Consider the following 144,179-nt stretch of genomic DNA (forward strand, 5'->3'; position numbering starts at 1 on the left):
CCCACCACTCGGATTGAACACACTTGTCGATTTCTTTGACTTGAAACCGTATTTACATCGTATCTTTAATGACGCCAAGAATAAAAAAATAATTACAGCAGCGGCCGCACAACCAAGTTGTACCGGTGGTATGAGACTGCTCAAGACGTTGTGCTCCATCACGAATGTTCACACACACAAAAAAAGAAAACAATAACAACAAATAAGATTGGAACCATTGTCATTTGGAGTACCCGGCGGAGCGAGGTATAGTCGTCGTTACCGAAAACCTGAACTTGAGCGTCACCTCTCGCTCTTTTCCAGAGCGTAGCGAGAAGCAGACACCACCCGTTCTCCTCCGCCGCCGCCGCCGACAGCACGTCACGTGACAGTAACGAGGATTGCCCTGGTTGCCCTGGTACAGATTGTTGAAGAAATGCGTTTGCGTGAGCGAATAATTGATATACTGTATTATTATTTGCTAACTTTTACAGGAACCTATTATTTTATGGGAAATAGCGATTATATCTGCGTTTCCAAAAGGCTAAACATGACGTAGGCGAGTACTTCTAATTCCGGCCTACAGGGTCGCATGGTCGCTTCAGGAACGCAAAAATGCTGTGATTTCAGAATGGTATTATTAAATGCAGAAGCAATATTTCAACGAGATATTTTGGAATCGGCATGCCTAATGTTTACTGAAGCAAGGAAAATTGCAACTGGGCAGCTACATTTTCGTTTCACGACCCCTTTAAGATCAGGGTCCCCCCTTAAATTAGCGGACTTTCTTATACCATATTTGCTGGTGTACACCTCGCACTAGGTTTAAGCCACACCTCCTGTCAACAAAACTTGAGAAAAAAAACTTTTATATGTGCTGCACTGGTGGTGTATAAGTAGGGTTGTTCGTTTTCGGGTAAAACCCAATTTTATCCAGTTTTTGCCCACTGAGCATGTTCCTAAAAAATCGGGTTTTCGCAACAACTGTGCCGACAGAACTGCTGTCCTCACGGGTGGTGCGCCTGCAAGAAACGGCCTAGGTAGCCGACAGAGACAATTGTCGACTGCAGGACCCGTGGCGCCACCTAACGTCGAAATCCCGAACAAAGCCGTGAACAGCTCGCACACACGCAGGAGCGATATGTACACGTGCATTCGCAGTGCTGCTAACAAGTATTCCAGACTGCAAGAAAATGAGACACTGGATGACTGGTGCAATGAACACGAGGATTTAGTGATGGCAGCGGACTCTGAAGGCAGCCACACGATAATGTGCAACACCGAGATGGCCACTGATCCAGTGAAGAAAGAAGCCCCCATGGCCAAATTCGTGAACATCTTGCATCATTCCATCATAAGAAGTTGAAGAGGGTGGTCCAGGAAGCTTAAAAAGCGGGAACATCTTGGCCGATGCTCTTCGATGTTATTGTAGGCAGCGTGCGAAAGAAAATGAAGTGAATGGCGTGATTAATGAGTTTGTTTGGGCCCTGGTGTGCAGTAGAATCAGCATGCACCGCGTGGACGGACCTATGGGGGGTTTCATATGCAAATACTGCAAGGCCAATAAATCCATGTCCACAGCAAAATAACTTCGGATTCAGTTCAGCTCAGTGAGTCGTTCAGTCGTGTCCGACTCTTCGAGACCCTATGGACCATATCACGCCACGCTTTCCGGTCTCTCACTATCTTCTTAACATCACATAACTTCCTCTGGAGCGCCTCGAGGATGCCATCTAACCATCACGTTCGCTGCCTACCCCTTCTCCGGCGACCCTCAACCTTTCCCAACATAAATCTTTCTCCAGCGACTCCTCTCTTCTCATCAGATGACCAAAGTAGCTGAGCTTTAACTTTAGAATTTGACCCTCCAGTGAGCAGTCAGGGTTTATGGTCGACAATATCGACTGATTTGATCTTGTGGCAGTCCAAGGAACTCTCAAGTCTCCGCCAGCACAACAATTCAAACGCGTCAATTCTTCGGCGGTCAGCCTTCTTCACAGTCCAACTCTCGCATCCATACATCACAACAGGAAAGATCGTAGCACAAGTTATACGGATCTTGGTTGACAGACTAATGTCTCTGCTCTTTACTAGGCGGTCAAGGCTAGCCATGGCTCTCTTTCCCAGAAGCAAACGTCTCCTAATTTCATGGCTGCAGTCTCCTTCCGAGGTAATCTTGGAGCCCAAGAACAGAACATCTGTCACAGCTTCCACTTCTTGTCCCTTGATGCTCCAGGACTTGATAGGGCCAGATGCCATGATCTTTGTCTTTTCAATGTTCAGTTTAAGCCCAAACTTCTCTCTCTTCTTATACACGCATCAGAAGTCTCTTGAGTTCCACTTCACTTTCTGCCATTAAAGTGGTATCGTCCGCATATCTGAGGTTGTTGATACGTTTTCCAGCAATCTTCACTCCAGCTGAAGACTCGTCAAGACCAGCCTTCCTCATGATGCACTCAGCATATAGGTTAAATAGGCAAGGCGACAGTATGCAGCCTTGTCTCACTCCTTTCTCAATCGGAAACCAATCAGTAAGAACATTCCCAGTTCTGACTATGGCCTCTTGCCCTATATACAGGTTCCTGAGGAGACAGATGGGGTGGATTGGAACTCCCATCTCTTGGAGAGCTTGCCACAATCTGCTGTGATTTATGCAATCAAAAACTTTCGCATAATCAATAAAGCAGCAATAGATGGGTTTCTGGAACTCTCTTGCTTTTTCCATGATGCAGCGAAGGTTGGCAATCTGGTCTCTAGTTCCTCAGCCCTTGCGAAGCCCAGCTTGCACGTCCGGAAGCTCCTGATCCACATACATGATTAAATACCTGAAAAGCTTTTGACAAGGACATGGCAAAAATCCGTGATGATCTGCAAGCCACTAAAGTGATATTGTTATCGTCAACGAATCCTCTGACATTACCAGATTGCCTATCATTAACACTCTCCTGTGCTACTGTAGTCAAAAAGCAAAACAAGAAGGTTTGACTGGTCGATGTCGACAGAGTTAATACTTCAAACAGCTACACAGTGACCAGGGTAGTCGGCAAGGCTCTCCTGACTGGGAAAGACGTGTAAGAATATTATAGCTGTAGCCACAGACTCAGTGGAGTACGTTCGAAAAACATAAATACAGAATTATGAAATACTTTTTTGAAAGTAGCCCACAACTAACCCTAATTTTTACCCACCGAGTGGGATAAATCAAATAAATTATTATTTTCTAAATTTGATGTGATAAAACCCGAATTTCGGAGTGTTTCCACAAAAAACCCGATTTCTCCCCTATTATCAAACCGAAAAATAACGCCCGATTTTTTATCCCTGGATTTGAAAAAATATAAAACCCGAAAATGAATAACCCTATTTATAAGACCCTGTTCATCAGTGTGGCGAAAAGATGTTTACAATGGCTGAACTGTGCAGGCGGTTCTCGATTCATAAGAACGCCTTTCCTCGACCTGACTCTTGGCAATCAAGGTATATACTTCACAAGTATAGCAACTATAATAGCGAGTGACGTGCCACTCGAAGCTGCCTTTTACTGAAGCCATAACAGCCACTTATCCAACATCTGCAAAAGCCGTCTATTCATGTTGCCACGCAACCCCTTTGGGCACACGCAAGCAAAGCCAATGTTGTTGCACACATGGCTCTCATTTACCAATTTCGCATCTTTCTGTTGGTGGCTGCTACCTTTCAAGCTCTGTGTCTGCTATTGCAGACAATGCAGATAAAAAACAGGATGGCAGTGAGTTTTAAATGTGCAGTTCGGGAAGAAGCCCACACCCAAGCAAACAGACGTGACAACCAGAAATTGACCAACAAAACAACCGATGACGTGCCCATGGGAAGGCACAGTCCCTGACCCTTTCCCTATATCGTCACTATCAATATTTATTAAGTCGGTCCACACGAGATTTTAGGCTAGAGATTCATGGCCCCAAGTATTTATTAGGGATAATTCTCAGTGTGGTGAATGGAGGTCAGGAGGTCCCCCGGACAGTTTATACTTCGGGACCTCCTTCTGTAATACTGATAATCCATGCACATGTACCTCACAGTGAAAATAAAGATGATGATGATGTTCAATGTTATTCAGATAATTTTGAAATGGTAGGGTACAAAATCATCTCAATATTTTGCGAACTATAGGATGCAAACACTTTTTGTTCCTTCTGTGTATAGGCAAGGAACTTTGCAGTGACTAAAGTTTGTCTTAAAATATTAGATTTCTAGACCTTGCAACGCGTGCTTTGTTCCGCTGCAGGAGTGTATGAATGCTGTTTTATGATGTAATGTCATGGTGCATAAACTGTCGCTACAATGTCTAGAATACTCTATACAATAACAATGAACTTTCTGAAAATGAAGTCCTCTGAATGTCTGCTTCTTACTTTTTAGTGAAAATTATCTTTCTGCTGGCTTAGAGTGTATCAGTAGAGGAGAGAGAGGAGGAGCATCGTTAGTTGCTGATACCTATGATGCTAACAAAGTTAGCTCAAAACTTTGGGGTGAAGTGACAAGAGATGGAACACCTATTGCTTATTAGCTTTACATAGGCTCAGCAGACAGCACTTTCTGGTCACTGTAGCTTATCATTAATTACAAGCTGTCATACTAGCTGCAAAAAAATGTGCAGCCTTTGTGCTTAGCATTTGCACCACGCATCAACATTACTACCCTGTTTTCCCACTCACATTTGTTTCTTTTCTATCTTGAAAAACAAAAATCTACCTTATTGTACTTTCAGTCTAACCAAAACAAAAACATATTACAGATGAAGAAAAAGGTTAAGGAAAAGCAAGCCCTTACTTGTCTGTTTGCACAGAACCAAGAAGTTGAGGAGCTTTTTCACACTCGAAGCTGGCCCATACTGTCATCACCACACCACGCACCACCGCCGCCACCTTCAGGTACATCTGGAAGGTGAAAACAGTAAACCTATTAAAGACGTGGGGATGAGACAGTTTAAGGCGAAAGCCTTTACTAGCTCATCAGTGGCGTACGTCTGACAAGATAGATCCAAAGCCAATCCAACGCAATCCACAAAACTAGCCAGAGCAGAACCCAGTCCATAACCAAACAGTCCCCAATCCAATCTAGAAGCCAATTCAGAAAACAGTCCATTGTCAAATTCAAGCAAATCATGGAAATTCATCAAACTTTAATCTAAAGGGGTCATGCAATGCCTAAAATGAGGTAAAGCAAATCGGTAGGAAGATAGGTACTCCCTCACAAGTCAATTCACCGCAAGAATTTTTCAGCTAGCTTCATTAACACCGGAGATATTGGCGATTAAAAATGACGCCCCTCTTCTCTCCCCTCAACTCAGCACTCAGAGACACCAGAAAAAAAACGAAGAGAACAGCTCGGGAACTCCGCCCCGCTAGCCCCGCCCACAAAGCCTCGACGCTCGGTTCTAAAACTTCCAGTTGCCGCGCCTGTTTTCCTGAGCGTCGCCCATGCCTTTATGGTCTCTGCTTTTCCTATCCCGTCTGCGTTTGCATAGCTTTCAACTTCGTCTGGTGTCTTCCTCAGCCGCCGGTTTCTTCAGTTTCATGACCTCTCGGAATTGTGTGCGACAGCAGCCCAAACGACTCGGGTCGTTCGCAAGCACATACCTGCAGGTGGGCAGGCTGCTATCCACACACACCAGCGGCCGCCGCTGAGGAACACTTTCCTTCATATCCCTGTCCCATTCAGCGCAAATTAGCGTACACTCCTGCCAAGCACGGCTTTCAACAGGACCCCTTTCTTCTCTCGCGCTGCCGGGGTCAGTCTCCGGTGTCAATAGCTTTGGTACCGTCTTCTGCGGTTTGACCAGCGGCGGCCGGTGACCTCTCGCGGAGTTGATGCGATAGCATCGACTCTGCATGGATGCTGGCAGATGATCGAGCGTGCGAGTTGCCCGCGTGCAAACATGTCATCGTTTTTAGCCAGGAGCACTTTCATTATGGTCGGCGAGAGGCATCTCTTGTGCATAACAGATGGAATGTATACGTGTATCACTGATGAGAGCACGGACTAATGATCGCTACAAAGTTTGGATATCGGATATGACAGGTGAGCACGAATTATTTGTCCGCGCAGGTTGTCACCGATTTCCGCAGCTACACGCAAGAATCGCGCACAGGAGCACGTGAGCAATTGCGCTAGAGACGGAGCAAAGCGGGCGATTCCAAAATGCCATCTGCCGTGGCTTGGATGCAAAAGAAACAAGGCCTAATGACGAGCAAAGGAGCAGCACACGACCGGAGTGCCGTCGGCCGCAGCGCCCGCAGACAGCATCTCTGTGGTAACCTGACGGCATCCGGTGCTGCACTTAAGCGGTGCAAATTTGTGTACTTTAGCGATGAAGCTGAGGGTAGTCCTTTTTTGACGCATGTTCCATTTAATTATCAGCACGCCGCACAAATGGTCGATGCAGCAAAGACGATACGGGACACTGGACTACAGTACGCTGCTGCGCCATCAGTCGGTACATGAAGGTTGATGCTGCCTATTTTATCGGTACGGTGTTGAATCGGGCCAGCTGGTGCTCTTTTCGCACTCCTGCACTGACGCGCACTTTCAGTCGGACGCCACCACCTTTTTGGTTAACGTCGCAAACCGAAGCGCCAAGCTCAGGTTCATGCACGCAGTGCATGCATGCAGTACTCGAGCAAGCGACTTTCGCAGCTACCAGAAGTGTGTCCACGATGTAGTGGCCGTCGCAGCTGCAGCCAATGGCAGCCTGTCACTCGGCACTTGTGACTTAGGTAATCATGGCAGAATAGTTTTTAAAATTAATAATAAATCGCTGGATTTTTTCCGAGGAGTTTTAGTTTGGACGAATGCTCTGAAGCATTTGTTCTACACATTGCAAACTTTTATCAACTTTTCTAGCCGTTTCCTACCCCCTTTAACCTTCAAGAAAAAACTAGTCTTCCACTGGGAATTAATTCCTACCCCTCCTAGCACCAGTCGAGCTACTAACTACACCACGCCAGGCAAGAAAGAAACGTATCTTAATTCTCCTTGTCTAGCTTTCCTGTAGTCTCTAGTGGCAACGAAAGCTTCACATACTTCTCCAGGAGGGAGCGTGGCCGGCTGCAGCCATGTGTCAAACACCCCCATACATCATCTGCTGGCAGCTCTGAAGACCAAGTGGTGCAACACGCACACATCATTGATGCTGAGTGGAGCTTTTGACCTCAAATCTAGCGCAGAAGAAGCCACTTTCCTGCCGTGTTTCATCGACACGGTTCTGTCAAATGAACACTACAGTAGAACTAGCCCCAAAGATTTTCACCTTTTCACTCCTGAGGAGTCGTGCCTCTTAGAATTTTGTTATCAAGTTATATTTTACTGATACTTCGTTATTTTCTTATCTCTGCTTATTGTTGCTATTTCGTTTCTTCTGCTGTTCCAGTAAAAGATGATTAGTTCGAACTTCACGGGACTGGGAAAAAAGTTTAGATTATTCGATGTTCAAATTATCAAATGGCCTAAAAACACTGACAATAACCATTTGCATTATGGCAAATTCGCCTATTTACTCGCATAAAAAACCCACTCACCATAATGAACCCACTCACCTCCGATTTTTGCTCAAGAATTAAAAAAAAAAGCCATCACTCGTTAAGGCGTCCCGTTTTGCGCCGTCACAGTCCACAACATATTTCTTGCAGTGCGCCAAGATGCTGTGCAGCGGTAACATCATCGGGTGTTTACCTTTTGATAGCTTAAGCAAAAGCGGAAGCGAGCTTGGAAGACTGCCAGTGCATGTCCGGCTGTGCAAGCCTCGTTTTTCAGTACGTTTAGGTTATCTTGTTACGGGCGATTGGGGTGGGTACCGTCTACTGCCACTCAATCATTGGAACGTGCGATAGCAGCAAGCGCCTTTTGAAGAGAATGATGCTAAAAGGCAGCGTCATGATTACGGCTGACCGTGTGTGCTTGCGTTGACTGCCGAGAGAAAAGATGAACTCCCAAAAAAATTCTCGTGTAACTTGTAGCAGCCGTCCCAACCCATAGCCTTTCATAGGTGTTGGCTGGGACTGCGCCAACTGTATTTATCTGCATTTCCAAATTAACAGGGCTCAAATTAACGAGTATTTAGTTCGGAGTTTCGGAGGTTCCGCGAAAGAGAGCAGGCAGCCGCCGCCGTGGCCACCAACCCCTACCCTCCAGTGCCGCCAGCCACCGCACCGGTCATGGTGCCATTTAAGCTCTACCCTCTCCCATGGTTTTACCTGGTTTCATCTTTTGTCCCCATTTTGGACGTATGCAGCCTCTAACTATGCCACTCTTTCACAGAGTTGTGTTTTTGGCCACATGCAGCGCGCCAAGCCACCCAGATGCGGCGATGCGATGCATAGTGCTGATTATCCGTAGCAGAACCAACACGTGTTCGAAATAGCAGGCTTTTTTGCCACAGATCTCAATGGAGCTTGGCCGAATCAAGTATTGTAGTTCAAATTACCCGAAAATTCGAATTACTGAAGTTCAAATTAACGAGCTTTTACTGTATGTTACATCTTCTGGCCCACAAGGGACAAAATTTTTCCAATGCGGCCTGCATAGCAATAGCAAGTCTGAAACCATGCATTAGAGCACCACTGAAGTGATTCAATACCTTTGCTGGTTATGAGGCTTGGAGGGTAACCACATCACAGCATAAGGATCTGAAGGGCACCAAGCAAATGAAAGGGAAGGTGGTTCCTACTGTCAGTGACATCTGGACAAATCAGTTGATAAAAACCTACGTGCAATACAGACACGACTATAACACACCAAACTAAGAGCAATTGTTTTCATTCACGCATAATGCAAGTAGGGAAAGCTTCCCATCATAGGCTGCACTGTCTTCAGAAAGTCATCACAGAAATCTTCCCACAGAAGCCGTCCTTCAAAACTGTGTGGTACATTAGCCCTCCTACATTTCTTGAAAGTGCAATGGGCTTCATCGAGACTTCTGGCCCATGTCTGCAATCAGTGGGCTTGGCAGCATGCAAGTGATGGAACCTACTAACGGCACTCATCTTTTCGCCATGCAGTTCTTCTACCTGGCCTTTCTTCAATCTGGATACATGCGGCGGATGCACGGGTCATTGTTTTCCTGACCCAAGCGATAGGCCTCTGGAAACAGCAATCTGCCCCCTCAACGAGCCTACTTTCACATGCCTCTCAGCACCTATCAGTCACGCATATCGTTCCACACAGCCATGTTATCATCCACTGTACGAGCGTGTGTGTGACCTGTCCTGGACTGTTCCGACATCTAGCACCGCTCGTGTTTTATCTACATTGCTATCCTGGGATATAGCGCCACTACAACATCAGCAGCGTTTCAGTAGGCTTGGCAGCATGCAAGCGATGGGACCTACTAACGGTGGTCATCTTTTCACCATGCAGGTAACAAATTACCATTGCCTTTACGCTAAACCATCTTGTTATCGTGCCCTTCTAGTGCTGCCGAGCCCATGATGCACTTGGTACATTGCTTGTGAGTGTTTGTATCTTGCACAAGTTACTGCTATTGGCCGGTGACACTGAAAGTAATCCTGGCCCTCCTATAGAGTGTGATGAACTGGTTAACGCTGTGAAGCAGTTGCAAAGCACAGTCAGAAATTCTTGGCCAAATGAAATCTATTCAGTCCACTCTGGCTAACCACGAAAAAAGTTTCATTGACTTAAAAGCCAGGCTAGTTAAGATTGAACAGGACTGTGCTCCTTTGGCTGAAATGAAGTCTCAAATTAAAGGAATCCAATCCACCACACGGGATTGCGTGGCACAAGTATCAGCTTTGACTGTCCGTGTTGATGACACAGAAAACAGGCTGTGTCGAAACAATCTTGTCTTCAATGGGTTACGAGATGCCTATAATAAATCGTGGAGTGAATCTGAAAACCTAAGTCAACCTCTGTAAGGAAAACTTGGGAATAGACATACAGCCATGAGATATTGACCATGCACATAGGCTGGGTACCTTTGCAGTAAATAAGACGCGTCCAATTATTGCCAGATTCACCTACTTCAAAGACAAAGACAAGATACTATCTGAGGCCAGGAAGCTTAAAGACACCGACTATGCTATTGCTGAGGACTTTTCATCTGATGTTCGAGCAGCTCGAAAGCATATTATTGAATTTGGAAAGGCTCATGATCTAAAATTGAAACTTCCCTTTGACAAACTGGTCTGTGGCAGGAAAACATATGTATTTGATGCCAATTCTGGCATAGTCATTGAACGCGCCTCCTAGCTATCATTAGTGCCTCCTGCAAAAATTACTTCATCGATAAGTCCTTTATCTTTTTTTTTATACTAATATATGCAGCGTTATTCCAGGAAAGACTCTTGTGTAATCTTGTTTCTTTGAGTTCATGCAATATTGACACGTGCATTAGAACTAGAAGAAGGAGCGAAATGGGACGAAGTAGACGACGTTGAAGTGTGGGCCCGTTCCTGGTGCCCTCGTTCGCTCGTTCAGCTGTCTCAGTGCTCTCGCTCAGCGGCCACAGTAGTTGTTTCTGTGTAACCACTGTTACACATCTGGTGGAGTCATGCTGGGCCATAGCCCCCTTTATACTCTGTGCCTGTCAACGCGCCACGCGAACAATAGAGTGGCGCCGATGAGTAAAGTTGCGCGGTCCCCTCGCTGAGGGCGCCGCTGACGTAGGGGTCGAGGCGCACGGATCACACGGGTACGAATGTCGGTGCGGGGCGGGAGCGCTGTTATTCGCTAGCGGGATAACTGTTCCTAAGCATGAGTCGTGCATATTCAGCATATTTACTTGTAAGGCAGACATCAACTAAGCATAACAAGTGATCATGATACTTGTTAGGCAATAACACCAACGCTATATGACATTTTATGTCAGGCAGTTTCAAGACACATCTGGTGGAGTCATGCTGGGCCATAGCCCCCTTTATACTCTGTGCCTGTCAACGCGCCGCGCGAACAATAGAGTGGCGCCGATGAGTAAAGTTGCGCGGTCCCCTTGCTGAGGGCGCCGCTGACGTAGGGGTCGAGGCGCACGGATCACACGGGTACGAATGTCGGTGCGGGGCGGGAGCGCTGTTATTCGCTAGCGGGATAACTGTTCCTAAGCATGAGTCGTGCATATTCAGCATATTTACTTGTAAGGCAGACATCAACTAAGCATAACAAGTGATCATGATACTTGTTAGGCAATAACACCAACGCTATATGACATTTTATGTCAGGCAGTTTCAAGACACATCTGGTGGAGTCATGCTGGGCCATAGCCCCCTTTATACTCTGTGCCTGTCAACGCGCCGCGCGAACAATAGAGTGGCGCCGATGAGTAAAGTTGCGCGGTCCCCTCGCTGAGGGCGCCGCTGACGTAGGGGTCGAGGCGCACGGATCACACGGGTACGAATGTCGGTGCGGGGCGGGAGCGCTGTTATTCGCTAGCGGGATAACTGTTCCTAAGCATGAGTCGTGCATATTCAGCATATTTACTTGTAAGGCAGACATCAACTAAGCATAACAAGTGATCATGATACTTGTTAGGCAATAACACCAACGCTATATGACATTTTATGTCAGGCAGTTTCAAGAAATTGCGCACGGCTCGAAAAACTGCATGACTGCTCCGCTAGCACCAATGGTAATAGAAAAATTACAATGCTAGTCTACGCTGCAATAAAACAAAATTTAAGAAGAAAGGCACCAGCATTTATTTACACATTTCACAACAGATATTGTGCTTCAAGAGTACCATGTAGAAGTGGTGTGATCAATAGCTGCCACAAGTAGGGAAAAAAGTTCACGGTGACTGCTGTCACTGATAGCACTTCAGAAGGCAGCTTGATTTACAGATGATTAGAACAACTGCATCGCAGTATGTCATTGAGATCTGTAAGGAGAACAATTTTGGTATCAGCTGTTACTTTCAATGATTCAGCGCGTCGTACAAACGTTTTTTTTTTAACTAGAAAAACAAGGAAAGACAAATATACGTGTTGCATCTTTCTGTTTCGATCACTCCAAAATAATCGTCACAATAGGCAAAGCTCATGTTTTTATTTTTTCACAGAATTGCACAGTTAGCGAAACAAAAAATACTGCGCTGGAGCACATGTAACATACTACAGAGACGAGCTAACCAGGGAGGAAGTTCACATCACAGTCCAGAAAATACACGTGCACATTTAATATTATTATTAACTTACTGACGCATAATAAACACACTTTTGGTGCTGTCATTATTTCTCACAGGCCTTAATGCGGTTGAGTGCGAGAAGGGAAAATAATATAGGCTTTGCAAGATTCGGTTTAACTCACTTTAAAGTAGTCATCTTCACAATAGGTAAATCTTTTGTTTCAATTTTATCACAAATATTCGTAATTAGCGTATACTGCAAAAAAAAAAGCTTCGCAGGAGCACACCAACACACTACGCAGACGAGCTAGGCAGGGAAGCAATTAGCATTGCAGTCCAGAAAGCACAGGTGCGCATCTAACATTACTATTGCAGTATTGACGCTTAATAAAAGCATTGGTGCTGTCAGTATTTTTTACAAGCCTCAAAGCAGCTGAATACTATGCAGCGATCACAGGAAGGACAAAGCAAAGCTGGCACTTACCAGTTGGTGCAATGCTGTATTCCTGCAGCACCCGAAGGCAGAGAAAAGTAGAAGCATGACCTTGCCCTCACAGAACAGTCCACAAAATAGCGAGACAGCGGCAGCACGTGGCTATCCAGACCGCTTTGCAACACGGTGCACCCGGCACTCGCCTGGCGAAGGTGACCCTACGTCGCTGTTGCCATCTCTCGGCAGCCAGCGGCGTAACTTGTCAACGGAGGAGGAGCGGCGGCGACGGCCGCGGAGCGCGGAGTTGACAGGCACAGTGTATAAAGGAGGTTATGGCTGGGCATATGCTTCCTGACCTGCGTACGCCTAAGAGATAACAACACAGAGCTCACACCGGTTCATCAGCACCCTAGCCGCCGCCTCCGCAGCCAGTCACTTGAATTCAGACCTCTTACCCCCCTGACGAGGATGACGCAGCCTCGACCGACGGTTCCACCGGAAATGGCCACAGATAGTAGGTCCTCGGCGCCCATCCTCTACCACTCGCTGTGAACACCGCCATCTTTTCACAACGATGTATACGAAGATGCGGAGGACTGGTTGGACACCTTTGAGCGGGTCGCCCGCTACACCGGCTGGAGCGACGACCGTAAGCTCCATAACGTGTCTTTTGCGCTTGAAGACTCCGCTAGGACATGGTTCGAGAACAACGAGAACAACATGTCCACATGGGAGACATTTTGCCTAAATCTCCTAGCTACATTTCCCAACGCAGACCGCCGGGAGAAAGTGGAAGCTGCGCTTCACTCCCGCAACCAGCGCCCCAACGAAAGCATCCGCATGTATGTGGAGGACATGACGCGCCTCTTCAAACGTGCCGACCCCTCCATGGCGGAGGAGACGAAGCTACGCCATCTCATGCGTGGGGTCAAGCAGGATCTTGTGCGCAGTCCACCGCGTACTGTAGCTGAATTCCTCACTGAGGCGACCACCCTGAAAACAACGCTCTAGCAACGAGCCAGGCAATACAATTGGCTTGAGAGCACACTTGGCCCCGCTGTTGCTTCAGTGTCGCTTGGGAGCGATGTGGCCGCTTTACGTGACCTAATCAAGTCGATCAGCAGGGAGGAACTACAAGCCCTCCAGCTGCCTTCCAGCGCGCCTTCTATTACATCGCTGTCGGAAGTCGTCCGGGACGAGGTGCGCCTAGCAGCGCAGCAACAACTCCCTGAGGGTCCTAGCCAGAATGAGGTCAGACCTACCTATGCATCTGTCCTCTGCCGGGCGCCAGCACTTGGCTACGACATCAATACCACGACTCAAGCAGTGCAGCAGTCTGGTTTTGCCCGAGTGCCTGCTCAACCAACCTATCAGCGGCCACGGAAATGTGAAGTGTGGCGTGCACAAGACTGGCGGCCCCTCTGCTACCACTGTGGTGAGGCGGGTCTTCTTTACAGGTCCTGCCCATATCGCCGAGTGGGCCTGCGTGGTTTCGCACCCGACGATCCTTGCCCACGGAACGGTGAACGACCATTCGAAATCGAAGCTCACTTGTCGGCTCATTAGAGGCCTGGAACATATGGTCGTTATGACTCTAGATCGTCGTCTCCTCAGCGTTACCGTTCCCCAAGTCCTCGCCGAGACGCCGGCTATCCTGAGCGGCATTCTACCAGTCCACGTCGGGAAAATTCATTCCAGCGGTTTCTGAAGGCAAGGCCGCTGCTGTCGGGAAAACCGAAGATCCTCCGTTGCCGATATGCCGAAAGGCTGATTTCTCACAGGGGTATAGTAGCGACAGCATCCGACGTGCTACCTCTGATTTGTGTGTGACAACTGACGGTACTGACGCTGTCGCTTTACTTGATACCGGTGAAGATTATTCGGTGATGAGCCATGTCCTCGCCCAGGACTTGAGCAAAGTTTTGACGCCATGGTTGGGTCCTAGCATTTGCACGGCTGGAGTTCACCTCATTAGCCCGGCCGGAAGGTGCAAAACCCGAATCAGCATCTGCGGTTTCGTCTACGTCGGTGAATTCGTCGTCTTAAGCGAGTGTTCGAGGGATTTGATCCTTACACGAGGCGCTAGTCACAGTTTCAACAAAGCAAGCCGTGGCGCACAGAGACACAGAAGACCCAGGAATCAACACTCTGCATATTGTCGAAGACGACGTGATGCTGCCACCACAGTCCAGTGTACTGGTGTTAGTTAGGAACGACTGGTATCACGACTACGAAGGTATTGCGGACAGTAACCCTTCGCTGTTGCTCAAGAAGGGAGTGGCTATTGCGCGCGGTCTTGTCGATCTGAATGACGGCTGTGCGACAGTTTTCCTGACGAATTTCACCAATAAAATTCAGCACCTCGCGAAGAGAATGACTGTCGCCTTCCTCCACGATGTAGATGGGTTACCGAATCTGTGCCCCGTGGAGATGAATCTTCATGACGATGCCGTAGCTCACAACGCCCTTCGGAAGGGTAAAATCAACTCGCGTTTGTCACCTCATCAAAAAAACCTGTCGTCCCTGCTACTTGATTTTAAAGATTGCTTCGCGACGAGCTCCAAGGTCGGATATACGCCGGTAGCCAAGCACTGCATCGTCATCGATCCAGCCACGCCACCAGTTTGTCAGCATCCATACCATGTGTCGCCTAAAGAGCGGGAGGCCATTAGAGTGCAAGTCAATGAAATGCTTGCAGACGATGTTATACAGCCGTCAACAAGTCTGTGGGCGTCGCCGGTTGTCCTGGTGAAAAACAGACATGTTACGATTCTGCGTTGATTACAGGAAACTGAATCAGGTTACTAACAAGGACGTGTACCCACTACCCAGGATCGATGATGCGCTTGACCGACTCCAAGACACCAGGTTCTTCTCTTCCTTAGACATGAAAAGCGGATGTCGGCAGATCGAGGTGGACAAGCGAGACCGCGAGAATACAGCTTTTGTGACGCCCAACAATCTGTACGAATTTAAGGTGCTTCCGTTTGGGCCCTGCTCTGTGCCGGCCACGTTTCAACGCATGATGGACACTGTTTTAGCTGGTCTGAAGTGGCAGTCATGCCTTGTGTACCTGGACGACGTGGTCACCTTTTCGTCTAGTTTCGAACACTTGCAGCGATTGCGCATTGTCCTTCAAGCTCTCCAGTCTGCGCAATTGACAATCAAGCCAGAGAAATGTCATTTCGCCTTCGAGGAGCTCCGTTTCTTGGGACATGTGGTCAGCGCACAAGGTGTTCTCGCAGATCCCGACAAGACTTCCGCCGTCTCCAGTTTCCCACGCCCAACCGACAAGAAGGCCCTCGACATTTTCTGGGCCTCTGTTCCTATTACCGCCACTTTGTCAAACATTTTTCTCGCCTAACTGAGCCATTGACAGCTTTGACTCGAGGTGACACACCCTTTTTATGGGGGAGTGCCCAAGACGAAGCCTTCAAGGAACTCCGTCACTGCCTGCAAAGTCCACCGATACTAGCTCATTTTGATGAGAATGCAGACCCAGATACCCACATTGATGCCAGCAATGTCAGCCTCGCAGTGGTCCTCATACAGTGGCAGGATGGTGCAGAACGAGTTGTCGCCTACGCGAGCCGTACACTTTCTCGTCCGGAAAGGAACTATTCGATGACAGCAAAAGTCTTGCCGTCATCTGGGCTCTGAGTAAGTTCCGACCGTACATCTACGGGCGAATGTTTCGTGTTGTCAGTGATCACTACTCGCTATGCTGACTAGCAAGCATTAAAGATCCTTCTGGGCTGTTGGCCAGGTGGAGCCTCCGGTTACAGGAGTACGACATGAGAGTCCTCTATAAGTCGGGCCAACAGCACCAAGACACAGACTGTTTATCACGAGCACCCGTGGAACCGGCTACGCAAGACATCACCAAAGATTGCCCTATCCTTTGTGCCGTCAGCATCTCCCGTATGGCACAACTTCAACGGACCGACTCTGAGTTGTCACCACTCATTGAGTAACTGGAGGGTGTTAATGCTAGTGTACCCCGTTTGTTTCGTCGTGGGCTGCGGTCCTTCACTCCGCGGCGTGGAGTGCTCTACAAGCGCAACTTTGACAGCACCAAGGAGACGTTTCTGCTTGTTGTGCCATCCCAGTTACGGCCCGAAATCTTGAGCGCTTGTCATGAACCATCCGCCGGCCACTTTGGGATTAGTCGCACACTGACAAAGATTCGGCTGATGCACTACTGGCCCAATTTACTACCATCAGTGCGTATGTAAGCAACATGCCATGATTACCAACGGCGCAAATCTCTTCCTCTGAGACCAGCTGGCTTTCTGCAGCCTATAGCACCCCCAAAGACACCTTTTCAGCAAATTGGCATAGACCTCCTCGGCCCTTTTCTGAAGTCGTTCACTGGAAAACGGTGGATTGTGGTCGCGACGGATTACTTGACGCGGTACGCTGAAGCTGCGTCATTTGCAAGCAGTACTGCTGCTGAAGTCGCCGAATTCTTTGTCCACGACATAGTCCTGCGTCATGGGGCTCCTGCAGCTATCGTTACCGACCGTAAAGCTGCATTTATGGCTCGCTTAACTCAGGCTGTATTGAAGCTCACGCACAGCAGCCATAGACATACAACAGCCTACCACCCAGAGATAAATGGCTTGGTGGAACGCCTCAACAGGACCTTGACCGATACGCTTTCCATGTATGTTGATGTCGAGCACAAAACATGGGACCAAGTTCTTCCATACGCAACATTCGCGTATAATACCATGCAACAAGAAACGACGCGGTCCACTCCGTTTGAATTAGTCTTCGGTCGCCACGTAACCACTCCCCTGGATGCTATGCTACCCGTGGACCTCCCTGACAGTAAGACTGAACTTGACATCGATGTCGCCACTTATGTTCAGCGCGTGGAAGAAGCGCGGCAACTGGCCAGACAGCGTATTCACCGCCAGCAGTAGATCGATGCTGACCACTACAACCTTGGACGCCGCTACGTTACAACCCGAGAGACTATGTGTGGATCTGGATGCCCGTTCGTCGCCGCGGGCTGTCCGAAAAGTTACTGCGCCGCTACTTCGGCCCTTACCTTGTTGTCCGCTGTCTCAGCGATGTAATGTATGAAGTTGTACCAGCCTCGCCGGCTCATTCATTGCACAACGGCAAGCGCAGTGACGTGTATGTGGTGCGAATGAAGCCCTACTAGAAGCGAACCTCCGACTGATTTGCAGGCTGCATGTAGTCTATCTCGTGATTGCCAGACTATTGGTGTAACTCTTGAACGCTTTTTCTCCCCGGCTTTTCTGTCTGACGGTAACACCGCATCGGGACGATGCTCCAAGTGGAGGGGCAGTGACACGTGCATTAGAACTAGAAGAAGAAGGAGCAAAATGGGACGAAGTAGACGACGTTGAAGTGTGGGCCCCGTTCCTGGTGCCCTCGTTCGCTGGTTCAGCTGTCTCAGTGCTCTCGCTCAGTGGCCACAGTAGTTGTTTCTGTGTAACCACTGTTGCAATATTATCCTCTTAACTGAAACATGGCTCAATCCATCCTTTGTCGATTCCGAGATCCTTCCAGAGTTAACTGACATCTTTCGTAAAGACAGGAATGATAACTCACGAGGAGATGGTGTATTAATTGCCACGAATCGTCTTCTGCACTGTAAACTAGTGAACTTATAATCCCCATTAGAAATGATTTGGTTATGCTGTAACAAATCGCCAACGGCCACCCTCATTGGAGTCTGTTATCATGCACTGAATGCTGACGCATCCTTTGTATCTCACTTTCATGACGCTTTGAACACGCTTGCAAAGACATATCCAAATAATCCGGTCCTACTTTTCGGTGATTTAAATCTGCCCTTCATCAGCTGGTCTGACATTGCTTCCACATTATCGAAAAATAAGATGGCTACCCAATTTGCTAACACGTGCCTCACTTTTGGATTAACACAACTTGTTACTCAGCCAACGCGTACCACTGATCCCTCTTCTAACATTTTTGACCGTATATTAACTTCTCACCTTGAAAGCTTTGACGCAGTTATACACCTGCAAGGCCTAAGTGATCATGAAGTAATCCACGCTTCATACACCTGTAATCTAATCGGAAGTAAAAAAGTCAAAAAGAAACACTTTACGATCGCAGTGATTACTCCAACATAACTAACGTATTGATACGTGGCAAGGTTAGTGCACGAAGGTTAGTCCAGGATGACACAGCACACAAAGCGCAGAAGCACAGCAGCGTCAACCTTCTTCTAGCACTAAATGTTGCTACCACTTTGTCGCCTTCTGTGCCACTGTCGCTGATCGTTGTCTTCTTTAACGTCCAGCGATGCAGGGCATATATGTCACATTACCCCCCCACGAAAAGCACAGTCCCGGTGCACACTAGGACAAACTACTGCAGGGGTAGTACAGCTTCATTCTGGCAACATGAACAATCTCGGTGCATGGCATAGAGGACTGTCGCGGCGAATGTACAGGGGCGACCTCGTATGTCACAGCAGTGACTGGCCGTTAGTTTGTGGATGGTAAGCGGTGGTAAAATAGTGCTTCATGGCGCAGTACCAAAGAATTTCGTCAAGAAGCACAGCAGCGTCAACCTTCTTCTAGCACTAAACGTTGCTACCACTTTGTCGTCTTCTGTGTCACTGTTGCTGATCGTTGTCTTCTTTAACGTCCAGCGATGCAGGGCATATATGTCACAGTATTATCCAATTTTTACGAGAGCTTCAATTCCAATTATCAGTCTCACTCAACCGAATCCAACTGGCTCCTTTTTAAATTGGAGATGCAAAAGCTAATTAGGCTATACACTCCAACTATTACAGTAACCGAACGAGTGCAGATCCCCTGGTTTAACACGAACCTAAAGAGTCTCAATAATAAGAAAAAACATCTCTTCTGCGGTGCTAGAATCAATAACTCTCAACTCACATGGGACAAATATTACTCTGCTGCTAACAACTAGGATTCAGTTGTATTAAAAGAAAAGCGAAAATTTTACTCCTATACCTTACCTTCCTATGCTACAAAATGACCCCAAAAGCTTTTGGAAATGTATTTGTCCCAATCAGTCTAATACCATATCCCTTTCTGACCTCGACGGCTCTCCTATTCCCGACTATGAAGTAGTTAATGTATTAAACGTGTTTTGTTCCATATTCACCCATGAGCCTCTTCAAAATCCCCCTGATGCACCTACTTACAATCATCCTCAGATGGCAGAAATAATCTTCAATCCTAGCGGTATCACTAAAATTATTGACTCAATTAAAAAGTACATCTCTTGGGGTTGACATCAATACTAAGGTATTAAAGAACACTAAATACATTGGCAGTTTAATCTTGTCTCTCCTGTTTCAGCAATAACTAACCACTGGTTATGTTCCAGAAGACTGGCAGATTGGCAAAATAATTTCCGTATTTAACAAAGGCAACCCAGATTTTCTCCAAATAATTATCGGCCCATTTCCATCACCTGCGTCTGCTCCAAAATCACGGAACATGTTATTTATTTGAGCGTGGCTACCTTTTTGTGATCTGTTAGTTTATTTCACCCTAATCAGCATGGTTTTCGCAAAGGACGCTCATGTGACTCAGTTTGCTCGTTTCCTTCATGACCTGCATTCTTCCTTTGACCAGAACATTCCTGTTGAAGCCTTGTTATTGGATTTTGAAAAGGCATTTGATAAGGTTCCCCATAAGCGCCTAATACGTAAACTTTCTCATCTTAATCTCTATCCGCTGTGGTGGAATGGATTCGAGGATTCCGGGCTAATCGACAACAATTTGTGTACGTAAACTTTCATTCCTCTCCGATGTCTTCCGTCCTCTCCGGAGTACCCCAAGGATCTGTCCTTAGGCCTCTTTTCTTTCTAATATATATCAACGACCTACCTAACAACATTTCGTCCGAAATTCGCCTATTCACTGACAACTGTGTCACATACCAACCAATAACTAACCACATAGATACTTCAGGCCTGCAAGAAGATATAACAAAGTGCTGGCATGCTGTGACCAATGGCTCATGACGCTGAATGTAAGTAAGGCTTTCCAGATATCATTCCACTGCCGCCGTAACTATGTCGCTCCTACTTATTACATTAACAGCCCTGTAGCTCTTTCTGCTGAATGACGAGTCGCTCCGCTTCTGTGCTAACAGGTCCGCCTGAACTTTGCTTGCATCAGCTCAGCTTGCGTCGGCTGCGCTGCTGCAGGTGAGTCATCGTCATCGTTGCTCTCAGACTCCACAAGCACTTGGCAAATAATTTCTGCATCTGTGAGCCCAGCGGACAGTTCCAACTCATGATCAACGCCTATGAACTCTGAAAACGAGACGGCCGATGGAATTTCGACACCAGCAGTGCGAAGGTCGTGAATGAGCTGCTCACTGCCTGAGAGCTGCTTGACCACACTCTCCTCGTCCAAGGCAGCCGACTCGTCATTCAGCACAAATCCCGCATGGCGGAAGCAATTGCGCAGCGTTGTGGGTGCTACAGACTTCCACACATCGGCGAGCGTACTAAGTGCTCCAAGCAAATCGACAGAGTAGGTTTTCCCACTGTCTAGGCACACCACAACCATCAACCACTGAATCACAATACCGACTCCATTGAGTGCCTTCTCGCTGCCGCGTTGCACACAAAAAGAAAAAAAACTCCTTATAAAACCAGGAAACAGCTTCTTGAAGAACTGAAGCCGATTCAATGAAATGCCAACCACAGTAGCGACAGAACGTAGTTCTCGCATCAGCACGACCAGAGCTAGGCCTACTCGCTACGCTCGGCAACGCATGTGAAATGCACGGCAAACACACAGAGGAACAGGCAGGCAGTCGAAGCACTCACGCTAAAAGAAAAAAAAAGGCACTCTGGCAGCAAGCAGAGATGTCTCGGAAACGGAAGCTGCTAGGCAAGTAATATAGCCTTGATCCAGCGTCAGTTTAGCTGAGGAGCGGCACGCAAGGCCGGTACCGGTTTCAAGGCTATCGAAGGAAAAAGCAAACAAACAAGATGGCGGCGACACCGCTCAGAATGTGTGGCAGTTGGCCTGGCTAACACTTGGAATGTCCGAAAAATCGAATAGCCTTCCTAGAGTGTCCGAAATTTTGAGCAGCGTAATACGGGAAAAAGTCAAAATAATCAAGCATGTTCAAAAAATTGGGCATCCGAAAAATCAGTCGTCTACTGTAATTAGGTATCCATATCTCTAATGATTTAACCTGGACATGTCATGTTAACAGCATCACTAACTCAGCTAACAGGTTGCCAAGATATTTACGGCGTAATCTGGCACTTGCACCTTCTTTTCTTAAATCACTTGCCTACAAGATCCTAATTCATCCGAAATTAGAATATGCTAGTGCTATTTTCGACCCTCATCAAAGTAACCTAATAACAATCCTTATATCCATTCAGAACCGCTCCGCTAGATTTATTTTATCAGGTTAATCTTACAGCAGCAGTATTACAGCATTAAAAGCACGGCTTAGCCTTACCCCTCTGTCATCTCATCGTAAAACTGCCCATCTCATTCTTTTTCATAGATTTTATCACTCATTCCCTTCTGACAACAATCTTAACAGACCACCCTACCGCTACTCCCGCGATACCCACCCCAACGCTGTGTATCTCCCAAGCACGCACACTGTCACATACAAAAACTCATTTTCGTTCACACTGCCAAAGATTGGAATCACCTGCCTGACCATATTGCCACCATCAGTGATCTGCCAAGCTTCATCAATCGAAGCCCATCTTACAAGCCTTCCCTCAAAAATATCTTCTGCCACGCTTGCCCACCCCTCATGTAATGTCCCGGCTAGAGAATGGCATAATAAATAAATAATAAATAGAGCATAGCTGGAAAGCCCCATTGCAGTCGCCTAGGTGCAGTAACTGCAGACCGCTAATCCAAAAATATGCAGCAGTGTTCGACACTGTGCCGATGCTTTTAGCGGCTACAATTATCTTTTATTAAGAGCAACCTAACACCTCTTTCACATTCTCAACATTGAACTTCACAAGACACAGTCTTTGTGAGAATAGCATGATGAAGTGGCTAGACAGAGCCTCCTATCATTGGAAGCTTGACGGTGATGCAGTGTAGTCCTGGTATTGGCCTCGAGATCGAGCAGAGTCGCCACCTTGCGGCTCAGCGGCGAAACCTACTCAGTGTGGATGCGTTTTCACGTCGCATGCCAGTTCGCAGTGATTTACGCGCGCGTGCAGCGTGTACAGGAGTGTTTTTGTTTGTTTCGCGGTTCCTGTGAGCTTTTGCTTACCTATATGCCTCTTGCAAAATAAATATGAACAGTCTATCACCCCACGCTTCATTAAAAAAAAATACTTGTCCGTATCGAGCATGTCATGCTTGGATAAGGACATCATCCATCGCGGTCTTCGGCGCTTGAGATCCTTTGACATGCAATGTCTCAAACGAAGTAGTACTGTCGTTACCGCCGTGTCAAAGCAAAACAGGTCGCTGCCGTCAGTAAAAGTTAATGCAAACGCCCAGAAATCGCATATTCCCGTTTCTGTTTGGAATACCGCAGCAACTGAAACATATGCCACCGCGGACTGCTTCATATAGCAGAATGCAGTTTGAACAGACCACTCTATGCCTCCTGTATGCCTTCTGTATTCATGATAGAGTTGTGTGAGTTTTTGTTTTTTTCTTTTAAACCTCTGTCGCGGTGTCTCAATGGTAAGGGCGCTCGACTGCTGGTTTCGAGAACGGGGAATTCAATCACAACCGTTTCGAAAGGCGCTCCTCTGCTGTGGGATTTGGCTGCACAATAAACAATCCCACGTGGTAAATGTGGTGTTAATAATGAAAAAAAAAAAAGACACCAAAACCAGCCTCTACAATCATCCGTCATAACCGATGCCGCTTTCATGCGTTAAACCCGGGCCAGTATGCATTTCTTTTCTTTTTTTTTTGTTGTTGAAGGCTTCTGTGCATCCGTAAAAGTTTTAATGAGCACATTTTGCTTTAGAGAAATGCTAGAATGTTTGAGAAACATATTCCCTGCATGTAATTGTTACCCTAAATATTACATAATACACCTAGATTAATGTACTTTACTGGTAGCCTATTATAATCATTATAATCCCTTTTTGTCCAAGTGCTGTCTTCCGAGCAAACTCGTCGTTACTGACGAGGGGAGTAAAACAGCTTCATGCGGCCTTAAATATCAGTGTTTAGTTCGGGAATAAATACATCTTTATAGTCGCATGATAAGATGACCTCCATTTCTTTCGGAATAGTTTTATATCCGGCATCTGTTTTGGAAGCAATCCTATTTTACTTCGCATAAGATTTAGTCACTGCTAAATAATTAGTGATAAAGAAATTTTCAGCCTGTAAAATTGCTTCCCAGAACATGACAGTGCCCATGCAACAGTTTACAACGATGTCTTCGCAGGGAGTAATTCGTAGCTTGCACTTTAACGTTACTGAAAATTAATCGCTGATTATTGTAAATTCTGTCAAGTGTGTAAAAGTTCTCTCACACGGGGAAATTTATTGGCATTGCAAAACAAAATAATTACACTACTAATTTACCGTTATATATTAACATCACACACATCAGAAATCCCTTATACTTTTCTCGGTTTCAGGAAATTATTTACAGTTAGTGGCGCATGCAGTAATACACTATCACAGGGGTTCTCAAACTTTTTTGCTTGGAGGAACCCCAAAAGCCTTCAATAAGTTTCAGGGAACCCCCCCCCCCTCGTTTTCACTTACCAGCAATGTTGTCGAGTGCATTTTTGCAAAGAGAGAGTTGCAAAGGTTAAATGTTTATTGCACAGATTAATACAAATACTAATGTGATGGGTGGTACTGCTTCCCTTTTAACAGCAAGTCAAAGCGTGGCTCAGTAGCACTCAGAGCCAGTCTCATATCAACTGCCGGGTCAAGACAGCTCCTGTGCTTGTTTTTCAGATAAGCAAGGGCTGAAAATTCCTGTTCACATGCATATGTAGTGGCAAAGGGAAGCAAAATGTCCACTGCCCTTTCAAAGAGGCATGGAAACAGTGGAGCAGTCCCCATCCAAAATGTCACTAAACCTTCACCATTAAATTTCTCTTTGAGAGCAGTGCTTGCCCTGAGCTCTAGAAGCTCATTCTCAATTTCAACACTGTCAGTATTGAAAATTGCCACATCAACATGAAAAGGAGATACCAGCCATTTGACTGTTTCAACTTCTGGGAAGTACCCAGCTAGGTGAGCCCTGAGAGTGCTCAAGTGTGCTGTGAACACAGATATATCAGCAGATGAGACTTCACAGCCACTAAGCCTTTTGAACGGACTAAAGTCACCTCTGCTCACGCGGCTCATCCAGCCCTGCAGTTTGCTGCAAAATCCTTTGATTTGCTCAGAAGCACTAACTAAGGTGGTTTGTTGGCCTTGCAAGCTCTGGTTCAATGTGTTGAGATGCTCGAACATGTCTGCAAGATAGGCCAACCTTGCCATAAAAAAGCTCTGCATGAACGGCTCAACTAGTGCATTTTCTGAGAGAAATGTGGCCAGCTCACCTCGCAGGTCGAATACTCGGCTCAACACATTGCCACGCGACAGCCAACGCACTTCACTGTGTAGTAGCAGGTGTTCATGAACTGCGCCCATTTCATTGCAAAGTGCCTTGAAAAGACGAATGGCTTTCGGCTTTGCTTTGATGCAGTTCACAGTTTTCACAACATGGCTCATGACAGCCATGAGATCGGGGCTCAGTTCCTTCGAGGCAAGGGCTTCTCTGCGAATCATACAGTGTGTGAAAACAGTGTTGGCATTTACTTGCTTAATTAAAGCTATTAGCCCTTTCACGTGCCCCGTCATCGACTTCGCACCATCCGTGCACACGGCTATGCATTTGCCCCATAGGAGCCCCGTTATACCAAAAAATTCGTTTAGCGCATCAAATAAGTCCTTTCCTGTGGTAGTTGTCTTCAATTCAAGGCAACACAGAAACTCCTGCACAATGGCGCCGTTGGAAATAAACCTTGAAAATGCCACAAGCTGCGGGTGCCCAGAAACGTCGCAACTCTCGTCCACGGCAATTGCAAATTTTGAAGAGCTTTTGACACTATTAATCACTTGCTCTTCCACATCCGACGCCATTTCGCGGATCCTCCGGCCAACGGTGTCGTTTGAGCATGGAATTTGCACAACTTTTTTCGATTGTTCTTCTCCAAGCACAGTCTTCACCACATCCTGAATACAAGGCATGATGAGGTCTTCGCCGATAGTGTGCGGTTTCAGTTGCTTGGCGATTCTGTAGCTGAGGAGGTACGACGCCTTTGTTTTGCCAAGAGATGGTGCCGATTTCTGCAACAAGATACGCTAATGTCAGAAACGCAACTTCTCTATCGTAGTTAACAAATTTTTTTTACCTGGTGGTGAGAGTCCAGTTTTTGCGCATCAAGAAGTAGTAGGGGTGTGCGAATAGTACTTTTCCAAACCGAATCGAATACAAATAGTGCACTCTTGCTATCGAATCGAATACGAATAATGTAGCTAAAAAGCGAATCGAATACAAATCGAATAGTGAAAGCAGCGAATCGAATACGAATCGAATAGTAGAGCGCTCTATAGCGCTCTACTATTCATTATAGCGCTGTTATAGCGCTGCGGTAGAGCGCTATAACTCGTGGAGTAATAGATCTGACGGGAAAACGCTGATCTCTTCTAGGGGGCGCAACTATTAATCTCTACGCACATTATCAGTTGCTGGTTGTTTTTATCTACAACAATTACGTTTCAACGAGTTTATTTAGTGAACTAGATTGCATGATACAATATATCAGAGATTACGAATGGCTGAGCGACGCTTTCGTTCGACTTGCGTCCGCGTAACCCGAGGCCATAGAGTTGCGCTTCCCCTGCTGTTGGCTCTTCGAACTAGTTATCGCCGAGCGCGCGATCTCCTCATCGTCCTCTTCTTTTCGGTGACTTTCGTTGCTTTCGTTCTTTCTCAATTAGCTTGCGTGCTCCCCTCTAGCTGGCGCTAGGCGACCTGAGATATATAGTGGAGAGATGTATGAGCATGAGCTGACAACATTCATGCAACTCTCATGTCATGCGCCACTCGCATAATAAACTTAACCTCAACTATTGATGATGAAAGTGAATGAAATTTTCAGGGAATAAACATGTAGCGTTACTTCTCGGCAGATTAGAGACGTGTGAACTAGGACACGACTACGAGAAGTTGCCTCCGCGATTCGTGATATGTCCAATCTTTAAGAATGTTTCCATGCGAATGGACCGTGTCGCGGCCACGCTGAAGCATGTAGGCTCCCTAAAACGGTGATATTTGCTTCTCGCGTAGGTTTATTGCGGCAGCAAGCTGTGCCTGCTCGGAGCTGACGCTGCCTTCGCGAGAATGGTCGGAGGTAACCGAGACGTTAATTCGTGCCAGTTAGACGAAAAGTATTCGAAAATTATTCGAAAATTTGCGAAGATATTCGAACAGTTTCGAATAATTTTCAATTTCCACTATTTGATTTGTTTAACGAATCGAATATTATGATATTCGATTCGATATTCGAAAATTTCGAATATTCGCACACCCCTAAGAAGTAGCTTTTTTCTTTCGAAATACTCGACTGGCCTGTCCTTGAAGGCCGGGTGCTTTGTAGCCAGGTGACGTGACCGCTTGGCCGGATTCATCGAGCTGTTAGCCAAAACCTCGCAGCATATCACACATTGCGGATCCTCCACTTTGTGTAAAGCCATATGCAAGATAGCTGCTATCGTACAATCTCCCTTTTGCTTTCTGGCTCATGATGCTAGGGCGAAAGTACTGCGTGTTGAGATCCACCGACTACCTCGGCGACATACGAGCTTCTTTTTGCTTGTCTAGGCTTGGCTTGGCTTCGCGACGGCGGCATGGGTAGTGCCATCTGACGACGACGAACAGAAGTGCTTATAAAAACTAATGGCCTCCGAGATTATGTCCGCGTGCGTGTTTCAAAAACGCACGCAGACGTGATCTCGAAGGCCACAGAAAACGGGTAGGCGCGTGAATTCGATCGTATGCAAAAAGACGTCCGCTGTCGACGCCTGCTAACGTGGGCGTGACACGCAAGATTGTTTTTTTGAGGCTACGAAGAGTAAAAATTAGCTTTAACGAACCAAGCGCTGTTTGGTTCGCACGCGTACACTAAAAATGAACCTGAAACAGGGATCGGCCGGTGAGGGTTCTCGCGGAACACAAGAAGACAGCCCGCGGAACACAGGGATTCCGCGGAACCCAGTTTGAGAACTCCTGCACTATCACATTCTATGACAGTGGCCGCAAAAAGCATCTCGGCAAATTCAATCCACTCAGCGCTGTACATGTGAACAATCAGCTTTCCTGTGCGGCGAGGTTTCCTGTATATTGTCGGCGTGATCTCATTTTTGGGGAATACTTGTGCGTGGTTGTTTGGACCAGAGTTGATATGCACTCAGTATAAAGCAAATCGCCATGCAGTGCGCTGCCAGTGCTACATTTATACTGCTTAATCCTCGAGTCAAGTACGATATAATGAACCAGGCTTTCTTGATTCAATCTGAAGTATTGCAGGTATCTGCGTGGGCTTGACACTAAATTCGCCGGTCTCACTCGCATGAGACACGCGCAAACTGTTTAAAAGTCGATAAGAAAAACAAAGCTGTCATTAGGCAGGCCCAAGCATTAGGCGCGTGAGCGCGGTACAGCGCAAAAAACGTGCAAAGTAAATCTGGAAGTCTGGTGGTTGCGTGCTTTGTTTTCCTAAAATCCACTCTTATTCTTTTGCATTGGCGAAATCCTTGGATCTTTTTCTGCAATATTGCAGAAATACTCAAGAAGACACGTTTTCATCGCCAACAAACCCGCCGTAAACTCGGAAGCAGACCTACGCAGCGTGCGTTTCTGCGCGCGCCGCCGGCTGCCGATCCACACTACCGGAGTGATGGTAGTGCCACCTCTAGGTCGATCTCGCGGCGAATAACGATAGAAGATACAGTAAAAGCTCGTTAATTCGAACTTCATGGGACCGGGAAAAAAGTTCGAATTATCGGATGTTCGAATTATCAAATGACCTCGAAAAAACTGACAAGAACCATTTGTATTACAGTAAATGTAGCGTATTTAGTCGAGTAACGAACTCGCTCACATAATGAACCCACCCAGCCCCGATTTGTGCCTATGAATCTGAAAAAAAAAAAAGTCTGTGGTTAGGGGTCCCTCTGTTTCGCGCCATCACCCACAACACATTTCCCACAACATCAGCGCTCGTCCTGTCCGTTCTTCTCCTCCGTGCACGTCTTTTGCGCTTTTTCTATCATGTCACCATACCAACTCGCCCAGATGTCTCTTCTTTTACAACACATTTCTTGGCAGTGCGCCAAGATGCTGCGCAGCAGCGATAACGGCCTGTTTATCTTTTGACTTCTGCTCCAGCAGGGGGGAGGGGGGAAGGGAACTTGGCAAAGTGCCAGCGCTTGTCCAGTTGTGCAAGCCTCCTTTTCAAGTACGTTTGCTTTATCATGCTATGAGCGACTGGGGCAGGCGCTGTCTACTGCCACCCACTCATGGAAACGCGCACAGCAGCAAGGGGCTTTTGAAGCGAAAGAAGCCGTAAGATCGCGGCTGACTTGCGTGCTTCCGTTGACAACTGATGGGTGGAAGGATGGATGGCTATCACAAAAAAAAAAAAAAAGTTTAACCCATAATGCCTGTCCCAGATCATAGCCTTTCATGGGCGTTGGCTGGGACCACGCCGACAGTCTTATCCTTATTTCCAAGCTAAGGGGAGACACTGGTTTTAAAACAATTTTTTTTTTACTTTTAGAGATATAACAATAAAATTCGGTGTGTAATGTATTTCTTCCTGCTGTTTTCAAAAATATAATTTGTTTTACTATATCTCAATTAGTTCTCATACTGTGGAAACATAACTGATGCCTCATTAGGTCATTTTTTAAGGGTGATTAAGACACTTTCCCTCAATATTATTTGGCTCTGATTAAAATGTACCTGTAGCCAAAGACCTGCCATGTGAAGCTATGCTATTTATATTATAACTGAGGTGCGTTAACATATAAAAATGTCCAATAATGCTGATGCCCCATAAGTTTTAAATATAGTTAGCTGACATTATTCTCCTCCAAATTTGATATGTTCAACCTAGCAACATAAAGCAACATAAGCTCAACAGTTCAGTTCTTCCTGAATGCAACGGTGTAAGACTTATTAAAATTGTACCACAAGAACGTAATGAAAAGTTTAGTAAGGCTAGTCATGTTAGCAAAAAATATGAAGTTGAGAAAATCGCATTTGAGGTTTTGACTCTGACTGCAGAAAATTTTGGACGAATCTTCAAGTGCAGATTTTATTTCAGTATTCCGTATCTGTCTTCCCGCAAAACAAAACAAAAAGTGCCTTATTCTATCCAACGAAACATTTCCTAAAAATTTTGAGGATGTGTACATGACGAAACTGTAACAAAAAAAAAAATGAAGTTATGGGTTTACATTTTTTTTTAAAGCCGACGAGAGTGCAGGGCTAGAATGTCCAGCTCTAAGGTTAATATCTTGATCCCTGCAAACAATTTCTTGAGGAAACTAGCGGTCCTGTGCCAAGGGGGCCTGTGGCAAACAGTTGGGTGGCCCTAAGAAACTCCGTTGTGACGCTCGTGCGATTGACCGCTCGCATCTTTGCGATCTCGCCGCAGGTTCCGCGCTTCGTGTGCACAATAAAGTTGTTAACGCTTTCATGTCCACAATCGCATTCCGCGCTGAGGCTGCGGTGAAACTCGCGTTGGGTAGCCAACTTTCCCGACAAAACGGACTTTGTGCCGACCGCTGAACACAGTGCGTCGGCTCTGCCGTAGAGTAGTACGCGGCGGCGGCATAAGTGTATCGTGATCCGGGATGCAGTTCGCACTGTAATTTGAACCTGCGGTGCCGTCATAATGTAAGTCCCGACAGCATGCTTGCGACCGGCGCCTTCTGGCTTTTGTTCCGCGCCTGTTTCGATCGCAAGGGGAAAAAAGAAAAAACGATCGGCAAAAAACGGTGCTTCGAGAAATGCGAGCGCGAACGCAGACGCACGCGAACAGGCAGCCACGGCGGCGAACGCAAAACAGAAAGAAAAAAAAAATGACGCGCAGGTCACGCCAGCCAATAAGAGATGCGGAACGGCGCTTGAAAAGCACGCCGCGCGACAGCCAATTAGAGACCATAAACGGCCTTCGGAAAACCGGTGCTCGCAGCCATACCGCTTGAGCGATGCCATTTTGAGATAGCGTAAATTGTGCAAAGAAAACAGCTTCAAACCAAGCCCAAGATATCGACAATCAGCCGGCTGGAACGCCCGCGGCGTGCGCGGAAATTTTGAACAAATTTTCTCTTTTCGAGGGGCATTTTGCGGCTGCCGTGATGTTTTGAAAACTGATTTTATCACATTTCCTGACCCACTTCAGCGTTAATAATTTGAGTGCAGGTGCTCGAAAGGCTAAACCTTCAGAAAAAGGGTGTTTCTCAAAATCGTTTTTTGGACCATTTTTGGCCGTTCTAAGACCCACGTCTAAAGCTTTCGAGTACGGGCTACAGCGTGGCAACCGCGCTGCCAGCATGCACTTCAACGTCGAGTTCTGCGTAGTGCGCTACTGGAGACAGCGATTGCTGTACCGATGCGGACTCGGATTAAGTCTCTGATCGCGAGTAGAACTGTATGGTCTGCTGTGAGCATTATACCATGGAACGCGGGGAGTAATGATGCGGCTGCGTGCGGTAAATAAAGTGCTTTAGCAATTTGTGCTTATGGTGACCCTGTACTTTTATAAAACGAGTAAGTTCTGCTTGAAAGTAATGCTTTTGTTATATTTACAATAGCTGACCTAAGAACCCCGATTCGCACCTATTTAAATTTGCTTTTAGCGCTCCAAAACATTTGGTCGAAAATTTTCCCCGCCTAATTATCGCACCCCCCAACTTGGCATCAATTTTCCACGAAAAAAAAGTGAAAGCATTTGCGAATAAATATGGTAGGTCGACCTTTTTTTTTTTTTTTTCAGAAATGTTATCCATAATTATTTATCGTGACCAAGAACCTCAAACTATATTTGTGACCAAAGCGAGCAACAGTAGCGAGACAATGGAGTTCTATGGTCGCGCTCGCAATACAAGCAGTGCTGGCTACATTGGTACAATACTTAAGTTTGCAGTAAATGCACACACACACGCACAAATAAAAAATAGCGTTGGCAAGTCTAATAAAAGCGTTTAGAACTACAGTGGACGCCCAATAAACGAAACTTGGTTAAATGAAAATTTCGGATTAACGGAATTAGGTAGCGTTATTTGGTTGGATTCCTATGCCAACACAGTAAAATTATGCGATTAATTGAAACACTGCTTATTTGTTACCCTCGGTTAAACGGCACAAAAGCTGAACATTCAGAATCTGACCAGCGAATATTGTAACGGGTATTGAGCCAAACGTCCAGGCAACGCCCTGAGCCTAGAAGACTGCCGAAGTCCGAGAGCGGTCCGAGCAGCGGTCTGAGCGTGGTTCCAGGCAACCAACTTCGTCGTCTACACAAACTAGCAACCACTTCATCGTCTACGTCAACTAGCCACTGATTGTCTCCGCTTCGTCGTCGACTATAGTTTGTATCACTGCCCCCCTCCTCTGTAGCATCGACTCGATGCGACGCGGTGCTACTAGGAAGAAGTCAGCGAAAGGGTGCACTAAAGTGCCACAAGGACCCAGCGGCGTTGACGAAAAGTTCAGTCATGTACGATCATGATAGGGCTTCAGCCGAACCACATGCACGACTTCAGGACGCTGTGGCCTTCGGGATGGAGCTGAAGCTACGGGAACAACGGCGTAGGTGACTTCACTGATACGGCGAAAAATCTCGTAAGGGCCGAAGTATCGGCGCAGTAATTTTTCAGATAGGCCGCGATGACGAACAGGTGTCCAAACCCAGACGAGGTCGCCCGGCTCGTAAGTGACGATTCTTCAGCTGAGGTTATACCGAGCAGCGTCATTCGCCTGTTGTCGATGGATTCTGAGGCGTGCTAGTTGCCGCGCTTCCTCAGCACGCTGAACAAAGATGTCGGCGTCAAGTTCGGCGTCAGAGCCGCAAGAAGGACTAACTAGCATCATGGCATCCAACGGCGTGCTCACTTGGCGACCGAAGACAAGTTGGAACGGTGTCAGTCGCGTCGTCTCTTGAGTGGCGGTATTGTACGCGAAAGTTATATAGGGCAAAATCGCATCCCAGGTGCGATGTTCTGCGTCCACATACATAGAAATCATGTCGGTGAGGGTGCGATTGAGGTGCTCCACCAGCCCGTTGGTCTGAGGGTGATACGCCGTCGCACGTCGATGGCTAGTGTGAGTCAGAGTCATGACCAACCGGATTAGGCGAGCCGTAAAAGCTGTTCCACGGTCAGTGATTACCACGGCGGGGGCGCCATGACGTAGGACAATGTTATGAACGAAAAATTGAGCAACTTCGGCTGCAGTACCTTTAACAAGGGACGCGGTCTCTGCGTACCGTGTTAGGTAGTCTGTCGCGACGACTACCCAACGGTTGCCAGACGAGGACTTCGGAAAAGGACCGAGAAGATCCATGCCCACTTGATGGAAAGGGGTCTTTGGCGGAGCAATAGGCTGAAGAAATCCAGCGGGTTTCAATGGCGGAGACTTGCGACGTTGGCAGTCACGACATGAGCGTACATAAGCCCGCACCGATGGAAGTAACCTGGGCCAATAATACTTTTGACGAATTCGTGCAAGTGTACGGCTCACCCCCAGGTGGCCGGCGGTGGGTTCATCATGACAGGCACTCAATATATTTCGGCGCAACTCGGAGGGCACAACAAGGAGAAACGTTTCTTCACTGTTAGCGAAATTTCGCTTGTAGAGCACGTTACCACGTAGAGTGAACGTTTGAAGCCCACGATGAAAAACACGGGGAATACGGGCGTCGACGCCCTGCAGATAGTTGATGAGTGACGCTAACTCTGGGTCCATTCTCTGCAGCTGCGCCATTTGGGTTGTACTAATAGCCCCCAGAAAGGGAAAATAATCGGCCGTTTCTTCTGGACATATGGCGATGGGCAAGCGCGACAGACAGTCAGCATCCTGATGCTTCCGTCCTGATTTGTATACGACTGTTACGTCATACTCATGTAATCTAAGGCTCCATCTAGCCAATCGTCCTGAGGGGTCTCTGAGGCTCGCGAGCCAGCATAATGAATGGTGGTCGCTTATAACGCGGAAAGGTCGGCCGTAGAGGTATGGTCGGAACTTAGTGAGGGCCCATATTACCGCCAGACATTCTTTCTCAGTTGTTGAATAGTTGGTTTCGGAGTGAGTAAGTGTACGGCTCGCGTAAGCGATGACCCGTTCTGCACCGTCTTGCCACTGAATTAGTACTGCACCAACCCCAACGTTGCTGGCATCAGTGTGAACGTCAGTTGCGGCGTTTTCGTGAAAATGGCCTAGTATCGGAGGATTCTGTAGGCGGCTGCGAAGCTCAAGGAAAGCGGCCTCTTGTTCACTTCCCCACAGGAACGACGTGTCATCTCGAGTCAGTGTGGTTAGCGGTTCTGCGATGTGCGAAAAGTCTCGTACAATGCGTCTGTAATAGGAGCACAAACCTAAGAACCGTCGAACCGCTTTCTTGTCAGCAGGGTGCGGAAAACCAGAAACGGCAGCTGTCTTTTCAGGGCCCGGGCGAACACCTTTTGCGCTGACCACGTGACCAAGGAAGCGAAGTTCCTCAAAGCCGAAGTGACATTTCTCCGGTTTGATTGTCAGATTGGCGTCTCGGAGAGCTATTAACACAAGGCGTAACCTTTCTAGGTGTTGGTCAAAGGTGGTCGAAAATATGACGACATCGTCCAGGTAAACCAAACACGACTGCCACTTCAAACCGGACAGAACGGTGTCCATCATGCGTTGGAATGTGGCCGGTGCCGAACATAGGCCGAACGGTAGCACCTTAAACTCATACAAGCCATCGGGTGTCACGAAAGCAGTCTTCTCCCAGTCTCTCTCATCCACTTCTATTTGCCAGTACCCACCTTTTAGGTCTAGCGACGAGAAGTATCGTGCATCTCGCAGTCGATCGAGTGCGTCGTCTATGCGGGGAAGTGGGTAAACGTCCTTTTTAGTGACGAGATTAAGTTTTCTGTAATCGACACAGAACCGCAGAGTATTGTCCTTCTTTCTGACGAGAACAACCGGCGAAGCCCACGGGCTTGTAGACGGCTGAATGACATCGTCGGAAAGCATTTCGGTGACCTGTCTCTGAATCGCTGCTCGTTCCGTTGGAGAAACGCGGTATGGGCGTTGGCATACGGGGCGCGTGGTCTCGTCTGTTATTATACGGTGCTTGGCAACCGGAGTTCGGCCCACTTTGGAAGACGTTGCGAAGCAGTCTGCAAAATCTGCCAAGACAGCCGAAAGAAGATCCTTCTGAGCCGGCGATAACTCGGTGTTTATTTCGACAGGTGGCAGAACGTGACGAGGTCCAGTGTCTTCTTGAAGGGCTTCTTCCACGGTGCACAAATGTGGACACTCCGCGACGTCTTGGAGGAAGGAGATTACCGTGCCTTTGACGAGGTGCTGAAATTCGTTCGAAAAGTTGGTGAGCAGAACGGTAGTGCAGCCATCCCGTAGGTGGACGAGGCCTCGGGCAATAATGAGACCCCTCTCAAGCAGCAGCGGGATATGACCCTCCGCCAAGCCCTCAAAGTCATGAAATAGGTCATTCTGCACGCGCATTACGACACTGCACCGTGGTGGCACCGTGACATCATCCTCCACAATACGCAGAGCATGGCTACAGGGATCGCGGGTGTCGAGGCGTGCCACTGCCCGTTTAGTCGAGAATGTGACTCGTGCCTCGTGTAGGTCGATCACAGCCCCGTTTGCCTGCAGAAAGTCGAGCCCCAGAATCAAATCTCTCGAACATTCGCGCAAGACAACGAATTCCCCGACGTAGACGAAACCGCGGATGCCAATTTGGGCTGTGCATCTTCCGGCCGGGCTAATGAGGCGACCTCCAGCCGTGCGAATGCTGGGGCCCAACCATAGATCACAACTTTGCTCAATTCCTGGGCGAGGGCGTGGCTCATCACTGAATAGTCTGCACCAGTGTCAAGTAGAGCGATCGTGTCAGTTCCGTCAAGTGTCACGCACAAATCAGAAGTAGCGCGTCGGATACTGTCGCTACCCTGCCCCTGTGAAAAATCAGCGTATCGGTGTATCGGCGGCGGAGGATCTTCAATGTTTCCGACAGCAGCGGCCCTGCCTCCGGAGACCGCTGGAATTAGTTTTCCCAGTGTGGACTTGGAGAACGCCGCTCAGTATTGCTGGCGTCTCTGCGAGGGCTCGGGGAACGGTACCGCCGCGGAGATGACGATCCTGAGTCATAGCGCCTGTATCTCCCAGGCCTCTGACTGGCCGACAGATGAGCTTCTATTTCGAGCGGCCGTTCGCCGTTCCGTGGACAGGGCGCATCGGGTGCGAAGCCGCGAAGTCCCACTCGGCGATACGGGCATGCACGGTAAAGGTGGCCAGCCTCCCCGCAGTGGTAGCAGATTGGCCTGCGGTCCCGCGTACGCCACACGTCCGACTTGCGAGGGCGTGTAACAGGCACCACAGCTTGAGCCGATACGTCATACGGACTGATGTGACTAACCACCGGTGTCGGGTCAATAGGACCACAGGCAGCTGCTTGACGTGCAACGAACGCGTACATTCATTTGTCGTCGCCCCGTGGAGGCATGGTAGCAACAGGATCGTAGGCAGCTGCCTGAGGAACAACGGACGTGTGCGTGGGCATTTCATCGCCGCGCTGCAGTACGTTGGTGACCGGGAATTCACGAGCAGCCTGGCGTACTTCATCTCTGACGACTTCGGTCAGTGAGGTCACTGGCGCACTCTGAGACAGACGGAAACGTTGGAGTTCCTCTCGAACAACCGACCGAATGAGGTCACGTAAGGCGTCCGCACCGCCTCCATGGCACGACGAAAAAACATCTGGGGCCAGGCTGCTGGCATCTCGGTTGTACTGCCGGGCCCGTTGTTGGAGCGTCGTTTCCATGGTCGTTGCTTCCGCGAGGAATTCAGCAATGGTACGCGGTGGACTGCGAACGAGGCCCGCAAACAGCTCCTGCTTAACTCCACGCATGAGGTGGCGAAGCTTCTTCTCCTCTTTCATATTGGGGTCTGCACGCTGGAAAAGACGGGTCATGTCTTCACAGAACATGCGTACACTTTCATTTGGCCGCTGGTTTCTGGACTGAAGTGCAGCTTCAGCTTTCTCGCGGCGATCGGCGTTGGGGAAGGTGGTCAGAAGTTCATGGCAAAATGCTTGCCAGGTGGTAAGGGCGCCCTCGTGGTTTTCGAACCACGTACGCGCAGACTCTTCTAGGGCGAAGTAAACATTATAAAGCTTTTGCTCGTCACTCCAGCCGTTGTACCGAGCCACTCGCTCGAAGGTAGCCAGCCAATCCTCAGCGTCTTCGAAGACGTCGCCGTGAAAAGATGGTGGTGTTCGCGGCGGGTGGCAAAGGATCGGAGCTGAGAGCCTGGGATCAGTGGCCATGTCGAGGTGGCTCGAGAGTTGCGGCTGCGTGATCCTTGTAGGGGTGGAAAGGGGCCCAACCTCAGGCGACTGTCCGCGGAGGCGGCGACTGAGTCGCTGGTGGACCGGAGTCAGATCCGTTGTGAAGCGTGTAAACGTGGGAAAACGTACCCAGCACCTCCACCAGACTGTAACGGGTATTGAGCCAAACGTCCAGGCAATGCCCTGAGCCTAGAAGACTGCCGAAGTACGAGAGCGGTCCGAGCAGCGGTCTGAGCGTGGTTCCAGGCAACCAACTTCGTTGTCTACACAAACTAGCAACCACTTCATCGTCTACGTCAACTAGCCACTGATTGTCTCCGCTTCGTCGTCGACTATAGTTTGTATCAATATGTTCTCGCACATGGCAACGGTAATCTCACAACCATGAACAAATACTTCACAGCCAAAACTACAGCTGAGGCAAGCCAATCCAGTAGCAATCGTTGTTGCCGCCGTGCCGGAACGTCGTGTCGTGTGTCGTCCCGGTGCTCTGCGTTAGGCCTACGCGAGGTCGATGCTTGGTCGTGATGGAGAACATTCAGAAACGACCACACAAAGCGCTCTCGCTTGAGAAGAAATTACAAGTTCTTCAGGAGCTTGAGCGAAGCGGCTTGTCGAAAACAGAAGTTGCGAAGAAGTTCGACATCCCGAAGTCAACGCTGTCGCGGATATTGAAGAACAAGGCCGCTATACAAGGAGCTGTTAAGACTGGGACTTTTGCTTCAAGCCGAATGCGGATGAGGACGACGCGGCATGAGGAATTAGAAAAGGTTCTCTTTTTATGGTTTAAGCGTGCGCGGAGCGCTAATTTTCCTATAAGCGGTCCCATTCTGGAGCAAAAGGCGCGGGAGATAGCCCTGCAACTAGGAGCTGACAACTTCAGTGCCAGCGATGGATGGCTCAGCCGTTTTAAAAAGCGCCATGGCCTAGTTTTTAAGACAATCTCCGGTGAAAGTGCTTCCGTGGGCAAAGACTTGTGCGCCGACTGGCAACAGGGGCCACTGCAGGATATTTTAAGCAGCTATGAGCCACGAGACGTATTCAACATTGATGAGATGGGCCTTTTTAAGACACTGGCCTACAAAGGTGAAGCCTGCACTGGTGGGAAGCGCAGTAAGGAGTGCATTACGGTGCTCGTGGGCGCGAACATGGCAGGGGACGAGAAACTGAAACTGCTGGTAGTCGGGAAGGCAAAGCACCCACGTTGCTTCAAAGGAACGCGAAGTCTTCCTGTGACGTACACTGCCAATAGTAAAGCGTGGATGACAATGGCAATTTTTGAGAACTGGCTGCAAGAAGAAGATGCAAGGTTTACTAAGCAGGGCAGGAAAGTTGTTTTCATTGTCGATAATTGCCCTGCCCATGGCCAAGTGGAAGGACTGAAGTCCATCAGCCTCGAGTTTCTGCCTGCCAATGCAACTGCATTGGTACAACCTATGGATCAGGGGGTTATCAAAGTGCATTACCGCCGCCAGCTGCTCCACCGCATGCTGCTTTGTGCCGACAGTGGCAAGGACTACAGCATTGGCTTACTGTCGGCGATACATATCTTGGTCCGTGCCTGGGAAGAAGTGCAGGCGACAACAGTGCAGAGGTGCTTCCACCATGCAGGCTTCAAAGCTCATGAACCATTACCTCATGAAGAGGCTAGTGCTACCGATACAGAAGCTGTAGAAGCCGACGCTATATTCAGGCAGGTAGTGCCCTCTGCTCCTTTTTCGCGACAGGACTATGAGGCTGTGGATGCCCACGTGCGCACCTGTCGTGAGGAAAGTCTTCAAGAAATGATTGCCAAGGTGCAAGCCGACGACCAGTCCTCCTCCTCCAGTGACGAGTGTGAGGACCCTGAGCTAAGCGCAGTGCCAGACAGTGCAGCTAAAGATGCTGTTGCACTTCTGCAACACTACTTTGAACACGAGGGGTGTGTTGAATTTCTGCCAAGCTTGTCGAGTATGCACACTTACTTCTTTAAGGGGAGACGCGGGTCGAAAAACGGCGATTTTCAGTAAAAAAGTCACTTTTGTGATTTTGACTGTTTCAGCAACACTGATCCTTCCTCTTTAATATATAAAAAAATCAGAGCCGAAAACAGTCGCGAAATCATTTAAAAAGTCTGTTAAAGCACGCAAGGTGGCTAAAGAAGGGGCAGATACGACCCATGTTCAAGCGCGTGACGCGTCAAATCGCGGCGTCGCACGCCACTGAAATTTTGCAAGGCGGCAGACCTACGCTTTTTCTCCCTAAAGCTGGCTTTGCCGCTTCACAAACCCCCAGCAAATAATAATAAAAAAAAAGTTTCGCCGCCCAAACCTAGCATTTTCACTGGCCATTTAAATCACGTGGTGCGATTTCGACCACGCCATTGGCTGTCAGTGTGGGAAGCGGCCATAGCTCGTCTGCTCTTCATGCGACGCGTAGCTCGCTGTCACGCTTGCCCGCTAGTTTTCTCTCGGCATGTTTTCAAAATTTCACGCATCTCCGTGCTCGTCGCTGCGATAGAATCCGAGAAGCAACGTGACTTTCGGTGTCGAAAGTACCGATCAAACCACGCATTCAAGGGAAGTCACCGGCAAAGTGAAACGGCGTGCAGTGGAGACGTCCGCGGAAGCTAGGCCTAACCTCGGCGGAGGCGACACTTTTGACAGCTCGAAGCCGGCTGGGCACTGAAGTTTCAGTGACAGCTTAGACGATTTCGTCAGTGCATTGGATAAGAAGATAAGGATCTTCGAGCGTTGAGGAGACCTAGTACGGCGAGTGCCTTTATCGGCGAGATCGGTGCCGCGAACGCACTGGCGAGCGAGCAGCATGTCGGGAGCGCGGACGGTGCTAACTTTCCGTTCGCGAGTTGGCCAAGAAGTGAAAAGGACTCTCGTCGTTTCTAGAGCTGCGTTGCAGCAGTGTAGCGTGTGCCACGTCCGTTGTGTCGTAGTCGTGCGCGGTGTGCAGCTCCGGTGGACGACGCCCTTCAGCCAGCCCGAGGGAGATTTTTGCCGTGAACGTCAATGCAGGGGTTGCGGCGCTCGTTATTGGTGCTGGATACAATCAACTTTCCCGATTTTGTGTGGTTCTTGGTTTGCCAAAACAAGTGCACCATAAGGAGTTTAATGCCATAACAAAAAATGTGCACCTTGTGGTTACAAAGCAGTGGCTGACAGAAGCAAGGTCTCAGCATCACTAAATAGCCAAGAAAGCACGCCTTGAGAATGCTGCTCACAATGTCACTGTGGGAGCAACATATGATGCTGGTGAATTCTAAAACTGTGCACTGTATCATAATACCCTGACCTGCATTGTGTGCAATTTTCATGCAGATAGTGCTGCTACAACAGCAATAAACAGCTTTTGTATCTTTAAATCGCATTTTTCTCGAATTCGTATTTTGGGCCGAATATGAGTTTTGTGCACAATATTTTATGTCGTTATTTTAGTTCAATCAACACCAAATTTGGCATGCATAATCTTTAGGATGTGTAGAATGCAAGTATCTAGGTTTAAATGCAATCAGCAGTATTTTTGGGCATGCAAATTAAAAAAATTATCTGGTGCTAGCCACTAAAAACAAGGCACCAGATATAAAATTGTCTCAAAACATTGCATGCCAAGGGAATGTTGCTATGTTGCTTATTTGCACTCAGTGGAGTGTTGGGGACAAGAAGAACTAGTTGGCTCTTCCCTACCATGCTTGCTGCTATGTACAGCAGCTGCACAAACATGCATTGTTTTTCACTTATGCATGGCATTTAGAATATGAAAACATTAAGCTATTTTAAAACTAAAAGCATGTTTAGAAAGAGGAGATCAATCTCTATAAGTGGTGCAATTTTCATTCACCTAGCATCAATATTAAGAAAAAAATGTTTTCGAGTAGCATCTCCCCTTAAAAAGCAATTGAAGAATGTTAAGCAAACTAAGATTGATTCATTTTTTTCTTTGCATCCACAACAGTAAGGCTTGGAACAATTTGAATAAAGTTTTGCATCACGAAATATGTGTACTTTGCTTAAATGAAACTTCTGATAAATGGAACACTTTCTGAATCCCCTTCAAGTTCCATTTAAGAGGAGTCCACTGTACTTTGAATGCTGCCGACTGCATTCGAGATGGCCATGCCGGCGAGCCGACGATAGAGCAGTGACCTCACAGCAAAAAATAACAGCGAATTGCAGTGTGCACCCGCATGGCTCTTTAGCTCGTTCCTGTGTTCGCTTGTTTCTGTGGTCTTATCATGTGGTAGACAGCATATGAAGCAGTCTACATTTAAATAGGTACCAAAGCCAGTTTATAGAGGAGGTCGTGACCAAAACAAACGCTCTGGCATGCATGTCGAAGCCGCAGCCACAGTCACGCATAATACAAATATTAAAAATGAAAAATTTGCTACAAGTCCAGCAAAAGTGCTAGTGAAATTAATAAGTCGCAACAATGTTGCTCATTAAAAGAATCACTGGTATAACCAATTCATAAAGGTGGCGCTGACGTCTGCTTTCAGGTTGTCGACTTTGCAGGCTTCGTACGGAGCTCGCATACCTCGGAAAGCCTGTCTTTGTTGTTTCCCTCTGCTATACATCTCCATCACCATTCTGAGATTGCATTCACAATTTTGCTGCTTTTGCTGCTTGAGTAATGATGTCACGTCGACAGAGCTTCACCGCCGACTTCAAGCGACAAGCGATTCTTTTTGCGAAGAACTCGAACAACTGTGCCGCTCAGCACGAGTTCGATGTAAACGAAAAGTGGATTAGGGGTTGGCGGAAACAGCGCGATCGACTGTTTACTTGCAACGGGCGGTGTCGTGCTTTTTGTGGGCCAGCAACCAGGAGGTATGATGATGAGGTATGAGGTATGAGTTGTGATGTATGGATGCGAGAGTTGGACTGTGAAAAAGGCTGACCGCTGAAGAATTGACGCGTTTGAATTGTGGTGCTGGCGAAGACTCTTGAGAGTTCCTTGGACTGCCAGAAGATCAAATCAGTCGATATTGTCGACCATAAACCCTGACTGCTCATTGGAGGGTCAAATTTTAAAGTTAAAGCTCAGCTACTTTGGTCATCTGATGAGAAGAGAGGAGTCGCTGGAGAAAGATTTGATGTTGGGAAAGGTTGAGGGTCGCCGGAGAAGGGGTAGGCAGCGAACGCGATGGTTAGATGGCATCCTCGAGCCACTGCAGATGAAGTTATGTGATGTTAGGAAGATAGTGAGAGACCGGAAAGCGTGGCGTGACATGGTCCATAGGGTCACGAAGAGTCGGACACGACTGAACGACTAAACTGAACTGAACCAGGAGGTATGAAGCTCTCGAAAAAGAATTGAGTCTTCATGTGGAAGAGGAGCTTGCGAACGGTCTCCAGGTGTCATGTGAGGACATACAAATGAAGGCTCGGCAATTGGCGCAGCGAGAGGGGATAGGTCGGTCGACATTCAAAGCGAGTCGGGGTTGGGTTCAAAAATTTATGCGGTGCAACGGACTCTCCCTTCGTCGTAGAACGACCATCTGCCAGCGTTTGCCGACAGAGTATGAGGAACGGCTGATAGAATTTCAGCACTACGTTCTGAAGCTCCGGCGTGAAAAGGATTATGGTCTTGGCCAGAGAGGGAACGCCGACCAAACGCCTGTATACTTTGGACATGCACAGTCGTACCACCATAACAACAAAGGGGGCAAAAGACGTGCACTTGTAGATGACTGCTTATGAGCAAACGCGCTTTACTGTCATGCTGTGCTGCACTGCAGATGGCTGGAAGTTACCGTCATACATCGTGTTTCGCCGGAAGACTCTTCCAAAAAATGAATCGTTCCTGAAAAAAGTAATCATCCGCGATAATGAAAAGGGATTTATGAACGAAGAAATGGCCAAAGAATGGTTCAAGACTGTTTGGATGAAGCGACCAGGTGCTGGCTTGAGCTTTCCGAACATACTGGTCTTGGACTCGTTCAGAGGCCACATTTGCCCGGGCGTCAAGGAAGCCCTACAGAAGGCAGGCACAGACTTGGTCGTCATAACTGGTGGTATGACGTCTCAATTGCAACTGCTGGATGTGACCATCAATAAACCTTTTAAGGACCGCATCTCCAAATACTGCAAGGAGTGGCTAGCGAACGACAGTGCAGCCATAACGCCAACGGGACGTCGCAAGAAGGCCTCGCACAGCGAAGTGGCGACATGGGTAAAAGATGCGTGGCAAGACCTTCCAACGGAGATAATCAGAACAGCATTAAAAAAATGCTGTATTTCGAATGCACTCGATGGCAGTGAGGACGACGTCATTTGGGATGCAGAGGTCGCCTGTGAAGTATCCCAAGAGAAAAACAGTTTCGACAATGATGTGGCTTCTTCTGACAGCGCCTAGCGAAACTTAGTGGCCAAGTTCATTATGAATAAAGGTTTGTCGTGTATGTGTTGCTCGGCTTTCCAAAAAATATTGGTCGACTTACATTTGAACAATTTTTGTTTTATTCCTCGACGAGCCTAGTGAACAGGGGTCGACCTATATTCGTGGTCGACCTATATGCGAGTAAATACGGTAGTCCTGCGGCACTAATAAATGTCACCGTCACGCTCTTGCCTGCGAACACGGCAAGGTACCCACAGCCACCGGATGTGTAAAACACCACTTTAAGAGGCTTTCAGTGAGGCAACTTCTCTTTGTGATCGATCTTTGGGAGCACACGTGGACTAGTCTTCCAGATGCTCTTTGCTTTCTGGCCATGCCTTGGGACCAACTGATCACTAACACTGCTGCAAACTGTTTTTGAAAATGCGTTACAGTAGCCGATCAATTTTTCGAACTCCAATAATTCGGACAAGCGCGATATTTCGGAATTCATCCAGGAATCATCACGTGCCCCATAGGAGTGTGTACATTTTCACGACCGATATTTCGGACCCTATGGTGTCCAAAAGTTAGATTTTTCAGACCAAATTTGGCGCCAGCAATACTGTGGAGATTGCTTTTTGGCTGAAGGCTTTTTTTCTTTTCGTCTTAAATTAGAGAGTAGACTTCGTTATCGCAAACAGCCCGGTTTTGCAGCACCGTAAAAGCTTAGGTGAAGCGAGTCATTCGGATGAACTAGCTTAGCACTGTGCGCATAGTTGGCATCGGAGGCAGTAAAAGGTAATCTTCGGCCTTGTCATCGCGGTAGCCTAGAGCGCACAATCGGATGGAAAAATGGAGCGTGAGCACCGTTCGGCACAGGGAAAAGCGGGAAGGGGGAGGTGGGGGGAGGTGGGGGGAGCGCAAGATACTGAAATCATTCCTCATAAGCTTCAAGTGAGGGGATTTTTCAGCTGTGCTGTAAAGTTGGCAAATGCCAGATATTTATGCACTAAGTGGCGAAGCTACAAACTTAGAAGGGTTCGAAACAACGTACCGAATGCTTCTGGCCATGCAGGAAGTAGGTAAGCAAGAGAAACAGGCATAGGCTGCCATCATGGTTCCTTCAATCCGCACATGGCTTTTCGAAGTGAAGAGCAAATCTCGCAGAGTGTCCTAAAAAAGCACAGCATTGAAACAGAACGCATTAAACCAGTATGCCAACAAAGTGTCTTTTTCAAGACATGAACAACTTTTGGTACACCCTAACATGCAGACTTGAGGCTTCTACCCATCAAAAGGCACTGGTGAATACAGTCAAGGATAGTTTTCCCGTAAGGAAAACACTTAAGACAGTAAAAGACTCAACAGTTGTCCCCGTAGCTCAATGGGTACAAAACTGGACGCGAAATTCGGAGATAGATAGTAAGGATCCCACTGGCAGCATGCGGTAGTTTTGTTTTTGTTTTTTTACTTTCTAATCAATTACCTCCATGATTACAACATTATTTAACATTGATCCACAACAAAAAAAAAAAAACCTCTGCTTCTCTCAGTGTCAGTGGTTGTTAGCTCCCTTCACAAGCGCTTCGTAATGAGTCCCCCACTTTTTCTTTATTTGTTTGCCAATTATTCCTCATAACAAGCAGTGTAACCGAACTGACAATAGCCCATAATGAAGCACAGCTGCCATGTTTCTAGCCTGTGTTTTGTTTTCAACAGGAAAGAGTATCTGAGCAAGCATGTTACCTCAAAATGGAGTAATGGAGTACAGGATAAAATTTGGTATTACACAGTGCTGCAAGGGGCCATGCAGTGCAATAATGTGGAGGATATACAATGCTATTTCACAGAAACAACACAATCAGCAAGGTCACACAAAGGCATAAACCTCCACACACTGCCACAGAACATAGTACTGGGCACGAGGACATGCCACGGCACCACCTCTTGGCAAAACCCGTGCTTGCAGAGTTTAAAACCCCTCATTCAGCAGAAAAACAAAAAAAAAAAACTATGGGGACACTTCTGCAGCCTAAAGTGCACTAGGCGAAAAGCCTTTGCCGTGTCACTTCGACTGCCAGTAACTGCATATTAGTCGCTGTTGGCACTTCCTGCCTCCCTTGCTTTTGTCCCAGGAGAAAGCATTGCACTGTCCCAAACGCCTTCGTTCCGCATCTCTCGCCTTTGTCCCAAGAGAAGCCTGGAGCTGCCGTTTGGGGAATTTGTCTTCCTGTCTTCCTGCGCTTATCCAAACCGCTTGGTGTGGAATCATTGAGCCGCTTGGGAGCCATCTGACTCATTCACTCGATAGCAACGACACGTCTGGCGCGCAGTGCGTACTCGCTCTGCCTGCCGGTGACGCCACTGTTGCTATGCGCAGCTGCACATGCACTTTAGCACCACCACCTGTCGCTGAGGAGCAAGAAGGGTGTGCACTGATGCGACGGAGGGTCACAGCTGGCACTGTTCCAGCCTTTGGATGTAATGGATGGATGTTCACAACGAGTATGAGCTTAAAGGCTTTCGCCTTAAAAAAATTAGAAGAGTTCAACGCTGCTGAACCGAATATTGAGCGAAAGCAATAGCTGCGGGTGACTGAGCATTCTTCTAATTCTTCTAATTCTTCTTCTTCTTCTTCCCCAGCCCACACATAAAGCCCCGCTTTAACCAAGCCGTATGAATGTGCCTTAGTGGCCTAGAGGAGTAACGAAATGCCAAGGTCCTGGCAGGCTGATTCTAACATAAGTGTCCCATGTGAAGCAAGAGACCCAAGTTGACAGCTCCTGCCGGCCCACATATAAAGCCCCTCTTTAAACCAAGCCGTATGAACGTGCCTTATTGGGCTCTAGGAGTAACGTGAATGCCAGGGTCCTGGCAGGCTGATTCTGACATAACTGTCCCATGTGAAACGAGAGACCCAAGTTGACAGCTCCTGCCGGCCCACATATAAAGCCCCGCTTTAAACCAAGCCGTATGAACGTGCCTTATTGGGCTCTAGGAGTAACGTGAATGCCAGGGTCCTGGCAGGCTGATTCTGACATAACTGTCCCACGTGAAACGAGACTCACGTTGGCAGCTCCTGCCAGCTTGGTGGTCACCACTGGGCCACGCTGACTGCTCAAACTGCGAGCAGTATTGCTTTTGCAATAACAAAGACATTCACTGAGCTGCGAAAGCGCAGCCCGGCAAGTTTTTACTGCAACGACATGCACCGGCCAGCCTAGTTGCTATTGTGGCAAGAACTGAGCTTGCTACACAGGTGGTCAGAAATAAGCAGTTATTGAATCTCGACAACACAAGATTTCTATGCGTGAGGAGTGGTACATAGAGCAGGTGCGTAGTGCCTTCGAGCAGTGCTAGTGGAGGCGGCGCCATTCAACAGCTCCCTTGAATGTACATGTATACACAAGCTGGACAGTGAGGACGAGGCGGAGAAATCATTTAATGCAATTGTGCGGAAATTTGTTCTACACTGCGAATTCCTGCGCACTGACTGCGATCACTCTCATTTGAGATTCGGGCAGATGTTTGCTTTCCCCGAGCAGGGTAGTTCTGTTGACTTTAACCTTGGAAGGTCACAGACTGCAATATGTCTGTGCATGTTTTTCTTTTTTGGTTATTGGAAATTACTAGAGTATTGCTGAAGCTAAGACAGCTCACACATACTGCAGTGCATGGCAGAAGAATCTTTTAGTTACTTTCTGTGAAAGTTTCCTTTTCGGGCATAAGTGCCTAGATTGAGAAGAAATCTGAGACCTCCCGGCTTTCGGATGAGCTTTCCTTGCTGTCAGAAGGTACTCCTCCATGCAGAATCCAGCACATTTTTCATCCAACCAGCAATCAGTGTCTGTTAGCTTTACAAACAGTAAGTGCAAGAACATAAAGGCACGCACCAGACCTTCGGACGCTATTCGCCGAACTGTTTAGCACCAGCTCCATAAACGAAATCTCGCTTGCTAAAATGCTCGCAACACACATGAGAAGAACCGCAGGCATCTGACTATTTGCGTCTTAAGGGGGGACACTGGTCTTAAACCTATATTCCTTATTTACCAATCAAAATTGATGCAACTTGAGTGGGTTTGTGTAGTTTTTTTGTGCAGATTCCAAAACTGCAATTATTTCTTTTGTGATCCAATTATTTTATGAGATAATTACACCAATTAGTCTAATCCTTACAAGAACAATTACAAAATGACCACTGAAGAAAAACTTCAGATGAACACATTGCTGGACACTAGAAAGAATGAGGAACACAATGTTGCAAGCAGTTTTTTGATTGAGCAATTATTTTTTGTTTTATTGCATAACAAAGTTCAAAGTTCAAAATATAGCATATAATGGTCACACACAAAAGCCATTTTAAAAATTTTGAACAAGAAATTAAAAAATCTGCTTGCAACATTGTGTGCTCCACATATTTGGCTTCATGCTGAAAAAGAAATCATTACTCTATCTGCAATAGGTGTCCAGATATTAAGGCCACAAAACTGCAAGTGGTCGACAATGCATGTTTTGAGAAAAGAGCAAAAGGAAGCAGGGGATTATTTAACAGACATTCACTGGTGCAATGCACACATTTACAGTTTAAAATGCCTATAAACCTCCAGGAATGTAGTCTCTTTGCTTTCCAACGTCCAAATGTCGCCTCTTTCATTTTAATTTGCAGTTGCAGCACATTCAGTTGTCACTTTTTCAACTGCGCGAGTCACATGCAGGCAGCGACTTTTTTTTTTTTTTTACGTACGTCGTTTCGCTACGTCTTCGCATCAAGACCACGGTGAGGAATGTTTATTGCGGAAAAGAAATGTAATTTGGAGCTGTTCGCTGCTTTCCTGTGCTCTGCATTGCACTGGAAGCAAATGCATTCACTAAGGACTATGAACGAGGTCCAATCGGCGCAAACGCGTGGCAAGCTCTACGAAGACGACGTGTCCCGCAGTTTACGCATTGGAGAATAAGTTTGACGGCGATTTCTCATCCCCGTCCACTTTTTTAAATGCCAATATCGCCGCCGTATGTTTTACGCTCCGCCAATCTCGGCGAACTGTTATCTGACAATCGTGAACTCCGCCTCGTCAAGCGGACTGTCCGCCGCGCTGCCGTCATCGTCACGAAAACAATCCGTCTACCGCTTCGTTGCTGGAGTTGGCACGAGTTCAAGCTTTTTCTGTTTTGAGCTTATCTTTCTGCTCATCTGCGGCCTGCTATATCATCGTCGCGGCGGGTGCGACCACTGGCAGTAGCAGTTTCCCGTGCTGGGGAACGCACTAGGCCTACTTCAGGCTCGTACACACAATCGTTTGACGCACGACTTTCGTCGGCCTGAGCGTGCACAGCTGGGGCAGGGCATCACTTGAGATGATTAATCAACTATTTTTTTCACTTTTTTCACGAATTCTTGCCGTGAACGCACCTCACGGTTCGGAACCAAGCGCGGCCGGCGTCACGTCTCCGCCATCTCCCCGCGGCTCGGGCGCGCCGAGCAGACGTCATCAGCCAGCTCCACCAATGCAGTGACACCTTATCAACACATGCACCCCGAAAGCCAGTGGGATTGCAAATGCCACGTTTTCTTTTTTGCTATTTTTTATGCGACCAATGGGCGAATGTAAACAGCAGAGGCGGCAATTTGAAGACGAAAGGCGGCTCTTTCGAATGAGACCAAGATGGCTACGGTGCCACGCACAAAATGGGAAGAACGCCTCGCAGAAAATGGTTGTTTCGGGGGTCGTTTTCGGCCCAAATTTGGGTGACATCGATTACATAAATTGGCATTATGACTAAAATACCGACCCTAGAGATAAAAAACTTAGCAGATAGGTAGATAAAGAGCTACTGATTTCGCAAATCAGATTTTCTAAAAAGTGATTTTTTCGTGATTTTTTGGTCCGAAAGACCCGTGTCCCCCCTTAATTAACCAAGCTTTCCTGAGCTTATTTTTTTACAAGGGAATTTACATCATGTTCTGTCACACACGTCTGGCGTTGATGTACAGAATAGTAATGGACCATGACAACAGCTTAAATAAACTGCAGTAACCCCAGCGACGACACACTATCAAAATGTGCAACACTTGCACCTGCTAACACGCAAAACTTCACATGATCCCACTTGCTCCTATACGTCGACCCTATATATGTACAGGTAGAAGCAATATGAAAACAAACAGATATGAGCCCATGCCGATGTGAGCTGATCATGTTCTAGTGGGTGTTCTAAACACTGGAGGCACACCCTGTATCGCTTTCGCACCATATGCTTTTGAACCTGGTGCGACAGCTATGCATGACAAATTGCTCATTGTGTGCATATTCCGCTTCTGAAATCAAAGCCTCTGCTCTTAATATTCTTACCGCTCTAAAAAGTGCACGCATGCATTACCATGCTTGTGACAGCGCTTGCGTCGTTTATTAAGCATCACATGCACCCAATCTGCCACCACTGCCACGGCTTGGTTTGGTTTATGGGGTTTAACGTCCCAAAGCGACTCAGGCTATGAGATGTCGTAGTGGAGGGCCCCAGAGATTTCCATCACCTGGGGTTCTCCCATGGGATTTACAGGTTCCCTTTCATACTGCTTCTACTGCATGTCCTCTAATATCTAACTGCAAATGCCCATCAAAATAAAAATTTTAGAGGTTCAACTATCCTTGAACCAAGTTTCACAAGCGCTAGCCAGCAGCCGCTTCTGCCACTTCCATCTTGGCTCAATTCCACACTTGGCAAGCTTCCCAGCAATACACTAGTCAGCAATTGCTCTTCTATGCCTCATACCCTGTCTAGGTACACACTCAAATTGTGCATGAAAAGCATGAATTTTATGCCTCCCAAAAAGTAGAGCATCAAGCACTAGTAACTGTACTATGCAATAACAATATTCACACCCTGCCATTGAGAGTTTGTGGTTAGGGCACTCAACCACTGAGCTGGGGGACTCTGGTTCAATCCCAGCCATCAAGGACCTGTGTACTACGCTATGTCAGTGCACAATAAAGAACTGCAGTTGGTCAAAATTATCCAGAGCCTTCCACAAACACTTTTTGCATTCCTGCCCTATTTAAGAATGATGTATGAATTAACTCCCGTCTTTAGGCATCCCCAAGTCGAAGGTTACAAGCTTGGAGAACTGTAACATGTATGCTGTCAAGTCTAAACTATTTCTGAGCACTTCAAATTGTGAAACTTGTCGTGCACTACTGAATGAATACAAAGTTTTAACTCTGCTATGAGCACATGTCAGGTCAGCCGAGCAAATTATGCATGCCAATGCATGGAAGAACATCCGCAGAATGGCACAGATAAATACAGGGTGCACATCACAGAGGTAGCCCCACTCAGTCTGGAAAATGCAGTGAAACTGAGGAGCGAACAAGAGGTGGAGAGAGAGAGTAGACCACTTGCCACAATAGACAGGAGTGCCCTCCATGTGTTAAAAAGGAGAACCAGGTGACCGTTGAGCACTGTCATCTGCAGCTGTGGAGACTCGAGCAGGTACCGCAGAACCTTCAGCGCCAGCTCTGTATTGCAGGTGTTTGGATGAATACAGAAGCGCACCTGCCGGTCCTTGACTGGAGTCTGTGTCCTCTGCAGAGTGGCACAACCCACACGCACACATGAGCAAGTGGTGCGTCAACTCTTTCCTTACCGCAGGAAAAACAGGCCACTTCAGGGTGCTGTGCATAAATTTTTTTTTTTTATCACAGCCCACCATAAAGTAGCCAATCCTATTTGTACCGACCAAAAAAAAACAGCAATAAATTCCTCAAGAAAGGAAAGAAATCCTATATTCGCAAACCCTGCGAACCTCACATAAAAACTGATAAAAATATTAGACACAATAGTCAAAAACTAGAATAAGAAAACTTTAAATTTATAAGTTTTATGAGTTCTCATACCACACACTAGCACACAAAGTTGCAGAACCCTTCCATCTGAACCTTTTGTTGAGCAAATAAAATAATATCAGTTTCTCGCGTGTACAGCTTTGGTTTACTCCATAGTGCAGTGCCACGGTATACCATCATGCAGAAAACTGCCCTCTACACTGCAAGTGGCACGGAATTGTTCACAAAACACTCTGTAGTACTTTCAAAGTGGCTTGGAATAGCAGAAACCAAAGCTACCAAATCTACAGCCTGTCAACAGTTCAGGCTGAGCGCAGCAATCATCTCTGTCAGAAGTAAAATAAGATGACTGGATGCCTTTTATCACAAAGCATCACACACGCCCACAGGGTCCAGTGTTTAAACTGCGAAATATCAGGAACACTACTGTTGCTGAGCAAGGTCACAGCAAGACGAGGACACTACCTTGGGCATAGCTCGCTTTTTGCAATTGCTCTGTGTAGAAAGGGTTCGTGCAAAGTCAAAGGACGTTCTATGTGGGTGACAAAAAAAGAATCAATTCTTAAACTGACATACAACTCTTTTGCAGCACACTTGATGGCATCCCTTGTACAGAACGCTGCAGGCATTCCGTGCCATCATTCAAATGCAACGATTTGAACAGGCGTGGTAAGAATTAAGCTGACATTAAGCCTGTGAATTGCTGCACTCACTATCCAGAGGCCCTCACCCACTAAGAGCACATAGTGACCACTGATGTGCATAGCAGCATGCTTTGAGAAATGAGGGTCACCAAGTGAGTGTGATGTCTGCTCAATAAAACCTGGACCAGCACAAATTTCACTGTACTATGGCGTCATCACCCTCCAATCACCCCAACCAACTCTTCCCTTTACCAGTAGCAGGCCAGAGTCTCCGCTGCCAGCGCCCTCCACTTTCATCAAAGCACTTGCTATCTCTGGTGTGACCTGGTGTTCAACAAGTTTGCTTTATCTGAAACAGGCCGGCGCCATCCGCCAACACAAAAAAATCTAATGACACCATGATAACAAACACCTTTGGAGCAAATATTGCTATAACCCGCTAACCTAATCTTGGCTGACCACATGGTTTTGTTAATGGATGGATGATATGAAGTTTCTACTCTTGCAAAAAACATCATGATACTTTTTTTCACATTATGAGCCCTCCTCCAAAGTGATGTCAGCTCTTCTTAAAGAAAGCAGGTTCGTTACGCGAGTAAACACAGTAACTACAGCCAGTGAGAAAGAAACGTGTGAGATCAAGTGAAATTAGACAACACCCTGGGTAATAGTCGTAGAGCTTTGCCTGCAATAAACATTATCAATGCATTCTCTTTGTAAGCCACATTCAGTGAGGCTACCATGCCACTATACAAGGTCACCGAGCATAAGACCCAGGAACAAAAGGCAGGGCGTGCCTTTTTGTCAAGTGGAAACAATGAGGCACAAAAACTGCCACACCCAAGCAAAGCTGTACCTTGAATGCTTGGAATCCCAGGTGGGACCCCTTCTATGATGGCAAAGAATGGCAACACTCATTTGCAAGTAATGCAGAAGAATAAAATTCTCATCCTAGGCAGAGTTCCAAATACAGGTCATTAATATGGCCACATCTCTACGAGGTGCACGACGGTTCCTTAAAGTCTGAAATACCATCCAAGTCTGAAAAACTGGCCGGCAACTGCACGAACAAAACTTTCTATTTTCTCAATCTTGAACACACAAGCTGAGAATGTATTGACAAGACTACGCATACGCATGGACAACTTTCAGCGCTGCACTGATTGAGCGTTGTGGGAAATGCCCCACCCTGTGCCCCCTGGAAGAAGCAGACCTCGCTGCCCTCGCTCTCCTGGCCAACCTCAAAGCAGTGGCAGAGAAGCGGCTGCCATCTACGACACCACAAGAGCAACCCTCCTTTCCATCTTTGAGGAACATCTGCCACTTCTTTCTCTCGAGACTACAATGGCGCTGCTTTTGGCCCCAACTATAACGAACCCCCACAAAACGAAACCTATTGTGGGGCTCTTCTGGAAGTCTACTTGAAAAGGCTAGCTCATGAAGAATAACACGATATCCTACCACAGACGCAGTGCTGCGAGGTTCGTGGAAGTCCACACAGAAAGTGACTAGCAAGCAAACTACCCACTGAGAGATCCTGGGTAGTATGCAGAGCCAAGCCAGGTAGCAGAGGCCGTTCTGATACAGCTCGAGCAGTCATGGGCAGTATCGAAGACACATGTATGTTCGGCACAATTTTTGTGTATCGGTACTATTAGGTATCGCGTGCTAAAAATGAAAGTATCGGAGTATCCGCTCTGACAACCCATTTTTACTGTACCGTGTATTTTAACGATACAGCTGAGTCCTGCCACAAAGAATACCGCGACAATGAAGAATTTTTTATTCCCAGTCAGTATCCCATAGGAATTAATTCTCTAAATTTTCTGAACAACGAACCATTTTTGCGGCGCATTTCCGCTTTAACGAAATTTTCGCGAGCAAAATAGAAACCAAAGCAACTTTTACTGGCTAGACAGAAGTCCAAGTCAAATCCAAAGCCACAGTCAGCTTGTAATCACATGATGGTATTTCGCCCAGTTCTGCCATTTTGGCCTTGTTTCATGATCGCATCACTCACTACCTGTGTTTACGATGACAACCAGCTTACATTTGTGGGACACGATGTCAACGCAAGCGAAAAAGCGCAAAATCCTTTCACTCAAGCAGAAAATGCAAATCATCGCCCAAGCAGAAAGTGGAAGGAAGAAAGCGGCCATCGCTGAAGACTGGAACTGCTGCAAGTTCACTATCCACAATACTTGGAAACAAAGGAAAGATAAAGAAGGCACTTGCTTCAGGCTTGTCCTCGAAGCACAAAAAGGTTATGCAGCCACTCTATGAAGAGCTGGACAAAAGAATGTATGCATGGTTCGTTGAAGCACGAGCCAGGAGCTTCCCTTTAAGTGGAAGCATCGTCCAGCAGAAAGCCGTGAACTATGCATGCCTACTCAGCATTGGCTGGATTAATTGTTTCAAGGCGCACCATAACATCGTCGGAAATGTGCTGTACGGCAAATCTATGTCAGCTGACGTTGACGAAACAAATGCTTGGAAGGCGAGCAATGTACCGGCATTTTAAGCTACTACGCACTGGCAGACGTCTACAACACCGATGAGACCGGGCTGCTCTATGTTGCTAGCCAGGGCACTCAACTTCAAGGGACAGTGCTGTCACGGCGGCAAACACCGTAAAAAGAGTGTCACAGTGCTTCTTTGCACGACCATGGATGGCTTGGATAGGCATCCGTTAGTAGTTATCGGAAAAAGTGCCAAGCCGCACTGTTTCAAGGGAAGCCATAGCCTACCTGTGCAGTGCGTCGCGAACAAAAAGTCATGGATGACCCGTGCTATTTTCATCGAATGGGTAGTGGCATTCGACCGTGACATGAAGCAGCAGGGCAGGAAAGTTTGTTTGCTTCTGGACAACTGTTCAGCGCATCACTCCAACGAAGTCAAGTTTACTAACATGGAGCTCAGGTTATTCGCTCTGAATTGCACGTCTGTTCTACAACCACTCGACCATTGTGATTTCTTAGCCTGAAGCGTGCTTACCGCACGAGGTTAATTGAGAAGCTGCTCTTCAACTGTGAAACCGGATGAGAAATGAAGGTAGATATGTACATGGCGCTGCAATGTCTGCTGCCTGGAGCACACTGGCGCGTTCAATAACAAAGAACAGCTTCAGGTACGCTAGATTTGCCGAAGCTGAACCAGTAAACTTTGCTGGGGAAGCACCGGACGTTTCAGACGATGACAATGATGAAGGGGCATCACCAGCTCCGGTCATCATGGCCGCATGGACAACGCAGGAAAAATGGGAAACGTGCTGCCTAACTTCGAGCTCGACGAGTACATTGGCGCTGATGCTTGTGCGCAAGTTCACGAAGATCTTAGTGATCAGCAGATCATCAAAGCCACCCGGAACAAGAAGGGCTCTTCCGATGACAAAGATGACCTGCAGGATGCGCCCACTGCTGTAACCGCCTCACAGGTGATGGATGTTTTCGATGTCATCGGGAGTTTTGTTGCTACCCGCGATGACGATGTTGCAATGGGTTTGCTGACTGAATCTGAACAATCGCGTGAGGGCCTTGCTCGCCATGAAGCGCAAGCAAGCCAACATTACCTATTTTTGGCATTAAAAGTTGTGGGCGATTCCTCTGCCCGAGGCATGCGCACGACTGGCACCCAACGGGCTGAATTAGCACCCATGTGGACGATTTTTCTGCCAACGTGGCAGCGCACGGCAACACGACGGGCCGGTCCTTTGTATGTTAGGCGCGACGCCATTTTGAGTTTAAGGCTATCGTGTGTACAGATGACACGGAGTGTAGTATAGTAGTGTTTGTACAGTGTTTTATTTTGTTTTGGGTTATGTGCGTGTTTGTTAGTGTCGGGCGGTTTGTGTTTTAATTTTTTTTTGTGCATATGTTAGTTTTATGAAGTGTTTAGCCTTTGTGACTAGCCTCTTGATGCGGGCTAGGTGGTAGTCGTGCGCGTTTAGGCTCCCGACCGGCCTTAGTTATTGAGTGAAATGCCTCCGAGAAAAGACGTGCCAGATAGGGCCGCCGCTTCGGACGCCAGTGCGTTCGAAAGTGAGGTAAAGGACGCGGTAGAGTCTGTGCAGGTTACCGATGCGGCCGCCTTGATGAGGCAGATGAACGAGGTGTTGTCTGTGTTCGCCCTTCAGCTCGGTTCGGTGGCTAGCGCCAACCAAGCCACAGCTGCGGCGGCAGTCCCGCGTCCGCGGATAAATGTAGAGGTTCCCTCCTTTTCCGGTTACACGGACGTAAAGTCAGTCCACGAGTTCCTGCAAGAACTCGAGGATTATCAGACGGCACTGGGTTCCCCAGACGACGTGGTGCTAGCGCAGGTAATCCCCGTGGCACTTGTTGAGAGCGCGGCGCGGTGGAGACGCTGCCAGCCGGCCTTCCAGTCGATGGCAGACTTCACAGATCGCTTCCGCGCCGAGTTCTTGCCGCCCGATTACGAACGCCGGATGCTTGAGGAGCTAGCGTTGCGCACACAGCACCCAGAGGAGAGCCTCCTCGAGTATGTACGCGCAATGCAGGAGCTCTACAAGAGGGCAGATCCCACGGCAACCGATCTAGAACAGGTCACGCGCGTGATGAGGCAATGCCATCCGCGCTTCAAGCCGTATTTGCGGGGACGTGGTTTTGCAAACCTCGAGGCCCTAGCACAGGAAGCGAAGGTAGTACAGGCGGATTTACTCGCTGAATTGCGCTACCAGCCACCCCCCAGGCCAGCCGAATCGCTAGAGCCGCGATGCGCCTGGGCCGGAGGCCAAGACTCCGTGCCGCGCGCCAGAGGCGCAGACGTAATGACGGTAGGGCAGGAAAGGCCAGCAGAAGGCTTCGCGATTCCTCGCGCTCTTGACCCGTACGCGTTCGAGCAGCGGCGTCGTGCTGGGCTCGCCAGCGACGTCCGCACAGGCGCGGAGAGAGGGGAAAGACGTCCCCAGCCGCTTTGTGGAACGCGGCATCCCCCGACCGCGCGGCAGGTGAACGATCGGCTTTGCTGGAATTGCAACCAGCCGGGCCACGTGGCACGAGAGTGTCAAGCAAGGCGTATGCAGGGAAACGCGGACCGCCGGCGGCCATAATTGGTAACACCAGCCTGTCGCCGTCGGCGGGAGAATTTCGTGGTAGCCACGGCGGAAAATGGGAAATGTACTCCCACGCCGCGTCACCGAGCGACCGCCCCGGGGGCGCAGAGGCTTTTGTCCCCCTCGCCTGTAGAGCGCAAGGAATGTTGTCGCGCTCGAGCCCTTTTATGCTAGTGCGGTTAGTTGGTCAAAGCTACTCGGCACTCGTTGACACGGGCTCAACTCTGTCATTGGTCGGTGATGATGTTTTCGAGGCCTGCCGTAGATGTAACATCCGTGTAAGGCCAGCAGAAACCCCTTTGAGCTTAGCAGCAGGGACAACAAAAGCAGAAGGAGCGGTGCGTCTGGTCCTGCGTTTTGACGGCAGGAAGCGGAGGCATCGCTTCGTCTATCTGCCCGGCTTAGCCATACCAGTTATTCTGGGAAGAGATTTTCTTTCGAGCGAAGGCATTGTGCTTGACATGGGGGAGAACGGCTATCGCTACAGCCCCTTCACCCCCCTCATTCCCTTTGTTAGCGCACCCAAACAGGAATGCGTCGCTGAGCGAGCGAGCGTTCACGCTTTTGTCGCAGAGGACTCCCCCGCGACACTGAATGGTAGCCCATTAGAAGCAATTATCGCGTCCTTCTCAGGAACCGGTAGTCAGCGCCGAAGGCTCGTGGAAACTTTACTCCCGTTTTCGGATTGCTTCACAGAGAAACCAGGCAGAACCGACTTGCTTCAGCACGAGATCGAAACGGGTGATGCGCGTCCTTTCAGATGTAACCCGCGGCCGTTAAGCGCGCATAAGAGACAGCTTCTCGACAGCGCCCTTGACGAGATGATAGATACCGGCGCGGTGAGACCCTCACAAAGTCCCTGGGCGTCCCCAGTGGTTCTAGCGCCAAAGAAAGATGGTTCGGTCAGGCTGTGTGTTGATTATCGAAAGCTCAACTCACTGACGCCTACGGTTGCGTACCCTTTCCAGTCGATCGAGGCTGTCATGTACGCGTTAGGGAACGCAAGGTTCTTCACAGTCCTGGATGCAAGCAGAGGGTACCTGCAGATTGAGGTGGCGGAAGGTGACATTCAGAAAACCGCATTCACCTGTCACCGCGGGCTCTTCGAATTTACTCGACTCCCGTTTGGCTTGTCTAATGCACCGAGCACGTTCATGCGATTGATGGACATCGTGCTGGGCGATGCAAGGTTCAACTACGCGATGGCGTACCTCGACGACGTCGTGATATTCTCACAGTCGTTCGAAGAGCATCTCATTCACTTGAGAGAGAGAGATATTTTAATGGCAACAGGAGATGTCATCTCCTGAATCTCGTGAACGGAATTCACTTGAATTCCGTTCTTGAAAGAATGAGACGTGCGGGTATAACGATCAACCCAAATAAAGTGCAGTTGGCATCGAAGAGAGTGAACCTCTTGGGATTTGTGGTTGATGATGGCACTTTGAGACCGAACGATGACAAACTGCAGGCAATTCTGAACTACCCCTGCCCGACGGACGTGAAAAGCTTGCAGAGGTTTTTGGGAATGGTTGCCTTCTACAGACAATTCATCCCTAGTTGTTCAGAGCTCGCTAAGCCGTTGAACCAGCTGTTGCGGAAAGGCTCGAAGTGGGTCTGGGGCAAGGAACAGAACGACGCTTTTGTTGCCTTGGCTCGCGCGATAGCGAACACCGCTAGTTTGCGCCTACCCGACCTGAACAAGCCGTTTGTCTTGCAGACAGATGCTAGTGATGCCGGTGTAGGAGCTGTTTTGTTGCAGGAACACGAGGGCAAGCTGCGCCCTGTCGCGTTCGCTAGCCGCACGCTCACATCGGCGGAGCGGAATTACTCCGTGACCGAAAAGGAATGCCTGGCAATAATGTTCGCATTGTCAAAGTTCGACATGTACCTAGACGGAGCGGTTTTCACCGTGCAGACAGATCACCAGGCACTTTCGTGGTTAAAGAGGCTGAAAAACCCCGCAGGCAGACTCGCGAGATGGGCGCTGACGTTGCAACGTTACGCGTACGCCATTGAGTACCGCCGGGGCAGCATGAATAAGGTGGCCGATGCGTTATCGCGCGCACCGTTGAAGGCTGGCAGAAGCGCAGAAGAGGCACAGACCAGCTTTACTGAAAGCGGCGTCGCCGCTAGTGGAGAGGAGGAGAGGGCGGACGCGAGTGTCGCGCCCTGCGTGGTTAAAGAGAGAAAGGAGGCGGACAGAGTTGCTGCGCGGTGCTGCGAGAGAGATAAGGCGCAGCAGCTGGTGGCGGCGACTACTCGCCTGCCAAGAAGCGAGGCAGAGAGAAATCTGTCATGGGGAGTAGCGGTCAGTAGGGAAGAGCTAATTGAGGCCCAGAAAGCAGACGGTCTATGCCAGCGGGTGCGGACAGAGCTTGCGAGTAGTGCAGCTTGCACCGGGAACGCTGAGGGCAAGTACGACGCGTATCTGCTGGGCGATGATGGCTTACTGCTCCGCTACATCCCCCAACTTGACGAGGAAGAGGCGATTGCATCCCCCTTCCGAGTCGTGGTCCCGAGGAAGTTGCGGAAACGATTCCTCCAGTACTTCCATGACTCAGCGCTGGCAGGCCATGGCAGCGGCAGTAAGACTTATGACAAGTTATGCCGTGTCGCGACCTGGCCAGGTATGAGAAAGGATGTGCTGGGTTACGCCCGTACATGTCCTGTTTGCCAGGTAGCCAAGCCTCGGGCGGGGAAACCCGCTGGCATGATGAAGCCGGTAGTTAGCAACTATCCGTGGCAAGTGGTCGCGTGCGATATCATGGGACCCCTCCCTCGCTCCGCGCGCAGACACCAATATATCCTGGTAATAACGGACCACTATTCCAAGTGGGTTGAGGTTTTCCCCCTTAGGAAGCTGGTGTCAGAACGGATTTGGGAGAAACTGTTGGAGACATTCACTCGTTTCGGTTTCCCTTCCGACTTGATTACAGACAATGCTTCGTATTTCACAAGCAAAGTCTTTGTTGATTCCTGTCGGGCGCTTCAAATCCGCCACAGGAAAACGAGTCCCTACCACGCTCAGAGCAACATAACCGAGAGAGTGAATCGGAATGTTAAGAGTATGCTGGTCGCGACGACCGAGCAGCACAGAGATTGGGACGCACGGCTGTCCGAACTTTTCGCCACTAGAACAACCGTGAACAGGTCGGTGGGTATGACACCTGCTTACTTGAATTTTGGGAAAGAGATCGCTTTTCCGCTAGAGAACGCCCTACTTGACGTGGCGGGGCCCACGCCCCCTCCGCGTACGCAGTACGCGGCAAAGCTCCGCGAGCGCCTTGAGGCAGCGCAGCGCGCGGCTCGTGAAAACCTCGATGTCGCGCGCATGGAGCAAGCGGATCAGTACAACAAAGGTCGTCATCACGTCGTTTTCAACACGGGCGACTTGGTACTGAAAAGAACGCACCCGCTTAGTAACGCAGCGCGTGGTTTCGCCGCGTCGCTAGTGCACAAGTGGGTTGGACCGTTCGAAGTTACGGCACGGACTACGCCACTCACCTACCAGCTGCGGTTGTTGGCGAGCGGTGAAACCGCTGGTCCGGTGCACGTCGCAGACTTGAAAGCTTACCACCTTCGCAAGGACGATAACTGCGAAACGGTGGAAGCTCAAGGCGATTCAGCGATCTCTCCCCCGGGAAGGCGAGCACGTAGTGGCACGGTTTGCAACCGACGCTACAACCTGAGGACCAGGTAAAACCCGTGCTTCTCGTCTAACCCCTCTCTGCCCCTCACAGCATGCCACCCAGGCGGTATCCCGGCGCCCGGATCGAGGGCACCCACCAGGTGCACAAGCAACAGAGGCTGCGCCAGCGGCCTGGAACGAGTGGGCGCGGTGCCCATCGCCACCGGCCTACCGGCCCGGAGAGGCACTGGAGAAGCCCCCCCAGTGATGTGGGACACGGAAAGCGTTCGGGGGACCCACCCCCAGGCCTGGAGCCGCAGTCCAAGCGGCACAGGACTGTGCGGCACGCTGCCACCTGGACCACGGTCGCCGACGGGGCGGCGGTCTCCTACTGCGCGGGGTCCAGGTGGCGAGACCAGGCCCGGCCTCTCCGCGGAGAGGCCGCGCAGTCGGTGCCCCTGCCGTTCCGGGGCCTTACCTTAGAGGACCGGGACAACGAGGCCCCGGCCCACTATACAGAAGAGGAGCGAGCAGGCCTGTGCGGTCTCTGCGGCACCCTGCTTGTGTGCCGCGCCGTCCACGAGGCCGGGGCGCTGCATAGGAGCCGTGCAGAGGCGGCGGAGCGGCTGCACCGGGCAGTGGTCGCAGCGACCGCTTTGGCAGCCGGACGGCCCGTCCAGAGGGGCAGCCCGGAGGAGGCAGCCTTACGCCTCCTTCAATCGAGCCGGCCTGAGCTGCTGTCTCCGGCGGCGGAGGCCATCATCGCCCAGGCGCGGGCAGGGTCCCCAGCGCCCCCTTCGGTCTCCACGGACGTCAGCCCGGACCCGGACGAATTGGATCGCCTGCTGGCGGACTCCGGGTCGGACGCTGAGGGGGGGGAAGATGTGGGGGCCCACGCCACATATCTCTAGCGCCCGTGGCGCGCCGCGCCACCTTCCCAAGGCTCCTTGCGCGCTGCCGGTTTCCCTCTCCCCGCTCGTTCGGGGATAACCGGTCCCGCGCGAGGGGTCTATAAAGGAAGGCTCGTGCCGCCGTCTGGCCCTTCTTGGTTCCTGGCTCGTCGCTCCTGCTTCTCCCCTGGCTCTCTCCACGAGAACGACCCGCAGACACACGGACGACGACCCCGGACGGCCTCGACGACGCCCGCGCTTAACGTGAGATAAAGAATGTTTGTTACACGGCCCACTGTGTGTTTTGTCGTGCGCATGCCTCGGGCAGAGGAATCGCCCACAAAGTATTTGGGGCTGCTTGAGCAATTCTTTTTGCGTTTCACATCAAATTTTCGCGACACCGCAGTTCCGCGATAAATTGTTTTTGCTCACTGCGAATTTCATTTTCGCGGGATTCAACTGTACTCGACATAAAAAAAAGTACAGGACTATGCTTAAGTCTGCTTAAGAGTGGAAATAGCGAGAGCCACTTTACGTGAGTGTTTTCACTAACAGCCTCATCATTGTACACTAAATGCTAAGATCATCATCATTATTGACTAGATTGTCATTGCCACTGCTACTATTACCCTCACGCTAGACACGAGAATTACAATCGGTTTCTTATGAGATATCTTACTGCATTACCACCAGTGGATGATTTGATTTGTGGGGTTTAACGTCCCAAAGTGACTCAGGCTATGAGAGACGCCATATTGGAGGACTCTGGGAAATTTTGACCACCTGGGGTTCTTTAATATGCAACTGACATCGCACAGCATATGAGCGTCACTTCGTTTCGCCTCCATCGAAACGCAGCCACCGAGGTCGGAATTCGATCCTACTTTCTTGCGCACAGTAGTCGAGCGCCGTAACCGCTGCTCCACCCCGGCGGGGCACCTGTGGATGAGCCTTTGGACATGTTCTCCTTATTTGGATTACATAGCCTCTAGAAAACGCACATGGTGGACCGACATTGTGAATCTGTTGTTTCTGAGAAGGACTTATTTCTGTAGGATGATTGTTCATATAAGGGAATTGTAGGCACAAGCAGAGTTCAAATCGGAGTGGCACTCACTCTTAATGATGTGCTCTGCATTGCCTCTTATTTAGGTTTCTTAACTAGGTACGTCCTATTTTGCATTGTGTTGATCAGAGGCTGTTTTTCATAACAATCTGTACATACTTCATACACATAGAAGATTGTTTTAATGTAATCAATACCACATTGAAAAAAAAGTTCACCGTGGCATAATGGTTTGCATGCTAAGCTGGGGAAAAGAGGGATAGTGGTTTGATTCCTTGTGAGGCAGGTTTTTTTTTAGCCGTCAGTCCGTGCGAACATTTCCTGCAGATATTTCTACAGCGCATGAGCCTAAAAAGGCTTTCGCACTTAAAAAATACGCCGCAAATACTAAAGCCACTGAGAGTCGACTTTGGGTTGACGACGCTCGCTAAGCGGGAGTACAAGCCGGGCAGCAGCACGGCTTGTACTACTGCCCGAGTTCCCTCCAAATGCCCCATCTCCTCACCGATCCAGATTCTCTAACTGAAGAAGCCAATCACAAGTACTGTATTTATTCGCATATAGGTTGACCCTTTCTTTTCAGAAATGTTATCCATAATTAGCTATCGACCTATATTCGTGACCAAAGCTAGACAAGCCAGGAGGTTGTGACCAAAACAAACGCGCCGGCATGCATGTCGAAGCCGCAGCCGCAGTCGCGCATAATACAAATATTAAAAACGGAAAATTTGCGACAATTAGGTACGTAAATCCAAAAAGAGTGCTAGTGAAATTAATAAGTCGCCACAAAGTTCCTGATTAATAGAATCACTGGTATAACCAATTCATAAGGGTAGCGCAGTAGCGCTGACGTCCGCTTTCAGGTTGTCTACTTTGCAGGCTTCGTACGTGGCTCGCATTGGCTCGCATTCGGAAAGCGTTGTCTTTGTGTCTTTTTTTGCGTCGCCATTCTGTGATTGCATTCGCAGTTTTGCCAAATCTCTTTCTCTGTGGTTTTGCTGGTTTTGCTTTTGCTGCTTGATTGACGATATCACGTCGACAGAGCTTCACCGCCGACTTCAAGCGAGAAGTGATTCTTTTTGCGGAGAACTCGAACAACTGTGCTGCTCAGCGTGAGTTCGATGTTAACGAAAAGTTGATTAGGGGCTGGCGGAAACAGCGCGACCGACTGTTTGCGTGCAACGGGCGGCGTCGTGCTTTTCGCGGGCCAGCAACCGGGAGGTACGATGCTCTCGAAAAGGAATTGAGTCTTCATGTGGAAGAGGAGCGTGCGGTCTTCAGGTGTCGTGCGAGGTCATACAAACGAAGGCTCGGCAATTGGCGCAGCGAGAGGGGATAGGTCGGTCGACGTTCAAAGCGAGTCGGGGTTGGGTTCAGAAGTTTATGCGGCGCAACGGACTCTCCCTTCGTCGTAGAACAACCATCTGCCAGCGTTTGCCAGCAGAATACGAGGAACGGCTTATTGAATTTCAGCGCTACGTTCTGAAGCTCCGGCATGAAAAGGACTGTGGTCTTGGCCAGAGAGGGAACGCCGACCAAACGCCTGTATACTTTGGACATGCACAGTCGTACCACCATAGCAACAAAGGGGGCAAAAGACGTGCGCTTGTTGACGACTGGCCACGAGCATACACGCTTTACTGTCATGCTGTGCTGCACTGCAGATGGCTGGAAGTTGCCGTCATACATCGTGTTTCGCCGAAAGACTCCTCCAAAAAATTAATCGTTCCCGAAAAAAGTGATCATCCGCGCAAATGATAAAGGGTTTATGAACGAAGAAATGGTCAAAGAATGGTTTAAGACTGTTTGGATGAAGCGACCAGGCGCCAACTTGGGCCTTCCGAACATGCTGGTCTTGGGCTCATTTAGAGGCCACATTTGCCCGGGCGACAAGGAAGCCCTACAGAAGGCAGGCACGGACCTGGTCGTCATACCTGGTGGTATGACGTCTCAACTGCAGCCGCTGGATGTCGCCATCAAGAAGCCTTTCAAGGACCGCGCCTCGAAATGCTACAAGGAGTGGCTAGCAAACGACCGTGCAGCCATGACGCCAACGGGACGTCGCAAGAAGGCCTCGCTCAGCGAAGTGGCGATATGGGTGAAAGATGCATGGGAAGACCTTCCTGCGGAGATAATCAGGACAGCATTCAAGAAATGCTGCATTTCGAACGCACTCGACGGAAGCGAGGACGACGTCCTTTGGGATGCCGAGGTCGCCAGTGAAGCATCCCAAGAGGAAAGCAGTTCAGACAATGATGTGGCTTCTTCTGACAGCGACTAGCTAGTGGCCAAAGTTCGTTATGAATAAAGGTTTGTCGTGTACATGAGTCTCGGTTCTTCAAAAAATATGGGTCGACTTATATTCGAATAATTTTTTTTTATTCTTCGGCGAGCCTTGTATATAGGGGTCGACCTATATTCGTGGTCGACATATATGCGAGTAAATACGGTAGGTGCTCACGTCGTTGTTTACTTGTGAACATTGAGTGCATACCACAAATCTATTAACACACATATAGATCATAAAAGCAAAAATGAAAATGCAAAAAAGGCAAAACCATAGTTGGGATCACGCACACTAGCCACTCTCCCACCCATTTCCATCTGCCCCCTGTCCGTTGCTGAGGCATCCAATTCTCATGTAGCAGCGTGTTGTGTGCTGTCGAATGCATAACTTATGCATGACCCTTCTCCAAAGCTCTCTGCTTCTGCTCGCTTGACTTGATAGCTATTCACACTTGTCTTCATTGCTGCATGTACGTAGATTTCGCGGTTGGCGTGTTTTTCCAGCGCAAATGAATTGTGTGCGCACAGACACACAGACTGGACTCCGAAAGGGGAAGCACAATTTATTTATTCGTTTCATTGATGCTGCACTCCTGCAACTTAAACCTGGAGTACACTGATGTACAGAAAACTGTAGCATGGGAGTTGCGCTAGTAACGGTGGCTGAGGTGGTCTGATCGGGCCATTTTTTTTTTTACTGATAAAACTTTCTTTTTCGAATGCCAGCTTGGAGCTCACAGCGCTGGCAAACCGGGCTGACAGAGCAGCATCTTCATAGTAATCAGTATCTTTGTTCAACATATCTAACCAGCGGATATTTCCTGCACGCCAACCGCCAAGCTTTCGTGGCTGCCGTTGGTTCCGGCTTTTTCACTTCAGTAGCTGGTGGGTGGGTCAAAATGAAAGTGCTCAGCAAAGTCCATAACATCCGCGCCTTCGGGCGAAACAATGTCGGAGAACTAATTATGCTACGCTGAAACACTGCTCGACGACAATATTTTCTTGTACGTGCAGTTGCAAGCAGGCAAAAAAACGCTACCCATATGCGTCATTAGATTGAGCGTGTACATGTTACCAGTCTTGCCAGCAAGAGGCGCTCGTGTGGCACGCGCTCGCATCTGTGACGTCATCGCCAACTCCCCCCCCCCCCCCCCATGCTCGGAGAGCTTGAAACCAAAACTGGTCCTGATAAATGCCCTGATAATTATTTATTGTGACGTTTTGGGGCTTTTTGGGCCACAGTCCCTGTTTTGGACCATGATGGATCGTTTAAAGCAAACAGCCCATAACAAAAACTGACGAGTTGTTTAGTGCACATTAGCATAAAGTTTAGTTTCTACACCCAAGGTTTTACGGCAAAGTAACATAAGCATCATCGACGGAAGTTTTAGTTAGCCATAGTCACCACTTCATCCAAAATATTCATAACACTGTGGCGCCTACTAGTGACAAACGCTAAAAGCATATCATAGATGATGCGAAAGGAGGCTTGTTTTTCGCAATGGGAACAGTGGAGAGAGTTCAGATTATAATAAAACAATGCGAGCACTCTTCAAAGTTACAGAACAATGCGAACTTACGAAAACCAGTGACATTTTCTTAAGATGTGGTCACGTGGGTTACTACAGCAAAAATTAGAGTTTCGCTGTAAAAGGTGACACCAGTCGTTTCAATGCGACTTTCAGTGCCAAGTTAAAATTATAAACGTTTCTTTCTTGAATATTGCAGCACTGGATCTATAGCATACGAGGCAAGATTTTTTTCAATTCCACCAAAATCTCGTTACATATTTTGGTCAGTGTTCTGTCCCTTTATTACAAGAACTTTTGTTTTAAACCAGTGTCTCCACTTAATTCTCAGCCATATACAGTAGAATCTCGGTGATACGAAATTCAAAGGGAGACGAAAATTTTCGTATCACCCGAAATTTCGTATCACCAAAAACAAGAAAAATCCGTTTTCAAGCCTTCCAACAGGTACGAAATATTTATTTTCGTTGAAAGAAATTGCGTATATCCTTCTGCACCTTCTTTTCCGCGAGATCTGATAACAGAGAGTTTTGAAAACTGAAAAATTTGGCCGTTGTCTTCTCCTGCACAGACTCGGAGGTCACGGCGCGCCACAGAACATCGATGGCGTGCATCGTTTCTGCTGCCGTCAGCGGTGGGTCATCAACGCTTTGGTCATCGTCATCTTCTTCACTGCATGGAATGCCAGGCTGTGATGACGCTTCCTCCGCAATATCTTCAACCGTGCGGAGACCACAGGTGGCGAGGTCGTCGTCCGCGGTGACGAAATCGTCGACGCAACAGTCGACATCAAGTTGATTCCAGACATCGATGGGAATCGGGTCTGGCACTTGCGAGGCAGTAGCCACAGCGGATTTGTAAACCCCACACTTCGCGAAACAATTGGCGGTGGTCGTAGGAACGACGCGATCCCAGGCAATTGCAAGAAAATGCCCAGCGTCCAGAAGATTGATCTGGAGATTCGCGTCCTTCCTTTAAATCTTCGCGAGGAGGCGGCGCACCAACAAAGCTTTGAAATAGTGCTTAACATTCCTGATAATCCCAGCATCCAGTGGTTGCAAATGACTTGTTGCGTTCGGGGGCAGAAACACCACCTTAACACTCTGTAGTGCATTTGTTTTGGATGGGCGGTGCACTGGTCCAGCAGCAAAACTATTTTTCTGTTGTGGCAAGACATCTTGCGGTCGAGGTACGTGACGAATTCCATAAACAAGGAAGACGTCATCCATGCTTTTTTGTTCGCCTTGTAGACGCAGGGCAATCGACCGGCTGCCTAGCATCGGGGCTTTTGATATTTGTCAATGACTGTCAGTGGCATCTTTTCCGATCCGTCGGCGTTGCAACAAAACAAAACTGTGATCCGCTGTTTGCTCTTTTGTCCGCCCCGGCAGGCATCGCCTTTAAAGCGCAAACTTTTTTCGGGCTGGAGATTGTAAAACAGCCCTGCTTCATCTACATTAAAAACATCACGTGCCTCATATCCCGCTATGTAAGACGGCAGTGTGGTTGTCATCCAGTCTTCCACGGCGGAGGCGTAGACTTTTTTTCCTTCGCCACAAACGGTCTTGTAGGAAAGATTATGACGCACCTTGAACCGGTGAATCCCCATCCACCGGAGGCCTGAAAGTCATCAATTCCAAGTGTGAGTGCGATGTCCGCTGCCTTCTCACGAAGCACTTTTCCGTCGATGTTGACGCCGGCCACCGTGACCTCTCTGAACCACGTTAGAAGAACCTCTTCCAACTTCACATGGTGGGCAGTTTTGGCTTCTTTAAAATTCATCGCGAAGTGCTGCACATTCTGCATAATTTGGTCGTGCTGACCAACGATCGTTGACAACGTTGACAGCAGCAGGCCTAGCTCCTTGGCCATGTCAGTGCGCCTTTTCTTGGGCTCTTTGTCCACCTTATTTAAAATTTACAATTTGTCTTTAAAGGTCAGCGCCTTTTTCTTCCGTGACATTGCAGTATGATGTATCTTTTCGCGTTGCCGAGATGATCACAAACGACACGCTATCGACGCGTTGTCAGCCTCAACAAACAAGAAAACGAAGCAACATATTTTCAGCGGAGACTCCGGAAAGCAGAAGAGCGTGGCCTGCGGGGCGGCGGAGAAATGTGGAGAGGGCCGCTAGGCCGTGCGCACAACACCAATAGCAGAAAGCAACAACGAGATAAAAACAAAAAAACAAATTCCGGGGGGAGGGGAGAGAAAGAAAGAGAGCGGGGGGGGGCAAGATATCGCCGCCTTCCTTCGCCAACTTCGCTGCTGCCGCGGGTTGCCAAGCCGGTTTTTTCCCGCTGTATTGTTTTTTTTTTCTTCTTTCGCGCGCGTGTGCGTGATCCGTGCTATCAGTGCTGCGCACTCTTTTCTCGCTGTGCCTGTGTGCGTGGGCCTCGACCGGTCATGATACCGAAGTTCGTATCACCCGTAGGGAAAAGAAAAAGTGTTCGGAACATCCGATTTTTTGCCCACTGAACGCAATGCAATTCGGCCGGGGAATTTTATGAATTCGTATCACACCGAATTTCGTATCAGCCGAGTTCGTATCACCGAGATTCTACTGTATATCCTGCCTGCCTTGCATGAGGTTAAATTGCAAAAGTAGACCTTTTCTTCCCAACTAAACTGCCACTCGCAGAAAGACGTCTCCTGCTTCATTTGGTCTGCGAGTGATTGTCTTAATCATTCATTAAATGACATACTGCGACAGACGTGAGAAGGGCAAATCGGGAGGGTTGGCAGACATGGCAGTAATTCAGTGATAATTAGTGCAAGCTTCCCAAAGTGTTCCACTCGCCTTTAGCCTCTCCACAGACTTGACCACCATTCCGAGAACATCAGCTGCACGATGTATGTTGCACAAGAAGAGTGTGCAGGCCTTACCCTCCATGCACAGCTCCTGAGGCTTGTTGCCGGGCCCTCCTGGCCCATCAGCCAGGATATCTTGCAAGATCGAGAGCAGCGCATTGCCAGTTTGGCGACCTCGTCTGGTGGCAGCAAGCACGCTGCACTCAACCCAGTGTCCTGGTTCTGCACGTGGGAAGATAAGTCTCTTTCCAGTAGATCCATACGATGCACACTCAAGAGGATATGCAGTCTCGAGAATATGAAGTGATATTGGCATTGTGCCACAGGCGCTTCTTCCTCAACAGCCCCACACTACATTAAGAGAGTTAACTGTTGAGCTAGTTGGCGGATATAATAACAGGGTATTAGCACAGCACACACAGATACACTCAAGAAAGAGAACGCCCCGGGCACTTACTAAAACTGTTTGTTTAGAGGAAAGCAGCCGACATTTACAGCCTTCTCGGCCGACGAGCACACATACATGCAAGAGGAAAACAGCGCGAGAGAGTGCTTTCCCCCGAATAAACAGTTGTAGTAGTAAGCACCCACGTTGTCCTCCTTTTGTGTGGTCTGTGTCATCTTAAATACCCTGTTATTATGCCTACACTACATATTCGTCAAGACAACTTTATTCTGATCGCAAATTTTGTACCATATAAATGTCTCTGGTACAAGTGTTATTTCCACACACCCTGCCCACATGACAAACCACGCCTGAAAGTGGAAAATGCAACAACAGCTGTGAGCCGACTTTCCACAATGCTTGTCAACACAATACAGAGTGTGAAAAAAAGAACAAAGAAGTAAGGAGGAGAAAAAAAAAGGTTTTACACGTCTCAAAGCCAGTGCTATCAAGGAGGCATTCTTGATTCCAGCACTTTCCCAGCTGGTGCTGATACAGACTGCCTCAATGCTTGATGTGCACACCCCCCAAAATGAGCTGCTACTGAAGATTAAGTTCCCATTGCCAGTTATGAAGTACATACACAGCCAAAGAGTTCCAACACCTTGACATCACACTCAAGTTCCAAGATGTCTTGCGCAATGTACTTACTTCCAAGGAAAAATCTAACAATTCATGTGTTACCTTGGTTTACAAAGGCACACTACCTTTAAGAGTTCCAGACTCGCTTCAGCCAAAATGGTTCTAGAACCCAAACATGAGCTGGTTATAAACCAACCACGTCTCGTTTCCCCTGCACTATCCTGCAGTTTCTTTGAGTGGCCGCTAGCTGCGTTTGTCTGATGCTGCCGTCATGCTCACATCCAGATGAAAGAGAAAATGGACAATTGATACTTATGAAATAGTGACCTTAAATTATGTCCCATAATTACATCAGCAAAAGTTGCTTTCATTAACAATTATATAGCCCATTTGTCACCGCAAGATTTGCTTACTTCAAGAAATCACTGCTTTTCTCATGACCATATTTCTATTTATTATCGGCAGCAAAAGCTTACGAGATGCATGTTTTGAAAAAAATATACATAAAGCGCTGTTTCACTAGATAATAAGTTGGCAACCAATTTATTAGGCATCGTTGTCTTCAAGTGGGGCATGTTCTTTCATACTTTCATACTTCTCCAGGTGACTGCATCGAAATATGTTTGTTTTTTTCTAAGGCGGCATCTCTTAAATTTTTGGTGCAAGTAATGTCATCTCCTTGGTGCCCAAAGACTGCCGTTGTTGCACTGGTATTAAGTTTTTCTTGTCTCTTCTCTACAAACACAGCGTTCGAACTCGCACTAAAGGCTGCAAAGGTGAAACACTTTCACTTGGGGCTTGAAATTCAATGGCTGCTCGTCTTCACACAATTGAAAGAGTTGCAATTGAAACGGCGTAGAGCAACACGCGTGCCTATCACCGCAGTTAATATTTTATCTTCTGTTATTTATCTCCGTTTGGTTGCTATTTTATTTTGAATTTGAACAGGCTAGTAAAAAAAAAAGACTTGCTAGCTGCGGAACCTCTCAGCAGATAAACTCCAGCCGGCAGAATATGAAAACAGCAGGGAAAAGAAGAAAAGAAAGGGGCGAAAAGAAGAAAGAACAGAAATTGGTTCCGTAAAGAGAGTAAAAAATATAAATAAGGCTGTAAAGATAGCGCATCGCTAGCATCACCTAACCAGCATAGACAAGTTTGCTGCTATTCAAGATACTTTGTGTGCATAAGACTATGCAGCACGTGCACTTTTTTCGTATAATGCCCAGTCATCCCCGCAGCTTTCACCGCGTCCCCACATACCAGAGAGGAGGAGCGGCGCTGTGCGCTCCGGTTTGAGGCTATTTTCCTTCTCGCCGCAAAAATGGTCTATAAGCAAACTAACAGTGCTGGCGTCCAGGCATAGTGCATGGGTTTCTTGCAAAATACCATGGCTATGACTCTCGTGGCCTTTTGAATGTCCACACATCTGAGCTATAACACAGGCTCATTCACGTGGTGGACAACATCTGGCAATGATGACACAAGCTTGAGATCACACAGCATGGCATAGAACATGCCATTCGGCATCATTGAAAATGGCTCACTTTATTCAAAACTGTTTTACAATTCAGCATTCCATGCTCAAGACTTGAAGTAACGTGTTTAAAAAACAGGTGGACGTTGATGACATTGTTACAGTGAGTGCGACTGGGCTATCACCTGAACAATGCCCTGATCTTTTTTTCATGGACTTACACTGAGCATGTAGGACGTGTGGCGATGCTGTGAAAAGGCCCGAAGAATTTAGCAGGACAACAATATTGCACCACTTGGGCTTGAAAGCGATTCGTTTCTTGCACAAACATTTGCCCTTTTTTGAGAGAGCGCTGGGAGCAGTGCGAAGCAGATTTGCAAAATGCACATGTTACGTACAGCAAAGCACTGGAAAGCAAAATGGGATGGGGCTGGATTTAGTCTGTTATCCTCCTCATCACTCATCGGGAGAACCAACCAGAACTGCGTGCCTGGACGTCATCTAAGCCTCTTTGCATGCACAAGGGCGCACTTTCGGTGGCCCGCACAACGGAGAAAAATGGCACGTTGTGAAATCAAGATGACAGAGGGAGATGGAAAGAGGCTAAAACAACCTCCATTGCTGCTGCTAGCCGCAAGCAAGGGCGCGGCAAGAGAGAGCGAAAGCAGCGATCGAGTCATGTGTCGACCTATTGAAGAGGCAACGGCGCGAGCCCCTGAACGTGATGTGTCGTAGCAGACACACCAACATAATAAAAATAAAAACCTGCAAACCTGCGGCAGATGGCAGAACAACCCTTGAACTCGTAACTGCATGCACACGCTGTGAAACGTGCGCGCTGCGTGATCGCTTAGCGCGGTAGAGTAACAAGCACGGAGTGACCATCAGACATGGGCATCCTCACGAGGGTGAGCCCTCATAAAAGCGTCCTCACCCTCACCTTGTGAGGATTTGACCTAGTGAGGTGAGGGTGAGGGAGGATCGGCACTGATAAATTAATGATGACGAGGGTGAGGGAGGGCAGTGGTTTTGAGGTGAGTGAGGGAGGGAAAGATACAGAGTTTGAGGGGCGAGGGCAAGCCGTCCATGAAAGGCGTAGTTTCTGTGGTTAGAAAAAGCATGCGGCAACACGAAAGGCACGAGTGACGTCACACTTTCTCCTCCACTAGGCATGTGTTGTATAGAAACCAGATGTAATGAAGCGTGGCACAGGCACTGCAGCTAAAAGAAACAGGAACAAAAGCCACAAAATTGCCCCAGCGCGGTGGTAAAGAAAAGTCTAAGAACGACCCTAGGGAGCTGCAGGGAGTCACCGAAAGCGATGTTGCTGTTTCCAGCTCACGAAACACGACGGGACCAGTGAAATACACAGGACGGCCGTTTCTAATTGCTAAGGTTTTTTTGCCATTCAGGCAAAAGCAGGTCCAGAAAAAAAAAAAGCCGCTTCAAAAAGAGATGCGACACCCTGTAGAAAAGTTAACACAAAAGACCAAGGAGGGGTGATCTTATCTGCTGCGACCCTGTCACTCTTTTTTTTTTCCTCCTTCAAAGTAGCTTGCATGAGCAGTCGACACATGAGAGGTGTTTCTTAACAGTGTTTCGTGCCTGTCTGGTTAGCCAGGCTTTACATAAAACTTTCATAAATTGTGTAAATTACAATTTGCAACAAAACCAATGAAAATAAACAAACAGCAGTGAATTTCTGCTGATAACAACTCGAATAAAATAAACCACAGTTCAATATCCAGAGCAATCTTTGTCATGTGTTTGTAGAAGCAAGCACAATTTTCTTATTTCTTTTGCCATTTCTTGCTATGTTGTGAATTAGCAAAATCATCATATTGTGCATTATGTTCAGCACGTAACTACAATGCATTGTTTTTTCTGTAATTGCTATATAACATTAAGTTTTACCTTTTCTATCTTCTTAAGATAGTTTTCTTCAGATGGGTTTTAATAACGTTGGGGAAGTAATAGCCAATTTCACGAAAGAGTTGTTTCATTTCCAGTATCCAAAGAATGTGTTCGCATTTCCTGTTAACCTGTTGAAGTCCTGTACCAAAGCAAGGTTCTTTAATATTCGTTATTTTATTTTAGCATTCGTTCTTTAGTTAGGATTAGTTTTATGCATCGTAATGCCCGACGATCATAAGGCCGTATGTTGTGACAGACTCACGCATGAAGGGGATATGAGAATGCTGAACCGGATACTATGAATCTTTGCCGAATGCACTTTCGGGTTGGCTTCAACTATGAAATGCCAGCGCAAGGGTGCTTGCAATTCTTAGATACATTTGTTGCTGTTCGCAAAATCAAAGCCTGCTGGTGGTGTCAGCCTCGCTAAAAAAAAAGGGTATTTTAAACCACCAGTCAGCTCAATACAAGCTTAAGGGTATTGCTGAAAACAACCTTCATGCCGCTCTGGACAAACCCTGCCTACATGAAATGACACATAGCATGGATCTTTGGCTGCAAACAATAATCAGTGCAGGATTTCCCTGTGAGGTGGTCACCCTGATTTAGAGGACCTTGCTAAGGATGCTAGGGATGTAGAGGAGCACCGCTGAGCTGAAGAAGTGCAAAGTACAAGGCCCCTTGCCATTACTTATTACTATCAAACTTCGCACCCCTTAGAAAATGTGGCTCAGAAAGGTGGCCGTCCTGGTAGTCATTACTGCACCCAAAAATCTGGCTGGCGTGTGCAATATGGTGCAAAGAAAGCACTAGCAGGGATCCAGCGTCAAGCACGCAGGCAAGTTCGTCCCGACAGAAAGTGCCGTCGTTTACTGTATGCCATTATCCTGTGTCAAAAGATACAGAGGACAAATTGGATGTTGCACAAACGGAACACTTCAGGAGCTGCATGCAGGAGTAGGCGCACTGCGGGGAGGGAGGCGTCTATTGTCGCCACTGCCGCAGAACTGAGGTGTGCTCCTCGATTCCGTAAAACGACAATCTTCGAGACGTTTGCGTCCAAACACAGCAGAAAAGTGTACAAAGCATACTGCATTAAGGTGGAATTCACCACTTGTGTTAGCAATTGAGGCCACGGTCGTCTTATACGATAACTTAAGGAGTTTCAATATCCCACACGTCAGCGTGCCATTGTTCTTACTTTGCCAAGATCAGCTTCACTTTAGGAACGGACCATGTTTATGTCGGCTTTCTATGGCTTCTTATCCAAAGCATGGCTTCCTATGCTTGGTACGTCACAATATAAAACGAAAAAGTGATGCTGGTTCAATGCTGCAGAAATAATGCAACAGCTGAACTGGAATTTTTAACTGACACAAAGTAGGGTTTATATCGAAGAAAGCTACAAAGCGTCTCCAAGCTCAGTGATAGAGGTCCGCACAGGCTGGGCCCGACCTGCCGTGGAGTGTTTTTTACTTATTGAGATGAGAGGGTGACATCGAAGTCCAGCCCTCCAGGACGCTTGGACCTTGGATAAGACCCGCTGCCCCAAAGCCATGAAGGCACGTACATTCGTTGGGTTTGGTTAAAACGGGCTGTAATTTTAGCTCACGGCTTTATGAGATCATTTTAATAAGTGTCCCTACATTTTCTTAACATGAAGATGACCAGCTGAGGCGATGTACCTTTATGCATGCCTCCAAGGCTAGAGTCGAACCAGAGGGCACCTGTCTCACATATTGTTAAAACGTGTGCCAGGTCTAAACAAAAGGAAGACTTCAAGGAAGAAAGCTTCGAGGGTTTGCGTGATACCTACTCTCGAATGCTACCCTTCAGCGCCAACCTCATACTCACTCTAAGGGTGACCCAATAAAGCAGTCAGGTAAGTTAAATTAAATCCAATTCCATGTAGTCATGGTATATGTCCTAGGATCTCTAGCTGGCAGGTTGAAATTGACAGCATCGCTTTTTGTACACCTGATTCTGCTTAGCCATTTCTGTGGAGGGAAAGAGGCCTCCTCTCTTCTGCGGTCTCCCCGTGTTGTTGTGCAAGCAGTTGTTCTCTTCTCGTGTGAGCGAGAAGCCTGCTTTCAGACAGCGCCTTTTCCCTTTCCTTTTCAGCGCCTTTTCCGCTTCCTTCTGCCTTGTGCCAAACGCACGCATACACCATGTGTGTGTTGCGAAACAAACTAAAAACGAAGCAAAGAAAGCCACTACTTGTACTAGGCCTGGAAGATGTTCCATTCGGCGGGCTACAGTGTTCTAGAAGGCTGTAGCCAGAACGTTGTCAGCCGGGGTGCACCTCAGCATGCACACATGAGAGCTTTGGGTGGCGGAGCTTCGTTTGAAGACTGAGTCAGTGCTGCATGGAAGGCAACAGATAAAGCACAAATCAAGCAAGTGTGCACCGAGCTCTGCCCCAACTCCCTTCACAGTGAGGGCAACTGTCAGTAAGAAAGCGCATAAAAAACAAAAAAAAACTCTTCTGCGCGGCGGGCAGACCGCGCACGCTGGTCCAAGGCAGGGCCAAGCAGCAACTGGGGCTGGTCTTATCAGATCTCATCAGCTCTCCCTGAGGCACCTGGTGGAGACATGGGTGCATGTGGCAGCATTGCCCTCAGAAGGGTACACACGCGTCAACCACCGTTTGTTTCTTACCCGCTCTCTCTGTCCAAAGGGTCTTCCTTCAGTCCAGTCTCAAAAAAAAAAAACCACCGAGCAGCAGGAACGGCTGGAAAAGCCCTTCAGTTTGTGTTGTTGTGTGCTTCCGATCAGACCGCTCAAGTTGTTGATGCTTATGTTGAAAACAACACTTTGTTGCGCTGTTCAAAATTCTATATGCTCAAGGACGTCTGTGTACAATTAGCGCGAATAAGTTTCCATTGCGGCAGTGCCCTCGGATATTTTTGGCAAATGCGCGGTCCAAGTGAAAGGTGCCTTCATACAGGTTCGAGGTGAGTTTCATTCTTTTGCGGCTCTTGCCTTCTCAGTGCAGGCAATCCAGTTTTCGGCTTTTGTATATGCGGCCAAATACATATTGTCCGGAATTAAGAAGAACAGCTAGGAGATGTGGACTTAGGCGAAGTGATGCAGAGTGCTGATTCCGGCAAGTTGGTGCATATGTGTTGCTTTTCTGACCCCGTTCCAAGTGCTGCTTTTTTTCTTCACAAGCGAACCTAGATTTAAGCACATTATCGAGGAAGCATAATCAAACCTTAAGCACTTATCAAACCTGTTCACTTTGCACGTCGCACTGCTATAGTTAGGCACTGTCTCGTTCTGTTCTCGTATAACTTCATTAAAAATTAGAAAAAAAAAGCGATTTTAGGCACTACTGAGACGGCATTCGCGAAAATCAGAAGCGCAACAGAGTTAAGTGTTTCACTTTGTTTTTTTTATTCGTTCCTGGAGCAAGTCTGGATGCGATCGGGGCACATCATCAGTGGCACCTGTGGCGCCGTGTCCAAATAACAGCATTTTTACGCGGCGTCTCCCAAATGACACTACATGTACATGCCTGAAACTGTCACGCACGGCCCAGGCTTGCATGCTATGTCCCCCATCGCCACATCCCCTCGGCGAAGCGAACGAGGGTCAAGAACCTGATTCCCTCGAAATGTATGCTTCTGTATGATAGCGTTTTGCTGTAAGTTGAATTACATTGTTCTGTTGCCAATATGCCGTATACGCCTCATGTTTTCCATCTGCGACTGGCTAGAAGTTCGAATCTCCTCCTTTCTCATGCGGTTTAGAGTATTTTGTCACTCTTATCTCCTTCAAACGTATGGAGTGCGAACCGGTGGCCAGGTTTGCCCGATAAACTATGGTAGTGGCTATTTTCCTTCCTCCTCGAAGTTTCGCCTTTGATTGGCATGCCTAGGGCACTGTCAGAATTGTTGTTTGCACTTTTCACAGCCCCTGGTTTCCCTGCGCAGTGAATATCTCATTCTCAGCAGCTGTCAGACAAGTACCAGATGGCTCTTGACAGTGATTCGCTACAGCATGAATGCAGCCCCGTCATTTATTTAAGTCTATTGTTAGCTTCTAGAAATTCGGATTGCTAAATGTGCAACGCGGCTTGACACCACCGAAAGCAGACGCAGAGAATAGTTTACGCCTACTTCAACTCAGTATAACGTTGCCATACATCGAAAATAATGAAAAAGAACTAGAATATTAAAACTGCTGAACGTGAGGTTGAGGGCAGACGAAAAAGAGGGAGGGCAGACGAAATGAGGGTGAGTGAGGACCAGCAATATTTTTTAAGTCAGGGTGAGGGCGAGGGAGCGCCAGGAAATTTGTTTAAGTGAGGGTGAGGGAGGACCGCCGATTGGAAAGTGAGGGTGAAGGGGCATTTGCCCACCTCTGGCGACCATGCCCCCCTGCAAAGAAGGTGGCAGGGGTGGGCGCGGTCGTTTCATACTCTTCAGTACAGTCGACAACCGATTTTCTGGACACCCAAATTTTCGGACATGCTTGTTATTCGGACTTGTTCCCGGCCCCAGGACATACCTTATAAAGTCAATGTATTACGCTGCTCAAAATTTCGGACACTCTAAGAACGGCTATTCGATTTTTCGGACATACCAAGCGTCAGCCGGGCCAACTGCCCCACATTGGAGTGGTGTTGCCGCCATCTAGTTTGTTTACTTTTTCCTTTGATAGCCTCGAAACCGGTGCCGGCCTTACGTGCCATTCCTCAGCTAGAGTGACGCAGGATTGAGGCTATATTATTTTTCTAGCAGCTTCCATTTTCGGTACAACGTCACTTCCATCGCTCCTCGCCACCGGAGTGCTTTTTTTTCTTCTTTGTAGCGTGATCGCTTCGACTGCCTCTTCCTCTGTGTTTGGCGTGCTTTTTACGTGCGTGCCGAGCATACCCAGTAGGCCTAGCCGTGCTCGTGCTGATGCGAGAACTACGTTCTGTCGCTACTGTGGCTCGGATTTAATCGAATTGGCTTCAGTTCTTCAAGAAGCTGTTCCCAAATTTTATAAGTTTTTTGGCAGCGAGAAGGCATTCAATGGATTCGGTGTCGTGATCCAGTGGTTGGTGGTTGTGGTGTGCCTCGACAGTGGGAAAACCTACTCTGCCGGCTGCCTTGGACGAGGAGAGTGTGGTCGAGCAGCTCTCAGGCAGTGAACAGCTCATTCACGACTTTCGCACTGCTGGTGTCGAAATTCCATCGGCCATCTCGTTTTCAGAGTTCATAGACGTTGACCATGAGTTGGAACTGTCCGCTGGGCTCACAGATGCAGAAATTATTTGCCAAGTGCTTGTGGAGTCTGAGAGCAACGACGACGATGACTCACCTGCGGCAGTGCAGCCGACGCAAGCTGAGCTAATGCAAGCGAAATTCAGGGCCTGTCAGCACGGTAGCGGAGCGTGGTGCAGAAAAGCATTCATGACTTTTTCCGGCCTCAAAGTGAATAAAAGGCAATAAATTGAGCTTTTTTGGTGCACATTTATTTTTTCGAACTGGCCAATTTTTCGGACAATTTCGTGGTCCATTGAGAGTCCGAAAAATCGGTCGTCGACTATATTTCCATACCAATGCAATGCGGGGCGAAAATACGAACTTCTATAAAGATTTGAAAGATGGCATAGCCTGTCCAAGAGCGCCAGCTTCGCGCTCTGGTGCTAAGTTTTGAACGCATGATAGAGAATGTGCCGGTACGTCGCTGCGACTGTGGAGAGGGGGGGGGGAGAGCGCAAAAATGTATCAGTACATTCGTGACAGCGAATAGGTTAAAAAAAACAGGTGGACGTTGACGACAGTGTTACAGAGAGTGCGACTGAACTATCCTCTGATCAACGCCGTAATCCTTTTTCACGGTCTTACACTGAGCGTGTAGGACGTGTGATGGTGCTATGCAAAGGCCCGAAGAATTTAACAGGACAACAATATTGCACCACTTGGGCCTCTTGAAAGCCATTTGTTTCTTGCACTAACATGTGCCCTTTTTTGGAAGAGTGCTGGGAGCAGTGCAAAGCAGATTTGCAAAATGTACACATTACGTACAACAAAGCGCTGGAAAGCGAAATGGAATGGGGCTGGCTTTAGTCTGTCATCTTCCTCGTCATTCATCGGGAGAACCAACTAGAATTGCGTGCCTGGACGTCATCTAAGCCTCTCTGCATGCGCCGCGGATCTTGATTACTGGAATTTTTTTTTTTTTATAGATTGACGCAATTTCATCAAAGGCCACGAATTTGCAGCAGAATGTTACAGGCTTAATGCAATGGCACAATTAGAACAGCATTCCCACCATTACATTTGGACTGCATTTTCAGCAAAGCTGTGTTTTCCCACAGAGAAATGAAAAAAAGCAAATACTCACATCAGTGATATGGAGCTCAGACATGGTCTTCTTCATGACAAGCACAAGTATTTTCCAGTCAGACTTCAGCTCCTTCAAACAACAAGCAAATAGGGGAAAGGCGGGGAAGAAGAAAGTAAATGAAAACCATCAAGTCATCAAACAGCAAAGGCAACATGCTTTCTACTGGCCATGAACACGAAGCTTCCCTTAAAGGTAGACTGAACAATTATCCAAAAATATTGAGAAAGCACCACAATTGCATTCTTAAAACACGATTACTCTAGTACAGACACATGATTCGGGTTATTTTTGAGCGAATGGCTTTATTTTTGTCATTTTCTGAGTGGACACCGGGTCAAAGGCAGCATGCTCCCGAATGTGAGCTGCCGAATGTGACGTCACATTTACCTTCAGCGACATCATGGCCTCGCAGGCCCGCCGCCGCTGCCCTCGCACTCGAGCTGGTTGACTGGCTACGTGCAGTGTTGGTTCCCTCACTTCGCGCCGTGCACAATGCTGCAGAGTGCGGAATGCTGCAGACGAGGGAGGTCGAGGGGGACGCGTACAGAGGGCGCGTATTGCGGGAAGGAAGGATGAATTGTGCGCAGCGTGGTTTAAAGCTGCGTGCTGAGTCTGCTGTACCGTAGGAACACGAGCAACAATTTTAGGGTGCACTGCACTTAATTAAAACTACAAATGTCTGTCTGCACGCTTCGCAAATGCCATGGAGGAAGGGAAAAATAAGCAGGTGCAATCGCTCGTGATGGGGGTGGCTAAGGAGGCATGAGGGAGGCAGGTAAAAGTGACGTGATATCCGGTTTTGCCAGAGCTTTCACAGGAGGCCGCTAGGTGCAGCGATTTGAGAAATATTCATTTAAATGCTTACTTTCCACTCATTTCTGTTCAGAAAGTGTGTTGCTTTGGTCACTCTCAATGCGATAGCTACCACCTGCATTAGAAATCTCAGCAATAACTTTTTTATTCACTATCCCTTTAAAAGGCTACTACCACTACAACATACCTGATACCTGCCAATCTGATGATCAAAAATGGAAGATTTTTTTTATACTACTTGCACTAGATGGGAGAGGTGGGAGGGCACGGTAGTATTAATTGAGTCCTCATCTAAACATGCTAAACGTACACACAAGCAGCAGCAGCAGGCATAAACTGAAGGTGGCATAGCCACAACAAGGCCCTTTTCGGGCCTTCTGTTATGCCGAGGCAAACTGTATCCAATTGCATTGAATAAGGAATGAAGAAAGGAAGACATTTTTTTCCCCTGGTTTGGTCAAGTGCTTCTTTTTGCACACACTGCCGGGAAGGCTCTCCCCTTCACAAAAGAGAATGTCCCTTTTCACGAAATGACCCTGTCGCGTTTTGAAGATGCCTCAAATGCAGAGTCCACGCTGTCAGGCATTGCGCTGAAACTGCGTCGAATTAAAAAATTCGCGGTGTACTATTCTAAAATTCCAAACACAGTCAAACCCGGATATATATCGAACTCGAGGGGGATCGCAAAATTGTTCGATATACAAAAATCGACTTGAAACGCAGCTTACGATCGTGAAAAATACCGTATTTGTCGCACATTCAACCCACTCGCATAATGAACCCACCCTTCACATTTGCCTCCGAGAATCTGAAAAAAAAAAAAAAAGCATTAAAGCCGGTTCACATGCAAGCGATTGAGTGAACTCAGCGACAAGCAGCAGTGATAGAGTGAACGATTTCCCTCTAGTCTCTTCGTGCACATGGCTTGCAAACGTCACGTTGCTGGCGCACGGTAAATGATCCCCGCAGACACGTGTACCTTTGGAAAAAGGGTGCGACGCTGCCTTAGACCAGCTGTCGCCGAACTGTTCCCTTTCATTTCTTTCGCGCATGGCTTGAAAACGTCACGCCGCAAACAGCCGAGGGTGATGAGATCGTCTCTGGGAAAGGCACATCTTCCAGTGCATGGTGCGGAGTTGGATATATCGAACGACCAGTGAAATTGCTGTTCGATATATGACGCAGCTTTCCTATACTTTTACATGGGACTTTCAAGGGGGTATTCTGAGAGTTCAATAGAACCAAAATTCGAATTATCCGAGTTTGATATATATCTTGGTTCGACTGTATCAGTTCTTGAAATACGAACTGAATAACAAACATATCTGATTTGTATTCGAAATTTTGAAATATCTGCACAGCGTTAGTCTTCGAGAAGGGAAAGCGCACTATCTGTCTCACTTCTTTGTGACAACTACAATTACAATGAACGGCATGCAAGTGGAGGAGACATATGTCAACATTTCGAATTCCTAGCACAAAAAGCTTCTAACCTGACCTGCAGATGGATACTGATTGGGAAGCAAAATGGTAACACGCCCCCCCTGAACCCCGCACAAAAAACGGCTGCATCACAATTTCAATAAAAAATCATGTGCTGTGGGAAACGACCTCCCATCGTCCCCTTTAAAGTTGGCTTTCCCCCCGCAGTGGTTACTTTAACCATCGAGAAGTGGCGCCAGCATCGCGGCAGCACAAGCGCCACTCCTGATCTGGCCACCGTGCACGCGGACAAGGCGAACTCTCTTCGGCATCGGGAACTGGACGCGAGCAGACGTCTCCTTGCAGCACTCCGCAGTCGCGGGCGAGGTGAAGCCTTGCGGGACTTATCCCTCTTATCCCGCTTGCCCATCTTGTCCGGCCTCGAACTTTATCCCCTGCCCTAGCGTGGGCGAACATTCGCCCGTAGCCTTGCTAGTGAGTCAGACGATCTGTATTCATTAGTGTGTTTTATTGCTAGCTGGCGTTGTTGTTATTGCAGCAATAAATGCCTGTTTGTTGTCAGCACGTGTTGTTCCTTTGTTCCCAAGAGCATAGCCTGCAGTGGTCGGCGTGCGCTCAGTAGCGCATGCGATCACTGAGTGGGGTCAGCGGTTGGGACTGACAGCCGCGACTCATCGGAGAAAACGCATTTATCCCCCTATTACAACCCCACATCTGGCGCCCAACGTGGGGCCGCTCTTGGAAGACTGGACGACTGCTTGTTCGTGGCAAGGGACATTCTGTGTCCGGACATGACAAGTGCTAGGCCTAGAGTGAATTTTGATCGCTAGGCCCTGCGGCATGCTTTCTTGAGTGAGAGGTGAATTTTGCTGCAGCATGTTCGAACTTTTTGACATGCTCAGCGCATTTTTTTTTGTGCCCTTTGTAGAAGTTTCATCAGTTTGAAAACCCCATCGAGGGAGCGAGAGGCCTAGCACCTGCATAGTCGCCAAGCCTGTAGCGAGTGAGTACGGAAGCCACGTGGATGGTCCGAGTTTTCTGTACATATTTTCTCATCTGTCTCTTTTGCGACTCCGGGAGTCGCGGGCTCTGTGAGCCAAGTGGCCTGGGGCCACGGGTGCCACGATGAGCTTGCTGGTATTGCAGCTCGGCACCGGGCGTTCTAACACCGTCCGGGACGGTGGGCGCCGATCGTAAATCTGCTTCGTGCGGTGAGCGGAGTAGGACCAACCCATTGTGTTGATGTCTCCTCGCGGCTGTGTGCGCGTAACCCTTTTCCGGGTTGTTTTCTTATTTTTGAAGACGGTCTTTGTCACAGTGGTCGTTAGGCCTAAGGCTTTCGTAGCTGCCTGCACCACGCCAGAAGAAAGGACCGCCTGGACGGTGGTGTTGTAAAGCGGGAGTACATTGCTGCCCACTTGTTTTCTTTTTTGTTGTTGTTTTTTTGGTATCCTCGCACGAACATAGCAGTCTCGTTAAACTCAAGAAAGGGCTTTGTTCACTGGAACTTTGCATTTTACAGCTGCATGACACGTATTGCTAGCGAGCTTTGTACGGAGCCACGAGGCCTGTGCGGACGCCGGCGCTCCCTCCCATGACTTTCTTTAAAGGCATGTGGAGAGCATTCTGGTTATGTAGGTTCACCGAGCCACCCAGTCTTACTGGCCTCTGCACATGGTCTCGCTGCCGCCTGCTGCGACGGAGCTGCCTGTATCCTGTTCGGCACATCCACCCGGGCAGCCGCGGCGAGACCAGTCAGCAACCATATCTGGCTGCGGCTATCCTGGCCTGCAGCTTTCAGCCGGACTCGCGGGCCCTGTGGACACGTGGTCCACTTCCCGCGATCCCTGGTGTTGCGCCGTACCAGCACCTGACTCGGTACTCTCTCTGGTGCCGCATCTGCGGACTCTCGGCCGCAGTTTTCGGCCGGGCCCCGCTGCGTACCGAGCTGCAGACACTGCAGCCCACGTGACATGCCAGCCATCCTGCGGAGACTTTCATGCTACCGTCGGCGCACTGGGACGTCGTCGGTGCTACCTCTCCTGGAAGCTCCTGCCTCAAGTGTAAGGTCATGAAGACATCTCCATAGCATGTACTTTCAGGCGTGTGGGTCAATATAAGGTTGGGGGATGTGGGGAACGATCTCCCATCGTCCCCTTTAAAGTTAACCTCCCCCCCCGCGGTAGTTACTTTAACTATCGAGAGATGGCACCAGCATCACGGCAGCACGAGCGCCACCCCTGATTTGGCCACCGCACATGTGGACAAAGCGAACTCTCTTCGGCATCGGGAACTAGACGCGAGCGAACGTCTCCTCGTGGCACTCCGCAGCTGCGGGCAAAATGAAGCCTCGCGGGACTTATCCCGCTTGCCCGTCTTGTCCAGCCTCGGAGTTTATCCCCTGCCCTAGCGTGGGCGAACATTCGCCCATAGCCCTGCTGGTGAGTCAGACGACCTGTATTCATCAGTGTGTTTTATTGCTAGCTAGCATTGTTGTTATTGCAGCAATAAATGCCTGCTTGTTGTCAGCACGTGTTGTTCCTTTGTTCCCAAGAGCACGGCCCGCAGTGGTCGGCGTGCGCTCGGTAGCACACGCGATCACTGGGTGGGGTCAGTGGTTGGGACTGTCAGCCGCGACAAAGCGAGGAAAACGTATTGATCCCCCATTACAATCTCACAGTGCGCAACCTGTCCAACGTGTTTTTCTCAATTCTACGCTGCGGAGAAGCCTTTTCAACCAAACAAGCTGTATACGCTTCGTGTAAAATTAGAGGGACACTCAAGCTTCGCCTTAGGAGTGGATGCAATAGCTTAACACAACCTTTCTGTTCCGCTAATTTTTTTTTTTTTTTTAGCTGGTTGTCGGGAAAAGGAAGGTGTAGTATTGGTCTCACTTCTTGGTGGACACTAGCATAAGCAATGGCAGACAATTAAGGGTACATTATGTCATTGGTTCAAATCTCCATCAAAAACTAGACTCCAATTTCACCTGAACGCTGCACAAAATATGGGTGCGTGATAATATTCACACAAAACCATGTGCATACTTTTTCTGGCACATTTGGAACACTGCCACGTTTTTCCCAGATAATTATGGGGTATGGCAAGGGCTCTTTGGCACAACGAGCCCAGTACGCCCTCACGCAACGTCTGAGAACCGGGCAATAACTAGGCTGAGTACGATCAGTAGCAATGCTCATTTAGTAGCTGGCACACTGCCCTTTGCAAGTTCAACTTGACTCAGAAAACCAGACAACTCGAGTTGGCATGGTGGCATACGCTACCTGCCAAATGTGCCAACATGGTACACCTATAAATCATTCAAGGCGTCAACAGACCCCAGAAACAAATTACCATCTGACACACATGCAAAACAAACAACACTACTGCTTACTTTCACTACAGTAGCCAGATAAACAGTTCAAAAATGGAAGTACTAGTTTATTATAGGAAAAATACTGCACTGCAAAGGAGATCCTCATAATCAACCTTTACTCTTACTCTATACAATTATTGTTATCTGTAAAAAACTTTCTGAATACTTTTTCCAGCTCTAACAAGTGCATTTAGAGGTGAATAAGAAATGCTAAACATTTCCCTCCTTTATAGGCTGAGGCAGCTCTGCATCTAGACAAAATGAGCACTGACAAGACGGCAGTGTTGGCTGTAAGCAAAACTACTGGTGCAGCCTCTGACATGCCGAGACGCCATCACAACTGACAATTGAATACTGCGTTGCACTGGTGTTTTTAATAGCAGCACGGGGGCAAACGAACAATGCATTGCAGCAGAAATGAAGAAAAAACGAACACAGGGCATATTTTGCGCAATTCCTTCAGTTTCTTTCACTAAATTTTCGGAAACGTAGCGCAAAGAAGACAAGGACAAAATGAGGGATACATTTTGTCCTTGTCTTCATTGCGCTAAGTTTCCTAAAATGCAAATACACCAACTCGCCCAATTCCGCATTCTTGTGTCTTTCCCTAAACCGGACTGCCCTTTCTCCAGTGTTGCCGTGGATGTTTACACCTTAAATGACTCACTCGAAAGTCGCTTCACACCACGGTAGGTGCCTGTGAAGCTAAAGCAAGCGTTACGCTTCAAATTGATGCACCAGATCCGTGTAGCAATAATTGTATACACATCGAGATGCCAATGGAACAGCAAACATCAAAGTTAGAATATTATGAGATACATTTGTGAAATCTGATGCTTATTAAAGATACGGGACGAAACTGGTGACACCACCTAACAGCCAGCCAAAATATTCAATACACTTAAAGGGCAATACTTTAATGTTGATGGCATTTTCAGCACCTGCAAAAAATACTTGTAAAAGTGGAGTTAAGCAACAATAACGCAAATCATTTAAATGCTCACAGCATGGCTGAAGGTCAAATCTTTTGTGGTGATTATATATTTTTTTTTTCTTACTTTTTCGTAATAGACACCCACAGTATTTTGAAGCTTATAAATCTTATTCCAGCCTTCCTTTTTTTCTCCTAACAACCAAGGCCAGCGAGTAATACACAGGGCCAGCCTGCACGGCAGCTCTAACCAGATTCATGCAGGCCCATCCTGCACAATAAATTGATGGACCCACTGTATGAAATTCATGCCAGATATTTCGACAGGGAACCTCGTGCCGAGGCATAAACCTTGTCTGCTGCTCTGCGCTTGCAAACCAAGACAAGACACATCAAGAACAAAACCATATGGGCATGCAAAGTGCAGAGCTTGGGTTGCAAAGCACCGAAACAGAAATACAGTAAAACTCTGTAAATTCAAACTCACTGAAACAAAAAAGAAGTTCAAATTAGCCGGGTTTTCAAAGTAATTGTACACCACAAAAAGTATGGCCCAGGAAAAAAATGTCCTTGCGAGAACACGCTGGGCGTACCCCCCCCCCCCCCTTTCTTTATTGTTCACCAAAGAATCAAGGGTAGAACCAGAGAAAGAAGATGGCTACATAGTATGAAAGAGCAATGAACAAGACACCTAGACATCAAGCTAGCTAAGGTCACTGCAGGTTTATGGCTTGCCAAACTTACATCAGAAGTCAGCTCCTTTCGTAGTGCGAGCGAGTTGTATGTGATGGCCACCATTTCTACCAGTACATACATCGAGTGCTGATCCATGATGGTTCGGGTCCTGGGCATTTCTATGCAATCCAGTTTACAGCTGCTGCTGCTCTCGTCTGGAGCCATATTCTCCTTGGTGGGCGCACCACGCTTTCGAAGGAGGTAGCAGTTCTGGTGCATCCCATGCAGACAAACACCAAGAACTTAACTGAAAGAGAACGCAATGCAAACAGTAAATTTCTCATGCCGCTAAGTTAAGGCCCATACCAATAAAGATAATACGCCAACCCACTTAAACAATATTCAGGTGCCAAGGAAATATCACTGTTATAACTGGATTAGGCCAGAAAAAAAAAAGCATGATAAACTGCAGCGCACTTAACAACAGGATAGTGGCTTGAGATGATTTTTTTTTTTTAGCAAGAAAAATTCCCTAACAGTCAGCTTCGTCTGCTTCAAGGCGATTTTGTTCAAATCTCTTGGCAAGGCATGTGCCCATATCTCAGCGAACATAAGTTTGGAAAAAATAAAGTCCCAGAGGGACACTATCGTAGGCCTGTTGGAGTGAATGAACTGGTACGAGTGTGCTGCCATCTGCGCCAATGACAGCTGCAATGATGCAATGATTGCCTTGAAACGGAGACCTTCGTTTTTCATGACTGCATCGTTCAGGTGCAAAAATTCTTGTCCCGACATGATGCCAGTACGGTGAAAGCTCATTAATTTGAACCTCGATAATACGAATTTTCGGATATTTCGAACTACACTACTTGGTCCGGCCTAACTCCATAGAGATCTGTGTACAAAAAAGCCCATTAATTCGAACACGAGTCTGTTCTGCAATGGATAATTCGAACTACGCAGAACCGCGTCTAGGCGGTTTGGCGCGCAGCACGTGAAAAAGAAAACTCGCCGAAAGAGCGACATAGCACATCCAAAACGGGGACAAGATGAAACCAGGTAAAACCATGCAAGCGTGGGCAAAGCCTAAATGGCGCCATGACTGACACGGCTGCGAGTGGTGCCGGAGGATAGGGGTTGGCGGCCTCAGCAACGGCTGCCTGCTCTCTCTTCCGCACAACCTCCGAAACTCACAATAATTGTTAATTCGAGCCCTGTTAATTTGGAAATTGGGATAAGCACTGTCGATATGGGCCCAGCCAACACACATGAAAGGCTATGACTTCGAGCGGGCGCTATGGGTTACCCGGAAAAACGTTTTTGTTTTGTGCGAGTCATCCATTCTTCCACCCATCAGTCATCAAGGAAAGTCTGAAAGTATGCGGGTCAACCCCGATCACGACACTGGCTTTCGGCATCGTTTGCTTCAAATAGCGTTTCTTGATATCGCGCGTGGCAACAGACTGCGCCCGCCCCAATCACCAGTGGGATGATAAAGCGAGCGTAATGAAAATGAGGGTTTCACAGTTCGCCTCCCCCCTTGCTAGAGCTAACATCAAAAGGTAAACGCACCGTGATGTTAGCACTGTGCAGCATCTTGGCGCATTGCCAAGAAATATGATGTAGACCGTGACGGTGTGAAATGAAGGGACGCGCTAACGGCTGACATTTTTTTCCCAAATTCTTAAGCGAAAATCGGTGGTGCGTGAGTTCATTATGTGGGTGGGTTCGTTCCGCGAGTAAATACAATAAATTTACTGTAATGCAAATGGTTCTTGTCAGTTTTTCCGAGGCCATTAGATAATTCGAACTCTTTTCCGAATTCCGTGAAGATCGAATTAACGAGCTTTTACTGTATCACCGTTGAAATCAAAGCAACATCACATAACATCAGTGGGAGTTTTGCAAACCTTTGCATCACTGGCAGCCTGAACAAAGAGCTCTTTTCAGGAGCAATTCTTGATAGAAAACCTAATGAGCTTGCAGGAACAAGAAAATAGTAATGGCAGACACGGAAAAAAAAAAATAAAATGTTGACAAAGCCTATACGCCTCACCAACTGATAGACAGCACATATGACACACATTGCCTACCCAGCAATGCACTGGTTGCAGCATCCCGGCACATTTTCTACAAGCAGTGCACACTCAAACATAAAAAGGGTACATGGAAAGCTATTTACTAAAAAAAGGAAACACACGAGCGATAAGTATTAGCTTCACTGAACATATGGGTGATCAAATGTGATGCTCCTCCTCTCGCTCAACTCAGTGCACTCTGGGACACAAGAAAAATGAAAACAAGTCATGATGGCGCCTCACCCACGCACTGTTCCGCCCGCGTAACGTGTGAGCATCCTTTGAGTAGCAACACCCAGAAAGCCAAGTTGACATCAACGGGACGAGGGCGTGCAGGGAGGTGTCTCCCTAATCGACTGCAAAAGGGTCACTAGAAATTATTTTTATATTACAAGCTTCATGCAGGGTTTCTAAATTTGGCTCAAATACTCGCAAAGGCCAGCTCTATGGATTTCTTGCATAAATGTATTCCCGCAAATATCGTTTCACGGGCCCTCTAATGATTGCCTCTGCCTTCACACAGGGGAAAACTGTCAAGTTTCTTTCTTGTCCCCAGCATCACAGTGGCATGCAAGCATCTATGGTGCATCCAGCATCTATGTGTGCATGGTCACATGGTGCTTTCACTTATGCTGCTCAATCTACCAGTCAGTGCAACCAACTCCACATGCGTGTGCTTCTGCATTCTAAACATCATTTGGCACGTGCGGTTGTTGCGTTTCCATGTGTTTGTACCTTTCATAACTGGCTCTCGGAGACCGGCCTAAACTGTCACAAACAATGATACAAAATGACAGCACCACTATAAATGGTTTATCTTAACACAGATAACATTATAAAGCTGACGGTGCCACAGTAGTAGACTGTTATATCCGATACATTGTTTGTTCTAACTCGGTTTGAGTGTAATATTAGTTGGTAACAACAGGAATGAAATGCAAAGCAGGGCAGGTGTAAAAAAATGCAACTCAGTATGCTTCTCGCTAAGCTTCTGAAACGTGGCTTGCAATCCTGGTTATGGAGCATATAAATGTGCATGGCACTTTCTACTCCACCTCTGCAAACTGTCAGGAAACTACCGCTGGGTGCACAGGGCAGCAGCAACTCCTAGAGTTTTCCTTTTTTATTATGACACTTCACTCAACACAATTTTTTGCCAAAACACCACTTCAAAGCAAAATGCACAAAGCATGGCACAATTCAGCAAAACATACGCACCGAGTTCATCAATACAGTGTCCTCATCTTGGCAGCCACCAACAGCATCCACCCAGTTCCCCCCCACCCAATGCCAGCAGTGCCAGCCATTGCTGCATGTAGTTAAAGTTATCCACGGCAAAACTGACTTGTGCTAGCATTAATGACCTTTTTTAATACAATGGAACTTGGCCCAGACCCAGCAGTTCGGTTCTATTTTCTGAAAATTCGAATGGTTCAAGTATGAATTAATGAGCTTTCACTGTGACCTTGCCCTAATGATGCCCAGTTGTACAGAAAATTACTGTCCATTTTGGAGCATTACCACATTAGTCTACTGACTATTTTTTTTTTCTTCCTTCCTTCGAAAGCTCCATCCCCAAATTAATAAATGCCTGGCTCTGGAGCTGAGAAACGTGGCAGAATCATTTAAAACTTACTTTTTCCATATGCTAGTCTCATTTTCTCAAAGAGACTAGCATATATAGACACACAGTTATACAGTAACTCTACGCAGCTCCACAAACACAATGACTGCTGTGTTATCCTGTTCGAGTGAATTTTTCGTCCCGGATGCAAGTGTATCTACACAACTTTAGCTCAAAATTTATCTAAACACCCTAACATGACAAATAAAAATTTGATAAGACAAGGAACACTAACTTATATAACTAAAGATGTGTTTAACTGGCTTCATATTAATGTAATGCAATAAATATTGAAAGCCCAAAGTTCTTGCAGCAAAAAAAATATAATCAAAACGCTGTCAAGAATATATCGTTATTTGATTTTGCCCTACAGATATAAGCTGGGGAGAGAGTGGTCAGCATTATAAAACAATCAGTTCTTAGACCTTTCCATTACCCTGCGAGAAACCAGTTTGACTGGGCTATGAAGCAGGCATGGGGGGTAGAATATGCAGCTTCTCCCTGTGTTATGAGCACAACCCGGTCTCCAATATGGCGCTTTGGCCAATTTTGAAAAGGTCTATAGGCACATACATATTAGATTCCACATGCAATTTGGGTGCAATGTTTTATTACAGTCATCGTCAAGTTAGCAAGAATCAGAGTGCAGCACAGGCTCGGGCCACTCAAAAAGCACAGGCATTTGCCATTTGTGGGCTCGGCCCTAGACTAAAGTTGCAGCCTCATGCAGGACTTGAGCCATTACGTAGAAAGGCTGAGCATTATTTAGGCTGTTCTAACAGTGACATAGGTGAAACGGCCACGATATGTGTTAATCGAGAAAAAATTACTCTGCGATACTTTGCTTATTTCTGGTGCCCGCTACAACTGCATGTTTCTCATGTGACAAAAATCACAAACACTGATTTTGTGAGACACTGTTGCCATGAGTGTCCATGAAATGAATGGCATCTGGCACCCAAGTCCTAATTTTACTACTTTTTAGTTGATGAAAACAAGATAGAGCTCATTTGTAGACGGTGTTTAATTACTATCACTCGCAGTGCTAAGTACAATTTCGGATGCACAGATCTGGCTAGGCTGAACGATACATTAGTTTGAAAGAAAAGTGCAAAATTGAGCAGCATTACAGGTGGTGGACTGCTGTGATGCCTGACACATGGCTGATCTGCACGAGTGCATTGGACCTCAAAAGTACACGGCATTGCTGGATTTAGCTGTTATAGCCATCAGCAAGCACATGTCATCAGACCTACCAGGAGACGCTCAGTATTTGCTCAGTTTTGTGTTACCTAGGGCTAGAGATTTCAAGTCTGATAGAACAACTGGAAAAGGTCAGTCATTCAATTGCCTAACCAGCAGCCACATGTTCAAGGATTTTTTTTTTTTTTTTACTGTGTGCCTTTGTCTCACAAAATGTAGTTCTATGTTGCAAGGAGTGTCAATGAACAAGATCATATTGGTATTGGATTCTTTGGGTCTTCAAATACAAACTGCATCTAACTACTTTTCCGTTTCCGTCTCTATTGGAAGCGCGGCCAGTGCGTCCATAAATTTAATGAGCAAAATCGTAATCATTAAAAGCGTCACTGCTATGCCTTCGTGGTTTTTAATATTTCGACACTGCAGCATACAAAAAAAAATTAAAAATCCAGATGCAGCATAAATTACTGTGCGTGTGCACTTTCCACTTGGTGTTGGAACTTTATTTACTGACAACGTGGCTGTTCAGAAAGCCAACAGGGCGAACATGCATGTGCCTTCATTTTTGAGGACTTTTGCCGGCTACGTCTTAGGTTGTGTAGCCGTTAGGCCATGATACTCAGTTACCTCTTCAGCAGCTACGGGAATACGGGCCCGGACTGAAATCTTTGGCCCTGCATGAGCCGGGCTCCGACCTGAAAATTCGGCTCGCGATGTGCTCTATACGAGAAAACTGGGGAAAAATATTCGCGAATCCGCAGACCCCATGCAACTCAAAATGAAACCGTCAATCAGTTGACCTTCACTGATTGCTTTTGACTACATGCCAGCTAATTACGGTATAACAAGAAAGTCAAGAATATTTAACGATGACTGCAAGTCGTGCATACCTTTGGCACTTTGCGTACCTTTGTCCTGGCTGTCATACACGGTCCAGCCAGTGTTTGCGGCTGCCGTGTAGCGCCTAGCCCATTCCGCCAAACGGTCTTCACTTGCGATCTCACTCCGGAAAACTAGAATGTCCTTGGGTGAAGTAGACTTATCCATTGCGATGACTTCAAGCCGAAACTCGATTGTCTTCGCAGGCTACCGTCCAAATGCTTGCGTGCCAGGGCGAACTTCAAAACTAACCGAGTTTAAAGGAAGACCTTCAGACAGTAAACGCGCGCTTTGACAGCAATAACTCGTGCATAGGGGTATCCCATAAAAAAAAAAATAAAAAAAAAAAAAAAAAAGAGACGACAGCAAAGGGCAAAGGCTAATGAAACAGTTCGTAACTACGATGTCAAACGTGCTACAGCGCGAACCGTTCGTCCGCGCCAAGCACATTGAACCGGCCGCAAGTGGCGCCAACCGATGCGAAGAGCTATTACCACTATTACTATCTTACAATTACTAAAACAAAGTTTTCAAAAGCCTAACTATTTTATTAAGTTCATCTTCTACTTTTTTAAAATAAACAGTATACTTGATTACGTTTAAAATGCCAATGACGTGTTGAATTTCGTTATGTTTTCATTCCAGGCAAGTGTGCGCGCCATGGTGCGCGCTCTAGATAGCAGTTCTAGATAGCATTTAGCACGTTCTGGATAGCAATGTTTAAGCTAGATCAAAATGCTTTTGAACACACAGTTACAAAAAAAATTTATCGATATGAAGATGACAGTGTGTGGTAATAAATACCTTGAAACAATTGATCATACTCGAATGCGGTGGTATTCATCAATAAGGTGCCAGACACCAGGCACAGCCGCGATCGAGTCACTCTCCCTGAACTCCCAGCTGGCATCCTAGGGCAGTGGTCGGAAGAATAAGTTCAAACAAACGTCTGAAACCAGTGCCTGCTGAAACCTGCCTTGGTGGTGCAGTGGGCGTTCACTACTGTTCCCGAGGATGCGAGATCGAATCTCAGGCGATGTGGCCGCTTCTCGATGGAGGCGAAAAGCAAGCTTGCGCCCGTGCACTGTGTCAGTGCGCGTTAAACTCCAGGTGGTCGAAATTTCCTGAGCCCTCCACTACGGTATCCCTCATCGCCCGAATCGCTTTGGGACGCTAAACCCATAAACAAAACCAAACCAAGCGTTTGAAGATTGGTCGATTGTTGGCTGAGAAGCAGAAAGGTGGCATGGTTATTAGCAGTGCATGTAGAAATAAAGCACTAAATAGTTGACTATAATTTATCGCACCGTTCAAAATATATATATAAGAAATCTGAGCATTAATTGTGGCATATCTGCCATTACTTCGTCTCAAAGGGGACGTTTTTTTAGCCAATTTGGTGGTGAAGTAATGCCGAAAGTTGGGCGAGTTGGTTAACATTCATGATGGAAAATAGCGAACTTTTTTATTACGCCCAAAAATAGGGGACCATGCAGTTTGGAAACTCCCCTTCAAAAATTTGTGACTGACGGCACAAAATGTAGTTTATGTTGCAAGGAGTGTCAATGAACAAGATCATATTGGCATTGGATTCTTTGGGTCTTCAAATGCAAATTGCATCTAACTACTTTTTGGTTTTTGTCTATATTGGAAGCGCGGCCAGTGCGTCCATAAATTTATCGAACAAAATCATGCATGGTGCACGGCGCGTCATTTAGCTCGACATTAGTACGCACTTTTCGGATGCCTATGAATTGTCGCGTCATCTAGAAGCGGTCACCAGAAGCTTTCTGCTATTTCTATCATTACCAATTCTGGAAATCACTTTTTTTTCTCCTTTTTCATCTAATTACCTCTACGGCTGTTATGTTTAAGAATTTTTGCTACTGCAACTCTTGAGCATAATTTATTTACCCGGTGATTGTGCATTTGTAAACAACCAGAAAGTTTGCAACTCAGTTTCCTTTAATGGCCGCAGGCACCGCTACCGCCGCTACTACCGTATACACACACCTCAATTTAACCAATCAAAACCACCGTTTTTTATACGGTCACATGACACATACGATCACATGACCAAACCATATAAATAGCGCTGTGAACCGCAGAGAAAACGTTTTCAGTAACAGTTTCGACATGCCATAGTATTGTTAAGGTGACATGAGTACCGTGTGAGCGGCCGAATAATGTAAGTTCTTCGACTTTTAGTAGTATAGTATAGGCCCGCGAGGCATGGATGCGACTATACATCCAGAGTTAATCGACGGTTGTAATTTATTTATTGCACCAGGAAATATTTATAAAGTAAAATTACAGTAATGTATACAGTTCGAAAAATGAATGCCTTTTGCACGAGGGCACGTGGAGCTGGTTTTTCACTACTGATTTCATCTCCAAGGAATCCAATTGCATCGCCAGAGTTATTTTACGATTGTAGTTTCTTTGATGCAGAAATGAATTTTAATAAGACGCTCAATTTTACATCTGCAGTATTTCGGACAGAAGGTAAGAATCTCTCAAACTAATATTTGCCGTATCCGGCTAGCACATAGCACTCGAGGCCTAAGCCTAACTGAGCCCTCTAGATCTGTGAAACTGAATGGAATGTTATCAGCGGAATTTGAATTCGTGACTTAGAATTTTCGTAGTGCGCATTTCACAGACCCTCAAATATATCGAAGCGGTCAATCAGATTGCCGCGATATTTTTCTCCCACCCCCGCTTTGCGAAGCCGTGGTCACAGCACGCTTCGAAGGTTTAAAAGGTGTAGCCTAGGCTTAGCGTCGCCAGCAGCTGCGGTCTGCTGTGTGTTCCTCCCTAAACGGCGCCAACGTCCCGAATAACGTGATGAATTTTCAAATAGCACGTGAGAAATGAAGTTTTGCTATGAACCAGCTATACCTGTCGTACATGGCTTAGACGCAAAAGCATGCGCGTAGTAACGGTGAAGAGGCTCTGGTCAACGACAACGTACGGTACCCGAGTTCGCCAAGGAAACGGCTGCGCGTAATTCACGTACAAAACATCTAAAAGTTAAACATGCCGCGTATCGCGCCAGCCGCTGCAGTTACGTTGCAAGCAGTTACAAGCCGACCGCATTCGTTCATCTCGTATTAATAAGGTGATTTTCAAATCAAACATCGAAATTAAATGTTGATGAACGAACCTCGATGCGTGTGCACCTCCGGCAGATAGAGCAAAACGCGCACATCTTTTACTGATCATGATTAAAGCCAGCATACATATCATGCCGCATGCACGTGACGCGGTATGAAGTAAGCGTTGCCTTTTCTTTGCCGAACTCTGGCAGCTTCTCACTGAAGATCGGAATAACGTTTCGACTCTGCAGTTTCTCGCAGCACGCAATCCGTCGTCTGCTTAATTTTTCCTTCCTCCATGGTCTCTTTCCAAGTGGCAGTTCCGTATTTTACTAATAGTGCAAATTTTGAGGTCTACAGTGTTAGCAATAAAATAGTAGGCGAATTTGCCTTCTTATGCTGCCCTAAACAATGCATTGTGACAAAAAAGGTTCGTAGATTGCGAGAGTTACGCAGTAAACACGGTGAACGCGGTAAACAGCATTGGCAGCAACCGCAACAACATGGCAGCGCCCAGGGCAAGGCCAAGGCTGCAGTGGCTACCAAGGCGTTCATGGTGCACAAGGCGGCATTTCGCTCGACTTCACGTTCACTCTTCGCAAATGATTGTTCTAAAAGCGATATAGTTCCTCAATTATCCATCGGGCCAAAGGAAGACGAACACTTCAATTGCCATGCCATCGAATGAAGAATGTGGACATGCGAGCAGATGCTGAAGCATACCGAAGCCCATTTCACTTGTCGGAATTATGCAGTGTTCAGGTATTTTTTGTTCATTCAATCTACCTGACTCTGAAATCATGAAAGGTCGTTTATTATTTTGTTTGTAGTTTGCCGCGGGCACACGGCCATACAGCGACACAAGATTCCTCTGAAAAAGATTGGAGTCGCTCAGCTGTTTCCATGATATTTTTACTCATTTCTATTCCTTAAACATGCATGACCGACTCGCCCAACAACGTGCACTCAAACATTCGAAATCGTTGTCGCTGATTTTCCATGCCTCATTTCGACAATTCTCCCATTATATAGAGCGCGGTGGTGAATGTGATATTTGACGCCGTTGAGTGCACGTTGATTTGTATGCTTAGCGCCTCTGCAGAGTTATTCGGACCTTTGCTGGCTTGAGTTTCCCAACTCAAGAGATCCGTATTAGCTTCCTCTTAATGTGTCCACGGGATCATCCAGAAAAGTGTCGTTACTCTAGCCACGGCAGTGTTTTCGCTTTGTAACTTAGAACACCACTTTTATCTGTATCAGCCGGGTGTAAAATTTTTGCCGTAATTCACCTCCCAGCCTCGCTGAAAAAAAAAAAAAAAAAGGCTGATGTATGTAATTTTACCTTACATTCCGGTGAACTCAAGCAAAACGATTTCTGCCAAGCTAGCCCTGAATCAATGTTTTTTTTTTGCTGAGAACGTTAAGACTACGTTTACTTTTGCTATTCTACACTTCGCATTTTTCATTTCTTATATGCCTTGTCTGAAAACCTGTAATTTCTATTGTTTTCTATCGCCTGCTTCCTTATTTATTCTGTGGTGCTTCATTATTATTTCATGTTATATCTACCCTGTTTCTTGTACCATTGCTTATTCATGATGTTGCTTATACATGTTTCTAACCCTCTCACCACTATGTAAAACCCTCAAAGGAGAACCTTTAGGGGTATGTGGAATAAATAAATGAATATTGTGAGTGATAAAATTATCCACATGGAGTGCACCGAACCAGTGCCACCTGAACCAAATGCCTACAGCATTGTTTTTTTCCCCACCGTAGAGTGCACCTCTGCCATGGGCTGGTGCTGTCACATCGCCTTGTAGCAGGTGATGTGCGGGCAGTACAGAACATTCTTCCAGCTGCCATTGCAGCAAAAAAAAAAAAGAGCCTAGTGGTGTGCTGTTTTTGATATTGATGGCATGGTGTTCTGTGTGACCATGTAACTAATGATGCATCAACATCTGCAGTAGCTGAAGCATGTAGTGAACAAAATGTGTTGCTGTTGTATTCCGTTTTGAATGTTCTGTCAGCTGTTTCGCTTTGTAAAATTTATTCTGACTTAGACCCAAGAAATTTGTTTTTTGTAAATCAAAGGAAAAAAGGGCTGGTTGTCGGACATGGAATTAAATTGTTCTGTAGCTGGCAGCTGAAATTTCCAACGAAATGACTTTCGTGTAGGCTCCATCAGTGTTAAGTTAGCCTTTTTTCATACTAAACTTAGCCAGTTGTTGCAATGTTTAGCAAGCAAGATTTGCGTATTGCATTAGGTGGGATTTTTAGCGGTTTGTAGGTTCTGTTGGCTTTTTTATTGCCGGTTTTCGTGGCACTACACTTTGTTTGGAATATCATTGTATGAATGCTTTTCAACGGGAACATTATTAGCTGTGTTAACCACAGAAAAAGAGAACAGGTGCATTTTTCATGCTACCCTCTGGCAAAAGTTCATAATGACCTTAAATACCAGAGACTGCTCTCCAAGGCCTTTACTTGACAAACGTCTCTCACAAAGCTCCACTGCAAGGTTGTAGTAGACGTGAGCTTTGCGGACTTCTGAGATTATGCTCAGCCTGCAGAATGTACATCTCTCCATGCAGGCAGTATATCATGTCCTCTGCTTCCATCCATCGCATGCCATGCAGCCCTTTCCCATTGCTCACCTAGCTACACTTGAGAGCTCGGGCCGAATTACATTACAGTCGACTCATAGAAACTGTCACAAATTGTTTGTTTATTGCGTAAAGTGCTTGGACCATTAAGGGCAGAGTTTGAGTTTGAAGCAACTGTATTGATTTCAGAACTATTGTATGGCTTGCACTTGTTCAACTGTGTACAAAAAACAAACAGCTAGGAAGCAACTTTTGCCATTTGTTCTTATGATTGTGCTAACTTGTATTTCATGCTTTTCTCTGAATTTTTCTTCGGAAGACCTTAACTTGAAAACAGTTAAGCATGATCAACCGGATATCCAGCATAAACAAGAATTGAGGTGCTTGCAAAAAGATTCATCATTTGCGACCTTTTGGGGAGTCGCTTCAGTTCCCATTGGATGTACAGTCGTGCCTCGTTAATATGGACACTTTGGTTTCCGACCAAAGCTGTCCATAAAGCGAGTCATCCATATTAACGAGTCATGAATAAAAAAAGGATTTTATTGAGAAAAGAGAATTGTAATTAACGACTGCTTTTGTACATAACGATGTGCACTGGACTCAAAATTTCACAGAACACCGGCAATTTTGAGCGCATTATCCTTGTCATTGTTGTCTTCGAAAAGTTGTAGTGCAATCTAAAGCGACTCGCTTATCATGACCCCGTGAGGTTGGGCCTCACTGGCCGATGAATCAGCGTCTGATTCTCTACTCACCGCCACTTCCAAAATGGCCTCTTCACTGAGCAAAGTAGCCGCTAAGTAGCTGCTTGAGATTCTCCTGAGGCAAGGAAACATCCGTTGATACTAGTCCCTTGCAGCTTGGATTGACTGAGATGGCTTTTGCCGCTTCTATTCACAAATTGCTTCGCACCTATGTTCAGCTCTGTTCTTTTGCGTTTAACTCCCGCCATGCCAAAAGCCAGACTCAAGTTGAGGGTTACAGGCTCCTGATGTTGTGCACGCTTTTGCCTAGTTAACCTTTCTGCCTTTCCGTTCTTCTGATTCTTTCTTTTTGTACTGTTTCTGTAAGGAAGCAAGGGAGCCGAGTTGGCAAGCTGGTATGCAGAGGGCTATCGAACATCCCATCTTCTTGGCGCCATTTTATGTGTTCCCATAAACAAACGCTGCAAGTTGAAGTGCAGTTTAGAACGACGGCTAGCCGACAACGAAGAGCTCAGACCTTGTCAAGGCCGTATCGTTGACTCAAAGCGAAGCCGACATGCGGACCGTTTAGTGTGCAGAGTTTGGCAGTTCGGCAGCGCAACAGGGACGAAAACCAGGAACATGAGAGGGAAGCACGTCCAGGACGGGACGCCCGGTCCCGGTTGCGTGTTTGTACGTCTCCTTTCTTTTGTCGCTCTACATTGTGAGTGTGTCTTAACTCTCACCGAAAAGCGTTAACGGCATCATGGAACTCGCATTGGGCTTTGGGAAAGAAAAATTCAGTTCCCACCGCCACTGTAGGCACTTGTCTTTCTTCCTGTCATTTCTTTCTTAAGCTTTTACTGGCCTCTCTGTTCACGTTCAGCAGAATTTATTGCAACCACATGTTGCTGTTTTCCTGACTGCGGCGGCACTTCCGCTGCACCCAGAAATCTCCTGGTTCCCCCCTTTCGGGGTCGTTCTTACGCTGACCCTCTGTTTGCTGTGTACGTTCCTCTCTGCTCTTGCGCTCCCCCCCCCCCCCCCCCCCCTCCAATGGTTCTGGCAGTTTACTTCCTAGACCGGGCAGAACGCATCTACAGGCTGTCTCGTTGCTTCCTCTACCCATTCCCTCCACATTTAATGGAAAGTGACATTCTGTTCAGAAGTGCCCATTCGGTCTAGCCAAAGGTGCATGAAGAACACTTGGAAGAGTTTGAGCATTTAAGGTTCCACAAAAGCTGGCACTAATCGGGTCAGAAAACAGGCATGCATCGTTTTTATGAAAAATAATGGCTTAACTAGGTAAGGCCAAAAAGAATTGGAATGTGCTGTTTGCATTGATGCTTACAACACTTGCTTTAATAGCAATAGAATGCAATTTTCCTTCTCTAAAATATATTACTGTACACTTTGGTTCATTGCAAAAAAAAAAAAATCTATACCATGGCAAAATCATCACATTTTTCTTGGAGAGGGAAGTGTTAACTACCATCACTCCTTCTGTGAACTTTCAGTCAGCTTGTTCTGGCTCCACCTTTTTGTGTGCTGGCATTGGTGGTTAGCCAAGTTTGTTGGAGTTGTTCTCAATACTCTTCAGAGAGTAGGCATGTGCAAGTGTGGGCTCGAAAGTAATTTTTCCTTATCTAGAATTAGGATATTTAAGAATAAATATCGGGCCGTATATACCAAAGCCTCGAGAGTGGCCATAGCCAACAAACTCGCGCTAAATGAAGTTGAAGACCCGTGACATCCTCTGGCGAATCTGTGCAAAGCATGATGCGAGAACGGAGCAATCGCCTCTCACGTCGGGTGCTAGCAAACATGTTGGCGGGCTGTGCCGCTGCTTTCTGCTGTCGTGCGCATTGTTGGTGCGTCCTTGCAAAATGCAGCAAGCACCAGACTGTTTTGATGGTTAGCTGCTAGTCTTTGTGCAATGGTTTTGTGACTTTTGAAGCGAAAGCTTCACTATGCCATGTAAAGCCAAGGTCTGTCTGTGTGGCACACATTGCTACAGCGGACACGCCAGAAGCATGATGTTCCGCCGCTCGCCTCTAGTGCACGTGTTTGCGCGAAGAGAAGGGCTGTTTTCACATTGCGTATGTTCGAGCCGCCATGGAGAGCTGCAGTGGGTGAACATCGGACTCTTCGTGTCGGTTGATTGGTCCATGGACTTAGAACGCAACACCGGACTGCAACATGATGCAACGGAACGGTGGGCGCAGTAGAATTAACAGCAGACAGCGGGAAGCAGCAGCGCAGCAATGACGCCGAGATTGCAGAGAAAAGTTGCCTGAGAACCGGCAGGATTGGACAGACCTGAGCACGGCGGCGCTCTGCTTTTCCAGGTGGCTTTGCTTGGCCGCTCGGTGGCATGGTGGAATTACTGGAAAGTCTATTGCAGTTGTATGCAACATGGAAAAAAAAAAAATTAAAGTTGGCTTAGCTCTGCTATGCCTGGATATACGTAGCGAATAGCAGTGACTACCTCAGGATCAGAAGTTAATTTTTCCAGTCTTCTGTGCCACTCGCCAGCAGCTGAACTCTCCTTGGCTTCCATGTGTCTAAGTTCACCGGCATTCTATAATTTGTTACAGAACAGGAAAGGCGCAGCATCTGTCACTCGCGGAAGGCAAGACGCGCCGCCCGGCGGCGTTGGAGCGCACTCTTTCCCGCTTGGTCCTCATAGCTGACGGCAGATGAGTGACTTCACATCCTTGACGTCACCCTAATTGAGTGACTTAACTATTTTAGCATTTGGTAATTACTTTCAAATTCCCCTTCATGGATCACTGCCTTGTCGTGGCGGAGGGGCTTGCGAAACTCGATGAAGTCGTGAGCTCTGCTGTGTAGGGCCACCCAAGATAGACAGGTCACGGCAGAGAGTTCTGACAAAATGTGATTCACTGGAGAAGGTAATGGCAACCCACTCCAGTATTTCCTGTCAAGAAAACCCTATGGCCAGTCACAATACCATTAATGATATGGCGCCGGAAGATGAGCCCCCCAGGTTGGAAGGCGTCCCGCATGTTACTGGGGATGTACAAAGGGCGATTCCTAGTAGCTCCAGGACGAATGAAGCGGCTGGGCTAAAGCCAAAAGGACGCTCAGTTGTGGATGTGTCGGGAAGCGACCGGAAAGTCCGATGTTGCAAGGAGATATATCACATAGCAACATGGAATGTAAGATCTATGACGCAACGTAAACTGGATGTCTTCAAGCGAGAAATGGATAGATTGAACATTGATATCTTGGGTATCAGCGAGCTCAAGTGGACCGGAATGGGAGAATTTAACTCCGGCGACCATTATGTCTTTTTTTGTGGGCACAAATCCAAGAGAAGAAATGGGGTCGCTCTCGTAGTAAACAGAAGAATGGGCAAAGCAGTGCTAGGGTAAAACCCCAAAAACGACCGAATGATTTCACTTCGGATCGAAGGTCACCCTTTCAACATAACAGTTATCAAAGTCTATGCACCGACCACTGCTGCTGAAGAAGCCGACGTTGAGAGATTTTATGCGGACCTACAATGTCTTTTAGACCGCACCCCATCATCAGACGTCGTTTTTCTCATAGGAGACTGGAATGCTAAGGTCGGGAGTGAAGAAATATCCGGAATTGGTCTTGGCGAGCCAAATGAAGCTGGGCAGAGGCTAGTAGAGTTTTGTCAAGAAAACAACCTGACCATAGCGAATACTCATTTTCAACAGCACAAGAGGCGCCTGTACACATGGACTTCACCGGATGGTCTGTACAGGAATCAGATCGATTATATTCTTTGCCGGCAGAGATGGAGAAGCGCTATACAAGCAGTAAAAACAAGGCCTGGGGCTGATTGTGGCACCGATCATCAGCTTCTTGTTGCCAAAATTAAGCTTCGATTAAGGAAAACGCAGAAAACTAGAAGGCTTTTCAGGTATGATCTGAATCAAATTCCATTAGAATATGCTGTGGAAGTGAGGAATCGATTTCAAGAATTAGATCTAGAAGACAGAGAGCCCGAAGAGATGTGGACTGATGTTCGTGATATAATACAAGAAGTTGCTACTAAGGTAGTTCCAAAGCAAAAGAAATGCAAGAAAGCAAACTGGTTATCTGAAGAGGCTTTGCAAATAGCTGAGGAAAGGAGGATGGCAAAAGTTACGGGGGAAAGAGAAAGATACAAGGTTCTCAATGCGGATTTTCAGAAAATAGCAAGGAGAGATAAGAATGCCTTCCTGAACATACAGTGCCAAGCAGTTGAGGACAACAGCCAATTAAGGAACACAAGAGCTCTGTATAAGACAATTAAAGATGTCAAAGGAAGCTTTTGTGCTAAGCTGGGCGTGATAAGGGACAAACAAGGCAAGGACCTCACTGAAGCCTCGGAGATAAAGAAGAGGTGGCAGGAATACACAGAAGAACTGTACAAGAAGGACCCGAATATGCAAACCCAACATAAGACGGTTGTGATTACTGATCTCGAGCCGGGCACCCTGAAGAGTGAAGTTGAATGGGCCTTAGCCAGCCTTTCTAAGAACAAAGCTAGCGGAATTGATGGCATTCCAGCTGAGTTGCTTCAAAACCTCAACAATGACGCTGTTAACATTCTGCATACATTATGTCAGAAGATTTGGACAACCTTGCAGTGGCCACAGGATTGGAGGAGGTCAGTTTACATCCCCATTCCAAAGAAAGCCAGTGTCAAAGATTGTTCAAACTACCGCACGATCGCGCTTATTTCGCATGCTAGCAAGGTGATGTTGAAAATCCTCCAAGGTAGGCTGCAGCAGTATATGGATCGGGAGCTTCAGGACGTGCAAGCTTGGTTTCGCAAGGTGCAGAGAAACTAGAGACCAAATTGATAACCTTCGCTGGATCATGGAAAAAGCAAGAGAGTTCCAGAAACCCATCTACTTCTGCTTTATTGATTATGCGAAAGCGTTTGACTGCGTAGATCTCAGCAGATTGTGGCAAGCTCTCCAAGAGATGGGAATTCCAATTCACCTCATCTGTCTCCTCAGGAACCTGTATGAAGGGCAAGAGGCCACAGTCAGAACTGGGCATGGTCTTACTGATTGGTTTCCGATCGAGAAAGGAGTGAGGCAAGGCTGCATACTGTCGCCCTGCCTATTTAACATATATGCAGAGTGCATCACGAGGAAGGCCGGCCTGGACGAGTCTTCAGCTGGAGTGACGATTGCTGGAAAACGTATCAACAACCTTAGATATGCGGATACCACTTTAATGGCAGAAAGTGAAGTGGAACTCAAGAGACTTCTGATGCGCGTACAAGAAGAGAGTGAGAAGTTTGGGCTTAAACTGAACATTAAAAAGACAAAGATCATGGCGTCTTGCCCTATCAAGTCCTGGAGCATCAATGGACAAGAAGTGGAAGCTGTGACAGATTTTCTGTTCTTGGGCTACAAGATTACCTCGGAAGGAGACTGCAGCCATGAAATTAGGAGACGCCTGCTTCTGGGAAAGAGAGCGATGGTTAGCCTTGACCGCCTAGTAAAGAGCAGAGACATTAGTCTGCCAACCAAGATCCGTATAACTCGTGCTACGGTCTTTCCAGTTGTGATGTATAGATGCGAGTGTTGGACTGTGAAAAAGGCTGACAGCCGAAGAATTGACGCGTTTGAATTGTGGTGCTGGCGAAGACTCTTGAGAGTTCCTTGGACTGCCAGAAGATCAAATCAGTCAATATTGTCGACCATAAACCTTGACTGCTCATTGGAGGGTCAAATTTTAAAGTTAAAGCTCAGCTACTTTGGTCATCTGATGAGAAGAGAGGAGTCGCTGGAGAAAGATTTGATGTTGGGAAAGGTTGAGGGTCGCCGGAGAAGGGGTAGGCAGCGAACGCGATGGTTAGATGGCATCCTCGAGGCACTGCAGATGAAGTTATGTGATGTTAGTAAGATAGTGAGAGACCGGAAAGCGTGGCGTGACATGGTCCATAGGGTCACGAAGAGTCGGACACGACTGAACTGAACTTTCAAATTGCGCGCCAATAGGAGTATCTGTCACTCGCAGCATCCCGCTATCATCCTTACAGTAGACAAGCGGAATTATGAAAAATCGAACCTCCAAGGGATGGAGGTTCGATTCTTGGATGGAGGCTAATTTTGTTTTTTAATAAGGAGGAGTCTCACACCTCTTAAGCGTTGTTAGGCAACGCCAGCACAGCTTGGCGAGGGGCTGCGCAGCTGGCCTTGGCTGTGACGTCATGGCTTACGGCATACGCGAAGCTCGGCTCTGACCCTCATAGTGAAGCTTTTCGTTTCAAAAGTGACAACCATAAAATCCAATGCAAGAGGCATATTTCACTGTATTACTGTATTTGCCCACATACAGCTCCCAGAGGTAGCATTTAGCACTGAAACTACATTTGGGCAATGCTCATGACCTTTGTAGTATGCACCAGCAGAGCATTGTGCTGCAGACTTTTTGTAGAGAAAGTAGACAGGTCATGGAAGCATATTATGGCCTTTGCTAGGAGCTACATCTATGCAAGTAGCAAAATGTATGGGCTGGTAATCCCGGATGGCTGAAATTAACTTGTAATTTCAATATTGGTGTCAATGTGCAGCACATATGGGGAATGTTTGGTTTTCTCTAGCCATCTTTTTCAATTAAAAAGGCCTTTTAGCTGATAGTGCAGCTGTTTATGATGTATGTCTAGAGTCTAGTATTACAGAGGAGTTTCTCTTCATTTTTGCAGGAAGGCCAGCAGAAGCTTGGAAAATGCCATGTTTTGCCTTTCAGAAAAGATTGAAACAGAATTGGAAAGAATATGGTTAGTAGCTTTTTTTTGCTCTGCATGCTATCAGCATTACCAGTTTTTAGAACCAAAATCCTCATTCCTTACCAAACACACCTAGGGTTCTGTCTTGAATTGTGATTAAATTTTTTCGCTAAAGTTATTGCAAATTCTATAAACCCTGAAGCTTAAAAGGCTTAAACAGGGAAAGGATGCGCTAAGCATGTCATAAGTGCCTAACATTATGCCAGGGTTTCAGCAAAGGTGAAATTTTCCAAAATGAAGTTTTTGGTTGCTTCTGCAATGCTATAGTGCCAATATTAGCAGGCATAAGAAAGGTGCTGAACAGTAAGCTAGGCAACAAATTTCTAATAGTTTGTTTACATTTTGCAGTTAGGCATGAAGTTGTGAAAAATTTGTTGCCACTCATTGATAGAAGCCATATCACATTCAATATTTCAAGAATGTGATTATCTTGTATGCTCAGGGTGTCTACCGACCGGGAATTGTCAGGGAATTTTAAGATGCCGGGAAAAGTCAGGGAATTGTCAGGGATATTTCTAAAAAGATTGCAGAGTCGGGAAAATTTCCCAATGCCCGCTCGCCCGCACGTACCAGTAACCGCAGGTGCTGCCAGGCGTAGCCATGAGACACTACGAGCGCAATGAAGTTGGCGCTTTAAAAGCGAAGTGCGGCTGTGACGGCGTGGCGGCGTGTTCGCACTGGCCTCCGAGATTCCCGTCGCGTCGGTGCGTGACACTGTACTAGATGGCGCGTGCCGCCACTCAAAGTATCATCACCTAATCCTTGTTTTTCATCTCTCCTCTCAGAGGCGCTTGCATAGCACTCCATTCGTTCGTAGTAGTTGCCGCTCTTGCGTTTCCCGACCAAGCACACTTGGTTCCGCGTGCACGCTACAATCTTTCCTACCACGTGCGTTTCGACCTTCAGTTTGAAAGTTCGTGTTGTGCTCCTGAAGTGCACATATCTGTTGAAGTGACGATGTCCCTGTCAAAGAAATGCTGCTTCAACCCCGACTGGACAAACCCGGAAATCTCCGCACGTGCAAATTGGATTAGGCCTGTGCCAAATGACCCAAATAGGGCTCGCTGCACAATGCGTTTCAAGAAGTTCTTGAGCAACATGGGGAAAACGGCAGTTACTAACCATGCTGAGAGTAAGAAACATCAAGCTGCTATAAAATCTCAGCAAAGCGCTTCCCAGACACGGGGATTCTCATTTTTCGACGCTATGACAAATAGCGGCTCGCCTTCCGCAGCCCCTAGGGCTTCGTTCGGAGGTAGCGCTAGTGCTTGTAGCGCTCCGGAGCTGCGTCCAGCCACCACCACGGAAGCACTTAGCCCCTCTGTGAAGACATCAGTGAGTAGCTTTCTACTGAAGAATGAAGTTACTAAGGCCGAGATCATGTGGTGCTTGAACACTGTAATGACCCATGGATCTTTTTGATCAGCGCCAGCCTCTGCCTCGCTGTTTCCGTTTATGTTCGCTACATGTGAGGTCGCCACTAAAATGCAGCTTGGAAAGGACAGTCGGATACACAATTTGTCATGGTATTGGTCCATACTTTCAAGAGAAGTTGCTGACAAACCTTTCTAGCCTTCCTTATTTAGTGGTTGCATTTGTTGAGTCGCTCAACAAAGTCACTCAGAAAGAACAGATGGATGTACTGATTAGGTACTGGGAACAAACTTATGCCACTGTGAAAACACGCTACCTAACTTCATGTTTCTTGGGGCACACCACCGCAGAAGATTTGGCTGTTGCTTTTAGGAAAGCCACAGAAGGTATTAATCAAACAAAGATACTACAAGTTTCAATGGACGGGCCAAATGTGAACTTGGAAGTTTCTGAGGTCCCTCAAACAAGAACTTAGACAATCGGACTCAACCCACCAACTTCTTGACATTGGAAGCTGTGGACTCCATGTTGTCAATGGTGCATTTAAAACAGGCCACTCTGCGACGCACTCGGATCTGGTAGCGTTTCTTTGTGGGAGCTATAATCTATTCAAGTATGTGCCAGCTTGTCGTGCAGACTATATCCACTTCACAGGAAGTGCCCTGTTTCCATTGAAGTTCTGCCCGGTAAGGTGGCTTGAGAATAGCAAGGTGATTTCAAGAGTGCTTGCTATTATTCCGAACTTGGTGAAATTCGTGGAATGCTCTAAGCAAGCGAAAAAGGCGCCAGCGTGTGCTAGCTAAAGCATTGTTGAAAATGCAGTAGGGGACAAGATGCTGCCTGTTAAATTAGCATTTATGCTATCAATTGCTGAAGACCTGGAACCATTTTTGGCCGAATTTCAGACAGACAAGCCTAAGGTGCCCTTTCTAGCCCCTACACTGGATCGCCTGTTGCGGTCATTGCTCGCTAGAATCGTCCAGAAGGAAGTCCAAGCTGCCAACACGTCCACCAAGCTACTTAGGATTGACTTGGAGAAACCTGATAACATGATTGCTTCTACTACATTCAACATTGGGTTTGCTGCAAAAAATGAGCTTCGCAAGATCTCCACATCATCGCAGCTGGCTGTGCTCAGCTTCAAAAAAGACGGTATTGCATTCGTAAAGAAGTGTTCACAAAAAGTGATGGAAAGGTAACCTTTACAATACAAGTTGACCAGAGGAGCGAGCTGCTTGGATCCAGCTATCGCATTGTCTCCAGAGGTTGGTGCAAAGCAACTGTGCATTGCCCTGGAGGTGCTAACAGAGCACCAGTGGCTGACTGGTTTGGAAGCTGAGCGTACCCACCGTTCCTATGTTGAGGTATGCTCATTGAGCTCTGCACAGGTGGCATTGACTAACTTTGACAGAAACGAGCAGGGGCTAGACATGCTCTGGTTTGAATTGTGTTCACGCAACCATAAGGAGCTATTTTCCTTCATCAAGATCATTCTTAGCTTGTCCCATGGAAATGCAGTGTGGAACGAGGGTTCTCAGTCAACAAAGAGTGCCTTGTTGAAAACCTGAAAGAGTTGCTAATTGCACAAAGAGTAGTGTATGACACAGTCTCGGCTATTGGAGGTGTGGACAAAGTCGAGGTCACAAACACAATGATGCAAATGGTCCGCAGTGCCAATGCCCGATGGAAGGAAGACCTGCAAAGAAAGAAGCATGAGAGGTTGGACACATCGGATGCCGAAATGAACAGAGTGGCTGCTCTTGTAAAAGAACTTAAACTAAAGAGGCAAAAGGTCATCGATGATGCACAGTTGCAGGCTGCTTGTCTTGAGGAAGAAATTAATTCTCTAAAACAAGGTCCCTAAAATAGCTGACAAATGTTCTTTGACAGCAGATCGGTTGTTTTGTACACGTGAATAAAATATTTTGCATTGTGCATAATGTCTATCTATGCAATATATTCGTTTTAATGGCATTAGTCAAAACTATTTTTCAGGACTTCGGTCAGGGAATTTAATGGAAATAGTCAAGGAAAACCTGGAAAAGTCAGGGAATTTAAAAAAAACTTTGGTAGACACCATGATGCTATAATAGAGCAATTATTGCTGTGCACCCTTGTGAGAAAAATGCATTTTTAGTGGGTTGCAAAGCAATATCAGGTAATGTGTCACTGCATGGCATAACAAGCATTGTCTTGTGTGGCTTGGCAAGGTATGCCATGGAGTGACTTGGAGTGATGGACATCACTTTGCAGTGCACACTTCTTGGAATGTTGAAATGGAAATATGGTGCATGAAATTGGCAGGACACAGCGCTGAGAGAAGCCATGTTTCTGAAATTTTAAAAGTGACATGGCTAATATTAATGACCAGATACAAATTTTTGTTACATTCGAGCACCTAATTGCTTTGCGCACACTGTTGTGACAGTATGCGGACACTGTTCCAACTCTGATTTTTAGTCTGGTTGCTGTACCATCCAACACAGCCTTTATGTCCCACTCACATTGCGTACAGTGACCAATGCATGTTGCATGGTTTTTCTGTGTGGCCTGGCCATGGTGGAACAGTTGAAGTGGAACAGCTGCATTCAAGCATTTTTAATGTTTTCTATGTCAATGTAGGGCATCGAAATTGGGTGATCTGCTTTGTCTTCACTATGACAAGGTATTAGTTCTCATAGAAAGTGGTTTTGAGCCTTCTACATGACACTAATGCGCTGTTCTGTGCTGTGCTCTTTTGCACTGGTTCGGTTGCATGCATATGTGGTCAGCATTAACATATGAACTCTGTCGCATGCATTCCACTATATTCAATGCTGTGGTTAGCATTAACATGAAAGCTGCCTCATGCATTCCACTTTATTCAATGCTGCCTTGAGTGTCCGCTTTAAGGGTTTTTATTTCATTACATGCCTGAACATCTCGCGTGAAGAGAGATGAGGCAAATGACGACAGGTAGAACAGCATGTCCTTGGATGAGTCTGTTAAGACTCTTTTCAACATCTAGAGTTCTCTTGGCAGTTAAGGGGGGACGCGGGGATCAGATCGCGAAAATCGCGTAAAAAATCTATTTTTGGAAACGACGCGTTTCGGTATCTACAACACCTAATCTATGTTATATCAAAATGGTTTGGCTGAAAACGCACTAAAAGTGCCTGAAATAAAGTAATTTGTCAGTGCACAGGGCGAAAAAGCAGCTTTAAATCGCGCAAAATCACCGAAGTTCGCGGAGCCATATCTCGTCTTTCCCGCTACTGAGCGCCGCCATCTTGGTATCGTTCGAAAGCTCAGCATCTCGCCATGCCGTTTGTGGGAGTGCCTTTTTCTTCCTCAGTTTTTTTTTGTTTGCAGGTCCAGATATAACTATAATCGGTTATAACGATCGGATTTTCAGGTTTTCTCAATATTGTTATAAGTGGACTGCACTGTAGTTCACAAATGGTGCAGTAAGGTGCAAGTACGATTCAGTGTTGGACGGAAAATGGGCTCATTCGATTCCATTGACAAAGAAAAGCCCTTTTCAACACTTACATTTGTGCAAATCCAGTGCGCGCTGTAATTATCATCTGTGCTTTGGAAATTGGGGGCTGTCTGTGTTGGATAATCCACAGCCCAAGGCAAGAATTCCGCAATGAGGGAGAGATTTTTTTGCCGATTATTGACAGGAAACTTTTGTGAAGCATGTGACATGCACACACGGAAGACATTTAGGTTTCAGGGTTGCACCTTTCTAATGCTTCTGCATTTTCATGCGGGTGCTGCTAAAAGCCTGACCTCCAAATAGCATGGTTCAGCGTCAACAGCTAGTGAGATCAAACGTTGCCTCACATTTGCGCACGGCGATCACACGCATCAAAACATCTGTGTTCTGGATGCATGCCAAACAGTAAGTGAGCCTTTCATAATTTTTCACATGCACTGTGTCAAAAATGCACAAATATTCCCTGCAAGAAGCCGAAATGTGGTCAACAACTGTATTATTGCACGTGCTAGCAGGGTGTGCTGTAATTATCATCTGTGCTGTGGAAATTCGAGGCTGTCTGTGTTGGATAATCCACAGCCCAAGGTAAAAATTCCACAACGAGGGAGAGATTTTCTTATCGATTATTGACAGGAAACCCTTGTGAAGCATGTGACATGCACACACGGAAGACATTTAGGTTTCAGGGTTGCACCTTTCTAACGCTTCTGCATTTTCATGCGGGTGCTGCTAAAAGCCTGACCTCCAAATAGCATGGTTCAGCGTCAACAGCTAGTGAGATCAAACGTTGCCTCACATTTGCGCACGGCGATCACACGCATCAAAACATCTGTGTTCTGGATGCATGCCAAACAGTAAGTGAGCCTTTCATAATTTTTCACATGCACTGTGTCAAAAATGCACCAATATTCCCTGCAAGAAGCCGAAATGTGGTCAACAACTGTATTATTGCACGTGCTAGCAGGGTGTGCTGTAATTATCATCTGTGCTGTGGAAATTCGAGGCTGTCTGTGTTGGATAATCCACAGCCCAAGGCAAGAATTCCGCAATGAGGGAGAGATTTTCTTCCCGATTATTGACAGGAAACTTTTGTGAAGCATGTGACATGCACACACGGAAGACATTTAGGTTTCAGGGTTGCACCTAACCACCACTTCTGCATTTTCATGCAGGTGCTGCTAAAAGCCAGACCTCCAAATAGCATGGTTCAGCGTCAACAGCTAGTGAGATCAAACATTGCCTCACGTTTGCGCACGGCAATCACACGCATCAAAGCATCTGTGTTCTAAATGCATGCCAAACAGTAAGTGAGCCTTTCATAATTTTTCACATGCACTGTGTCAAAAACACACCAGTATTCCCTGCAAGAAGCCGAAGTGTGGTCAACAACTGTATTGCACGTGCTAGCAGGGTGTGTTGTAATTATCATCTGTGCTGTGGAAATTCGAGGCTGTCTGTGTTGGATAATCCACAGCCCAAGGCAAGAATTCCGCAATGAGGGAGATTTTTTTGCCGATTATTGACGGGAAACTTTTGTGAAGCATGTGACATGCACACACGGAAGACATTTAGGTTTCAGGGTTGCACCTAACCACCACTTCTGCATTTTCATGCAGGTGCTGCTAAAAGCCAGACCTCCAAATAGCATGGTTCAGCGTCAACAGCTAGTGAGATCAAACATTGCCTCACGTTTGCGCACGGCAATCACACGCATCAAAGCATCTGTGTTCTAAATGCATGCCAAACAGTAAGTGAGCCTTTCATAATTTTTCACATGCACTGTGTCAAAAACACACCAGTATTCCCTGCAAGAAGCCGAAGTGTGGTCAACAACTGTATTGCACGTGCTAGCAGGGTGTGTTGTAATTATCATCTGTGCTGTGGAAATTCGAGGCTGTCTGTGTTGGATAATCCACAGCCCAAGGCAAGAATTCCGCAATGAGGGAGAGATTTTTTTGCCGATTATTGACAGGAAACTTTTGTGAAGCATGTGACATGCACACACGGAAGACATTTAGGTTTCAGGGTTGCACCTTACCACCACTTCTGCATTTTCATGCAGATGCTGCTAAAAGCCAGACCTCCAAATTTCATGGTTCAACGTCAACTGCTAGTGAGATCAAACGTTGCCTCACGTTTGCGCACGGCGATCACACGCATCAAAACCTCCGTGTACTAAATGCATGCCAAACAGTAACTGAGCCTTTCATAATTTTTCACATGCACTGTGTCAAAAACACACCAGTATTCCCTGCAAGAAGCCGAAGTGTGGTCAACAACTGTATTGCACGTGCTAGCAGGGTGTGTTGTAATTATCATCTGTGCTGTGGAAATTCGAGGCTGTCTGTGTTGGATAATCCACAGCCCAAGGCAAGAATTCCGCAATGAGGGAGAGATTTTTTTGCCGATTATTGACGGGAAACTTTTGTGAAGCATGTGACATGCACACACGGAAGACATTTAGGTTTCAGGGTTGCACCTTTCCACCACTTCTGCATTTTCATGCAGATGCTGCTAAAAGCCAGACCTCCAAATTGCATGGTTCAGCGTCAACTGCTAGTGAGATCAAATGTTGCCTCACGTTTGCGCACGGCGATCACACGCATCAAAACATCAGTGTTCTAAATGCATGCCAAACAGTAAGTGAGCCTTTCATAATTTGTCACATGCACTGTGTCAAAAACGCACCAGTATTCCCTGCAAGAAGCCGAAGTGTGGTCAACAACAGTATTATTGCACGTGCTAGCAGGGTGTGCTGTAATTATCATCTGTGCTGTGGAAATTCGAGGCTGTCTGTTGGATAATCCACAGCCCAAGGCAAGAATTCCGCAATGAGGGAGAGATTTTTTTGCCGATTATTGACAGGAAACTTTTGTGAAGCATGTGACATGCACACACGGAAGACATTTAGGTTTCAGGGTTGCACCTTACCACCACTTCTGCATTTTCATGCAGATGCTGCTAAAAGCCAGACCTCTAAATTTCATGGTTCAGCGTCAACTGCTAGTGAGATCAAACGTTGCCTCACGTTTGCGCACGGCAATCACACGCATCAAAACCTCCGTGTTCTAAATGCATGCCAAACAGTAAGTGAGCCTTTCATAATTTTTCACATGCACTGTGTCAAAAACACACCAGTATTCCCTGCAAGAAGCCGAAGTGTGGTCAACAACAGTATTATTGCACGTGCTAGCAGGGTGTGCTGTAATTATCATCTGTGCTGTGGAAATTCGAGGCTGTCTGTGTTGCATAATCCACAGCCCAAGGTAAAAATTCCGCAATGAGGATTATTGAGAGGAAACTCTTGTGAAGCATGTGACATGCACACACGGAAGACATTTAGGTTTCAGGGTTTCAGGAAAAAGCACCAAGGATACATACGAGCCGCGGACAGCCAGCAGAGCCTGACAAGTTTTGTTCGCAGTGACAGCGACCTCTGTGTGATTCGTGCAGAATGCCATTTCACAGCATTTTTAGTTGAACACAACATACTGCTCAGTAGTGATCACACTGGACCACTTTTCCGGAAAATGTTCCCCAAGTGCGAGGAAGCCAAACGCTGCGCCTGTGGACGGACGAAGACGACGGCAATTGTTCGTGAAATGGCCGCGAACGCAGAGATTCCTTTGCTGGATGCCCTAAAAAAGCAGGTATTTTCGATTGCTGTGGACGGAAGTAACAATAAGGATACGCAGCTTTACCCTATCGTTGCGACATACTTGTTAAAGAGACCAGTAGAGTTGAAAGCCGCCTCCTTTACCTCGGTACAATCCAAGGGGAAGCGACGGGTCAGAAAATTGGAAATCTGATTCTGGACCAAATGAAGTCCCGAAGTTCGCCTCTTGAAAACCTGTTGGCATTGTCTTCGGACAATGCCCATGTCATGATGGCAAAAAAAAACAGCGTCTCGACTGTATTGAGGGAGGCCCAACCAGCTTTGATCGGGGTTGGTTGCCCATGCCACCTCATCAATTTTGCCGCCCCAAAAGGAGCTGCATGCCGGTGTCAATGCGATGCCTGACAGAGTTTGGCTGCGGGTGCTGTTTTAAAGGTCTAAGATGTCTGAATAGGAGTCTAGAAGCGTACGCAGCTGACGAGATTGGGCAGGGATCAAATCAGAGGGCATCATTGCCATGATCGCGTCAGTCTGAATGGGATCGTGGCCAGGCAGGGTCTTCAGAAGCTGGAGCATGGTCAGTGCCCAATGGGGCAACTTGGCAGGAGCCAAGAGGTAAAAACAGCCACGCATATGCCAGGTGGAAGCACTTGGGTCGAATAGCTGAAATTGATAATGGAAGTGACATGTTCCCCTTGATTGTACCGACGGTATGGGACAGTGCAACATTGTGCCTCAGCAATAGATGAGAATTAGGCACAACTAAGTAGTCAGCATCTGGAATAGATGAGGTAGGATGCAAGGTAATGAATGAGGCGGCTAGGGAGGGCAGAGAAGTTTGGCCAGGCGATTACAGTTGAGCAGAAAAATGTAAAGGTTCAGGATCGTTGATTCGGAGATCTAGGTGCAGGACGTCTTGCGAGCAGTTCATCAAAGCAGTGTTCTGATAGGAAGTCGAGGCCGAGGATGAGGTCGCGGGCACAAGGGTTCAAAACAGTGAACTGCACCGGAAGGTCGTGGCCAGCAACACTAACACGAGCAGTGAAGAGTCCGAGTCCGTCAACACTAATCGTTCCGCCGTTCGTGATACGCACCTGAGACTGGGCCGGCGTGAGAACTTTATGTAAACGGCGACGAAGGTTTGCACTCATGACAGAGATATGCGCTCCATTGCCTACAAGCGCACGCACGGGGACTCCAGCCCTGGTCGTGGGTGCAGCATCACCTCCTGGAACTGCATCAGCTATTTTCCAAATCAGATCGGCCGTATGAGGCTGCGGGTATCGAAAACGACGGCCTTGTGGAGATGGAGAGCGGGAAGAACGACGTGGTGCGGAGCTTGCGAAATTGTTGGGTGAATGATTGGTCAGACTGTGGTCGGGACGAAACACGACTGGGCATACCTGGACGGTAGTCATAGGCAAACTCGGGACGAGCAGTCAGAGACCATCTGTTGCAGCATTACGAGAAAAGTAGCCGACACAGCAACACTTCAAACATTTGGGGCGATCATCAGGCATCCGTCATTCTGTATTTCGATAGCGACAAAAGTATGGGGCTTGGCAACAGAAAACATTTGTGCTTGGTTGTCGGACACGGGGGTTTCTGATGGAACAAACAGCAGGAGAGAGGTCCAAAGTTTGCAAGTTGCTCTCGCACGATGGCCTGAATAAGGGAAAGGGGTGTCCGGGGACAGCGGTTGAGGCCCAGGCAGCAATGGCTGATGGCCTGTCATTGGACATGTCTTGGAATCCTCTCGGTGGCCATCATACTTGGCCAACACTATGGAAACAGCTTGGATACCACGCAGAATCCAGCTATACAGGAAAATCACCGGTCACTTAGCATGGCAACTGTTTGGCCACCATGCATGATGCCACAATTCACAGAATAGGTCACACACTCGTGCTGTATATATGCTGCCAGGGCCTGTACACCAGTCTACAATCGTTTTTATTTAGTCGACCGTTTTGCACACATTCTTCTGACGCGCAGGCGCTAATCACTCCAATCTAGCCATGCTTGCTCGGGTTTGTGCGAGCGAAGCCGGCGAACAACATCGATGAAAAAAATAGCTCTTATCAAAAATTCAGTTATAGATTAAAATCACCTTCATGTAAGCTAAAATGGCATTTAACTAAAACGTTTTATGCAGACCACACATTGTAACTTGTGAATGTGAAGTTACCCTAAAGAAGTTTGCTTTGAGAATTTGTTACATCCGCCTGGGCACGACACACCGTCTGTCACTTTGTCCCCACCACAGACATCGGTCGGTTGGTGCACGTGTGTCGCCTGCTGGAGCTGCCTATATGTATAAAGTAAGCCTAACATTTACACTTCGGGGTAGTTTTCGAAGCCAAACCTTGCTTATTTCGTGTGTTCCTGGGCTGGTAGCGTTTGTAATTGCCACTTGGCTGGTATACAGATTGACATTCGAAATTGCTGATGCTCTAAAGAAAAACGTGGTTTTGGCGGGAACATAAACACTTTTGCACCACAAAGGCCTCATTCGGTTGAACCGCTCACTTTAAGCTTAGAGTTGAAATCTGGCCTACAGACGACATACATGGTGTGCGACGGGCTATCTGTAATTTTCAGTTCAGATTTAGTCAATGTCTGCGCGTCGCCTGCATTGTCCGCTACAACGTTTTGCGTCACCGATATTGCAAGCTGCGTGCCAGGTTCTGATCAAATTAATACAGTGCATCATATGAACATGACATTGAAGGTTGTTATCTGTGCTCTGAATTTCAGCACGAATAAACGAGTGGTTCGACTGAGGCATATAGCACATGGCGCCATGTATTTGGCACTGCAACTATTGACCGCCGGTAGGCACTAGCAGGTCGTGGGTAATGGTAATATAAAAAAAAGCCTTAAAAAAATTTCGTGTGATTGCAAAAATAATGTGCACTGCGCTCACGTGATGCCCAACTATGCCGCCAGCCGTTTGTGTTAGCTTTTTTTCTTTAGTAATTTGTTTTGCAGTGTCTTCTAAAAGATGCAGTCATTATCAATTGGTTTCAGTGTTCATAGTGCTTCATTTTTTTACTTTTGCATGTGTTCTGTTTTGTAGGTGCAGCACACAGGCTTTTTGATATGACGAAGCATGCGACGCAGATGCCGCCAAAAGATTTGTTTGTACGCAATCGGGACGGGGCCCCACCGCTAGACGTCGTGCCATCAACAAGTGCATGAACTATGCAACTAGCGCTGATTGAACCGGTTGGCTGAAATAAAAAAATGCACAGAATCAGTGTACTACATGAGTATCGTGTATTTTGCAGTATTCATCTGCTATATACCAATGTTCCTGTTGGACTTGCAGCAGTGTACTACATGAGTATCGTGTATTTTGCAGTATTCATCTGCTATATACCAAACAATGTTCCTGTTGGACTTGCAGATATTCAACCTTATCAATTGTAAAACTGCACAAAGCCATTAATTATGCCTTCCATTAAGCAGCCAGCAAGCAAGTTAGCTTGCATCACATATATGGAAAACTTGCATGAATTCTTTGGAAGCCTGTTCCAAGAATACAGCCGCCCTGATTTTTAACAATATAGCGAGAGCATCGACCAAACTGCTGGTCAGCACCTTATAATGGCGATAAGCGTGCAACACTGCGAGAGTTCGTGCATGCGCAAGAATGTAGAACGTCGCAAACAGATATTGTGGCAGGGCGTGTGTCTTTGTGATCCTAACAGCGTAGCAGAAGACGCTCTCTCTTCGTGCGCGTGCGCGAACTCTCGCTGTGTTGCACGCTTAGCGCCGTTATAAGGCGCTGAGCAGCAGTTTGGTCGACGCTCACGCTATATTGTTAAAAATCAGGTTGGCTGTACCTAGCATGTTTCTTTGCAGGAAGCTTGCATCATCGCTATCAACTGCTTATTACTGCATTTTCACATCAGCTTGTCAAGCGGCCATATTGTGCATTTTCAGACCTCATAGAAGGTATCGGTATATATTTGATATATCCGACATATCTGATATATCCCCAAACCAGTACAGGTGTAAATTGCTTGATAAGGTTACAGGAGGGTGGAAGCAACTGGTTGTTGCTGAAAACAGGTGCTAGGAATATGCTAAAATAAACATTGGCCAACATGATTGGCATACAATGAAAAAACTGCTTGGATTCAACATGTCCACAGGTAGGTGTTAGCATGGTATGACCTTACCATTATTGTCCATGCTTCGCATTTCTTAGCATGGCCAATGGTACGCTTGTTAGCACATCGAAGCACAAATATTGACTGATGTCCAGCATTGTGCCAATTATGGAAGCATTGGCCATTGATGATATACCATGCCTGGTCCAATAAAATTCTGCTACTTAGGGGGTGGATCAGGTGCACAGGCCTCCATTTCGTGGAGAACGATCCTGGTGACTGTGTCAGTGATATTAAGAAGCGAAGGGGAAGGTGAGCTAGATGTTGGCTGCTGCATAACGCACGAAGATGTGGCCATATTCAGAAGTAAACGTTGAGACGGCACTCCTTGACAGCATCCACGGTATGACAGCCTTTGCAGAAGAGCAAATGGAAAGCATCGTCCGCAATCCCTTTTAGGATGTGGCCCACCTTTTGAGATTCCGGCATGGCGGTGCCAAACTGGTGACATAAGACGAGCACGTCTTGAATGCAGGTGACATAGCTTTCACTCGAGGACTGCGCACGCGACTTAAGGTGTGTTTTGGTGGCGAGCTTCAAAGCATCTGGTGGTCCGAAGAGGGCATGAAGCTTTTCTTTGAAGATGTCCCAACTTGTTAATTCGTCTTCGTGGGTGTCATAACATTGTCTCGCTGTTCCAGACAAATAGAAAATTACGTTGGCTGGCATTACAGTGGGGTCCCACCTATTATGGGTGCTGACACATTCGTACAGCGATAGCCATTGTCAACATTGTCACCTGGGGCCGTATTACAGACGGCTCACACTCACAATCACACTCACACTCACAATCTTCCTATTGGCCAGCGGCAAAACGGTGGGAGTGGCCGTCCTTTACATCATCGACGTCTGCTGTTTACGTCATGAACACACTTGAAGTGGTGACGTCGACTACGGGCCAATTGTGAGCGGGGGATGTGAGCAACGCGAGCCGCTCACAACTCGTTTGTGAGCGCGCTCACAAAGGAAAAATGGCGGCGGTCTATGCGGCGGCCGGCGTTCTCGTGAGGCGGTAGCGGCGGCGCCCCGACACGATCATCGGCGAAGGACGGTGTACGAAGACTGTTTGACGTGCCGGGCGAGATGTTTCGACGCATGTTGCTACTCGTGAAGGATATAGGACAGTGACTGTGCGACGCGACGAACTGAGATAGGTGTGTGCGGCCGAGTGCGCTGTCTGTGTGGCGGCAGATAATGTGTGCACTGCGCTTTTTCCGAGCTCCTAGTGGCTTCCAAACCGCTACTGGCAACGAGGCGAACATCGGCCTCGCGCAGCCGACACTTCGAAAGCGTTTGCGGCATGCAGCAAGGCGGCGGCGAAGAAAGGCTTCCTTCGTCACGGCAGCATACCGGGCGTCGTCGGGTTTGTCGACGGCCCATCGAGCGTCTACGAGTAGCCTTGTGATGTCCCTGTTTTCAGATATGAGATGCCGACATGATTTGGGCCATGAACCTCCCTACGTGGTATCTTGGCATGATGCTTTCTTCTGGCGGCCTTCTCGGCTGCACACAGGCATGACACAGGCCGAGGAAGGCCTTCTGCGAGGCGTCGAATTCACGACAGTGAGCCGTGCTGCTCTTTGCAAGATAAGTTACGGTAGGCTCCACATGCCTCACATGTATTGCCGTTCTTGGGCTTTTATAAAAGCTGAAACGTAAGACACGTCGTACATTTTTGAAATGCCTACGTAAGAAACGAATATGGGAATGCGTGTGTTTGATGCCTGTATTGAGTAGGAATGGGGCACCATTTATACCGATATGAAGTGCAAGGCTGTCCTTACAGCAGTGTTGCTGAAACTTTCAATCATTCATTGTCTGCACTCCCATGAATGTCATCGTCAGCAAGACCTGGCAATGAGCTACTTGATGCGACTCTTCCATTGTGTCAGCAAGGCTGTTAAAGTTTATGAGGCTGTTGAGGTCGACAACGACGAAGAATGTGCTTAACAGCGTGCCATTTTCGGTTATGCTGGTGAAAGGGGCACCTGTTGGAGATATGGCTGCCAGTGCCATGGCATCCCGGTCCGGACTCTCCATAACTGCTATAGAACAAGGCATACACCTCCACAAGGTTAATGGTGGATAACTGCGTAGGCGTGCTGAAGAGCCGCTTCCAGTGCTTGCAAAAATACTAGACGCTCCTCTACCAGCCAGAGTGTGTAACATGTGCCGTGTTGCATAACTTCTTTGGATGTCTTCCTGCCTGCAGACGAGGAGGGTGCTGCTGGCTTGGACAAGAAAGGGTCACATCTGTGTACCGGCTACTTGGAAGTGGGATCACTATTGCCATGCATACCTCTAGGGAAAAGCCATACAGAATCATGTTAGCCTGTTCCACAGAACCTGCCACCAGAGCTGGCTGGCACAGCTGCCCATGGTGCGGCAACAGCTGCGGCGTCAATGCCAGCACAACAATCGGCTATGATATACCACACGTAGCTGACCAACTCATCGCAGGCAGCCCAGTGCAGCGCCTTCTCGTTTCATGTCTGTGCCAGAAACCTTTGTGATAATGATGAATCTTCTCGAACCTCATCTGTCAAGTCAGATTTGTCTTCGTACCCCCCCCCCCCCCCCCCATTCACTGTTGCTTGCAACCGTGCATGTTGGTGTTTGTGTGTGTGCCTGTGTTTGAGTACATAATTAAAGTGTTTCACAACGAGGCAGCAATTGTGATGCCTATCGGAATGGGAAAGTCTCACAGAAGTTTTTTAGAAGCACGTGTATCAACTGTGCCCCTTTATTTTCCTGCAGCGTTTCACGCGCTTGAATATGCAGCAGCGAAACCAACTGCCTGCAATAGCACAGGCAGTTATTTGCACGTGCTGCACAATTGTGCTACACAGAGAAGACATACACGAATAATTTTTTAGAGCCTGTAAGCTGGCACTGTACTCATCGCAGGTCTGACACACTTCAGAAACAAGAAATGAAAGTATTGTGCATAAAACTGTGACTCAGAGGCATGACACAAAAGAATAGTTGCTTAATGATTACAGGCTTGCATAGTAGTCGTCATAGGTTTGGCACATTTCAGAAGCAGGAAACAAAGTATGGCTCTTAACAGCGCAGAAACATGACACAAGTAGTGCTATGTACAATGTTTGCATAAGGTAGTCTCCATTAGTGAACCTTCCAGGACTACAGGCCTGCATATACTGTTAGGACGCATAGAAAGCATTTGCTTAATGCTAAACAGTGTAAAGCTGACAAATTGAATGCATAATATTGCGAGTTTTAGTGCTCACAGTGATTGTAGCGTACGCAGAAAAACATCACATATGCATCAAGCAAATGGTGTGTGGGCAGAAGGTATCGCTCAAAAACAAGGCAACTCAGTCATGAGAACAAAGAAAAAAAATACAGAGCACACTACAATGAAAGCTACATCGAAAGCCCTGTCACGGTGGCACTGCAGTGAATAAAGGCTTCGGGTTCAGTCACGGCAGGGGTGGAAGCATTCCCATGATCATGTTCTTTCCTAAACTATCCAGCTACATACAAACAGATGATAATGCAAGGACAGAGCTTCATTTTGGCCTACACTACATGCTTCACCTGCGTCTTGCATTTCCTAAAGAGAAACAAATAGAACCACGGAGCCTGCATGTTGCACTTTAAGCACTTTTCTCGTCGATACTAGTAGGCGCCGACCGAAAACACCTTCGCAAGTTGTCTTTGTCCATTTCCGTGTCAAGCGCTCCATGAAATTTTATCGCTGCAGGCCCTGGACTTCGACTGCATTCTATTAGATTTTCAGCATGCTCACGGCACTTGCACGGTACTTCGATTACCGACGACACTAAAAAAAGCAGCACCTTCTCGGGGAATCAGCTGTTTGCTTGCAGGCCGCCATGTGCACGCCATGACGCCGCCGGCGCACCCTCGCGGCAACAAAAGTTACCTAATAGCAAGTATAACTACACAACTAAGGACGCTTCAACTTGAGCTCAATGTTAATCAATACTACAAATAGTATCTTGCCAAAATAAACCTTTGTTTGTTTTATTTATTGCGTATTAGTTGCGTCGTGTTAGAAAAAGTTAGGAGACGGTCCCCTGTTCAGTTTTGTGCCACACTGTGGCATCAACGTTTGCCGAGGATTCGGGATTACTAGGGCGGAGCCACGCTAAAAGTCGCTGGTAATTGGACGATTTCGTACTTCGTCACGATTGACATCTCAAGGCTGCGTCACAGCTTCGTAATTTTGACGTCACGCTCACAGGCTTGTGAGCGGAGTCCGTAATACGGCCCCAGAAACCGTCTCCAAAATTTTTCTAATACGACGCAACTAATACGCAATAAACAAAACAAACAAAGATTTATTTTGGCAAGATACTATTTTTAGTATTGATTAACATTGAGCTCAAGTAAAGTGTTCTTATTTATGCAATAATACTTGTTATTAGATAACTTTGGTTGCCGCGAGGGTGCGCCGGCGGCGTCGAGGCGTGCACATGGCGGCCTGCAGAAAACAGCTGATTCCCAAGCAAGGTGCTGTATTTTTTTAGCGTCGTCTGAAATCGAAGTACTGCGCGAGTGCCATAAGCGTGCTAAATATCTAATAGAAAGTAGCCGAAGTTCAGGGCCTACAGTGATAAAATTTCATGGAGCGCTTGACACATAAATGGACGAAGACAACTTGTGGAGGTGAGTGTTTTTCATTGCCGCTTACTATTGAAAGAAAAGAACTCATATTAGAGCGTGGCTGTGGCTTTGCTAGCTTACCTTAAGGAAATAAAAGATGACCGTAAAGCATGTAGCGTGTGTAAGAAGTGTGAACGCGTACTCACTTCTTGTTTGTATGTACGAGTTCCTATGCAGCTGGGTAGTTAGGAACTAACGATCGCGTGAAGAAACAAGGACGAGCAGAAAAGAAATACACATTGGCAACAGTGTTTATCGTTCTTATTCGGTCCTAACTGTAATCTCCTTCAATGCAACGAATGCCTATGCACCTCCTAAGGAGTACCAACCAGCCAGAACCCAACCTAGTGAAATCAACTCCTATAAATCCCCGTTATTAGATCTAATTCCCCGTAGTTCCCTGATGCAGTTTCAAATCTGCTATAAATATGAGGAAAATAACGGACAACTTAGTTATTCGGTCAAAACAATGTCTGGCAAGGCATCCCGCATGTGCCGCGCCCAAGAGGAGATGCTGGTCCAGTTCATGGAACAGCATCCCATCTTGGCGCGGGCCTCTACGGAGCTGACGCCGCAGCAGACAGCGGCCAAGAAGCGAGAGCTGTGGCAGCAGCTTGCCGCAGTTCTCAACAGAGAGGGCCCGGCTGTAAAAACTGAGGAGAAGTGGCGCCACACTTGGCACATGATGTGTAGCCGAAAAAGAGCTGAGGCGGCGCGCCTCAGAGCCGAGGCGAGGTTAGTCTTTCAGTATGTGACCGTATAGTGCAAATTATTCATGCTACTTGTTATTCTGTCGCAGGGGAACCGGCGGTGGCGAGCTGTCCGGGCTGTCTGGCAGGGTCGTGGCTCTGCTTGGGGCAGCCAGCGCGACTGGCGTGGGGCCCACGGAATTCTTCCCGAGGACCCGCCAGGAGGTGGGTACACATTGCCATTTATAAACTGTGGTCACGTTGTAGGTAGTTGAAAATATTCCTTCATGCAAATAATGAACAGATCTATAATGAGCGCCCTGCGCTGTGTCACTGTGTCCCAGCCTGGCCCGCTAGAGCAAGCTGGCCCGTCACAGCAGCCCGGACCAGCAGCAGTTCGTGGGCCAAGCGGAATTCAAACGGAGGCGAGCTCGGCAGCGGGTAGGTAGACCATTTAACCAGGCGATTTGTGTGTCTTAAAACTTGTACACTTTGTTATGTTCGTTTATGGTTTTATTTGGAAGGTGAAGGAATGCTCCCTGACAATGCAGCCTGTACTTGTGTACATCCCCTTTTCTTGCCAAGTAATAGCCGTGATGGTTCTCTTTACATTGTCTCTCACGTATAATCCTGCTGTAATGCATACTTATTGCAGTTAACTAAGTAGTCATGTCCTGTGAAATAATTTCATCAGAGGACACCCTGACGAGCCCCTCTGTCGGAAGCCCCTTCAGTGAGGAGCAGGAGGAGCTACAGGAGAGTGCCAGTGGCGCGACCTGTGAGTGTGCATTTGATTACCTATGCTCCGCTTCACTCTTTTGCAAGGTGCAAAAAGAATATAAAAACATTTCAAAGAGGGACAGTAGAGTGACAAGCAGTTTACAGTGGCCAGGAAACTACCTATTCATCCCTGGCATTTGCACCGTGTTCCAGTTTTTTCTCTTGCAGTAGGGTTAGTGTTGTGTCTAAATGGTTCAATGAATTGCCACAATGAACATTCTAGAAGAATTGTACTATTGTTTTGTCACTAATTGTGTCTGTGTGTTGCTACTGTCCCTACGCACTTCACTAATTATCAAAGATATTACCACAAACAGTTTGCTGATTGCATTGTATGATAAGTGCACTTTCCTCTATGTTAGCTGAGGAGCAGCCTACTGTTGCGGCCCCTCCGCACCCGAGCCCTGTTGACGACGCTGAGATACTGGACCAGCTGCTGAGGGAAGCCGAGCGATCGGCTTCCCTCACCGAGGCCAGGACCCAGCGGGAGGCTCACTTTCAACAGCAGGTGCTGGCCGCACTTCAGATCATGGAGAACAGGCAGGCACGTACAGACAGTGCACACCAATAATTCATATAGTAGGGCATTACATATGAAATGTGCATGTACTTCTATTGGTTGTCTTGCATACTACACCTCTGTACAACAGTCTCTTGTGAGAAGTGATCCCAGTACACCTCACTGTCCCAAAGCGAGCATTGTCCTCCTTAAAGGCACTTGTAAACATCCGCATAAGAAAGTATGTTTGCAAGCAGGCATGACTTGCGAAGTACCATTTACTGCTTGTCCTATTCTGAGGCTTTCAACTGTTAGGATTATGAGTAAATAGAGAAGAGCTCTGTAGTCTGTTACTCTGAGATGACAATGCCTTGCTAAGCATATCGGGGGATTCATTGCAATGGGTGAATATTGACCTAGGCAGGGAAAGCAAAATGTTCGTAATTTGTATTATGCAGAAGAGTAAGGAATGGCTAATAGCATCATCAAGGAACTGAAATTAAGGATGAGTTGCGAGGCTGTGGAAATGATAAAAAAAAAATGTTTTTGAAAAAGGTAGTGACCACAAATCTGTATCACGGAAAGGAATTGCTTACAATTATATATTGCAACGGACCTCATTTGGCTTGCACTATGATGTCATGAATGGTTGGTTGCTAGTATAGCTCAAGGATGATATCGGCGTAAACCTAAGGGAGAGAAGCATGGACACTTAACAAACAACGATCTACTTAAATTCAGGACAGCATGGCAAGCTATGAGAAAGGACAACATAGCTATGAAGTTACAAGACCGTAACCAGGGTCAGTGTTATTTGGAGGGAAATGTAAGGAGCCTTTGTAATGTGATGGGTACATTCAGGCTAACGATGATGACACAGCACCTGTCCTTAAGAATATAAAAGCAAAGAAATTCTTGTGCAAGACTTGGCAGGTCTGGTTTTAACTTCAGCATCTTTTTCTATGCAGGAACATCAAGCTGCGGCTGCATCTAGGAATGAAACAGGTGAAGCCCTGCGTGGCATTGAGGCTGCCATGCGGGAGGTGGCGGCAGCTATTCGCGAAGCCAGGGGAGACTCTTCCCGCTTCCATGAACTGCTTGTACAGCTCTTGGGGGCAGTCACCCTGCTTCTTCGAAATCAGCTGCAGCCACCTTCCACATCTTCGTAATTTTTTTTTCAGGTAATTTTTTTAAGGTTTTAAATTTACATTTTTATGTACAGCCTCGTCCACTTCTAGCTATAACACGGTCACTGCTTTCAAGGTGTCATTGCATCCGACCCGGCCACGCAGTAATCTAAAGTGGCTGGCCATGTGAAGCAGCACATCCGTGTCTCTGTGTGCTTGCATCGCTTTGCATCGATATCTGCCTGCGTCAGATACAATGTTGCTTTAAAAGCAGTGACCATGTTCTAGCTAGAAGTGGACGACCCTGTACATTACCTGCCAGTTGCAGAATTGTTTTTGTTCAGTATCTTTTACATTAGTTACCCTCTGCCAGGTGCAGAAAGATTTATGTCAACTTTTTTGTATGTTTTCATCTTTTTGCCAGGTGCTCAAACTTGATTACACTTTTATGATTTGGTTTGTGCTGTTTAACATCTCAAAGCAACTCAGGATGTGCAGGTCACTGTAGCGTAGGGCTCCGTAAATTTGCACCGGCTGGATTCTTGATGTGTGCACAGACATCGCACACTGAATGAACGTCTTGCTTTCACCTACATCGAAAAGCAGCCACCACAGCCTGGAATTGTTGCGTCTTTGGGTTTAGTAGTCGAGCGCTCCCTATTTCTGAATTATTGCGGTGGGCCTTTATGTGTAGTGTTCTTTGCGTGCATTGCAATGCGCGTGTCGTGTTTGCAACCAATCTTCTTGAGTGTTTGCTTTTCTTTTGATTGGCAAAGCCTGTGCACATGTAACCTCGTTGCATCGGTGATATTTATGATGATTTGTACAACGGTGACAATTTTAAACTCGTTAGTCACTGCGAGCTGTAAACCTCACATTGCATACTATGTATACACTTGTAGAGCCTTATCCTCGATTTGTTACAGTGTTTGGCATCAAGCAAGGCTTGCATTCTGTGCATGATACAGGTTTTGCAGGTGTGCAGAAATGTGGCCACTGATTAGCGTAGCATTTGTACACAGTGCCAGGTCATCTTATTGCATTATTCACCTCAGCTTACCTGGTCCTGGAGTGTGCTCAAGCTGTGATAACTGTCCTTGTGATCTCTAGTCATTTTTTTTTCTCTTGGAATATGTGCCGCTCCTTCTCAAGTATGTATAACCGGTGATGTATATTATGCGAGCTTACAATGCACATATTCCCGTGACCACTGAAGTGTTGCGAGGTGCAGTAGTGTGAAAGCATTTTTTTATGTGATCTTGTTTTTTTTTTTTTCATTTTTATTTTTTCGCTTTCCATGTGTTTTCCAGTAGGAGCGTGGAGCAAAACTGTTTTATTGTGTCAAAAGCATGTAAGTGATATGAGCAGAGCAGACAGGCATGTGATAGAGCCAAGAGAACTCAGTGTCTTCGTGTACCTTCTTACATGGCAACGTTGAGCTACACGAATGTAGAGCGAAATGTGATGCTCAAGCTACACATAAATACAGGAGGTGACCATAGTGTGATACACAGTTGGAACGCCAGTACCACAACACACAACTAGTACCTGCTGCGCTCGGCTTGGGCAAGGAATTATGTGGTTTTGGTTGGTGGGAAATGTTTTCTTGCACAATTTTGTTTTGCAAAGTGTCACTTATGTGGCCATGCTGTGATAACTTTGTCCACACAGTGTAGTGATGCCACGCGCGGGGAATGCTTTTGTAATAGTAACCATCTAATTTGCGAACTCTATGCTCTGCGTTGCATATTTCCATGTGTAATGCTTCTTGTCCTGCTTTAGAAGTGTAACGAACACGTTAGTGTGGCCTTGTAGTCATTTTCCGGTATCCTTGCATCATTTGCTCCTCTCAATCTAGAATGTGCGCAAACTATTGAGTGCTGCTACGGGTTGTAATAATGACAGCTATTTTTAATATCTGTGTCCGTGCAATACATTTTGTGTACAATTTATTAAGGTTTATAGAATTTACTGCCAATGTTACAGTAAACAGTTTGTTTTACTGCAAAATATTCAGATTTACGAAATGCAGCTAAATAAAGCTGCATACTGATTGCTTATCAACCATGCATTACAAGCAGTTGCTGCCTCCTTGCGATTTGTTCATTTATTCATCCTCTCATTCATTATTCATTCCATCACACACACAGTTGACGCCGATACAGTTAGCACCAACACCACACCAACACCGAAGCAGGATGTACGAAGACCCCTTTGACTTGCCCGACAAGGTGTTTCGACGGATGTTACGTCTCGAGAAGGAGGACGTCCACCGACTGTACAACGAACTCGTCGATTAAACGGGAGAAGTCCAGCCACGTGAATTGGCAGTGAAGCAGCTGGTGTGGACGTGGGCTTCTTCGCCACGGCAGGCTTCCTTGCACGCACATGAGGTTGAGGCAAAGTTGACGAGTTGGCCAGCTACATGAGACGGTCATGGCCGGCTGCTATGCTGCACTTGGCGCCGCAGTTGTTGACGTACCGCGCACAGGTGTGCAAGCCTTTGAAGAGGTGTTCTCGCGAACAGGCTCACAACACGACTGTGCATGACTTAACCTTGCAGGTACATATGGCGCGACCGTGAGCCCACCAAGTAGCTGGCACAGTTCACACCGATACAGTTTGCACCAACACTGAAGCAGGATGTACGAAGACCCCTTTGACTTTCCCGACAAGGTGTTTCGACAGATGTTACGTCTCGAGAAGGAGCACGTCCACTGACTGTACAACGAACTCGTCGATGAAATGAGAGGAGTCCAGCCACGTGCATTGCCAGTGAAGCAGCTGGTGTGGACGTGTGCTTCTTCGCCACGGCAGGCTTCCTTGCACGCACACGAGGTTGAGGCAAAGTTGACGAGTTGGCCAGCTACAGGAGGTGGTCATGGCCGGCTGCTATGCTGCACTTGGCGCCGCAGTTGTTGACGTACCGCGCACAGGTGTGCAAGCCTTTGAAGAGGTGTTCTCGCGAACAGGCTCACAACACGACTGCGCACGGCTTTACCTTGCAGGTACATATGGCGCGACCGTGAGCCCACCAAGTAGCCGGCACGTAGAGGCGGCCCATTGTCGTCGGAGCCAGCTGCCTCCTCCTCATCCAAGGGCACGGGGCAATCCAAGCAGAGTTTATGCAGCGCGGCACACGCTGCAATGATGTATGTTGCACGGTCTGGCTGGTAGTGGAGCGCTCGGTACCTTTGCAGGCACCGGAAGCGGCTTTTAAGCACGCCTATGCAACGCTCCACCACCGACCGCATGGAGCCGTGTGCCGCGTTGTATAACTCCTCGGGAGAGCTCGGACTGGGATGCCCTGGAACTGGAGTGAGCAACCATGGCTCCAACGGGTAGCCGCTGTCTCCTGCATATTGAAATATGGCATGCAGTTAAGTACACCCTACGCCCACAACAGTCTCGCACCATGCTGCAGTATACAACGCAAGGTTCACAAGAAGTACCCCACATTAAGGAATTGCCAAACATGACATCCATGGATATGCAGACAATGAATGAATGTCATATTTAAGCAAACACCACATCAAGGCCAACCTTGCAACTTTTAATTTGCTGTAAGTGATGCGGCACTTTCGTACTAAAACAAGTACCACACAAACGCTTTCAACTGTTTTCTCTTAAACTAGACATGCATTTCTACAATGTAGTATGTCCTGTGTTTCAACTGTAATAGAAGCAATCCAAAGACGTCGTTGCATGTGAGATATGCTGCTCGTAATTTAATATGTATTTGCTTATTATAGCTTCACAGGAAGTGAGTTACTTTTCACATTAGCCAATGCATCGTCCGAAGACCGACAGGTTCTTTTACTGCTTACCCAAAAGAAACTCGCCGTCACGCAGCAGGCCTGCCTCGACCTCTTTATGAAGCGATGAGTAGCGCCACGAGAAGGCGTCGTGGCGCGATCCGGGGCAGCGGGGGTCTACTGCGGTGATCCTCATGTTGGCGTCACAGATCTGAAAACAAGTACAACAGAAGCGTACTACTCGTTAGCTTCTACTATCGGGGTGCACTCTACCCGAGCAGTGCATCAAGAAAAGTACTCACTATCATTGTGTTAAGGGCGTAGTACCCCTTGCGGCTCCAGAAAGCGGCTTTGTGTGCAGCATTGCCCCGGGGCACTCTGATGGCATTGAGCGTGCCGTCGACATAGCCGACGACGCCGGGGATGCTGCCGTGGCGAAGGAAGGCTTCCTTCGCCGCCGCCTTCTCCTTGTTGTATAGAGGGAACCGCACCTTATTCCTCTGCGCGCCAACCTTACAAATAGCCTCCGCCACCCGTCGCACACACTTGCTCACCGTCGGCTGCGCGAGGCCGATATACGCCTCATTGCCAACGGCAGCTTGGTAGCCTCCCGTGGCGAAAAAACGTAGCGCACACAGTACCTGCCGCCGCACTGACAGCGCACCCGGCCGCACACTTGTCAGTTCATCACCGAGTTCGTTGCACAGCCACTGCACTCTCTCCTTCTCGAGGAGGAACATTCGTCGAAACACTTCGTCGGCCAAGTCAAAGGGGTCTTCATACACCCTCCTTCGTCGTCGTTCGCGTCGACGCCGTCGCGACCGCCTCACAACCACGCCGGCCGCTGCATAAAGGATGGCGTCCATTTTCACTTTGTGAGCGCGCTCACAAACGAATTGTGAGCGGCTCGCGTCGCTCACAACCCCCGCTCACGATTGGCCCGTAGTCGACGTCACCACTTCAAGTGTGTTCATGACGTAAAAAGCAGACGTCGATGACGTGTAGAAAAGCCACTCCCGCCGTTTTGCCGCTGGCCAATAGGAAGATTGTAAGTGTGATTGTGAGTGTGAGCCGTCTGTAATACGGCCCCTGGTGCACTCACACAGAACTGGACAGAAGCACAAGGCATATCGGTCGTCAAAACACAGACCACTGCCAGGGGTTCGGGCTCCACCCTAGCAAAAAAGACCAATAGGGAGCGCTATTGGTTCTATAAGAATCGGTATTGGTTCTGTAGGTATTCTATGTGTTTTATCTGCATTTCTATGAGACTTATTCAGAAACTCATACATCTTATAGACTGGTACATATTTGTCCAATAGGGAATAGTATTGGTTTCATAGGTTTATCTGTGGGTTGTATAAGAAAAGTATCAGACCAGTGCAGAAGCCCATACATCTTATAGGCTGATACATGCTTGTCTTATAGACCACTACATACTGGTTCATGTGTCTGATACATCAGTATGCCTTTGTTTATGGTCTTGCATGCAGGATGAGCACGTTGGAGATTTTAGGTCTTTGTCATTGTTTCCTTTTCCATCTCGGACATATCCCCAAAACTCACGCATTCATCTCGTTTATTGAGTGTTGCCGTAACGTACAATATTAGCCGCAATAACAATTGAGAACGCCGCGGCACAAAATATTCTCACCTAATTCTGCGCGCGGTCTCAACAAACTACGTACGGTTGGAGACGCAAGGCGCGCGACGCTGTTGCTACTGGATCACTGAATGGAGATGGGAAAACACGCGGATATAGCACGGTTCTGTTGGGGCCCAGCTCAGTCACAATCACCTACATGTGCAGAGCAGGGCGGTGAAATGGTTTGAGAGGCGCGCGTCCAAGCAACTGCAACCGCCGCCGAAGCGAGAGGAGTCGACATCGAGCACGCGACGAGTACGGCTCGAGCTGCCGACGCGGTAGCGCGATGCCGGCGGTGCTTCGCAGCGGAGAGGTAGGTTTCCTTTCTCTCACTCCTACTCCCGCGCAAGCGTTCCTGTGCTGGCCTCTTTCATCCTCCTTTCCACCTCTCCTCTGGGCGCGCATGCGCAGCTCCGTAGAGGCATTAGCGCTGGCGCGATCGCTGATCGGGCTGGCCGCAGTTCGGTCGGTGCCCTGTGTTTACAAGTTTTCGCCGTTTTTCGGGGTGCCTCTCGAGGATATCAACGTTCCAGCGCGCGTTCAGCTTTTTATCAGGTGCGTGTGCATCACTTGCAACTTCGGGCTGACGGCTATACTTTGTCAGTGCATGATATGGCTTTGCGTTGCAGAATGTCGTTGCCTGCGCGCCAACAAAGGAATTTGAATCGCGCGGTGTGATATAACGCAGCGTCGAGTTTGAAAGTTGTCGGCACGATTTCTTGAAAGTATTGATGGAACGTTTTAGCGTTCATCTGTTTTCGAATATCGTGCGCACTGTGTTCAAGTGACAGAACCTGTGGTGAGGCGCAAGGCAGAATGTTGGTTCAGCAGCTACCTCGGCGTTCAATAATGGCGGCGCCTCTCTTAACTGCCTCCGCATGAATACGCGCGCAATCGCGGTTGCCGGTATATGTGTGGGCCGATTTTTTGAAGTCGTGGTGGTGTCGCGCTCTTGAAATCGCCTATTTTTCACGCTGTAACGCAATTTTTTATTTCTTTCAGGTGCCTTAGTATTCGAGAGACTACATCATCGGGCCGAAATCCGCAATCTTGGAATCGAGGGCTACCTGGATGCAGTCAATGTTTGGATTATGTGCCAGTATGCGTTGCCGCTGTCATTGTGGATTAAAATGAGTATACATGCACCTGCTGCGTAACTCATCCCTAGAAAATGGAACATAGCTGCCCTCTCCTTTCAGGTGTCCGGAGAGGTAAACACCCGCAGCTACTCGATGAGACCAATATTCCATAGGGCCTACAAAACCAATAGGAAGCCTACTGGTTTTGTAGGTCTATCGGATTATTGACAGCTATGGGTGTACAAGCATTACAGACCTATCAGTTTTATCAGATGCCATAGGACCGATAAAACCATAACCTATACGACCAGTAAACAATTGACCTATAAAACCAATACTCCAGCAGACCTGTAAAACTAATAGGCTAGGATACCCATAAGACCAATACTCTGACAGACCTATAAAACCAATATCAATAATCTGATAGGCTATTAGTTTTGTATTGGATTTTTTTGCTAGGGCAAGCACACGCCTAGCGCATACACACTTCGTCAGTCTCATCTTCGATGAGTCGACCCGTAGCAATATTGTTATGAGGTAACAAGCGATTTACGATCTGGGTACTGGCAGATCACTGTTGACGAGCAGGACTGAAAAAACAGCCTTTTTCACACCAGACGGATTGTACCACTTTAAAATCATACAGTTCGGTCTGCAATGCACCGGCGACCTTTGAACGAATGGACTCCCTTCTTAGCGGATTTAAATGAACGACCTGCCTGTGCTACCTCGCCGACCTTGCACATCTTGAACGCCTCACCAGTATTCTAAATGTATTTCGTACAGCTGGCCTCCAGCTCAATTCATCAAAATGTCAGTTTGGTCGCAGCCAACTCACCATTTTTGGACACATGGTTGATGCCTCCGGAGTGCGACCTGATCCGGCTAATATTCACGTCGTCAAAGACTTCCCGCGTCCCCAGTCTTCAAAGGATGTGCGCAGCTTTGTCGGCCTATGTTCTTACTTTTGCCGCTTTATCAGATTTTGTCCGTATCGCTCATTCTCTCACCGACCTACTTAAGACACTGCTTGTTTGTCTCGCTAAAGAGGAAAGTATATAACAATTGCATCTTACCTGTACTCACCTATGGCGCTGAAACGTGGAGGCTAACCAAGAGAGTTCTACTTAAGTTGAGGACAACCCAGAGGGCTATGGAACGAAAAATGGTAGGGTTAACATTAAGAGATAGGAAGCGTGCAGAGTGGGTCAGAGAAATAACTGAAGTTACCGACATTCTAGTGGACATTAAGAAGAAGAAATGGACATGGGCAGGACATGTAGTGCGAAGAGAGGATAACCGATGGTCGCTTAGGGTAACAAACTGGATTCCAAGGGAAGGAAAGCGTAGCAGGGGGCGGCAGAAAGTTAGGTGGGCGGATGAGATTAAGTTCGCAGGGGTCAAGTGGATGCAGCTAGCACAGAACCGGGTTAAGTGGAGAAATATGGAAGAGGCCTTCGCCCTGCAGTGGGTATAGTCAGGCTGATGATGAGGATGTTTGTCTCGCTATCCTGTAGAGCCCCCTGATCTCAGTGACACAGGCAATTCCCTGTGTCTTCGCCCTCGAGTCTCGCCAACATTGTAGCTGAGCAGCGTAACGACCCATATTTAAGATCCATCATTGAAGGCTGGACATCTGGAAAAACAAATTCTTATCTGCAACTTTTTGTTGTACAGGTGGTGTCCTCTACCGCCGTAACTTTCATGACGGTTCTCCCCTCCTGTGGGCGATTCCCAAAAAGCTCTGCTGCTCTGTTATTGAGCTCCACAACCTGCCCACAGCTGGCCATCTCGGTGTGTCTCGCACTTACGACCGGGTACGGCATTGTTTTTTTTTTTTGGGCCGAGACTATACCGCAGCATCCAGCACTACATCGCAGCCTGCGACACGTGTCAGCATAGGAAAAAACCATCGCAGCCCCCAGCTGGCTTTCTCCAACCTACTGACGTGCCCCTGGAACCATTTTATCGTGTTGAGCTTGACCTTCTCGGCCCCTTCCCGATGTCACGGTCGGGTCACAAATGGATCGCAGTGGCAACCGATTATGCAACACGGTATGCCATCACACGAGCTTTAGCCGCTGACTTTCTTCTACACAGCGTCATTCTCCATCACGGCGGTCCTCGTCAATTATTCACCGACCGCGGTCGCTACTTTTTGTCTAGTTGTTGAAGACATCCTGCGCTCATGTTCTACAAAGCATATAAAGGCCCGTTTACACTAGGCCGATCTACGTCAGCGGACCATTGCCAGACATGTTTTGTGCGTGGTCGTCGTGCTTGTCACACGGCGCCCACGCCGACAGCGCGCCGATGGCCGACCAACGGGGATGTTGGTCGGCCGACGCTCAGAGCGAAGCGACCGGGCTGCCGTCGGCCGATTTCCTAGTCACACTACGACGACGCGATGCCTCACTGCCCGCGCTGACAAATAGCATTCGCTGCCTTCAACTCGCCCCGCCCACAGCCGCGTCTCTCGTCTGCTGCGGACCCCCGGGCTACTGATTTCGATACCTGCTTCTCGCTTTTTACCACTTGTTCAGCAAATAGCGCACACATTCGCTAAATGAATACTTCATGTTAATGTAAATGCTTTGCCATTTCCCGTGTGAGTGAGAAATTTTATCGGGAATGCGCCGATGACGACGAGTGCATGCCATCGCTGCTGCAGTTTACACCTGTGTACATACACACACGCTGCTCGTTTTCATGGCAATACAACCGCCTGCCGGGCTCTACTTTACTCGGAAATTTTCTCTTCTCACGCTACGGCTGCACATTATGCATTTACACAATGCGATAACTCCGCAAGAAATGCCGATCAGGCGATATACCACATGTGAAATGTGGGATTTGGTTGTTGACATCGCACGAGAGCGGCGCTTCCTGCTAATTGTATTTGCTTTCTTCAATACCGTCAAAGCTCGATTCTGATTCCTTATAACCGGAAGTATGCTCGGTAACCATTTGCATGAATTAAAACGGTGTTATTTGTGTCCCAAGAGTACCGCCGACTACTACCAGCCGCCCTCAACATTCCCAGACAACCATATCAGATCCAGGAGATGTCCATGAAATGTACCCTCAAAATATTTAATATTCAGAGGATCTCCATAAATACCCACAATTGGTCCAGTGGATATTCCAGAGATGTCCCTATTGCCTCACATTGGACGTTCACATGGACATTCATTATGATGTCTAGAGGATGTTGCCAAATCAGTCTCTGGACATTGCATGAACATTGCCAAGATGTACAAGAATGCACTTTTAGCAGAGCTAGGGATAGCTGTTGAGCAAAACACATAGCGTGAATTATAGTTTTATTCACAAAAAGACTGCAAGCTTTCAAACACCTTCCCCTCTTCATGGGTTTCAGTTTGCGTCCGTGCTTGTCCCTCTTGAAAATATGAAAGATGAAGTGAACAATAAAGTGGGGCATTCAGAAATTGACAGGTAACAGAAAATAGTCACAAAAAAAGGCCGCATGCACAAAACAAACTTGTCTGAAAGCTGGCAACAGTACTTACAGCTATATAACAGTGAAAAAAAAAATGGATGTAAAACCTTTACGTGCGAAGAAAATAAGCCTATTAACATGCCCGTAGTTCCACTCTGCCATTAGTTAAAGAAATGTAAAAATTTCGCAACCTGTTGTCTCTGTAACAAGGATAGTTAATAATTTGTGTTCACTTCTTTTTCAGTTAAGGTTGGAAGTTGTTTTAGAGTGTAAGCTGCACTATTCAGGCTGCAACTTCAGATTTCACCTCGCTGGGACTGAATGACTTCAACCTAATTAAGCATTAATTAACCACTAAAAAGTGGGACATACTGTACCTTCCTTTCCCCAAAAACCAACTTAAAAAAATAAAAAAATAGCGGAATGAAAAGGTGGTATTAAGGCACTCTCGCATCTACTTTTAATGAGCAGCTTGAGCACCCCCCTAATTCAAACCGTGTACAGCCTTGGTAAACCATGCAAAATCACGCTTGAGCTTTCGCTCATTTAAATTTTCAAGCCATGCTCAAACAAGCATTTAACTGGTATGTACACACACAGTTTTGTACAAAATAGTGGCTAAATTTTCATACCTTGTTTTGCAAGCCTTTCCTGTTGCTGTTTAAGACTGCATGGAGCATGTTGGAGCCATTTCTTTATAACTGCTTGCCCATCATCCACTGTTGCAATAAACCGCATGTTTGACCTTGCAGCCACTGAAACAAATACAGCAGAATAGTAGCTGTGGTTCATTATTAAAATACCAAAAAGAAGGAAAAATTGTTGCCAGCCGCTGCAGTTGCTATTTAATAACTTAAGCACCTGAGTACTGAGCTGCAGCCAGTGGAATTAAAGGAACAGGGAGAGGAAAACAAGGACAAGTAGAGCGTAATGACAGCAAGAATGGAAAAGAGTTTCATACACTCTTCATAATATCCAGAAAAATATACAGTGTGAACAAGCTGGCACCGCACGCATGGCAAGACAACAATCTTATTCTCTGAAGTGATCTAATAAGAGCCAGCCTAGCTTTTCACAAAAAATGGCAAAGCAGCAACCCATTCCGCGATGAAGGCATGCAAAAAGTGATGTTAAAAAAATTATATAGCAGGGAGGTCGCGGCCTTCTGCATAATGTTCTCTTCTATATCCACTCCCGCAAAATGCACTTTATGTCAATATCAGCAATGTCGCTCGCACATTTGCTAGGCGACGCGCGCAAAATGGCTCGCCGCTTAAAGAAAAAGCTAGAGGTTCTGATGACGCAGGTGATCCTTGCGCGGCGGGAATAAACTCTGGGTCAAACATGACAGAGGTGGGCTCCGGGCTGTCATTGCGGGCTAGCTCTCCAACTACCATTTCTGGTTTATGCACTTCTGCACACTCGTCGGGTTCATCAAGAAGAAAACGTGGCACGAGTATTCCTCGCAGCTGCGCGTGCTGCCCATGTCTTCGCTCTTGCTTTAGGCATAGCAGAAAAAGTCGTGCTCTTAGGTTATGCTGAAACGTACGTACCTTTGAAGAAACGTACTCCAAGAACAAGGCAATGCACAGGGCGATTAACAACTTGAAATGACTGCTGCTGTCAACTTCGTCAGCGAAGATGTGGCCATGTGACGCGCGTGCGACGATATGCGGCTGCCAGCAACTCGGAGAGCGGTTGAGGCGACGTGAGCTTGTGTCAGCTATGCAACATATGCATGCCAGGCACAATGACACTTCCGGCTTCCGGGGATCACTTCTGGTTGTACAGGAATGTACTGGTAGGGTGCAGAACTATTACACCAAGCGCAAGCTGCAATACTCGGAAGCGCCAAGATTAGCAGACGTTCCCAAAATACGACGACGCCACTCGACCGCTGAGTGTATTGAAATAGGCATGTACTACGGCATGAGTCATCTGTGGACACACGTCAATTGACCGCGTCTTCTCGCTCGCAGGGACAACACGTGCATTGTGTTATTGTGTTGTGGTGGCTGCGCAGCGGAGGCAGGGAAGGGAACGAGACGAACGCCGCGAACGCCATCAAAGAAAAAAAGGCGTGCTACTCCGCGCTAATTTTGTGGTAGAGTTGCCGAAGATATCATGAAAGTGACAGCGCGTCGCCCAATAAACGCATTATTCATGTTCATAACAAATGTTTCATACAACAAGCCTGCAGGCAAAGCATTGAATATTTTTCGCTCGCCACAAAGAATGCACTATTTCTTGATCGCGAATGTAGGCAGCGAGTCTCTCCAACGTTCTCCTCAACCTCCCCGGCACACGAGCTGCCCACGTTTTTATCATGCACTACGGCACGAGTCATCTGCGGACCGCGTCTTATCGCTCGCGGGGGGGGGGGGGGGGGCAGAGAATTAAGGGATAACAGGGTCTTGAAGATGAAATTGAGGGGCTTTACTTGAAGACACTGTCTGCCTTTCCATTTAGTCCGAATCAAAATTTAAAGCAGAAATAAGAACATTATAACATCGAAGTTATGTACACTGTGTGATATCTTCACGACCAATGATCTTTTAATAATGGACGCATGGACATCGCATGGGTGTACAAAAATGACGTTTGATATTGAGACCTTTTGTGAAGATCCTATGGATATTGCTGGTTGTGTGGGTTGCTCGGCAGACCGGGTTACGCCGGCGCTTACCGCGTTCTGTACCGGCGTCCCGTGATAAAAGCAAACGTCGGTCTTAGGTGACTATAGGCCCATTTACACTAGGCCGATGCCGATGCCGGTGGTCGGCGGGTCGGTCGGCCGATCTTGTCGTTGATGCAGCAGTCGGTCCCACTAGGCCGACAACGACGCCAGCACGACCAACGACCGCCTGTCGTCGTAGTGTGACAAGTTCCCAGACCAGCGACGCCGACGAAACGCATCGGGCGACGGTCGCCCGATCAGTCCTCGGCAGATCGTCGAGCAAGCTCCGTGGTTCCATGTTGCTGCCTCATTACAGTGCTTCACCTACCTGTCTATTCATTTGTGGCCTATGGCATTTTCGCCACCACATGACATCTGATGGAGGTGCTGCGCTTTGTGATCCGGCCTACATCTTCAAGCGAAGACCTCGGCATCGTTCCTGTCACCTTGGGGGACCAGCCTATAGGTATCCGAGCCAGCCGCCGACTTCAAGGTTTCCAACCCGAACACGGTCTGCTGCTGGACCCCGTTCGACCCTGGAAGAAGGTCCCAACGTCGACAATGCCCACGTTACTGCACCGGTTGTCTTCGTTCACCCCCAGTAGCCCTCAAGCTTCCAACGACTGTGTTACGTCATCCTGCGACTCGACAGGACTTTCCAAGCACTCGACGCTTTCTTCCTGTTCCTGAAAGCCACCCCTTGGCCCCTGCCCGCCATGCCTACTAACGACTTCAAATCCCCAGGCAGTGCGACGCCTGGACGACTGCGAACAACCGGCCATAATGCTTCCGCTGCAGTGAGGCCGAGCACATTTTACGCCACTGCCCGTACAAACGCATCGGCCTGCGCGGTTTCGCCAGACGCTCCATGACCCCGTCCTGGCGAATGACCAGAAGAAATCGAACATTACTTGCGCAGGGCAGAGTCGCGAAGTCTTCGGTACCGCCCTCCATCGCCGTAGAGGGCACACTTTGCATCTCTAGGATGCAGCTTACATCACGCGGGGAAGGTTCCCAAGTCCCCCGTAGGGGAAGGTAGCAACCTTTGGCGTTATGACGACACCGCTATTACGCCGACGCTTATGAAGGTGCCCTAGATGCGCCATACTTGAAAGTGACACGGCCGTTATCCACGACGACACGACCTGACTCAAAACTGACACCGCCACCCGGCGAAGTGACGACGGTGTGCCCTGGCCGCAGCCCCCAGCACACAACGAAGCAGAGATCGGACACCAAAACCAACATGCAATACGAAGACAGGAACAAGTGACCTCGAAGTTGCTGTCGACGGTCGCACGGTTATCGCCTTAGTGGACACCGGAGCCGCCTATTCTGTCATCAGTGGAGCGTTCGCCGCCAAGCTCAAGAAAATAATGGCCACTTGAAATGGCCCGCAAATCCGTACCGCTGGTGGTAACCTTGTTACGCCGTCGGGGCGATGCACCGCAATGGTTACGGTAAATGAACCTGCTTACCCTACCAGCTTCGTTGTCCTACAGCAATGTTTGCGCGATGTGATTTTGGGTATTGATCTTCTGAATGAACATCGGACGATCATCGACCTTCGCTCAAAACTCATCAAGCTATCGGCAGACTAGGCCATGCTTGCTTCAACTTAACGCCTCACGTCACTATCAACGTCCTCGACGGAAAATTGATTATACCGTCCCGATGAAACGTCACGGTCCCTGTGAGTACAAAAGAAGTTAAAATCGCTGAAGGGGTTGTCAAAGGAAACATCCAATTGTTACTGGATAGAGGACTTGGCATCGCAAGATGCATTGCCCATTTGCGGAATGGACAAGCCCAGGTGCTGGTCATCAACTTCACCGAAGAATATCGGCATCTTAACAAGGGAGCAACGGTCGCCTTTTTGAACGAATTAGCAGACATTTGCGATGTATTCGACCTTCCCGACGAGCACGCAAATGCCCAAACTGACCAAGGCCACTATCCCAGGTTCGATATTAACCCAAAACTACCCCGAAACAAGCAAGACCAGAAAAGGGCCATTGTTCAAATTTACAGTGAATGCTTTTCGTCATCTTCGAAAGTGCGGTAAACTCCATTGGCCAATATTACGTTCTGGGCCGCGCGCCTTGGTATCGCACCACTGCCAGCAGTTATTACATGCGGCTCGCGGCCCCTCGGTAGCGTTGGCCTGGGGGCTCCGTGGACGGCATCAAAGGTCCCAGCAAAGACGAGGCGTCTTCTAACGAAACAACCTTTACTACATCATGAAGAAACGGGCAGAGAAGCTGACCCGGAGAGAATACAGATCGACACTCTCACACAGCTGGTGTCTAGCGTCGTGTCAACAGCGCGTCAAAGTAGTCTCTGCCGCAGCGGAGTCTGCCGCTGCTTTTTATAGGCTTGCCAGTTCACAGGGAAAGGGAAAGCCCTCACAGGAAATGGAGAGCCAAACACGTTTGGACACGACGGGATGACTCAATCGCAGGTGGTCCGATGGCATCTCCTCCACCTCCTTCAAGGCCGCTGTACGGTTGCTTTTTAGACCCGCTCCGCACGCATGCGGCCGCACCGAGACGACCGGTTCGGAGGGGCATACAATAGCGCACACCCGCATCCTTCGTCCGCAGAAAAGTTGACTCAATCTCAACTTTTTGCCCGCACGTGCTGATCAGCAAGGCGACCGGATTGCAGCTATTGGTTGCGCTGTAGGCGACGTCTCTGGCTCCTCCTCCTCGATCTTGCCAGGCAACATGGCCGCCAGCGGTGTGAAGCGTAGATGGTAGTTGTTGCTCTGCCGCAAAAACCAATATACTCAGCGCGCATTGCTAATACTAGTGTTCCTATCTACTGTGATTTCCCCTCAAGTCGGATCATGTGCGCCACTGTTATCTGCGCTGAGCTGAAGGCAGTGATCTTCCAACCGGCGAAGTGTACTAGGTCGCACCGGTGTCACGATGTGTTTGTGATTTGCTAGCCGCGAGGATCTTCACGGCCGACAGCCAGCAACAGTAGTTCACGGTGATTTTCATGCTCACGAATCGGCTCCTCAGCGCATCGAAAAGTGCCCGTGCATGTGTTGCGAAAGTGTTTACGACTTGAGCGACTGCCACCTAGCAAGGAAGAGGACTGTCCATGTTTGCAAAGTTCGTCACACACTGTGTTTTCCTAATGCTGAAATTAACTTGGTGACAGCTAGTTTGGCATCCGTTCCGCTGGTCGCAGTGACCGCAACAGAAACGAGCACACGACGTTGTTTCCGCGATGTGTCGATCGCCTGTGTTGATCGCGGTCCGTGTATTTGCTGTGCTTGCCGAGCCCTTCCCGTGCGAGCGCCGAGCCCTTCGACGACGTCTTTCGGGCTACTAATATGCCACTATTCCGCGGTTTGCGCTTTGTGCTGATATGGGTGCTCGACGGCACTGTGCAAACTGTGAAAATATCGTGTACTTTCACGGCAGCTGTCACTTTGAGAGTACCTTCCTGTTTATTTTTATTTCCTGCTAGCTATGTGCACCTATGTCTGCAATAAGTATCTGTGCGATGAATCGTTCGACTGAACACTTCTGTATGTAATGGGCTAAACACTTTATCACCAAATCAGGTCTTAAAAAAACATTTAAACGCGATGCCAAAAAAAGTTAAAGTACAGTATGGCGGGAGGTTATGCTTATGAAAAAAAAAGCACACCATATGCAACTGTGCCTCATGATATGGACACTTTGGTGTACCTAAAGCATGTTGAGCATGAAAACATATTTGGTTAAAAAGAAAGAAAACAATTGAAGAAATTATTGTGATTACATTCTGCTTTCTTCCTGCATAACTTGGGTGAGTTAAGTTCATTGGACAACTGCTTAGACAAATGATGTATATAGGCTTTATACTGACATGATGCTGTTATGGAGTTGCACACATTACATCCCATACTTGTTGCTTTGACAGCTCTACTCTCGCCAGACTGCATGCCAACTCAGTTTCATTGGTATTAAGTATCTATTCAGCTGCATTTCTTTGCTAAGGGGTACCAACTGAGATATTTCCGATGACATCAAAATCAGGTGTCGTCGATGCTCATGTCTGTGCCTATTTGCTGCTTTCATTTTGCTGTGAAGCCCATGATTACTTTCCTACTGAGTGATATCAATTATGTGCGTGTGTGAACCTTACAACAATGTAGGATGCATTACAGATTTTTTTAGTCCTTGTTACATTTGCCGCTCGCCTAAACTTTTTTGCACCTTGCAAATTGATCAACTGGGTTTTCTCACATATCAGTTTACATTTGCTGTATGGCCACCACTGTGCATGGTCTCATACCACATTTGCAAAGATTAATTACCTTATCTTTTCATCGTGTATTAAGCATTATCACATGGGTATTGGTTCTATAATGCTGATGTTGATCCACTACGAAAGCTCTGAGGCATGGATGTAACACCTGACTTGTTGACACTGAGGTCACATGTAACTTAATCTGAATTCATTCCTTTTCTGCTTGGATTGGATATGCTGTTTGTATTCACAGATTCACTACTCTGCTTTGCATCTATGCAGAGTGTTACCTTAGCTTTGCAGGATAAGGTTATAACAGAATGGTTACAATCTAAGCGGGCAGCCTAATTCATTTTGTGCAATGACTAGCAAATGAGCTGCCAAGCCTTGCAGTGGTGACTTTACTGCTAACTATTTTAACATAAGAAAAAGTGATTTGGGAAGCGGAGTGTGTGAGCTGAAGGTCTCAGTGTGCTTCACAGTTCATGAATTCACAAAAATATTGTACACAGTGCAATGAACAGTATGATGGCAGTTTCACAGAGTAACAGCCATGTAATTCAGTCTGTTTTACTTTCCTACGCAAATACAAAGAGCCTTAAAAGCCCTCACACACTATAATATAAACCTCGGTACCACAGCGGCAGTTTTGTTTGCAAGCATTGCTGTGCTTATTAATGAAAAATGCATGGGTCACAAAAATACATTTTAATGAGGTGTAGCTGTATATGTGAACTGATTTCT

The 144,179-nt window shown here is 47.4% G+C and overlaps 2 protein-coding genes, 2 long non-coding RNA genes and 1 pseudogene across 10 annotated transcripts; 3 read left to right on the plus strand and 2 right to left on the minus strand.

Annotated features, from left to right (window-relative positions):
- Nucleotides 1–324: 324 nt before the first annotated feature.
- Nucleotides 325–44,710, minus strand: LOC146182946 (uncharacterized). Its single transcript, XR_014708447.1, has 3 exons — nucleotides 44,504–44,710; nucleotides 4,792–4,898; nucleotides 325–394 (listed from the first exon to the last, which is right to left on the minus strand). It is a non-coding gene; the product is annotated as an uncharacterized LOC146182946 (long non-coding RNA).
- Nucleotides 44,711–50,387: 5,677 nt separating this feature from the next.
- Nucleotides 50,388–93,442, minus strand: LOC146182947 (uncharacterized). Of its 3 annotated transcripts, XM_084608670.1 has the most exons (6): nucleotides 93,030–93,442; nucleotides 89,538–89,650; nucleotides 87,286–87,523; nucleotides 79,976–80,047; nucleotides 69,297–69,443; nucleotides 50,388–51,036 (listed from the first exon to the last, which is right to left on the minus strand). In XM_084608670.1, exons 3-6 carry the CDS (start codon nucleotides 87,493–87,495, stop codon nucleotides 50,707–50,709), a joined length of 759 nt encoding a protein of 252 aa, XP_084464796.1. In that variant the 5' UTR covers nucleotides 87,496–87,523; nucleotides 89,538–89,650; nucleotides 93,030–93,442; the 3' UTR covers nucleotides 50,388–50,706. The 3 variants fall into 3 exon arrangements, with proteins under 3 accessions (XP_084464796.1, XP_084464797.1, XP_084464798.1); XM_084608671.1 differs by lacking the exon at nucleotides 89,538–89,650; XM_084608672.1 differs by lacking the exons at nucleotides 50,388–51,036; nucleotides 69,297–69,443 and adding an exon at nucleotides 75,458–75,998.
- Nucleotides 93,443–95,056: 1,614 nt separating this feature from the next.
- LOC146182948 (uncharacterized) lies at nucleotides 95,057–117,912 on the plus strand. 5 transcript variants are annotated; one of them, XR_014708693.1, is made up of 8 exons: nucleotides 95,057–95,188; nucleotides 106,094–106,168; nucleotides 112,205–112,335; nucleotides 112,649–112,779; nucleotides 113,095–113,225; nucleotides 113,541–113,671; nucleotides 113,988–114,118; nucleotides 117,728–117,912. It is a non-coding gene; the product is annotated as an uncharacterized LOC146182948 (long non-coding RNA). The 5 variants fall into 5 exon arrangements; XR_014708695.1 differs by lacking the exon at nucleotides 113,988–114,118; XR_014708694.1 differs by lacking the exon at nucleotides 113,095–113,225.
- Nucleotides 107,135–108,581, plus strand: LOC146182949 (uncharacterized; annotated as a pseudogene).
- Nucleotides 117,913–123,945: 6,033 nt separating the features above from the next.
- Nucleotides 123,946–129,155, plus strand: LOC146182950 (uncharacterized). The gene is made up of 7 exons (XM_084608305.1): nucleotides 123,946–124,211; nucleotides 124,276–124,390; nucleotides 124,510–124,606; nucleotides 124,860–124,943; nucleotides 125,308–125,489; nucleotides 126,413–126,544; nucleotides 129,135–129,155. Exons 1-7 carry the CDS (start codon nucleotides 123,946–123,948, stop codon nucleotides 129,153–129,155), a joined length of 897 nt encoding a protein of 298 aa, XP_084464431.1.
- The last annotated feature ends 15,024 nt before the right edge of the window (nucleotides 129,156–144,179 follow it).

This window comes from Amblyomma maculatum, chromosome 7, assembly GCF_055883805.1.
Source record: "Amblyomma maculatum isolate TAMU_Amacu chromosome 7, ASM5588380v1, whole genome shotgun sequence".
Taxonomy (NCBI): domain Eukaryota; kingdom Metazoa; phylum Arthropoda; class Arachnida; order Ixodida; family Ixodidae; genus Amblyomma; species Amblyomma maculatum.

What these genes read in the sequence shown, in the direction of transcription:
- LOC146182947 (XM_084608671.1), bottom strand. Translation starts at nt 87,495, where the DNA reads ATGCACCAGAACTGCTACCTCCTTCGAAAGCGTGGTGCGCCCACCAAG. An exon ending in GAAAGGAGCTGACTTCTGAT is followed by an intron (nt 80,048 to 87,285) that starts GTAAGTTTGGCA and finishes TGTTGTTTGAAG; the next exon opens with GAGCTGAAGTCTGACTGGAA. An exon ending in CTGAGCTCCATATCACTGAT is followed by an intron (nt 69,444 to 79,975) that starts GTGAGTATTTGC and finishes TCCCACGTGCAG; the next exon opens with AACCAGGACACTGGGTTGAG.
- LOC146182950 (XM_084608305.1), top strand. Translation starts at nt 123,946, where the DNA reads ATGTCTGGCAAGGCATCCCGCATGTGCCGCGCCCAAGAGGAGATGCTG. An exon ending in TCCCGAGGACCCGCCAGGAG is followed by an intron (nt 124,391 to 124,509) that starts GTGGGTACACAT and finishes ACTGTGTCCCAG; the next exon opens with CCTGGCCCGCTAGAGCAAGC. An exon ending in CCCGCTTCCATGAACTGCTT is followed by an intron (nt 126,545 to 129,134) that starts GTACAGCTCTTG and finishes TTAACCTTGCAG; the next exon opens with GTACATATGGCGCGACCGTG.